Here is a 143,680-nt window from a genome sequence, read left to right as displayed (position 1 = left end):
TGAAATTAGACATAAAACCAAAATAATTCAGCAGGGTCTTTTTGAGAAAATTAGATTTGAAAATTTCAAGTTAAATTTTCACCCGCTAGGAGTTACCGCATAATCATGATAAGAAAAGCAAAGATTATTTATTTAAAATTTTGAACAACTTTGCTTTTATTTAATGTTCTTCATGGAAATTCAGCCTTAAATAAATTATATATAATTAAAGAGGTTTTATGAAAGACTTCATAAAAGCAAAGTTGTTAAAAATTTTAAATAAATAATCTTTGCTTTTCTTGTCATGATTATGCGGTATCTCCTAGCGGATGAAAATTGAACTTGAAATATTCAAATTTAATTTTCTCAAAAGACCTCGCTGAAATATTTTGGTTTTACCTGAAATAATAATGGTTTTATGTCTAATTTCACCATACATAGGTTCCAGAGCTCGGCTTTTACTTTTGTCTTGATTCAATTGTAGCCTGAGGTGAGTATACTTTAACATATCTCATAGTTATATATCGAATTAAAATAATAAGAAAAATAAAATAATATAATCTGCAAGATATAAACTCTTAATCAAGAAAAATGCATTAAAGATTTTTAAAAATTCATTTGATATAAGAAGAACCCTCTTATGAGTTTAATCCCAAATGTTCTTATCTTTTTGCGTAAGTCTCTCATTCGATTATTTTTCTTAAGTATATAAGGAAAAAATTTATTATTTGCTGGCATCGTTAGAGGATTGTTTGGGTTTCGACAATCTATAATACAAAGTAGAATGATGTCTGTCCGTCCGTCTGTCTGTCCGTATTTCTGTCTATACGTAGCACGAAACAAGAGCTTATGACGATTCTAACGGTATGCATAACATTTATACTATTAACACAAGCCGCGCAATTTGAATTTTAAAAATGTGTGCATTTTTTGCACAACCTTCAAATCAATAAATCTTCAAAAATAAGGCCTTTGGAAAAACCGGTTTTTAAGGCATAATTTGTTGAAATAGTCATTTTTAAATATTTGAAACATAAATGTCCCATTACAGGTTATCCAAATATAAAAAGCATTTTATATTATTGTTTTTTTTTCTATGCATTATTAAGTTTTTTTAAAAACTCATTTCTCTTGAATGACCCTGTATAATCTTTACCAAAAAGTCAGTACGCCTATTTAAAACATTCTGACTTTTAACTTTTTACGTTAATTTTTTATGATTTAATTGTTTCTTTAATTTGATTTTTGGATCAATGATTCCTAGGACAACAAGGAATGACATTATAAGAGAAGCATTTCTATAACCAAGTTCTAAAATGTAAGTATGTAATTAAACAGAGTTTTGTAGTTAATCAATTTTAAACAAATTTTGTTTAAACTTCTAAACTAATATACTACTAACTAAGTTCTGACACGTTTTCATGTGTGTATGTTCTTCCATCTTATTTTACAGCTTCGCTTTTATGTATGTTGTCATTCTTGTTATATAAAATAATGTTTCTACTTGGAAGAAGTTCAGAGAAACGTAATATTTTATCTCTAAATATTTTTTAAAGATAAAGACTCAGTTATACAAGCAAATTTAGTAGTAAAAGTAAATTTAAGTTTCGTTATGATTTCATTTTTACAGGAAATTCAAATATTTAAACTTATAAAAATCATTTATATAAATTTTTAAACAATATAACATTGCATTATGATTGATCTAATTTCTCTTTTTGTAGGGAAGCTACTTTATAACTCTCCATGTCCCCCCCTTTACACAATAGGGGAAAGAGTATTGGTGATCATCACTAAATTTTCAAAGAAGGTGTATCAACTTTTTTTTTATAGCTAGCCGGTTCTTTTAGTAAGTAGTAGATGTAAAATTTTTCATAGAATTCAGATATGCAATCGGTTTTTTTGTAGACCTCTTATTTTTTAAGTAATTTAAGTTTAAAAAAAAAAAATTAAGTCGATTTTAAGGTACTAAAATGCAACAAAAAAAAGAAAGAAAATGGCCATTATGAACAAAAATAGTAAGATCTTTAATTTGACACCTTACTTTTTCAATTCTGTCAGGTAATTATTGAAAAAATCGATTTTTTTAAACCCACGAGAATAAAAACTTTGAACTTAATCTTATTATTTCACAAATAAAAAAATATGAGTTCATATATACCTTTAGAATCAGAAAAATATTACGAATTCATTGTAAGCAAAATTGAAAAAAAAAGTTTACAATATAGTATATAAACTACAATAAAAGGAATTATATGAAAATATCATATTATATTGTACAGGCAACGTCTTAATTCTTGAATTGACTATAAAAATGGGAAGGGGGTAAAGAGGGGGTAAAGAGGGGGTAAAAAAGGAAAGACGATAGTGTTGCCTGAACAAAAAATACAATTGGCCATTTGTTTAATTTTTTTTTTTTTACTTTTTTTCAATTTTGCTTACAATGGATTTGTAATATTTTTCTGATTCTAAAGGTATATATGAACCCATGTTTTTTATGTCTGTTTGAGAAAATATTTAGGTCTAAAGTTTTTATTAAACCGAGGTTAAAAAAATAGATTTTTTCAATAATTACTCAACAGAATTTTAAAAGTAAGGTGTCAAATTAAAGATCTTACTATTTTTGTTCTTACTGGCCATTTTCTTCTTTTATTTTGTTGCGTTTTTAGTACCTTAAAACCGACTTAATTATTTTTTTAAAAAACTTAAATTACTTAAAAAATAAGAGGTCTACAAAAAAAACCGATTGCATATCTGAATTCTATGAAAAATTTTACATCTACTACTTACTAAAAGAACCGGCTAGCTATAAAAAAAAAGTTGATACACCTTCTTTCTAAATTAGCCGCTTAAAAGATCCAACCACTTGTCTGCTTGTAAACGTTTAAAATTATTTGTTCGCAGCAAATTCAGAAATTTGGTAATTCAAATTGTTATTCGTTGGTCTGTCAGTCATTCTCAGCAAGTTATCTGAATTCTACAGAAGAAATTAAATTCATTTGACAGTTATTATTTATTAGGGATAGAATGTCTAAACTTTTGTGAATGTTTAGTTGACCAATGATCATTAATTATACAACTTACTTGGATTGTCAGTCCATCTATAATTCTTCTTAAGGCATTAAATTTCTAATGAAAATAATTTTTCTTAATTACTATTTTAAAACTGATTTTTATTTCATCAACTTACTTACACTTATGTTCCTCGCTACTCAAGGCTGTTCTCGTCCTTATTTTGTTATCAATTATATTATGAAAATACATATTCTAGTCTTAGTTATCAACACAAAATGCAATAAAAATTCAGCTGTTATTTCAAGTGAACATGTGTTAATTTTGAAAAAAAAGAAACGTTAAATTTATTAATATTTTGCGAGCGCATATAAAGGTATTATTTAAACTCTTTATTAAAAAGTGTTTTATTTATTACTGGTACAGAAAATTTTTCTTTTATTTCACATATCAGTAATTGTTTTAATCCAAATTTTATAAAATTTCCTTTGCTAGCCTTAGATGTTTTATATGATTTGGCTCATTGTTCTTAATTGAGCAAGAATTTCTATCCTATTTTATAAAGTTGTAAGTTTCGTGTGTGTTTATTCATAGTAAAGATCTAATAAGATCTCGAAAATGGATGAAAATAGTTAGTTGACACTAGTTGACAGAAAGACTAACCTGCCATAGTCATCTAGAATAATCATTTAATCATAACTTATTTACAGAAAAAATGGAGAAATATCGCGAGTCAAGCCCAGATGTTAAAAAGACAGAACGTAAGATATCAAATTCAAGATCAAGATCTCGGTCAAGAAGTCAACAATCCAAAAGGAAGGAAAAAACTTGGACATGGGACAGAAATAAGTCATATTCCAGGTAGTTTTATTCATTTCTCTACGGCTAAAGTAAAACCGTGATTTTCTTGGCTTATGTTAAATACTAGAGTTGGCTCGATATAATTATCTCCCTATTGGCTAGTTTTCTATATGCATATCTATTTCTCAATAAATCTATTTTCCTCACCCGGCATTACTATCTAAAAGAAAGTAAATATTTAATAATTTAAATGATTTTTAAAAGATTTTTTTAAATTATATTTTTTTCTTTACATTACCATCACCAAAGGGTTAATGATGATGATTACAATTTTAGTTTAATATTTGAACACACAAAATGTCGCCACAATCGAATTCTTTTAAAACATAGTTTTCTTAAATTTATCATATTATAAATTTAAATTTTCTTTTTTATGATTAGAAATTAAATACATCAATATAAGGTAAATAGCAACATGAAATGAAAAAAATGAATTTATTTTTAATAAAGTAAAATAATGGGTCTTATCGTTCTGGGCAATGAGAGTTTATTATGGATTATTGGAGCACTATGAGTTTTAATCATATATTCCTTGGAAAACTTGAGCTCGTTTATAGACATTTATTTCCTATATAGATCTGACATGGATCTTGAAGCAATTAAGCAGGCCGTTTTGTACATGTTAAAAATTGGAAGATTTCATTAAATAAAAGTAATCGCAAATATACTTTCTAAATAAAATGCATTATTTTTGTGATCCTCTTAAGCATCTATCAATCTATATACTCTATCATTAACAACACAATGGGGGAATAGACTTCTGTGGGAAAATTTTCCAGTATGGCTTCGAAGCCGTTTAATATCTGTTTGATTAAAACAGGTTCTGAGCCATTACAGGGAATTATCGACGAATATTAAAAACATCATAAAATTTTCATTTTACTATTAGCGGTAAGCTGTCTATATTACGATACGATAAATGATCATTCTCAGCTTCTATGGATTCTGAAAGTTGCATCTTTTTCAGTATTACATATGTTTTCGCTTATATTTCTTCAATTTTTGTACTAGAATATTCTTTACAGTTTTTTTTTATTTTTCCCCTTTATGTTTTCTCTCTTGAAATCTCTCAATTGTTTGTTCATATTTTGCTCAAATTTTAGTATTATCCTCTTAAGAAATATTTTTTTTTTCAATTCTTAAATTCTTTAACCCCCCCCCCCCCCTCCCGACAAAACCACGAAATTTACAGCGCCGCTTCTATTGTAAATAACCTTCGTTATTAAGATCTCCAAAGTCCCGACGCCGCTATACAAGATCACGGAGCCGGTCAAGGTCCAACTCTCGTAGCAGGTATTCAGCCAGAGACTATAGAAGATCTTACTCAAGATCAAGATCAAGATCATTTTCTTCAGATCAAGATTCTGATGGATACCGTCTTCATATTGCAGGTAAAATAGTTTTTAAGTAAAGTAGTAGGGTCGGTTCTGACGTCCGTCCGTACTAACATTACAGATAGCCCTTATTGTTAATTTAGGCCTGTTAGAATTGTCCTATCGCATTTCAAACTATGCATGATGAACAAAAAACTCCCACAAAAACTAGCGGACGGGTAATAACTTTATGCTAAAGCTGCATTTTTATTTGTAAATTCTAGATATTTTGATTTTATATTACATTTAAATTAAGGGATAGTATTGCCTAAATTTATGTAAACCCCTTTCACCCTCTCAATTTTTCAACTGTGGACAGAATTTAACATTTAGGGGTGTATTGATTCATTGTCTTATTTATAATCAAATTACATAATAAATATGACGTTCATAGATTTTCATAATTAAACACAAATGAAAACATCCATGAAAGCGGAACTCACGAGCTGACAATTGATTATGGCCGTAATAACTTTTAAAATTTGATTCTATAGTGATAAATTGAGAAAATTACTTTATGGGTTATACTTGAAAGGGTTTTGTATATAAATGACACAATAAACAAGTAAGCCAAGTTTCTAACGACCAGACAATTCTTACAAACCTAAAATCAACAGTGCCTGACGTTGTGGAATACAGGCCTTAACTGTTTTTCTGCTTCGCTTATCCTAAATATTTTGTTATATATATTAGATTTGCATCAAAGTGCCAGTAAGAGAGATCTTGAGAAAGTATTTATGAAATTTGGACCTCTGAAGGAGATTTGGTTGGCCAGCTACGCTCCTTTCTATGCTTTTGTTGTTTACAGAAATAAGTTAGATGCAGAGGTCATTTTTTATAACATTACAACACGCAAAACGTTTTCTAGTAAAGCTTTTTTTATTTTACTTCGAAGCTATGTAACTACTTTATTTATTACTAGCGGCTACGCCCCTAGAGGCCTCTAGGGGCACTTGAGGAGGAGAGAGTCGGATTTAATAATTCAATTTCTTATTTTAGATCTTAAAAGAAAAAGTAAAAATTACGTTTGATGTTTGTTTTTCGTTGAACTCTCTTTCTAAAATTGAGAAATTTAAAAAAAAATTAATTTCTCTAGGGAGGGTGGTGGTACCCTCCCCCAAAATAGTTATAAACCTTCCCGGGACATATGAGAATCTACCCTGTTAAGGAGAACCCGATCGGTTCAGCGGTTAGCGAGATCCTTCGGTACAAACACACAAACACACAGACACACAAACATCCTGTTACTTTATTATAAGGATATTTTCATTAAATTCATTTTTAATGGGAGTTTTAATTTTTTGAAATAAGTTCATATTTGTTTTATCTCCTACATTTACCATAAAATTAATCACATTACCATTTATTATTACCTATTTCGTGCCTCTTTTAAAAGCGAAGCTTTTCTATGATTATTAAAAGCAAAGCTTTTTTTATATATTAGGATCGGTCCGTCTGTCCGGAACGGATAGCTTTTTTTCTCGTTAATTTAGGCATGTTAGAATTGTCCTATCGATTTCAAACTTTGTTAGGTGATTCCTATAGTAGTTAGGTATGATTTTGAATGCGTAGTAACTCTATGATCGTTACCAGAATATCCATACGTTCATTTTAAACATGTTGATTTTTAACTTTTTTAACAACAAATTTTAATGTGATATATTGATCCAATTAATCTGATTTTTCGAATACTGATTCCTATAACAACAAAATACAATGTTATAAGCAAAGCATCTCTGTAATCAAGTCTAAAAATGTAAGTATTTTCTTAAATATCCTGTATTTAAGCAGTTTTTCAACAAATTTACTCACAGTTTTGTTTCGAATTTTATACAATATACATTTATATTCTTATTATTCAGTTCTTACACTATAATAGTGTTAATGTTCGTTTGTACTTACGTTTAGTGGATGTTGTCATCCTCGTTTCTGCTGCTTTTTCTTGGCTTTTATTTAACCCTTCGTTTATACACAAATTAGTACAGCTCTCTTGAAAAAAAGACATTAGGATTTTTAAAATCCTCGTTTAATATGTAAAAGAAACATAATTAATGTAATGTGATTTATGTCCGTATGTGGTATTATGGATCTAATTCTAGTTAAAAATGTTGGTAAAGAAATGTTTGTTATTATTGCCTAAAATCCTGCTTGATGTAGGATGCTCGGTACGAGGCTGACGGAGTAGAGATATCTGGTAAGAGAATCAGGGTAACCATTGCTAAGCCAAGGCGTAAAGGAAGAAGGTTTCACAGATCAGGTAATTTCAGGAATATCGGAATAGATCAATTAGAGATTATTTCATTTTCTCCGCCAATTATTACTAAGTTACCCATCATGTAGCTAGCAAAAGGTTGTAAAAATATTCTTAATGTTAATATCTTTATAACAGAAATTTACAAAGTTATATATTTCATTGTATCAAGAAACGCTGGACCCGAGACCATGGCTTAACACATAGCGCATGCTCGTCGTAGAGGAGGTTAGGGTTTAAATCTCAGCTCGACCGCGTCATAATTAAAGATGTTAAAAATGATTACTACTGCAGCTGATGTGTGACATTAATAGATTGAGTACGGGAATGTTTTGGCCTAGAACTTATTACCATGCAAAGTTAACCTAATACCACTGGTATTTGGATAATAAAGAAGATATTGTCTCCCTGTAGTTAGCATTGATTGTTTGAACCTTACGTCAAAGTGTCATAGACAGTGCGAGGTAACAAGCGAAGCTTTTCTACATATATTTTTTTATCTTAGACATTCGGGCAAGATCGAGATCTAGAACAAGATAAATCAGAAATATCGTCTTTCAAAATTTTACTGAGCCCAATCTTTAAAAGGGAATATTTTGGTAGGCATTTCCAAACAAACATTTATCGTTTCAGAATTTATAGTTTCTAATCCTTTTTTAATGTTTATCACTAAAAAAGGTAATTTTTACATTATAAGCTTATAACTGTTTCTTTTCAAGCAATTATTTTTTGAATCGTTTTTTCTTGGTTTAACGGAATTGAACCTAATTCGGAACCTTTTCTATTCAACTTTTTTTTGTTAATTAAAAAATGTAATCCTAAGAAGGAAAAACAAATTTACGTTTTTGTCCAACTTGATTTTTATTACAACAGTATTATTTTGATAATTCTATATGAGTTTTTAATTTGTTAAGTAATAGAATTTTAAATATCTAAGGCAATAATTTTCTGTGTGTGTTTTTTTGTGTTAAAATATGTAATGACAGTTTTGCTGTGATAATAATAAAACATATTTCATTTCTTAAAATTAATCTTTTAAAATTTCAGATTATTCTTTTTTCATATTTTTTGCATATGATTCATCTTAAAACTATTTTTTTCTTTTCTGTATAACATCAATGTTTGCGAGTTTTAATGTGTTATTTCTGTGTTAATTGTTTTAATCTTATTTAATAAACCTTTTTCTCAATATTTCAGTTTGATTGATTGATATAATTTGGTTTGGTTACAATGGTAATGGTCATGGTTATATTGTCATGGTTAAACATTATGGATTATGTTTCTAAAGTCTTGGAAGGCTTTAGTTTATAAAAAGAGGTAACAGGGGACACTATGACCTTAACATCTTTATCTTCTTAAAATGTCAATTTTTAACTGCTTTTTACATTTCCTGTACCAATACAGTTTAAAAAGAGAATGAGAATAAATAGATTGCCAACATATTATTTCGCAGGATATGTCTAGATATAAATGGATGGTCAAGAAGAATATTTTTCAACGGTGGTTAATAGCTATATCAAATATTTATCATATTTTTACAAATAAATATTCTATTCAAAATCTTTTTTTTACAATTTTCCTACACAATGTTATTTTAAGTAAATTCTATAGGTTTACATTAATCTAATTGCAGATATAAATTAAAGGCGCAATCTATGTAATTATAGTTAATATAGCTTTACAAAAAGCCAAGATATATAACCTGAATAACTTTTAGAGGATGGGATACACCCAGGTATAACACCTAGAGGACTTTTAGAGGACAGGTACCAAGAAATATAACCAGGATAACATTTAGAGGACGGGTACACCCAGGTATAAAGCCTGGATAACTTTTAGAGAACGGATACATCCAGGCATATAATCTGAATAACTTCAAGAGGGCGGTAGAAACTCAGGTATATAACCTGAATGAATTTTAGAGGCTGGAATTCACACTGGTATCATATAATCTGGATAACTTTAAGAGGACGGGCTTTTCTGTGTTTTAGGTTTTGATAATGAAGTGAATGATTACGCAGTCAAACGTCCCACAGACAACCAATTGTAGATTCCAGGACTTTTGTCTGGAAGTCCTAACTATGAATGATAATGAGTTGTGGCTGTTTTGGGCCAAGGCATTTCCCTAACTATCAATGTAGTGCTTGTGGCATTGGATCAGTAGGAACCATTTTCATTTTCAACGTTGTAAGTTATGACGTGGTGTTGGTCCAGGATTCGTACCAAGCGCCTATAAAACAACGAGCGGATATGCCTTATGCCCAGGTTCATAAGATTTCAAATGTCAAAACAAAATATGCATCACTCTTTTGTTTTTATTGAACAAACACATATGGATTTTTGCTTATTTTGATAGCTCCAATCTCCATTACTTTTTTTTCTGTTTCCCTCCAGTTTTACTAAGGTTCTTTATGTATCAGACGATGGACAATAAATTGATGTACGCACCAAATTACCAACAAATTTTCTCATTCTGAAGATAAAGATGATTGGTAAAAAAATTTAGACACTGCTCATTTGTACAAACTAATCAAGATTTAATAAAAGTTCCAACTGTTTTAAGCCAACAATCAAAAAAACATGTTTAAAAAAATTCTGATTAGTATAATTTAAAGCCGAAGTTCCCTCAGTCCCTGAGTTTCACTAAAAGAGAAAATTGCGTGGGAGGATTAATTAAAATGAATTGAATGAGTAAATAATCTGATGGAAGTTAATCTTTTCACAATGCAATGGTGCCAACAATTTTTGTACATTGCATTGGGCCAAAGTAGCAAATACATATCTGTTTTTAAACATGATTCTACAAGACACCATATCAAATAATCAAGATATATCAGATATCAAAACCTCCGGCAAGTTTTGTATTTATTAACTAACGATTTATACTTAAATTTAAGAATTTCAAATTGCACAAGACCAAAAACGATCAAACACACAAAGATTGAGATGAATAGTGAGTACAACCTTTTGATTGTTCCTCTATAGAAGCTTTGCTGCACAAAGGGTCAGAACCAAGATAATTTTAGAAAGTTCCATAATAATCGCGTCGTACATTCTAATGTCTTAATGTGTATTCAACCTAATTCACTTACATTTTTTTATAATTAGGGTAAGGGTAAATTTCTTATCCGTTTTTAATATTTATATGAATAATTTGATATTTACATACATCTACCAAACTATAGACTGAACAAGTAAATTACATACTGTATGCCCACATACAAAGTGAATTATATAGCAGCTTCCTTAATAATACGTAATTCCTTTATAGTTTAAACATATTATTATTTGTAATGAACATAGAAACTTTTCCATACAAAATCAAATTATTTATTGTAGTACACTGCAAAGTTTATGTTTTTATCAGTTGTACATTAGCAAAATATCTAAATTAACTCTTATCTGACTTTAAATTTTGAATCACTATTACAATCAGGGCCCGTAAGGCGCAGCCTTAGCCACAGCCACAGCTCAGCACCCCATAAAGCCTCACCCTATGTCGCAGTCGCGCGGCTGTAAGAAGCTTCAGCCATGAAATTGGTATATGGTACTTGTCACGCACCCAAGTTTCATATATGTATAATAACTAAATATTAAATGCTGAATAATATATTTAATATGTTGAAGATATGATAAAGTGTAAACAATGTAAAATACGAATATAATCATATTATTGATAATTGTACAAAATCACAAAAAGTGATAAATAGAATGTTGAATTTAAAAAAAAGAAAAAGCACTAAATTCAAATATTATTTAACAATCAATCAAAGAATAAATGGAAGATGGATGTTACGTAAATAAAAATTAATTTCTATTATTAGAAAAATTTGTACATATTAATTTATTAAACGAATGATTTTTAAAGAAAATTTTGATACATCAATTTTAAATCTTAATTTTACAAGATTTAAGCTAACACTATGGTTTTATCTTTTAAAAAAAGTTAGTGAAATTGAAAAATCATTTAAGTTGCATCTTCAAATTATAAATATTAGATTCTTTATTTGTGGTGTAGTGCTGATTTTATTATTCTTTTAGATGATTCAATTGACAAAAACCTTTTTAAGTTTTATCTAGTTGCTGATAATTTCTCAATCTTGAATAATCTTTGTTTTGAACTTGTTGTTGTTCTACTTGACAAAGTTGTTGATCATGCTGATGAACTTAGCAGCCTTGTGTTTTGTATTTCCAGTGACCATAATGCTGTCCATGCACCCCTTGAAGTATCCGCTACTGAAGCAATCAGCTCTACAATTAAAGTAATTGTAATTTTAATGCATATAGGATTGTATCTAATAGACATAACAGTGCAATAAATATTACTAGTTGGACTCGAACCTTTGACCTAATTTCACTACAATATGGCCAATAAATAGTTAAGGTCTGACAAAGCAGCAGTATTTAATTTTCTTTTCTAGAGGCGATTATTCTTGGAGAATAAAGTTACTCTTCATAAAAATAGTTTTATCCTCTCTCTGCACTTCATAAGAATCTTAAAGGAGAACAGCTGTAAGCGAGATCCTTTGCTACAGACAGACAGAAAGACTTCCTGCTACCTTTAAAAAGGATACTAACCTGCACATATGATATATTTCTACATCTCTGTAAAGTCTGTAACAATCTTCACAGATCTGATCCAGAAATTTATGCATCTGAAGAGAGGGAGGAGAACTACAGCTCTCAGATAAATCATCTACGTCAACCTTAAATAAACAAGTATCATAATATTAGCAAATAGCGTTATAGCTCAGTAACTGATTTCAATAAATTTAATATAAAATAGATGGGAAAAATATTCTACACCCCCCTTATCGTAAGAAATTTTTTACACCCTCCCCTGAAAATAAATCACCTTCTATGTAAACGCCTAAATAGCAGCTCGCTGAAAGAAGATTTAAAATATCTTCATAAGAATGATAAGTAATGATATAATGGTTATTTTAAAAAGAAACTTGAATTAAAATACATATTTGTCTTAAATTTTAATTTAATAGAATTTCTAACAAATGTAATAAACTCATTATTAGACAGACAATTCTGAAATCATTTTGACAAAATATTTATTTTATCTTATTTTAAGAAACTCCTTTTAAAATCCACAGCTTAAATTTAAAATCGCAATTTTAATATAAAAAAATGAGGTTATAAAAACCAAATAAAAGATGACATGTTAAAAGATCTTATCATAAATTTTATCTTTAATCCGTTTGATCGTCAATAAGATTAAAGATTTTATAAGCGAAGCTTTACTTTATTTCGGATTAGTCTGTACGAACATCTGTAAAGGAAAAGCTATGCTTGTTAATTTCTCTATGGGCATAGAATTTCTATGGCTGTTACAATGCAATGAAGTCCATATGAAACATAACAATGTTCGTTCAGGTTAATTTGAAAACAAATTTTTATTTGATAGAATCATCAACTTTATTTTTAAAATTTATATTTACTAACAATGTTAAAAGCTTAGCATGATATTAAAAACGAAAAGGCAGACAAATCTTAGATTTTTCCAATTTTAAAAGCATTGTCATCCTATTTATGATAATATTCGTTTGGCAGATTTCTTGATATTTCTTTTTTGGCCTTTATTAATATTTTCATCCTTTTTTTAAACCCTGAATTACTTTACCAATACTCGTTCTTTCATTTTAAACGTGACTACAATTTAAATATTTCTAAATTTTAAATTTTTGCCCTTTTTAGTTATTTTACTTACATTCTAATAGGGTTGGAAGGGACATGTTAACTGATCTAAAACTTTCCTACACATGACTCTATCAGTTACCAAACTTTTCCATAAATGATTTAATCTACATAAGGGTTAATTTTGTTCATCATACTTTGGTGCTTCATTGATTTATCATTAATCATCCATTGTCTTGTCCTTTAAGATGCTTTTTACCGGCCGCCTATTAGATGTTGTGCTTCAAAATGCAGTCAACAAAAAGTAAACACATTCCCTATGGCTCTTAAGCTAACAAACAAATATTTACTTTAAAACTAAAAATATCGAAAGTAAATTTAAAGTTTGTTGTAAATGATTAATCCAATATTTGGTTAATAGATTATTTACCATATATTCTTTAATGTCAAAATATTTTATAAAACAAAACAAAACTTTTAGCCATTCTTTTATTTTTGTCTTTTTTTACAATAAAAAAAACAAGAAGGATATTTGCCTCACCGACAACCACAGATTAAAGCCCTATCATAATTGAGAGAAATACAAAACTACCAAATTAATATTGCTTTGTTCACTTCTGCAAGAGACAAAATGAATGGCGCTTTCCCTTAATGTGCCTTTCGAGCAAATAACCCACCCCTACGTATTCTTAAAATAAATTGAAAATTGAGGAAAAACTACTTCCCTCCCCTTATTTTTCAAATAAATTGAAAAAAAAACAGAAGTGGTTATTTTTTTGTCCCTGCAGGGCCTTTTCCTGCTGTGCCCTAACCTTGCGTGGCTACCAAATACCAAATATAACCTACCTTAACCTGACATAAAATAATAAAGAATAAAACGAAAAACCCAGTCTTTTATTTTTAATGGTTTTAAAATAAGGATGAAGGTTCTGTGTTCGACAATTCACTTTAAGTGAATCTGCCAAATAAATTAAAAAATATTGCTGAAATCGAAATATATCTTCATGGTTTAGGATAATGTAATTTTACCCCCCCAAAAAAAAATAATTAAAGGTGATAGATGAATACGAGTACAAGGTTTGATATTGATAATAAAAATGGTATCCAATGAATGAAGATATTGATGATTTTTAAATTTAATCAATTTTTGTTGCATCATAATTTAATAAAGACTTTATTAAATTTAATTTGGACGATTCTTTGAATCTTATATCATAGATTGTTCAATAAAGTATTTACCAACAACACAGATTAGAACGAGGTTTGTCCGTTTGTCCGTCAGGTAATAACTGAACCGATATGGCTCTGCTTTGCAGAGAATATCTTCTATTGATACCAAAGTGTAGAGCTATTTTCTGGAAGATGGGCAGTGAAACCCCATTACAAAAATTATCACCCCCACCCCAAATAAACAACATCCATAAAAGCGAAGCACTGAAACGGTAGAACAAACGGACATTAACACTTGTATGGTGTCTGAACTGAATAATCAGAATTTAAAAGTATTAGAGTCGAAGCAAAATTGTAAGTAAATTTGTTGAAAAAACTGCTTGAAGCAGGATAATATTATGGACATACTTACATTTTTGGACTTGATTATAAAGTTGCTTCGCTTGTAATATTGTTCGTTGTTGTCCCAGGAATCAATATACCAAAAATCAGATCAAACGGATAATTAGAACACCTGAAAATTTGTTGTTAAAAAAGTAGAAAAATCAACATTTTTAAAATGGACGTACGGACACTCTGGTAATGATTATAGAGTTGCTACGCTTTCTAAATCGTGCCCAACTACTACAGGAATCATCATGCAAAGTTTGAACTCGATAGGACAATTCTAACATGCCTAAATTAACGAATAAAAGCTATCTATCTCGGACGGACGGACGGACGTACGGACCGACCCTAATTATAGAAAAGCTTCGCTTTTAAAAATGTTAACAATACTCCATTTCATTACTTGATTTTTAACAAATGTTGCCACCTCAACCTCTTCTAGAGGCTAGAGGTTATGCCACTAGTAACTATAAAAAGTAGAGACGAATTTAATGGTTAGTATTTGTAAATTAAATAAAAAATAGATAAAGAGAATAGTAGTATACTTAATGGAAAGGATAAACTACTCTCTTTTTTATTAGGAAAAAAAATTTTTTATTTTTATTCTTATTTTAAACGAACAGTAGGAAATTATATCAAATTTTATTTTTTTTAGTTTTATCTATATTTATAGTTAACACTTACAGAGATAATAGCGTTTTCATTATACGTTCACAACATAAGGATACACGATATTTGGATTTATTGAGTAGTAACGCTTCTAAAAATAGTTTACAATTGTTATAATATTTTGTAAATCCCTTTGGACCCAATTATAATAAGTTTTGCTTGTCGCAATAAAAAATAATAAAAGAATGATATTGATTTTCAACTTTTTAGGTCATACCATACGATTATTCTAACAGAAAAGCATTTTTTCCACAATGTTAACAAGCACATTTTAAAGTAATATATTTTTTGAGAGAAACAGGTTAAGACCAGAGAGAAAGGGTCTATAGTTATAAGTAAGTGCTAATAACTAATAAATTAAAATTCTGAAATATGCTTTCTACATTGAGGGAAGACTAGGCAGGTTACCAAAGGTTATAATCTTAAATTATAAATGTTGACTTCAGAATAGCTATTCATTAGATTCTTAACAGTTGAAACAATCTTTACAAAAAAGTGTATAAACCTATTTTTAATAACAACCGAGAATGTTATCAAGTTATGTATTAGGTTTGCTAGCAAAAATGCTACCTGTAAAGATCTTCTATCGGGTCTGGGATAATATGTTCTGGAAAATGTTGAACTGGTGATGAAAAACAAAAATAAGCAAATGATCGCACTTTGTTGTTTACATCTTAGCAGAGATACACACACCATCCTCCTAAACAATATTTTACAATTAAAGTATTTTTGGTATATTACATTCATTTATAAAGATATTTGTCGGTTTTCCTCAAAGAGTCTAGTCGCGCGCAGATGCTCCGCTCATAAATAAAGGGGTTGAATAGATTTTCGTGTGTTTGATTTTTTTACTTTCGATGAGGTAAGGTTTTGGTTATTTAGGGTACACTTTAGCCCTATAGAGTTAGACACTTCAGAGGTATTGGTCATATACTCTTCTCAATTGTTTCTACGACTGTCCGTCCGTCTGTTAGAAGAGTGAATATTTCGGCTTATTGTGAAAATTCCCTATACCAAAGTGCATCCAGTATTCAATTTACTTGGTCCGTCAGTCTATGCCCTGTTGACATTTAAGTTCGAACTTGAAGTGTGCCAAAAATTCTAAAAAAAAACATGCTCTACTAATTTTATGGGGTTAGTCCCTTTCGTGGCAACGCCTTTAAGGGGCATTTCGTCATATTTTCAAAACGAGAAAAAAATAATTTGAAAAGGAGTCTCTATCCTTGAAATAATATAGAAGATAAGTTTGGGGTTAGATGTCATGTCAGTAACAAACATCCTCAATTAACAAAAATACACTTTTCACAAAAGATACAATTTTATAGTAGTTCGTCTGTCCTTTTTTTTAGTACTTGACTTGCAAGACCTTTACTAAACCTATAATCACTGAACTACTACCTTTGATTTTTTATATAATAAGTTTGTTAAAATTAAAGGCTTTCAATTAATGAATTTGTCGTAGAGGGTAGAGCGAAGATATTTGTTAATATATAAAATCATTGAATATCTAATTTCTCCAATAGCTTACTTATTAATAAATAAAAATCTTTAACAACTGTATATGTATCTAACTAGTTTTTGCCCTTAGTCACTAGAAGGGCCGGATAGGTCAAGAAAATAGCGTAAAACAAACTCAATTCGGACAATTAGTTTCAGAGATATTTAGATTCGGACAAAAAATCTTACTACTTTATATAAAAGAATTTGTAAGAAAAAAAGTGTTCTAAAAATATTCTTGAATATCATATAGATGACTTTTAAATGTTATATTGACCCTTATATTTCTATTATCTAAAACCAAGATGACATACGTACAATAACACCTAATTGTGATATAAAAAACAAAAATAGAAGAAAAAAAAATTAAAGATCAAAAAAAAAAAAAGTGAAAGTGAAAATGTGTATATCATCCTCATGAGTTTAGGTACTCAATTAAACAAATTGAACAACCATAGATTCAAATTGAGCAGGAGAGAAGCTCTATAGAATACGTTTGAAAAAAATTAGTCATAATTGAAATATAAATTAGGAAAGGTGGGTGTGCTAACAAAGATAAATATATGAATTCAGATATTATTTTTTTTCATATTTAATTCATATTATATTTAGCAGAAATAAGTATAATATCAGCTCTGTTGAAAATGTCAGTGATAAATTAATTTCATTCATTATATTCCGTACAATTATACATACTTGTGGCTTCATCCAAAGCCTCGGGGGAGTGGAGGGGGAATAAGATAAGATGGTGGTTAACCCAAACATTTAGAATAGATTTAATTTATGATTATATATCTACAACTGCTTTTTGTGCAGTTACACCTTATATTTTTTCACGTGTGCAAGGAGAGAATTAATGTAAAGATCCCGTAAAACCAAGTAATTGGTACATTTAGAAATATAGTAATTGGTACATTTAGAAATATAGTAATTGGAACATTTAGAAATATAGTAATTGGTACATTTAGAAATATAGTAATTGGTACATTTAGAAATATTCTGGAACGCTAAAAATTGAGTTGTAACTTCCTATGAAGGTATTAAAAGATCTGATTAAAATTAATTTTTAGACACAAAACTTGGAATTTTTATTTAATTTTATGACTTTAAAAAGCGTTTGATACATTTTAATACATAATGATTATTGCTGTATATTAACGGTCAATTTTAAAATTAGATATTTGTACCAATTGAGGTTCTTATACTTTAATACATTATCATACTTTAATCCTGTGAAGTTCAATATTCATTAATATATACAAATGTAACAAGATTTTTGTCTGCTAAGATCTCATAAACAGTTGGTCTAGGACAGGCTAAAGGTTATTTTTGTTGGGTTACACCAACTCAACGATGATATATGTCCCCGAAAAAATACCTCCTCCCCAATTCTTTTTTCTCTAAATTATAAATGGTGTGGTGAGGAGGTTGGGGGGGGGGGGGGGAGCAACATTATTCCCACGAAGCTTATTGTATTTTCATATTAAATCATTGCAAGCTTAGATAACATAAAAATATATTGATGTACATTATGGTTATATACAGTGTGTTTTTTAATGGAACAAAAGTATTGCTTAATTTAACTCACTTATCATTGAAGGAAATGATAAATCAATATCTTATGTTCTTCATAGGCTTAGGGCATTCGTATTAGAAAAAAAATAATTTGCAGTTTTCTACAAAGTATTCCTTAAAAACCAAATTTTCCTTGGCGTACGATTTTGGTAAAATTATTCTATGGTCACTATTTTGACTAAATAAATTGAAATGCAGCTAGCTCCCAAACGGCAAACAGCACATTCTCTGTACACATATCATTAGAACCGAAATAGATAGGTCTAAAAGACACAAGAATTAGTTGAGAACTACAATTCACAGGAATGGCACAGTAAACAAAAACGTGGTTAATTCAGGTTCTAATGATATGCGTACACTGAATGCTGCCAGCCGTTTGGTAGCGAGCTGTATTGAGTCATTGGTCAGAATAATGACCTTGGAATTTGATGTTAGACCAATAATTTTTCAAAAATAATATGCTACGAAAAACGGGTTTTTGAGGCATAATGTGATAAAAAACTGCTAAATATTTTATTCTTACACAAAATGTATTAAGCCAATCATTATTAATTAATGTAAATGGTATCTAGGGTATCTCCACTAGGTATATATCGCTACCATGTACATATAAGGTTAACCTATCTGTCTTTAGAAAACTAACGTTTGCATGATGTCAACCAATCTAGGCAAATTTAACGGCAACATAATAACAAAATGCTACGATGAACATCTAAGCTTACAAATATTCTAGTAATGTACTTAATTTTTAATATAAACGTTTCCATAATATGAAAATCATTATCACTTAATTTGAATATTTTTTATTAAATATTTTATGTAAAAAAAGTGTTGTCTGCCCACCTGTTGATAATGTAAATGGTTGGGTGGGCTCAGTTTCTCCCTTTATATACTCTCAGGAGTAACAAATATTTCTCCGTAAATTTGTCAAACCTCTGACGAGACCTAGGCGGAGCATTTTTGGATTACACACAACTTGTTTTAATAATTGCCGTTAAAATTAAACAAGGATGAAAACATCCATAAAAGCGAAGCACTGAAACGGTAGGACAAACGGACATTAACACTTGTATAGTGTCTGAACTGAATAATCAGAATATAAAAGTATAAGAGTCGAAGCAAAATTGTAAGTAAATTTGTTGAAAAACTGCTTGATACGGGATAATGTTTATGGACATACTTACATTTTTAGGACTTGATTATAGAGTTTCTTCGCTTATAATATTGTTCTTTGTTGTCCCAGGAATCAATATACCAAAAATCAGATCAAACGGATAATTAGATCACATAAAAATTTGTTGTGAAAAAAGTAGAAAATCAACATGTTTAAAATGGACGTACGGACATTCTGGTAATGATTTTAGAGTTGCTACGCTTTCCACATCGTACCTAACTACTACAGGAATCACCATGCAAAGTTTGAAATCGATAGGACAATTTAACATGCCTAAATTAACGAATAAAAGCTATCTATCTCGGACGGACGGACAGACCCTAATTATAGAAAAGCTTCGCTTTTAAAAATACAAAGCATCTCATTTAATCAGTGAATTATTATGTAGAAATGTGTGTGTGTGGCTATGTGTCTGTCTGTTTTTAACAAAAATATCTCGCTAATAATCTTTATAATTCTGTCTGTGTAAATATATGTTTCCACTGCATTGTCATATCTCACTTAATGTTCCGGTTGAGTTTTACTAATAATTTCTTTTTATGTGGTTGGGTTATATCACTCCTCTCCCCTTTTCTGTAATGAATGATCTCGCTAACCGCTCGAACACATTGGTCCTCCTAAATAGTGACTTATGGATACTGGATAGCCCGTTTTTTATATTTTTTTTTTGACACATTGATTTTTTTAAAATTATGTAAATAAAATAATGCAACTAATAATTTGTTCCACCTAGAATGTAAAAGTTTGCTATGTAGTTGTGTGACCATGGGCCTATAGTAAAAAAAACCTCTATAATTTACTAAAAAGACGTGGATAACCACTTGGGGATAATCATATTTCCTTTTTTAGTGCCCTCTCTGCAAGAGAAAAAAGAATTGGAGTGGTAATAATGCAGACTCCATACAAAAAAGGTATTTAGAAGTAAACAAGGATGACAACATCCATAAGTAGCGAAGCTCAAAAATTATGAATGAATATCGGTAAAAATTACCATAAAGCAGTGTCATACAATAAACATTAATCTTGATAAATCTTAAAAAATCAGGAAACCTTAAAAATCACGCAACTTTAAAAGTCACGAAAATTTAACAATCTAGGAATCGATTTATAGACAAATCTGAATGAAACTTGATAAAATATGTAGAATATGAGCATATTCAATCCCTGATAATTTTAGCTGCAAATCCTGAATAGGAATCGAGAAAACCATAGAAAACCTAAAAATCTAGGAATCGATCTAGTACCCCAATTTATAGAAAAATCGTAATAAAACCTTAAGAAAATATGTAGAATGTAAATTTAAGCAATCCTTGAAAATTTCAGCCCATTATCTTAAAAAGGAGTTGAGAAAATCATGAAAACATGAAAATTTAGGAATCGATCTAGCACCCCAAATAATAGACAGATGGACAAAACAATGTATAGATTATATGGGCACATGTCATAAGAATCTTTACTAAAAATTTAAGCTGACTATCTTTTATAGGAGCCGAGAAAATAACGTTTCCCCCACTTTGTCTCAGACGGACAATTCGAATTATTGAGTAGCTTCGCTCCTAAAAAGGAAAAGTAGAGAGTTAAATGAGCCAGCGCAATATAACTTATCCTAGAAAACAATCTCAGTGACCAACTAAGTTTAAAGGCTGCCTTTGATTTTTTTCCTTTCCCAGGGGAGTCTAAAATCTGAATGGTAGGAAGTTTCTATTGCAAGCACTATTCTATCTAATTATGTTACAGTCGTAACTTTTTTGATGGAAATATTCTTGATATATAAATAATGAATATTTATTTCATACTGCATGATCATATCATAAACTGACCAATCATTCATCATGAAGATTTGTATTGCCACACTAAAACCTATATCCAATTCAAGTTTATGTTTTGCTCTCTAAAAAAGGAAATTTTCTTGCCACCCAGAGAACAAAGTAGGTTATTCATTTCTAAAAATTTTCCAGGGAACAATCTAAATCATCCATAAAAACTATCCATAACAAAACCTAAAGCATAAATAAAAACCTATAAGGGTCCCTTAAAAAATAACATGATGAATCAATAAAAAAAACCTGAAGCATTCAAAAAAAAACTTAAAACTTCTATGAATAAAACTCTAAGCATCCTTGATAAAACCTTGAAGCATCCATAATAAGCCTTAAGTACACATAAAAAACTGTATACACCTATAAATAAAAAAATTAAAAGTACCCATAAATAAAACCTTTAAAAATTAATCAATAAAATCTCTTTAAAAATTCTGAATCGTCCATAAAAAAACGTAAAAATCCAGAAAAAGAACCTGAAGTGTCCAGAAATACTCCAGGCATCCATAATCTATAATACAAAGTAGCTTGATGTCTGTCCGTCCGTCCGTCTGAAGCTTAAGATCTCGGTAACCACTGAACCGATCGGATTCTACTCTTCAGGGTATATACCTATTGGTCCTGTGGTGGTTTTAAGCTATTTTCTTGGTTTTTTTTTTGCTGAAGATTTCCTTGGTCCTTTAGGTTTTGTAGAAGATTTCCTTGGACCTTTATGTTGTGTAGAAGATTTCCTTGGTCCTTTAACGAATTTTGCCTTAACTTTTTTTATCACCTCTTGGGGCAAAGCCCCTAGAGGCTAGGGGCGAAGCCGCTAGTCCTTTTATATAAAGTAGTAAGGTTTTTTTTGTCTGTAGCTTAAGATTTCGTTAACTACTCAACCAATTGATTTCTCCATTTTGTGGAAGCTTCTTATAGGTTTCTGGATGGTTTTAGACTATCTATTTTTATTGCTAAGTTTTGGTTTTAGGCTATTTCCCTACTTTTCTTACTCCTTCAAATACAGAGCTCCGAGATGCTAGGAGCGCAGCTGCTAGTCTTTTTATAAAGGAACAGGATCTGTGTCTTTTTGTAACAAACGATCTCACTAACCATTTAACCGATATGTTTATCCTTTACAGGTCCCGGGAAGGTTTATAGTTGTTTGTGGGAGGATATAACAATCCTTATAAGAGAAATCATCCCTTGAAATAAAATGTCCTTCTTGCTATTGGCATATAAAGCATACAAACATTAATTTTTAAAAGCGAAGCTTTTCTATAATTAGGGTCGGTCCGTCCGTACGTCCGTAACGGATAGCTTTTTTCGTTAATTTAAGCAAGTTAGAAATGTCCTATCGATTTCAAATTTTGCATGGTGATTCCTTTAGTAGTTTGGTACGATTTAGAAAGCGTAGCAACTCTATAATCATTACCAAAAATGTCCGTACGTCCATTTTAAACATGTTGATTTTTTTACTTTTTTAACAACAAATTTTTATATGATCTAATCATCCGATTGATCTGATTTTTGGTATATTGATTCCTGGGACAAAAAAGTATAATTTTGTAAGCGAAGCAACTCTATAATCAAGTCCTATAAATGTAAATATGTCCATAAACATTATCCTGTATAAAGCAGTTTTTCAACAAATTTACTTACAATTTTGCTTCGACTCTTTATATTTATATTCTGATTTTTCAGTTCTGACCCTATATAAGTGTTCATGTCCGTTTGTCTACCGTTTCAGTGCTTCGCTTTTATGGATGTTGTCATCCTTGTTTTATTGTTATTTGATCATTGGAAAACATTACCTTATAATGGCAGATATTTCATTAAAACAAAACTTCAAGGTGTAATAACCACATGTAATACTTAAAAAGTCTCTTGAGTAAATATATAAACTTGTATAAAGTTTTATAGTACATATATAATTACATGTAAACATAAACCTCAATGAATTCAAAGTAAATATATAATATATGAACATGTGAGTTGTGTATATACATATATACACAACTATATATAGTATTCTGAATGTGAATCATATTATACACATTCACTTAACTTTATTTTTACATCACAATGAATGTGTTTGTATTTTTATTGTCGAAACTACTCAATAAGTGATCGTTTCTGTCTTACTCTGCGTCTTATCAGAAATAAAACTGTCCCCCAAAGTTAATAAACTTGTTTTACTATTCGTTAGCTTAAAAACATTGGGATTAATACTGAATCTTAATTAGGTTGTAGAAATTGATATTGTACAAACTTTTTCATTTAATTTGACCTAAATGAGAGTTTTTTTATAATAATAATTTGAGGGCAACATTTTTTTTATTGCACAATATTGTATTCTCTAGGATCCCTGGCATAGAGAGGTTTTTCCTCTCGGTGCAACAAATTTTACACATTTTGACCTAAACAAAGAAACTAAGAATTAAATTAGTTAAGAATGACAGATGACATACGGACTATTTTTGAGAACCTGCAATACTAACAATTGTGGTTAAAAAAGAACACGAATTAAAAAGTGATATTGCAGGGTATACCGTATTTCAAACCAAAGTCCAGAAGAAATAGCTATACACTCAAAAACAATTAGATGCAAACCAACCCTTGCTTCTTGATACCTTACCACGCCTTTAGTAAATTAGTAAATATGAAATTGCTAATAGATCATTTCAATATGCATGTTTTTAATATAACATAAAGCTGTTGTAAATGACCCTGACGATCACCCTTAGTTCTCGAGCAGCTGCTAGCCTTCAATAACTCTTCTCATTCTCAATCATAAGTTTTTCTTCTCATTGCCCTTTTATAATTAATTAATGTTAAATTATATTAAAACATAAACAATATTACACACTAGATTATAAAATACTAAAAATAGGATGTAAAACTAATAAAGTAAATTGTTGGTTTATAGGTTAATTTTTCTTATCACGAATAGAATTTATGTTATTGAATGTAAAGGTGTTATATAGCTGGTGTCTGTAGGTGTAACTGTTTGCTGGTCTGGCATACAAATGTAACCTAAAAATAAAGTTACGCGAGTCATGGCATTTTTTATGAAATGCTTTATAGTCAAGCTGTCGAAATAGAAACAAATAATAGAACATGTCCGAGGACGTACAAGCTTTTTAAGAGGATAAAAGAGGGGAGGGAAATTTTCTTATGTATATTTTCTTTTAATTTTATTGGAGTAGTGGAGTCCCCCCCCCCCCCTTCCACGGATGTCTATGCACATGTGAACACAAAGGTGGTAGATTTAACAGAGGTTCGTGTGTTTTCATTACATTCCTCCGTGACAGACCACCCAACCAATCTTTACGCCATGTTTCATGTTTACTTATAATGAGGTTCCAATATATATTAATATTTACTTTTGTGTTACATTTTTAGGAAATTAATAATGACTAATGGTAATATAAATTATTCTGCTTAAATAAATAGTATTATTCCTATTAATTTTATTATATTAATTAATATTATTCAGGATATAAAGAACATATCATGAGTCATGACATGTGATATTTATTCAGTATAGGTCTTGCTTTATTATATGATGACAATTTCTGGAACATCTAAAGCCACTAGAAAAATAATAATCCTCAAATGCAACAGAGCCGTACATTTACTTTGACATTCTCCACTGAAAAAAAAACACTAGTCTAAAAGTATTTGTGTTTCACAATTTTCGGGAAAGTTTAGCATTGCATGGTTCAAAGACAAAAATAATCCTCTCCCCATAAACAAAAGCATATTTAATATTTTTAAACAAAATATTAAATGTGAATGAAACCGCCTACCCCGTCTGGGGATAAAGACCCTGGAGGCTATATCCAAAGCCCTTATAGTAATATCTATAGAAAAATAAAGAAATAATGTTTGTAGCCAACAAATATCGCCAGTGAAATTGAAAAATAAAATAGAATTACCCAGTCGGTGACAATTCCAATCTACAGTAAACATGAAATATAAATTGAATTCATTTCATTACCTTATTTTATTTTCTAAAGGTTCAACAGAATTACAAATAAATATGTGTTGGGTTTTAGGTAAAATATTCTTGAATAATTTTCTTGTTGATTTTCTAAAAATCTTAACCTTTAGAAACTTGGCCCTCCTCCACAAGTTTTTATTTACTAAGTATATTTGCGATTACTTTTATTTAATGAAATCTTCTAATTTTTAACATGTACAAAACGGCCTGCTGTATTGCATCAAGATCCATGACAGATCTATATAGGAAATAAACGTCTATAATCGAGCTCGAATTCTCCAAGTAAAGAATGTTAATAACTCAAAGTGCTCCAATAATCCCTTTTAAATTCTCATTGACCAGAACGATAAGACCCATTATTCTACTTTTAGCATCATTAATTCAGTTTTTTTAATTCATGTTGCTATTTGAATAACATTGAAGTATTTGATTTCTATTCATAACACAGAAAATTTAAATTTAAAATATAGTAAATCTAAGAAAACTTAGTTTTAATATAAATTGATTCGTGCGACACTCCCGTAATGTGGTCTGATATTAAACTAAACATTTTAACCCTTTCAGGACGAAAATTTGAAATGAAAAATATTAGGTGTATATTCTTTTAAAAAATGTTAAAAAAAATTAAGCAAAACGTTAAATCGTGTATTGTTACATTAAATATAGATAAAACAAAAAATTACTGAAAGAAAGAGAAAGAGAGAGAACAAGAGAGAATTAGGGGATAGAGAGAGAGAGAGAAAGAGAGAGAACGGGGGGATAGAGAGAGAGAACGAAAGAGAGAGAGAACGAGAGAGAATTAGGGGATAAAGAGTGAGAGAGAGAAAAAAAGAGAGAGAGTGAGAGAGAACGGGGGGATAGAGAGAGAGAAAGGGGGGGGGGGGGGAAGTACATATTGAATTTTTGTATAAAATAAAATTTGAGTAAATATATCATTAAAAAGCTTAAATACAAGATATTTTATTTGGACATACTAACGTGATAGAGCAGCTATGTAAAGCAATGGAAAAAATAAAGATTTTGACTTTGACTTCATTGAAGGACATAACAGTTTCAAAAATTTTATTGTTGAGTTTGAATTTAATAGGACAATTCTAGTATGCCTAAATTAACAATCAGAACTATATGTTAGGGATATTCGGATGGACAGACCAACCCCCACTGTAGAAAAGTTTTGCTTTTAACAAGAAATAGATCATTAATATTATACAATCCCTTTTCAAACTGACCAATAAATGAGGTCCATACTTGCAAGCTATGTTGGGAATATATACACAATTTTTCAGCCATTGATTAGTAAATGAGAAAATCACATTTTCCCCTAATCCTAGCCAACAGACGAACGGACAGACATTTAGAATTATAAATAAGATTCGCTACTAAATAACAGCGGAAAATGAATTTTGCAAATGTTCCATTATAATCTTGATAAAAAATGTAATCCAAAACAAATATTTTAGCTATAGGCATACAGAAGTGCATTGCTTTCCAAAAAATTAAACCTTCTATATTAAATAGCAGAAGGGAAAATAAACATTTCTCCTACAGTAATTTTATTTATTTCAGAGCACTTAAGACAGAAAGTAAAACTTTTTAAATTTAAATTTATTGACTTCGCTACTAACATTTAACAGATAAATAAGGATGACAAAATCCATAACTATAGAAGCTCTTGAATTAAAAAAGTAAAAGGCAAAGCAAATGAAAGCAAAAAGGGTGCACAAAAGACAGACATACTGAGTAATGATACTTAGTGGTATTTGAATCTTTACACAAAAAATATCTTCGATAAAAGCTGGGAAAATTATTTAAGAGCATTACTGATAGACCGACAGACAATATTATTCTTAGAGTATACATGCATTGGTCAGCAAACATAAAATAAGCCTTCTGTCTTAACCCTGAAAGATCGGGCCCTCTACAAATTCTTAATACATCGGATTTTATACCTTAATATTTGCATCAGCCTTCTACCTTTCCAGTACGGATACTTAATATTCTCAAGAACATTACAGACCAGTGAACAACGTGAGCTGTAGGCTAGTATTAAGATATTTAGGAATTTATTGTCTTACTATATAGCGGCTACGCACCTAGGGGTCTCTAGGAGAACTTAGGTGGAGGAGGGAAAATACGATTCTCCATTTTCAATTTGAGTTTTTGGGGGGAGGGGGGGAGCTCTTTTTTTGGAAGGGTGGAGATACCTTTTTCCAAAAATAGTTAAAAACATTCCCTAGACATAATTCAAGATTTACTGATAGGAGAACCATTTTGGCTCAACGGTAAACGAGATTCTTTGCTACAGGCAACAAAAAGCTTACTTTTTTATATAATAGGATTTTAGTTTCATTTTCCATATGATTATATATATTTAATCATTTGCTATTAAAAATTATAGTTTTAACACGCAAGGCGTATTCTTTAAGGCTTATTGTCCCTTAATTGTCTGTTTGTTTGTCTTGAATGCGTTTTTTTGATAACATCTTCTTTGTTTATGGAGAATATATTTAGATTTTCACAGTGTAGATAAATCTTAACCATATTCCGTATGGCTCTAGTGACTAAAAACCATAGTAGCTAGTAGGTAGCTAGTTTAAAGTAAAAAACATAACTTTTTATTAACCTATATATTAATGGCTTTTGTTAAAATGAAGTTTTTTCTCTCCCAAAATTTTTTATCTTTTACTTTGGTAATTTGAACTGTCAGAAAGCTATCATTGGGTTTCCCTCAGACAGATTTTAGTTTGTATTATTTGCATTTTTATAAATGAGTAAAAATTTTATTTGAAAATTTCATTGCTAATTAAAATTCAAAATAAATAAATAGATATGCACTTGGGTAACATTCTATCAAGTTCTTTGGATACTATAATGTAATGATATATCTGTACTGTGTTGTATTGTACAAAAATTAGGGTTAAGGTGTTGTATCAATTCCATACTAAATTTTTAAAAATCAAAATACAACATCTAATTTATAAACTACGAAATGAAAATTCGTGGCTACCTTCTTTCCAAAAAAATAATCCCGTTATTTTTGTTTTTTCTATATGGCCCTTTTTTAATGTTTAACTCTAAGCAGATTTAATAATTAAACTAATGTGATCTAACACCATTTATATTTATTTTTTCGTAGCAGACGAAATCATTAGTTTTTCTAGAATTGTCTGCTTCTAAAATTTCCGCCAACTGTGATTTGGGCTTGTTTTGTATCAACCAATCACCAATTGGCGCCGCCAATTGGTGATTGGTTGATCCAAAACAAGCCCAAATCACAGAACACTATTGGTTTAGAGCGGTAGCCAATATGAGCCGTCCGCCAGTAAGGTCATTAAATTAGGCAAATGGTAAAAGTTGCATGATCCCTTTCAAAACCAGGCCGAGACCTAATTTATGGCCAGGTTTCCTATCCCTTATCCCTGGTTACAGCTGACTTTTGGTGCTATGTATAACTGTCAACGGTCTTTCTAAGGTCAAATAAAAGGAAGCTTATTATCAATGTTACTTTGAGTTTGGAGCCAAAAAGGCATAAAATGTGATTTAGTATTTTTTTTAGGCGCCTTCAAAAATATACCTAGATTCATCTGGATTTTGAATGGGTCCTGTGGCCGCCAGGATTGACTTTTAAAGAAATTCAAATAAAAAACAGCATATTTATGCCATATGAAAATCTGAAAATGAACTTCATGTTTTAATCCTTTATTACAGACAATCTTTATCATTACTGAATCTATATAGGATCAATTGTATTTGATTTATCTGTGTATTATATATTTAATAGAAATCTCGGGTCATGTGAAGAAAACGAAGTTGCTGGGTTCGTCGTATTTTCACAGTAGCTTTTGAAAGAGGTTAGGTTAGGTAAATGTTAATAATTGCCCGGCATGTATATTGTATAGTATAGAATAAAGGCACCGCAGGGGCTAGAATTAGGAGAAAAGCTACTGTGAAAATATCACGAAACCTGCAACTTCGGTTCGTTAACATGACCCGAAATCTTTTTATGTTATCATGCAGTATATTTACTTGCTTTTAGTAAAAGATTTATAAAATGAAGTTTTGTGATTTTTTAAAAAGTCGTCATACTTAATTTTAGCGTAATAATTCTATTTCTGTATATCAGTTATTATTTTTTATTTAAGTTTACATATGCAATGCAGCCATCTAAATGTTCAGTGTTAATTGCTTGTGCAGAATTTTTTTTAGTTTATGAGCTTCGCTATTTATGGTTGTTGTCATCTTTTATTATTATTTATTTCTTTTCAGAGCTAATCTTGCAGTGTCTCCATAACATATTATTTTTGCATATTTTCGCCAATGCGGCAATGAAAATGAATGACCTTATTTCATAATTAAACAAGAATGACAAGTATTCATAAAGCTAAGCTCAAATGATAAGATGGACCAACGAACGATGACAAATATAGAGCAACAACGATTATAATATTCAGCATTTTTCAGAAGCAGAAGCGTGTAGAAGGAAAGTATATCCCCCATGGCATATATATGAGGGGAGGGTATATTACTCCTAGGTCTCCAATCCACTCTCCTGCACCCCTCTACCCCCCCCCCCCCTTGCTAAAAAAGGCTCTACGCCCATTGACATAGCACTGTGCACGCCACTGTTCAGAAGTATGAATAAAAATTAAGCAAATTATATCCAAAATTGCTTCATATTGACATATTTAAATTTACACAAAAAAAACTCTAATATCATATAGAAAGAAGTAATCATCAAAAAAAAGGTCATCATGTTTCAAATGGACAAATGGGTTGAGAAAATCATGTTTAAAATAAAAGAAAGACTGAAGATCTTAAATATGGCTGAGCTAATTGTACAAAGTTCTGATGAAAGTATCATCATGCAAAGTTTAAATCTATTTTAACAATTCTAACATGTCTAAACTAAATATTAGGGATATCCTTTTCGGATGGACGGAGCCTAATTGTAGAAAAATTTAGCTTTTAAAAAGAATAGTTTCTTATATTTTTTATTGTCATTATTAATTTGTGCGCTTTTACATGCCTCAGTTATCACACCAGGATTTAGGCGGAGTATTAATAATTTGTAAAGCAAATCTTTTTTAAAATTGAGGTTTTACATTCACATTTCTTTCAAAATACATTTAATTCTTTTGTCTGTTTTGGTTCATAATATCAGATAATTTATAATGTGTATATAATTAATCGATCTGTATTATGACAAGGTTAGGTCCCGCAGTGGCATGCTGTAGGAGGGGGGGGGGGTGTCTATAAATTGAAAGTGAAAAGACCTGCCTTCTCTTTTTTCGTCTTCCTAATTACTTTACACACCCCTATTGAAATCTCTGTGCATGCCACTGGTTAGGAAGGTTGCTGCTCTATCTAAAGACAAAATAATCCTTGTCTAAAAATAGCTCGATACAAATAAACTTAATTACAGAAAATTACACAGTTTATTTTCTACTTTACACTTGACTGAGAGCTTAATATAATCAAAATTAGGGTTAACTTTGTCATAAAAAAATCCCCCCCTTTAAAAATACAAGTAAAAAGAAATGTGAAATAAAAATATAATTATAATATTGTGTAATTCAAAAACAAACTAAATATTTTAAAAATTATGTAGTCTTAACCAGTATATAATATGAAATAAATCGTATTTATATAGGGGGAGTGCCTTGGCCCGTGAACAGACCATGCTCAGTCATGACTTCCAGACAAAGGTTGTTCAATCAAGGGTGGATTGTCTGTTATGTACTTAACATAATTTCCTATAGTTGGCCTAGAGTATTGTATCCTTTTACGTGTAGATGATGATCTTGGTTATTCCAGATGATTACTAGATACATCCAAAAAGGAACTTTGAAACAATTTGTTTTAACACGATTTGAATACAAATACTGATATGAAATTACAAATAAAGTTTTTAATGGAAGCAAATTCTTTATGAATATCTATGAATGTCATTACAAAGCAGTTGCATATTTAAAATCTTAACTATTGTTCTTATTTATTTAGTATTCAAACAGAAACATAATCTTGCAATATTTGATTTAAAAGGTTTAAGCAAATTTGCTGGCTAAAAATTTGATTCTTTTTAAAAGCGAAGCTTTTCTATAATTAGGGTCGGTCCATCCGTACGTGTACTATCGAATTGTCCTATCGATTCCAAACTTTGCATGATGATTCCTGTAGTAGTTAGGTACAATTTAGAAAGCGTAGCAACACTATAATTGTTACTAGAATGTCCTTACGTCCATTTTTAACATGTTGATTTTTAACCTTTTTAACAACTAATTTTTATGAGATAAAATTATCCGATTGTTCTGATTTTTGGAATACTGATTCCTATAATAACAAAATACAATATCATAAGCGAAGCATCTCTATAATCAGACCTAAAAATGTAAGTATGTCTTTAAACAATATCCTATATTTAAGCAGCTTCTCAACAAATTTACTTACAACATTCAACTTTTATTAATTTATATTGTGATTATTTTGTTCTGACACTCTTCTAGCGTTAATGTCCGTTTGTCTTACCGTTTCAGAGCTTTGCTTTTATGAATGATGTCATCCTTGTTTTAGTGACAATTAATCTAGGGAATGATTAGCAGGTGTATATTTTAAAACACTCAGTTTTACTTTTATATTCTCATCAAACAAACATCTATTTCAGTTATTGTTGTTCATATTCAACACAAAAATTGGTCTCTGATAGATTTTTCTTTGAAAACTATTGACTTTTAATACTCAAGAAAAAAATAGAGATTGTGATATAATTTTTATTACTTTTCTTGGATGAGGTAGACTGGTCTCAAAATAACAAGGATCAACAAAATTCTATAAAAGCGAATTTGAGCAAATCCAACAGACATAAGGACAAACCTGTCTAAATATGGAGAGAGAAAAATATCTTTTAGAAGCAAAAGCGCAAATTATAAGATTAAATATCTACCTACTTGCGATTTTATACTTAAGTTTGTAGATATAAATAACCATTCCAAAATTCAAGGCAATAAAAAAACGCTTACATATTAAAATCAACGGAAACGATTTATGGTTTTTCTGTTAATGATTATGAAGTTGCTTTTTAAATTGTTCTTATTGTAATGAATCACTCATTGGACAATTCCAACATGCCGAAATAAAAATGAGTGCTAAGTAAGAACCTATCCTAATTGTAGAAAAGCTTTGAATTTACAAATTTCTTCTAATTATCCTCGCTTAAAATACATTTCATACTTATTATCATTTCTTGTCATGCTTCTTTACAATTTTAATTTGGTTGGATAAATTACAGTTTTTTAATACGCTTAAAAACGTTGTCGTATGATTTATGTGACAAAAAGACAGATGTAAGTTTTTACTGCTAATTTTTAAAAAAATAGATCAAACACTTTGTAATTATTCTTTAATTTATTGATACGAGTGGCTCTGCCCCAGCTTGCAATGGCTTTGTCAAGAGGATTATCAAACACATGTGTACTTCTTTAAAATTTAAACAAAATAAATTAAATATAAATCCATATTATAAATTTAGATTTAATTAGTAATGGTTTTTTGGCATGCCTGTAAAGGATTTACTTACTACTGCCCTCTTTTCCAGTGAAGCTTTATAAAGTCCCCGAAATTACAGAAGCATCTTCTTAAAAAAGAAAATAGACGTCTATCTTTAATAACAACTGCTATGTAATAACAATGTTTTTTGTAAGACCAAGGTGATTAACCGACTTAATCACATTTCCCCAATGACATTACGGACTAAACGGACGGACAGATAATGCGAATTCGCTGCATAAAATATTCATGTGTGTATATACATTTTCATGTTCGTGAAAATAGCAATGCTTAAATTTTTTTAAAAATAATAATTTTTGGTAATTTACCACAAACGAAACTTTAAAAAAAAAAACATTCACTTGTTATATTATCCTAAGAATAGTTTATATGACCAAAAGCAAGTCAACATATTTAAAATAGACGTACGAAACTACTGATAATCTTCTATAATACAAAGTAATATGATGTCTGTCTATCCGCCCGTCCGTCCGCCTGTCCCTTAAGATCTCGGTAACCACTTCACTCTTCACGGAATATATCTACTTGTCCTGGGTTTTAAGCTGTTTTCTTTGGTGGTGGGAAAAAAAACTCTCACAATTTTTTTTAAGGCAGGTAATTAATTTTTTATTACCAATTGGGGGAAAGTCCCTTGAGGCTAGGGGCGAAGCTACTAGTAATAATCATAAAGTTGCAAAGCTTTAAAAAATATTCTAGATTGTTACAGGAATCCTCATGAAAGGTTGGAAATAAATAAAACTAGTTCAATAAGTTTATAGATTTATGGCAAGAGCAATTAGTTGCAGACCAATTTGTACACACATTTATTTTAGAAATGCTTTGCTTGTAAAAAAAATTGTGAACAAGGCTAATGGAAACATATTGCATAAAGACGCTCGCCACGCATTTCACAACACATTTTCTTCAAATCTGAGCGAGAAAAATAATCAGAAAGAAAGAGAGAGTTGAGGGAAAGGTTAAAATGTAAAGTGTATAAAACTGAGCCAACAGACAGACAGACTGACAGCCACAGCGTGTATCAGCTTTCACAATCTAAATATTTGTAATGAAGGAAGTCAGAAGACGTGATCTTTACAGAGATTAATTATAATTGACAGAAATTTTTGTATTTTCAAAAATTTCAATGTAAAACATACGAGAGAAAAGTGAAAAAATTGGGTCTTATAATATTTGTAAAATATCAAGATAAGTGATAGTGATAGAGAAGATGCGTTTTAAAAAATAGTTAGTCTATGGCTGAATTAAAAATTGAAGGAAGTATATCTTTCTATTCCCCCATTTTCTAAGATCTGCATTTTAAAACCCCTTCCTTGTCTTGTTTCCTCAACATATACACATGCAACTTATATTGGGATAACTGTACATAATCTTGTTAAAGGCAAAGCCTTTTTAATTTAAAAAAAATAACAATTAAAAAATATTTTTATGCGTTAATTGCACAATAAACATAAAATAAAAACGAGGATGAAACCATTTAAAAGTAGAAAACACATTTACAATTTTGGAGCATCAGCAAGACTAACTAATTGAGTTACAGAATGGATGCATCAATATGGGGTTTATTCCAGGTTTATTCACGCGCAATTTCTAGACGGACTGGAGGACAGACGGAAATATATACATTTAATAATTTTAGAGTAGCTACAAACCACAATTCTTAAAAATGTTCTAATAGTATTAGAACTTGCATTACAATGTAAGATTATTGACATAGACCAGACTTAAATAATTTCTCAAGACAATAGCATAAGTTACAATAGACCTGTTCAGCTTTCAATGTTTATCAATCTCTCCGGATTAAACTTAAGATCTCGTTTACCGCAAGAATGATTGGCAATGTTTCTAATGATAAATCTACTGAAAATGAAAACATGAAATATAAATATAATGAACAGGGCCGGGCTAATACAGTATTTAAATACATTACACATGGTGAACCAGAAAAAAAACCCGCTAAAATATCTTTATAAGAGAAACTGTCGGAATGCAAAAATAAAATGTTTGTTCTTGTTCGTTGCAAAAAAAGCCCATATTTTTTTTCTTTCTCCAAAAATGATTCTGTATGCTTATGTGTAATGTGAAATAACTTAATCCTAAAGTATAAAGTAGTAAGGTTTTTTTGTGTGAAGGTATTTTTTTCCGATTTAGTTGTACCTTTCCTATTTGTAAATATCTTATCTACACATACATCCTTAAAATATTGTGTGGTTATTATGTCAACATAAGTAAGAAGTCATAGGACTATGTGTCGCTATTTTGTCAGCCATGACCATATTATACCAACACTATTTATTCAAAGTCAATATTTAAATATAAAAAAAAACCAGAAATGACATTACGATTCTGTCAGCTACGACCACTTTTTATTAGAGCCATTTGGTTGACATAAAAATATGACATTTCATATCTCCCTTGAATGTTACATCACATAAACAAATAAAACCCCTCCCACCATCTTGCACTTAATACAAGGAGTAATTAAATTTTATTTGGTTTATGGCAAAATAACTAAGTAAGTAAGAAAGTAGATAAATCACTAAAAGGATATTTGTATTTCAATGATGCAAATGATTTTAAAAATTTTAAATTTTCTACGTTATTGACAATGATTATTTTGTAATTTTGTTCTCCTTTTTCCTTGACATTGAGTTAATCATGAGAATACAAATTTTTCACAGCATCGAGGGCAGAAATATAAATGCTTAGCGCAGCCAACATTAATATTGAAAGTATTAGTGAAAAATTGGAACGTTTACCTTTTAATTTTTATGAATTAATATATAGCTTAAGGAATAGTTAGTAAATGGTCTTACATTAACTTTTTCAGAAATTAATTAATTTCCAAAACCTAACTTTACAAATGTAATTCAAGAAACTTAGGTATGCTTTTAAATTATCTAAAAAAAGGATGCAAATACAAACTTTCAATTTAAGACTTTATTCTATTATAGAGATGTTTCTCTGGTAACAATATACCTAATCGACCTAGTAATCTGTATTTGAAAAATCAAAGGAATCGGATGATTATATCATGTAAAAAATTGCATTCAAACTGTCAAAAAATCATTTTAAAAAAGTTTCTACTTTCTAAATTGTACTTAACTGTTACAGGAATCGTCATGCAAAGTTTAAAATTTATCGAAGAATACTGATTTGCCTAAATTATCGACAAGTACTATAAGTTACGGACATACAAGCAGTTAGACCGACCCTAAAAGTATAAAAACGTATAAAAAAGATGCAGTCAAAGTAAGTAAGAATGAACGTAGAGATGCATGGGAGGTCTACATACAGACCCTATATATTTAGAGTAGCTGCACTCCAAAAGAATTATGTAAATATTAATTCAAAATTATCTAAAAGTGGAAAACTATTATCTTGACCCTAATTTTATATCAATGATGGAAGTGAATCTTGTTATTTTTAGATTATGCTAGATTACAAGCAAATTTTATTCATTTACATGAAAATGAATATTTTTGATTCAAATAAATATTCATTTGTTTTATTTGCCGGGTGGAAACATAAAAAGAAAGGAGGGGAGGTAACTAAAAGAAAGCTCGCTTCCTCCACCCTGACCCCACCCCACCCCATGTCACCCTACACTGCATTTTTCTCTTCCCTCTCACGACATTCTCCTTCCCTCCCGCGGTATGGTTAGATAGATATATTCCTCTTTCGCAATATCCCCAAATTAATCTCCCCATTTTATTGATTGAGAGAAGAGGGTTGTGTGTCGGGGAAGTGTGTATTTTGGTTCCTACCCTATTGCATTCCTAACAAGTTAATCTTTCCCCCCCCCCCTTTTATTTTTTAGACACGGCCGCTGTTTTATTGCAGACAACCCTCTCCCCATCCTCATTCGTCTTTCCTTTCCCTCACTAAATGCTACAGATCCGCACTGAATAGGATTTTACATCATTCAATTCTTCCAAATCCAACATTGTTCAACAACAAGAGGAGTCGCTGCCGTCTCGTCTGCCATACACTATTCGGTGAACAGTCCTCGTCAGTTCTTGTTGCGTGCGGTTTGTATTCAGCGTCAAGTTAGTCAACACCACTCCCGACGGTGTTATTAGTGACAGCTTCAGTTGTGTCTAGAATTATAAGTTAGTTATTGATAATTAATAACAATGGTGACACCGGTCAAAAGAGTTCCAATACACCTTCAAAGTGCTCAAAACCGTATACTTATCAAGGTAATAATTTATTTCTTATTCATTACTTATAACCCAAGTATGTACAAGAAATTAAAAATTATCCTTATAATTTTTTACTGATTTTGTGATAAAATTATTGTGTTGACCTCGTAATCAAAAATCATTACCTGCATTTGATTGTAAACAAATTTGCATTAGCTTATCAAAAGCAGGTCTATTGAATTTAAATTTATATCTTTATTTACGTTTGACTTTTTCACCCTTTTCTCTGTTTCTATGATAACTAATTTACAAAAATTCTATTTATAATTCTAAAAATATTACTAGTTACAGGGATCTGAAAATTAAGTTTTATTCTTGATTGTTTTGTATTTTATGTAGCGTTGTAAATAATTTTATATTATTTATTTAACTTTAATCTAAACACAGATAAAAAGTTTTTTTTATATTTTATTTTGTTACTTAAATTGTTATTTGACATCTCATAGTTTAAATATTTAAGAATGGGACAGTCATCAACGCTGACGGCGAACAGCAGGCGGACGTCTACATCGAAGATTCTACTGTCCGCATGGTCGGCAATCATCTCATCATACCTGGTGGTACCAGAGTTATAGACGCAACTGGCAAGTACATCTTCCCTGGAGGTGTCGATATCAATGTTCATCTCCAGCGTCCTGGGTATGGAACCCAGACCATTGATGATTTCTATCAGGGGAGTAAAGCAGCCCTTGCTGGCGGTACCACCATGATCATGGATATGGTTGTACCTGGACAGTCAGAATCTCCCATGGAGGCATTTGCCAAGTGGAGGAAGTGGGCGGATGATAAAGTGTGTTGTGATTATGCTCTGAAAATGCAAATATCAGGTAAAACTTTAAAACATGTACAGACGAATAGTTAATGATAACTTTTTTTTGTGTTTTTGTTTTGTCGAAAGACGTCACAATTGAAACACAAGTTTTTTTGGTAATATTGTCCTTCTTTTACTTTCTGTTTAGTCTTAGGATATTTTGCAAAGGGGCAGAGAAAAAAAAAAAGCTTTAAGATTAAAAAAATTGAATGATGACAATAATGAAGAGAAGATGCAAATACAAACAGACGGACAAATATAAAATAACAATTATAGAGTAGCAAACCTTAAAGAAAAAGAATAATACATAGAATCCTGAAAGAATTTGCAGGAAAATTGCTAATATAAAGCATACTTATTGTTGTCGAAATTGTATTGTTAGATTATGGAGCAGCTTTGCCTTCTAAATATCACCTAATTGTTACTGAAATCACAAAGCCAACATTGAATTTCTTACAATTCTTACATTTTTAATTATCGATTAGAGCTATCTTTTATAGACGGATGTTTGGGACGACCCTAAGTTTAGAAAAGCTTCACTTTTGAAAAATTGTCAATTGAATGTGGGTTAAATTAAAATTGTATTGTGGTCAGCTTTTTATTATGACCTCGCCATACTGTGGTCACACCACGGATACACAGATATTGAATTCAAAATTAAAAAATCTTTGATGGATACACCAATTCTACTTTTACTTTTTAAGAGGATGTGAAAACTTTTTTCATTGTCAAATAACTATTAAGTGTAGCTGTTTCCAATATTTTGAGTATATAATATATCTTTTTAGTCTATACTGCCCAAAATACCTACCTTTCTTTTAATTTTGATATAAGATTACAATTGTTTTTTTTTAAACAAGGTGTTTATGCATTTTGTACACAATAGCATAAAACCTTCCTGGTTTTTGAAAGAAGCGCCCTAAAAAATGTTGAACCATTGCATCGGTCATGCTCTATTACAAAATATTAGTAACTTACTTTAGCACGAAGAATAATGTAACTTAAAGTAAAACAGTTTAAAAATTCGTGTTTTTAAACCATCTGTAATCCAAGTTAATAACTGTACTCCTTAATAAAAGATATTTTATAGAAACTTTCAATGAGATGAATTTATCAAAATTTAAGTATTTTATCTGGTTATAATTTTTAATAATTTGATTATTAAGCTTTAATGCAAAGAAAATGTGATGTGACTTCTTTTGGAATAGCAGTTTTAAACAATGCCACAAGAAAATATCAAATTTCTAACAATTCACGCTATTAAAATACCAATTTTTATTTTAAATAAATTCGCTTATCCATCATAATACACGAAGAAAATAAAAGTTTTTATTATCTTAAGGAGAACTGTGGTGCCTTAATTTCCAAAGAAATGATTGGCCAAATGGCATTCAAATAAAACGTGACAAGACCAAATTCACACTTTTAATTAACGTATACATCACAACTAAAATAATTTGGATAATCTTTAATACTATTACTCTTTTTACTTTAAATTTAAATTTTAAATGATAAAACTAAAAAATATTAGTATGTTTACTCTCATGGGATCATGGAGAATTTAGAACTATCACGCTCCTCAACCAATTATGCGAAGAGAAAGAAACAATTTTAGTTAATATGGTTTTAAAAATGTTAGTAGTTATGACATTTTTATTTTAGCATTATCTTTTACAGTTCTTAGCTTGCATAAATTATAGCTAATAGAAAGTATATTTTTATTTTTACAGTGTTGTAATGTTTTTATACCAAATTATATCCCCTGTTCTAATGTTTATACGCCTATTGGTCATCTTTGTCCTTGTTAACTGAAATAAAATGAATGTGTTTTGAACAAACGTTTCAATATAATTTGTGTATTCAGAACAATTAAATTACAGCAAACACAATTACACGCAATTTTAACTAGTGTAGTTACTCTATAAATAGGACTTGCCATTTTTTCCATCCGGCTTCCACAATCAAATTCCTTGGTGAAACGTTTTTTTTCTCTGATGCTATTCCCCTATCAAAAGATGACGTATGTAGTTATAGTTTTAGTATGTTGTCAATATTATGGTAGCCAGGATTAAGTTTATATAGTTGATATAAATATACATATATGCCGTAAGCATACCAAAATTTTTTGGCATTATAAGAAGGGGGGGTGGGCTAATATTATACTTAATGACTAAATCGCATCTACTTTATAACCAGGGATAAGGGATAGGAAACCTGGCCATTAATTAGGTCCCGGCCTAGATTCTAAAGGGATATTGCAACTATTACAAATTCCTATCAAACTGGCGGACGCTCCCAATTAGCTATCGCTCTAAACCAGTAAGAATCAGCCTGTTTTGTATCAACCAATCACCAATTGGCGGAAATTTTAGAAGCAGACAATTCTAGAAAAAATAATGATTTGTCTGCTACTAAAAAATAAATATAAATGGTGTTAGATCACATTAGCTTAATTATTAAATCTGCTTAGAGTTAAACATTAAAAAAGGGCCATATAGAAAAAACAAAAATAATGGGATTATTTTTTGGAAAGAAGGTAGCTACGAATTTTCATTTGATAGTTTATAAATTAGATGTTGTACTTAGAATTTTAAAAATTTAATACGGAATTGATACAACACCTTAACCCTAATATTTGTACAATACAACACAGTACAAATCTATTATTACATAATAGTATCCAAAGAACTTGATAGAATGTTACCCAAGTGCATATTAATTTATTTATTTTGAATTTTAATTAGCAATCAAATTTTCAAATAAAATTTTTACTCATTAATAAAAATGCAAATAATACAAACTAAAATCTGTCTGAGGGAAACCCAACGATAGCTTTCTGACAGTTTAAATTACCAAAGTAAAAGATAAAAAAATTTTAAGAGAGAAAAAACTTCATTTTAACAAAAGCCATTTATATATAAGTTTATAAAAAGTTATGTTTTTTACTTTAAACTAGCTACCTGAATTTGATTCTATACTTTATCTACACACACACACACAGCGTTTTTCATTAGCGTTTATAACGAACCACTGCTCCATCCCAAAACTGGTTTATTAGCCCTAGGCTTGAAATAGGCCTGAAATAATATTTTCCTACGTTTCCCATCCCTTATCCCTGTTTATAACTCACAATGACCATCTGTCAACGCTGCTCAGATATGTTAGGTTCGACCTGGTGGTTGCCACCAGTTCTTCGACAGTCTTTAGCACTACGTACTAATTGTAGAGAGGATTTGCAACCCAGAGATGGGAATGAAAACTTAAAGAAAAAGACATTATATATCAAAATATCATTTTTTGTCAAAATTGAAAAGAGAATTTTTGCAGACAGATCTTTTGTTTACTTTTTGTTATGTACTAGATACGGGCGACGGAACTTTAGACGAATTTATTCGACGATATAATTTTTAGAAAGCTAACTTTATTAAAAGAATTTTACAACTAACTTAATATATGTTTTGTTATATGCTTCAAATTATTCGAGGGAATTATTTTTACACGAATGAATTTACCCAGGAAAAGCTTAATCCTAAAATATGTGACAATATATAGCCGACTAATTATACTAACAAAATGAAAAAAATATGTCTATACGTAACAAAATGTGTACACAATTTCAAATAATGAGATCTCTTGTATGTTACTTTAATATTCTCCTATTGGTGGAATCAGACAGTATGTTTCTTGAGTAACTTTATTCTTTAAGGTTTAAATAGAAGTTTTATACGTCGAAGTGACTTGAAAATTGCCATATCTTTCTTTAAAAATATGACAAAGCTTAATTCCGTCCGTCTTAAGTAAGTTATCAATCTAACGTTTGTTATTGTAGTGCTAGCAGAATGGTTCTTTCTACTTTTTTATCTTCTTACCAAGCCTAATCAATCCAGGACATTCCTGACGTCCGCCCTCCGTTTGTATGTCCATCCGTTTGTACGCCCGTCTGCGTACAAACGGATGGCTGATTTAATTTTGGCTATATAATGACTAGAAGAATGGTTCTTCCAGACGCCTCTAAACGAAAAGACAGTAAATTTTCATTTAAAAAATCCACCAGTTTTTTTTTTATGAAAACTAGATTTGTTCTTGTATTACATTTTTAGGTGGCACAAATCTGGACCAACTGGAGGACCTTGTCACTCCTGAGGTGGGCATTAACACCTTCCAGATTGACATGGCTGGCGAGCACAAGTTGACCGACAAGGAGATGATGGCTGCCATGGATAAGATTTCTGGACTGGGAGGTCTGGCAATGTTGTATGCTGAAAACGGAGCTATTATTCAAGTAAGAATTACTTTATAAAGAAATCAATAAAATATATTGGGAGATACAATATGATTCCCACTAGCGGCTTCGCCCCTAGCCTCTAGGGGCTTTGCCCTAAGAGGTGATTAGGCGAAATTCGTAAAAGGACCAAGGAAATCTTCTGCAAAAAAAATTAGGGGGGGAAATTATCATTTTTTGGGGGGTTGGGGGTGTCCCCCCCCCCCAAGAAAATAGCTTAAAACCACCACAGGACCGATAGTTATATACCCTGAAGAGTAGAATCCAATCGGTTCAGTGGTTACCGAGATCTTAAGCTTCAGACGGACGGGCGGACAGACAGACAGACATCAAGCTACTTAGTATTATAGATAAAAAAAACATAAAAAAACGAGATAACTGAAATAAATTTTTCTGAAGTTGAGTTAAAACAAACAGACCACTCGACTCATATCTTCCTTATTATAGAATATGAAATACATTTAGGTCAAATTATATTTTGTTGAATAGTTTTTTTCTGGATTGGATATAATTTTATTGTTGAAATGCAGGATTATAGACAATGCAGAAATTACAAGAAATATTGTCGTCTGGGGATAAATTCCTGATTATTATACGCACAGCTGCTCTAGAATTAATGTATGTTCGCACATCCGAACGTAATACTTTCTTACACTGTTCTATAATACAAAGTATGGCTGTCCGTTTATCTCTGTGTCCGTCTGAAGCTTAAGAACTCAGCACTACCTGAATCGATTGGGCTTATCTCGTTAGAGTATGTAGCTACTTGACCTGCGGTGGTTTTAAGCTTTTTTTTCTTGGGTGATAGGACACCCCTAACCCCTAAAATGAAAAAATAACCCCCCCCCCATTTTAAAAATTAAAGGAAAAAATCATTTATTTCTTTGTAGGATGGCGGTACCCTCCCCAGAAATAGTTATAAACCTTCCCAGGACCTATTATGAATTAACGAGATCCTTCGGTAAAGACAGACAGACAGACTCATAGACATCCTGCTACTAAATAAGGATTTCATGCATACTGTTGAATTGTAATTATTTTATTGAAATTCTGTGTAGGAAAGTGAGAACAAGATAATAAGCGCTGGTGTGGATGGTCCTGAAGGTCACGCCATGTCCCACCCTGAGGAGGCACAGACTGAGGCCGTTATGCGCGGCTGTGTTCTAGCAAACGCCGCCGAGTGTCCGCTGTATGTAACCAGCGTGATGTCTGGAGCTGCTGCTGATATTATACGGCGCCGCAAGGAGAAGGGATACATAGTTGTGGGAGAGGTGACGCCGGCTGGTTTGGTTGCTGACGGCAGCAACTATTGGAACCAGTCCTGGGTGCACAGTGCGTCCTATGTGTGTACACCACCTCTAAGGGAGGGGGAAACTGCCAATTTGTTGACAAGTGCTGCAGATGGAAGTCTGGAAGTGATTGCGAGCCAGCACAGACCCTACAACAGCAAACAGAAAGCTCTGGGCGCTACAAATTTTAAGATGATTCCTAAGGGTGTTCCAGGTCAGAATAGTTAATATATTTTTTCCTGCACACATATATATTTCATATTAATGCCAGTCAAGAGGGCTTTAAAAACTAGTTTACTTTAATTGATTACCTTTTTCTACTTTCTACATTTTTTATTTCAAGTTATTTGTAGTTTTTTTTTATAAACTAAACTAACTCTTGACCCTATTTTTAGATTAAAAATTTAAAGTAAAAATTAATATAAATTATTTTTTACAGGTATTGAGGAGAGACTTTCCTTGCTGTGGACTAAAGGAGTTCTCACCGGTAAAATCTCCAAGTCCAAGTTTGTTTCCCTCGTATCAACTCAGCCTGCCAAGCTTATCAACGCTTATCCCCAGAAGGGTGTCATTGAGGTTGGTGCCGATGCTGACCTCGTCATCTGGGATCCTGAGGCTAGCAAGACCCTGGGCAAGGCAGAGCACATGTCAAAGTGCGACCAGAGTATTTACGAGGGAATCGAAGTGCAGGGAGCGCCCGAGTATGTTCTGTGCCGTGGCAGGCTTGTTAAAGATCAGGATATATTCAGACCCATGCAGGGATTTGGTTTGTACAGAGAGCTAGAGCCGTTCAACGCTGATCTGTATGAGAAAATCCGCGTACAGAAAGAGAGCCAGCCAATACGCGCTGTGCAGAGGACACCGATGGATTTACCTATGACAAACGGTGCAACAGCCGAGGAGATGCCTCCGCCAGAACCCGTTGAGGAGAAAGTGTCGAATCAGCAGCGGTCCAGCGTGGACCTAACCTCGCACCCAGACTCTCCAGATTTCGACAATGCTTCTCGCGCCTCCTCTGCTCGCAGTTCTGTTCGTGTGAGAGCTCCACCCGGCGGTGCGTCCTCTGGTTTCTGGTAAACGTACCACAGATATTTTCTGGTTTAACCCTTCTTGATTTTTATTTTATTGAACATTGCACAAAATATGTTCACTGTGTGTGTACACAGTAAACAAATTCAGTTGAACCAAAGAAATAATTAATTTATATGAAATTAAAATTTTATTTGCCAGGACAAAAATAAATTTATCCCAAGAAATTTATGGAATGAATCGATTTTTTATATATCACAAAAAATTAGTTCTCAGTCATGCACCATAGAATTTCATAGAAATTTTGGACATTTAGTGATTTTTCTTTTTCTTTTAAATGTCCTTAGTTAATAACCTACTAGATCTCTCAAATGCTTTTATATACATTTTATGTAATTTGTTGTGCTAGATGTTTTTCTATCCTCTAGTACTTATCATACCAGCTTTTTAATAAATCATAATTAATAAATGTACCAAACGTTTCCACAAGAATTATAATGTGTAGTTTCTATACATCTTTTAATGCAGTTTAACCGCCAACAGTCGCCTTACTGGTAGTTGAATCTTGTTTTAATAATATATTTATATGTAATAATTATTATTTTTGTGTTGCTGCAGTTTTATTATGAATAATTATAAATAAATATAAAATTATGTTACAACCTAGCTTTTATTTAAGGTTTTCTTATATGACATATCAGTATTATTTTTCAACTTTCAGGGGTAACAGTGGCTTGGAGGGGCCTTCGGGGGAGTAATTGCCCGTTCGGTTCGCACGCCACTGTGTCTTGGTATTATAAAAAGTAATGAGGTTGTTTTTGTCTGTAGCTAAAGATTTCAATAACTTCTGAACCAGTTATGGAATCTTCTACTAGGTCCTGGGATGGTTTTAGACTATTTAAGTTAAGTTCTTTTTCTGCTTTCTTTGTAATTCAAATACAGAAGTTACACAAGTAATGAATAAGATATTTAACTAAATAACCTATTAGGTTTCCAAGCTTATGTCATTTTCTTAAATTAAAACAAGCTAAAGATGGAAAAAAATAAGAATTGAACAAGCAATAATTGCAACATAATTCACAGAGTTCCTTCCTTAATTCTTTGCATAAACAAGGATAATGGAAATGCTGTTGAGTTACGATCTCTCATTTATTTAGGGATCTTTAAGGATAACTAGTGAATTCATTAACATCTGCAATGATAACAAAATTACCCATTTTGTAGACTAGATTTTTGGGCACTTCCACTTATGCTCGAACACTAACCAAAACTGAGGTCCTCTAATCATTACCAGAAAGTCCGTAGGTCCATTTTAAATATAATGATTTTGAAACAATTTTTTTAAAGATACACTTATCAGATTCTTTGGAATAATGATTTCTAGGACGATCTGCTATACATTTCTATAATAAAGTCTTAAAATGTATATATGAACTTATTTATCAAGTATTTTTACACGGAATTTTTATTTAGACTTGTAGATATTGTTACTTCATATTTGTCCAGGGATCTAAAAAATAAGGGCCGAAAAAGTTATGTAAATTACCAACGATGATATACAAAATTACCACTTCTGTAGAATAAAATTACTGGCTAAAACGATTAAACACTCAACTTAATAAACCAACCAATCAAAATTCTCAAGTCTCCAAAGTTTATAAGCCAACGAACAAGAAAACGTTATTGTCCCCTCTCTCTTTCTGATATTTGTCAATGATCGTGTGTCAGTCTGATTTTAGTTAAAATTCGCTTTATTCACGGTGTTGCCATCCTTGTTTTTTAGTTTGCAAAGTTTGCTAATTTTGTACTGCAGTCATTTCATTGCAGCCTTTCTTATTACAAACATTTTACATTGGCGTATTTCATGGGGGTTTTCATTATTTAAGGGGTGAAAAAAGGGCAACACGTTGATATCAATATTGCATGATTGGGAGTGTTATTTATATATGTATGATATTAAATGCAATAATGTGAACCATTTTACCAAAATATTTTATTTTGCAAACTTGCAACAATTTTGTTGTTGTTTTGAAGGAGGTAAAACTCGTTTATTATTTTTAAAAATGTAGAGGATTGGTTAAACTAGCTATTCAGAGTGTTGATGTTATTAATTCTTTAGCTCATTTATATGTCCCAATATCAGAATTTAATTAAATGTAAAAAAATTAAGCGCTGCATTTTGAGAAAGATGATCGCTTGATAATTCTAGTTCCCATTTACCTGGGGTGCTTAAAACCTTTGTTAGTAATTACATTTGTTTCTTGCGAACTTTAAAGGTGTTATTCAGGGATCATAAGGACAAGACAATTGACGAGAAATTGATGAACATCCCAGATGATTATAGGCAAAATTACCCTCTCGTAGATAAAACTAACTATAATAAATCTTTGGTAGAAAACTTTCGATATTTCTCTTTTAAAATGAATATTTATTAACAGTACACAAAGTTTTTAACCCAAGAATTGTAAAAATTGGTTAAGAAAGTATAACTTATATTAACTTATATAACAATTCCTTTTATTTTCCTTACGTATTAATACATACTTTAAAATTAAAAATTTAGTTGATTATCTGTGACATAAATTTTATTTGTAAATATATGTTCTACTTAAAACTCTATATGATAATTTACTACTTTTTTTTTTTGGGGGGGGGGGATAAACACCATTTTACTCCCCCACCTTCCGCTTGGACGTCCTTTGCGGGGCCGGGCCCTTACTCTGCGGGCAGTTATTGTGGTCGCCAAGCACTTTTTGGGAAACCACCGTTCTTCTAATAATAGGATTATTATAAATCAATATATTGATAATAGTCTTATAAAATATGTACAATAGAATTATTAATGATAACTACACTTGTTACAACTTTTTAAATAATATATTGTTTTTATGGAGAAATAGTTTTCTTACAAATCACTATGGCTTGAATTCAAATAAATTTTGGCTTTAAATTATTTCATATGTTTATTTTTTATCGTTTTATTTAGATATTCAATGTATTAAAAATATTCATCACAATCGGTTCATTATTTCCTGGGAAGCTTTGTATATGTATATTTAAAAAAATCTCTGATATTTACCTTATACTTTTTATTCAAATTTTAACTACTGATAGTATTTGAAACTTACCTTCCCCGATAAATTTTAGTAAATTTTTTACTAGGTTATAAATGTAGAGTAGTAAAGTATATTATCCCCACGCAAGGTTTAAATTCAATAAGACGATGCTTTCATGGTTTAAACTAAGAGTAAACTTATTCGTGAAAGACGACTGGACACGACTAATTATTATTATCGATTTTTGAAGCATACATGGTTTTTATGTAAATTCATAAAAAAAAACACCAAATAAAGGACTTGTCCTTCTGTGAAAATACTTTCTATAGAAAAACATTTAATTATAGATAGATTCTCAGCCCCCCACAGATATTAACTGCAGGAGTGAAACCCCTTCCCCTTCCCTCTCCCACATGGGGGTGTTAGAAAGATTAGTTAAACCATAAATTAACCCCCATGTGAATTAAAGATAGAAAATAAGATTAAGTTTTTACTGATTTCAACAAAGCTAACAAATTCCATTTCAACGAATTTTAAAACTATTTTAATAACTAGTGGTTTCGTCCCTAGTCTCTAGGGACATTCTACCAAGAGGGGTTGGAATCAAATCCCAGTACTAGAATGCATAAACAAAAGACACAACTGATGAAGCAAATAAATAAATTTTATATCTTACAAAGATAATCTTAACTAAAACTAATGTAATTTGTAAATTAAAAGGGATAGTTGTAGAGTTGGTGCCAGTGTTGCGGATCCGCATTGATTGTATGCGGATCCGGATCCTCCAAATTTGGTCAGTGCGGATCCGGATCCTTGACAATAAAAATAAAATCACCAAATTTTTCAAAAAATATTTATTCCTTAATCTCGAAGTCAAAAATACTTTTAATTTTTAAGTCTGAACCTAAACCTTAAAGATTGGCTCTCATCACGAGAATGTCTTTGTAAGTGACTATTTTATATAAATTTAGGTAGATTTTCCCATAAATTTATACCCCAGGATCCGGATCCGGATCCTTGAACTCAAAAAATGCGGATTTTTGCGGATCCGGATCCACAACACTGGAACTTGGTGCACTAATTATTATCAGGAAATTACATATAAGTACACTAGTTGTGTTTCTGCTAGTTATACTTTTGAAATATACCAAAATACCTAAAACCGAGCATGACAACACCCATAAAAGTGATGATCTAAAACAGTAGGATATACGAACATTTACAACTGTATAGTGTCAGAACTGAATAAGTAGAAAATAAACGCATAAGTCTAAACAAAATTGTAAGTAAATTTGTTGCAAATTAGAATAAATCAGGATACTGTTTAAGGACTTGCTTACAATTTAAGGACTTGATAATGAGATGCTTCGCTTATTACAATGTACTTTGTTGTCGTTGTCCTGGGAATAAGTATTCAATAAATCAGTTTAATAAGATAATCATATCACATAAAAAATGTCTGTCAAAAAGTTTAAAATCAACATGTTTTAAATGGACATTTTGGTAACAATTATAGAGTTAAGTTTTTACGTTATATAAATTGCACCTTACTGTTACAGAAATCACCACCCAAATTTTGAAATCGAGAGAACACTTCTAACATACCTAAATTAGCGATAAGAGCTATTCGTTACGGAATGACGGACCTACCCTGATTAGTAATTATAGAAAAGCTTCTCTTTATAAAAAGCTTGGATGTCTATGTCAGATGGTATAAATATATTATATTTATTCTTTAGTTACACATAATAATAATTTATAACAAATAATAAAACCAAGTAATTGGATAATAATATATAGTTTACAAACACTTGAGGTAAAAAGACCACTTAAAAACATATCAAGTTTTTAAAGTATAAAATTTTTAACAAACCTTTTAACAAAACATGACTTTTTTTGTAAAGAAAGATGATATCTCGACTGATCACTAAACTGGTAGTTTTGACTTTACATTAATGATATAATATTAATGTCGAAATTATTATTAACATAAAGAGTTTTCTTTAAGAAACTTAAATCAATATTTAATGTACATAAAGTTGTTTGTAGCGAAGCAACTTTATAATTTGAAATGTCTGCCTGTCTATCCGAGTCCATTAGAAAACTTAATGATATGAAATCTACATACGCTGAAATAAAAGTGAACATTATTTTAAATGAAAAAAAGAAACGGATAAATAGTAAAATAACAAGATTCAAACTTAATAATTAAAAACAAAAGTAAATAATGATACTTTTGCTATGTACCAAAATAAAAACCTAGTTACGAAGATGGCATATTAGGTCATGAGAAAATATGATTATAATAAAATTCAATTTATTCCTAGTCCACAGTGCCTTCGAAGATGCTTTGACTTTAGTGTCAGAACCTAAACTGGGACATAGTGCATTTCATTACCCTAGGTTAGGTAACTTCATTTCACTTTTCAATAAAATCTAAAATGCAGCGGTTTTTGAGAAAATTAGATTTAAAAATTTCAAGTTCAATTTTCACCCACTAGGAGTTACCGCATAATCATGACAAGAAAAGCAAAGATTATCTATTTAAAATTTTGAACAACTTTGCTTTTATAAAGTCAGTCATAAAACCTCTCTATATATGATTTATTTAAGGCTGAATTTCCGTGACCTTAGCAAAGCAATTGATAAAAATGGCCATTAATTAACTCACTTCAGGAGTGGTTTTATGAAAAACTTTATAAAAGCAAAGTTGTTCAAAATTTTTAAAAAAAAATCTTAGCTTTTCTTGTCATGTTTTTGCAGTAACTCCTAGTGGATGAAAATTGAACTTTAAATTTTTAAATCTAATTTTCTCAAAAACGGCTGCATTTTAGATTTTATTGAAAAGTGAAATGAAGTTACCTAACCTATGGTAACGAAATGCACTATGTCCCAGTTTAGGTTCTGACACTAAAGTCAAAGCATCTTCGAAGGCACTGTGGACTAGGAATAAATTGAATTTTATTATAATCATATTTTCTCATGACCTAATATGCCAATTTAGGTTCTGACACTAAAGTCAAAGCACCTTCGAAGGCACTGTGAGTCACTTACTAATGTATATTAGATTTGCTACTAAGTTTAAATGTATTACTGACAAATTCTATTGTATCTCTAATATACGTCCATTACTGTTTGCTCAAGTGTAAAGAAGACACATTACCCCCCTAGTATACAATTTTTTATTAAACTTGTGTGCATTTATTATCTAAAATAAGGATATATGTGTGTGTTCTCCTTTTTTGCAGATTTTAGAGGGCGGGTATTGGTCCAAGCTTTTTTTGTTTCTTTGAGTGATTTTTGACTCTTATGTATCTATAGGATGACTAGTTGTAATATAACACAGTAATCAAATGTTGTAAATAAGCTATGCCCACTTTTAACATTTCTAGTCGACATTACTAATTACATTGAATAACTTCTTGTCGAAACTTTGTCAGCTACGGCCATTTATTTTTAAATCTAGCATAAACCATTAAACTGTATGTCAACAGGTCAGATGTAAATTTGACAGGGGTTAACACTGTTTGTCTTGTTGTCAACATAAATGAACAACATTAATTATAAAATTATTTGGCAAGAGGGTTTTTTTTCACGTTGATTAAGAAAATAAGAACCCCCCCACCTGTCTATAATCCCTGTCTATATTTAATGTTCTTATTATATCGACACAAGACTTTAAAATTTGTCTAATATCTTTTTTTCAAAACTGTAACCTGATCGTGACATATACAAAGCTTCCATGCAACGGAGAATAAATCCATCGGATTCAGAAATCTTATCAGTTAGACATAAGCCCTATTTAAAGTTATAAATTATTGCTTCGATCTTATAGCCTTTAAGGAGAGCTAGTGAGGGTAGGAAAATAGGTTAAAACCACCCCAAGATATTTAAAAAGCTTCCTTAGAAAGAATAACCAATTAGGACCAGCATATTCTGAGTTCTTCAGCTTTAGACAGAATACCTTTCTGCTTTATATTATAGACTAGCGGCTTCGCCCCTAGCCTCTAGGGGCTTTGCCCCAAGAGGTTTGATCAAACCAATTTTCGTATTTTAGATTTAAAATAAAAAAGTAAAAGAAAAAAATTTTTTTTGGGGGGAGGAATTTTTTTTTTTTTGGGGGGGGGGGGTGGTTAGTCGACCCCACTATTTTATTTGTATTTTTAAAAAGAAATTTTTTTTTTGGGGGGGGTATTTTTCATTTTTGGGGGGGTTGGGGGTGTCCCATCCCCCAAGAAAATAGTTATAAACCTTCCCGTGAACTATGAGAAGCTACCCTGTAAAGGAGAACCCTAACGGTTCAGCGGTTAGCGAGATCCTTCGCTACAAACAAACAGACAAACAAGCACACAAACAGACAGACATCGTTCTACTTTGTATTACAAGCGGCTTCGCCCCTAGCCTCTAGGGGCTTTGCCCCAAGAGGTTTGATCAAACCAATTTTTCGTATTTTAGATTTAAAAGAAAAAAGAAAAAATTTTTTTTGGGGGGGGAATTTTTTTTTTATTTTTCGGGGGGGGGGGTTAGTCGACCCCACTATTTTAATTTTAGTTTTAAAAAGAAAATTTTTTTTTTTTTTTGGGGGGGGGTATTTTTCATTTTTTGGGGGGTTAGGGGTGTCCCACCCCCCGAGAAAATAGTTATAAACCTTCCCGGGACCTATGAGAAGCTACCCTGTAAAGGAGAACCCGATCGGTTCAGCGGTTAGCGAGATCCTTCGCTACAAACAAACAGACAAACACACAAACAGAAAGACATCGTTCTACTTTGTATTATAGATAGATATAAAACTCGGGCTAAAAACAGGGACCAATCTTAAACTTTTATCATTCGAGAAAAATACTCTAAAATTTTAGTATGGCTCAGAACCGGTTTCCTTCCAATGTAATTTAGTGCCTACTGGAAATTATACTATTTTTTGCACTTATATTACTTTTAAAAACTTTGTAGATAGTAATACTATATAAGTTTGATTTTTGGAATAATGATTCCTAGGACAACAAGGTACAATGTTATAAACAAAGCATAACCAAGTCCTAAAACTGTATGTATGCCCAGAAACAATAACATGTATTTTAACAATTTTCTAACAAATTTATATAATATTAATTGTTTTCTTTTAAATTAAAATTCTGCTTATTAATTTTCTTTTTTTTTATTGTCTGATCTGAGATCTCAGCTCTTTTGGATGTTTTCACCCTTGTTTTCTGTAAAAAACATGGACATTTCCCATCTTCCCTTTTAAAAATTTCACCTTTTAAATAAATTTTCAAAAATGTAACGAATTGATTTTTATGTAATGATTTATTTATGTTAAAATAATATGTGAATTAAAAAGTAATTATGAAAAATTTATGATTAAAGAGCAAATGTGTGTGTAATTATGAATTATAAACATAACAAGAATGATCTCATTCATGGAAAGTAAAATTATAAATACAAAACAAATCAATAAAAGACGTACATTGAGTTACAGTTACAGAAAAGTAAATCCACGAAGATTGTAATTAAGGTCCTACCCCAAACGTAGGAGTCCCAAACGTCGGAGTGGACAAACGCAGGAGTCCCAAACGTCGGAGTGGACAAACATAGGAGTGGGAAAAACGTCGGAGTGGACAAACGTCGGAGTGGACATTGCTTAAGTAAAACGCAGGAGTGTCCACTATTTTAATGATATGACAATTTTGAAATTTTTTAATAACCCTGTCTACAAAACAATGGTTATGGCCGCAGCGCTCGGCCCCCTAGCCTACCTGGCCGCAGCGCTCGGCCCCCTTGCCTATAACCTAACCTAACCTAACTAAGAAAAATAAGGGGACCGAGGGAGTGGGGGTTGTATAAAAAAATTAAAATTAAAAAAAATTCAAAAAAGAAAAAAAATTCAAAATTTAAAAAAAAATTCAAAATTGAAAAAAACAAGGATGACAACATCCATAAGTAGCGAAGCATAAACAATTAAATAAGAATTTAGATATTAGTTGACAAAAGCATGTGTATTAGGAAAAAATCACGACACATTTTCAACATTTGTTTTTAATTTTTAATATTTTTTTATATTTCAGTTCTATGACTAACAGACTGACGGTCAAAGTAAATTACATACTGGATGCTCAGAACAACGGGAAATTTAATTTTGCTATTTTTAACTACAAAAATTTAAAAAAACCGGACCATAAACACCAAAGATATGAAGAAAAATGTGAAAAATATAAAAATAGCCAAAAACCTGACCGCCATTGATGTGTTCTTGAAATGAAAGGAAATTTAATTTTGATATATAAAACTGAAAAACTTTGGAAATTGGGCCATAAACACCAAAGGTATAGAGAAAAATACAAAAATAGCCTAAAACCTGCTTAAAGGCAGTCTGAACGTCATAGTTGTTTTCTTGAAACGACAGAAAATTTAATTCTTATTCTATAACTGAAAAAAATTTGGAAATCGGACCTTAAACACCAAAGATATGGAGAAAAATGTGAAAAATACAAAAATAGCCTAAAACCTGCTAAAAAGCGGTCCTATCGCTATTGATGTTTTATAGTTAATTGTGCTCCTTGATAATGGGAATGTTGTCAAAAAATTTCAGCCTTTTATCATTTATAGGAGCCGAGAAAATCACGTTTCCCCCAAACTAAGACAGACATACGGACATACAGACAGACGGACAGACGGACATTTCAAATTATAGAGTAGCTTCGCTACTAAAAATTCAAAATTAAAAAAAAAAATTAAGTCAAATACTTATGCATTGCGCTTGTAAGTATATTGAATCAGACAATCATAAATTAAATTTTGTAATATTTTCTCCAATAATTATACTTTGTGTAACTGTAAGATATTATGGTCCCCAAACTTTTTAAGCACACTCTTTCTGGGCTAAAATTTTGGTTACTATTGTAAAATCTTGATTGGTTAGTTGAAACTAGCTGTATCCAAGCATAATTAACTAATAATTCTAATGAATAAAAAGGAGAAATTTGGTTTTTATTATCAGTTTATCATTAATTGTATTATCACTAGTTAATTTTTTTTGAGGGGGGGGGGGGGGTTATACTTGGTTTTAGGATCAAATAAAGAGGGGGTGGAATTATGGGGGATAAAATGAAGAAGGCAAGTTTTATCGACAGCAGAGCATTGTTTGCTACAGTGTGTTTTTTTTTTATGAGAACTTTTTTGAAAGCAATTTTACCCCACTTATAGTTATCAGAATTTAATGATTAATGGCTTATTTTCTTTGTTTTTTAAGTCAATTAATAGAACAACATAAAAATATTTCAGTTTTTATTTAAAAAGTACAGTAAAATCTAAATTTCATAACTTAGGTGTCAACATATAAAAATGGTTTTAGTGCTTTTTTCTTAAAAAAATGGATTTTCTGTAGTCGACTTTGGGGGGCCAGTACTCCCTCCCTGGTTGAGATATGACCTTCAAACTTTGATATATTCTAGCACATGTCCCTAATAGTATCTGTATTCATTTTTAGCTTTATATAGCTCAATTTTGAAGTGTTTAGCATCCATTCTTGCAAAAGGTTGATTATTTGAGCATTAGAAAAATGCGCTAAAACCATTTTTAGATGTTGACACCTAAGTTTTGAATTTTAGATTTTACTGTACTTTTTAAATAAAAACTGAAATATTTTTTTGTTGTTCTATTAATTGCATTAAAAAACGAAAAAAATAAGCCATTAATCTTTAAATTCTGATAACTATAAGTGGGGTAAAATTGCTTTCAAAAAAGTTCTCATAAAAAACACACTGTAGAATCATTGTCCCTTGTCCAGTCATAGCGACGTACAATTTATAATGATGGAAAAGCCTTACTACTTTAATTATTCAACAGACCATATCAATCTTAATTTCACTTTTTCTGGCACACGAGTTGTTACACCTTTTTGTTGTTATTAAACTAATTGATAAATTGATAACTTGTGGTCCAACAAATCTGTGTTTGTGGTTTTTATAATTAGCTATTCTCATGGAATTTTTTATATTATCTAGTGGTTGCGTCCCCAGCCTCTCGTGTATTCAATAGGGTGGGCCCATTTCACCTTTTTTTTTGATTTTACTGTTATCATAAGTTGTGGAAGTCATATATATGTATGATAAGCCCCATTCAAGTTTCATTGATTGACTTGGCTCTTATGGCTGCCGGCGCGCGGGGGTTATAAATAGTACCCACCCCCTTATAAAACCAAAAATTGAAATTCTTTCAAACATAGGCATGTTGCATATCAAAATGACCGCATTGAAATGCTGATTGCGAATCTGAAAACCGTTTTGAAAAATATTGCTCCTAGTTCGAATAAGATCTCATTAAGTACCTAAAAACAGCCGATTTAGTCAAAATTGTTCATTTTAGAAGGTTATTTGAAAATCATTTCAGACTGAATCAATATTTTTCAAAACGATTTTCAGATCTGTAATCAGCATTTCAATGCGGTCATTTTGATATGCAACATGCCTGTGTTTAAAGGAATTTCAATTTTTGGTTTTATAAGGGGGCGGGCACATTTTACACCCCCCGCGCGCCCGTTGTTTTTGGATTAAAAATCCTCTTTCAAGTTTTACAGGGTTTTATATTGGCCCAGTAACCCTTGCCAATGTCTACTAATATGAAATTCCAAAATCGACCCACCCTAGTATTCAAAGAGGTAAAAGGTGCAGAAAAACCTCTCAAAGAACAAATCTAAAAGTGAAATAGTCTAAGACCATCCGGGAACCTATGTGCAATGTAAAGCATCCCTGAAAAGGAGAAGTTAATCAGTAATCTTTAGTTTTAGACAAAAATAACCTTACTACTTTATATACCTAGGATCGATATTTTAAATAGCAAAAGCTTTATTAGGTAAAATATTGAAACATTTAATTTTATGGCCTAAAAGTATAGTATAAATATGGTATTTTTAAGAATTTGTCGTTGCTTGTGATACCGATATACATACACGCACCAAGAAATAATAATATAGGAAATATTTAGAAATACGAAGATTTAAACTCTCCTTGTGTTTTCAAAGAGAAGAGATTTAATTTTATAATCTAAATATTTTAAGTATAGAAATAACAGACTTATTTCTTTTATTCCTTATTAACCCCCCCAAGTTTGCAGAAAATTTTTCTTTCTTGCTATCTCATTGGGTGTCATAAGATTTAAAATTGTAAGGTTTAGAACTTTTTGTTTCAAGACAACACTAAAAGCATAATTACATACAGGTTACTGAAGAAAATTTTCAAATTTTGCATTGGATATGGAAGGATATAGGAAATACCTCATTAATTTCACTTTTATTGCTTTCAAACAATAAGAGAAAAAAACAAATATTTTTAATATTTATTTCACAATAAGTTTGTGTCATAACAATTAGAATACAAAGAATTATAAATATCATAAAAAATGCTTAATGAAAGGCAGTCAAGGATGATAACACAGATTTTTTTTAATAAAAAGGTACAATGAAGTTGTATTTTTAAGCTAATGTTTATGTAATTGTACAATAAATACAAATATCGGATTTAAATGTCAAAAGTAAATAATAAAAGTTTTGGTCAAATAAGATATACAAATATATCCAAACTAATAAGCTTCCAAAAGATACAAAAATAAAATTGAATACTACTACTTCAAACTAAACACTATAGACGATTGTGTGGTAACTTTATATGTAACAAAATAGCTTCATTACTGTAAATGGATTGTGGCACAAAAATATAACATCACAACAATTATACAATTAGGGTTTGATCCTTTGGTGATAAAAATAAGTAGGTAAAAAGTAAAAAGATTGGAATCAAAATACTCTGGCGTGGTGAGTGAGGGATACTTGTCCATTCTTAGTTCTTCTTTTTAGTTGTCTACTATACACCTCTGCTCTTAATCTATTAGTTGCATATCTTCCCTCTTTCTTTGTTTCATACCTGAATAATACACAGATAGGACAATGGAAGGATATTAATATATCCCAAAATTTATGATAAACAAAATTCAAGGCAGACTTGCATTAACGAATAAAAAAGTTAAAGAATGTTTGTTACCTAGTATTCCTAGTCTTATTTTTCATAAAATCTGCACTGTAATCGTTTGAAACAAAAAATGATTTTTACTAAGCAAAAAATAATTAAATTACCTTTGATGAAGAACTTCTGGTAATGCAGCATATTTGCTACGGGTCGCTACAACCATTTCGCGGTGGCTAAAGAGTCGTGGCTGTGGCGGGGGCGATGGCGGTCGTATGGTCTTCCGGGCGTTGGGGCTTAAATCTCTTAACTGCTCCAGCCACTCATTGTATCTCTCTGTTCTCTCCTCACGACTTTCACGAATCTTAAGAAATAGTTTCACTTTAATTTCTGGTAATCTCAATTCGTGTAAGAAAAATTTGCTTATGGGAAATAAATGCCCCAAACCAATGCAAATAACTCAATTCTGTAAGAAATAGAAATTTTAAGTTTCGACAGCTTTTTAAAATTGAACTAGGGGAAATTAAAACCTAATGTTGTTTTTAAATCGCTTAACACTAACCCCTCTACACTTTAAGAGTTCGCTTACAACAAAAAATCTTTTTCTTCTCTTAAACATTGATTACCTGTTTGAGAATTTGAACTCTGTGTTGACATCTATGGACAAAATGTGGATGTTTGCGTAGGAGAGCTTCCTGGAGAGAAAGCTTGGTGTGTTGACAACCCTCCTCACTAACCTCACCAACACCGCGGCTCTGCAGCACAATTTTGTGAGGGTTCCGTTGCTTGTGGTAATAATCTTAAGCATTAAATAATCTTAATTTATATTTGGATAAAGGAGTGTAATTATGACAGAAGTAAGTATATTAATAATAAGAATAAAAAGTACATAATATTTAAATTAAAACAGGAGAGAAAGAGAGGATTAAATAGAAAATCACGAAACCTTTCGAACAAATGCAGCAAGAAACTTTTTCTTTTGACCTCATGATTTAATATTAAAATAATATGGTTAAACTAAGTGCTGACTACAAGATATATTATATATTAATTATTACACATCCATCTTTTAACAGTAGAGATATTTGCATTACAGACAGAAAGGTAGAAAGACACAACACTTACCAGACAGATCGACAGGTACACAGACACAACACTTACCAGACAGACAGGTACACAGACACAACACTTACCAGACAGACAGGTACACAGACACATTACTTACCAGACAGACAGGTACACAGACACAACACTTACCAGACAGACAGGTACACAGACACAACACTTACCAGAAAGACAGGTACACAGACACATTACTTAACAGACAGACAGGTACACAAACACAACACTTACCAGACAGACAGGTAGACAGAAACAACACTTACCAGACAGAAAGGTAGACAGACACAACACTTACCAGACAGACAGGTACACAGACACAACACTTACCAGACAGACAGGTACACAACACTTACCAGCATTGGCATCTACAGTGGCAATATACTTGGCTAACATATCTCTGTGCCCACTAGTATGAAAACCTCCAGAAGTTGGCTGAGAATCTCGAAGGATCTTTCTACCCAGTCTTATTGGACTGAGGTTATCTAAGGGTAGAAAGTAGGCCACGGGTTTTGTATTTTTCTTGGGTGATGCGCCGCTTATTTGGGTTCTTCTATGTCTGTTTGACTAAAATTAACAAAACTTATCAAAATAACTTAAGGAATATTTTACGTTATGATAAAATTCTACTTTTTGTCTATTCAATTAACTAAAAATATGCTTTAACACATGATGGTATATTATGGTTTACAGATATTTTTAACATAAAAAGAAAATCAATTTTTATAGAAGTATTATTAAAAATAATGAGAAAAATTTAAAGCAAAAATATTTTTTTCTTTGGTAAGTTTAAATATAATACCTTGTTACTCTTATGTTGTGGAATATTTTCCTTGTTCCACTGTTGATGTCTAGTTGTCCTTGTAATCCTTATTTCCTGAGTATAAGTGTCTACACTGGATGTACACAGCGTGCTTGCGCTTAAGTCACCTTCTGTTATTGTTGATGTATCATCATCAAGCCGGCCACGAGGGTTTTCCATCTTTTCATACTTGGTAGGATTAAAGTGGACCCTGTCTCGTGGATCAAAGTGTTGATGGTTGTGTGGTTGACCGTGTTCATGTGGCACAGGAGAGTGTTGGAATTCTTTATCTTGCCACTGGGGAGAGTAATATTCATGTGCACCAGAGTTTGGACCACCAGCACGAGGCGGGGAGAAGTCAACTGGAGACTGTTCGGTTGAAGAAGGGGCGCTGGGTACTACATGTGGCGGTGCAGGAGCGCCAACACTGACTTCTCTAGATTGTGACTGAATGTATCTTGTGTGAACTTTTATTGTGTCTGTACGACTAGATGATGAGTTCTGGTGTGGATATTTACTATGGCGCACTTTTTTCGTCACCTTCTTGCTGGATCTAAATAATTATGTATCCAATTTTACTTAGTAAATATTTTCCCATTTGGAAATTTCTTTAGTCAACTAATTCGAAAGAATAGAAATTTATCACTATCTTATCTTGCAGATAAAAAGATGAACTTTTAAATACACAAAACAGTAATTTTAAAGAAAACCTTTGGTGTTGCTGGATCAAATTTTTGTTTCTTTTTATTCATTAGGTAAAAATGTAAACTATTACCTGATTTCTGATTCACTGAGAGCTAGGATAGAGCTCACATCCGTCTCTGTCATTTGTGTGCCACGTTCTACTAATTTCCTTGTCTTAGTGTACATTTTTTGTTGATACTGGGCTCCTTGGTCAACTGTTTTTGCCATCTGCCGCCGCCGCTCTTTGCGGCGGTTATGCCGTCGTAAATCGTCGCTCGACATAGTTTTGCAAAGCTCGCCGTCGCCCTCAATTGTTTTATGAGTGTGTCTAGTATTTACAGCTGCAGATACGGCAACATCCGTTGTCTGTTGACGTAACCGTTTGTGCTCAGTCAGAGTCGGAGTTTCAACAGCCAGGGTATGATCTTTTTTATTTTTGTTCTCAGTTGAAGTATCTTTAGTAAAAGCAAAGTCAGTGATGGTTGTTGTATCTCTTGTTAATCCAGCTGCACCAGATACACCCTCCTCCAGTCTGGATATATCATCCATTGCATGTGTACGCTTGCTATACGATAATTTTCGCGAGGGGCTCGACAGGGAAGCCCCTGTAGCTAATGATTTCCCCGCTGTAGTCACGGCTGATGAGTGACTCGACTTCCGAGAGTTCTTTGGTGTTGTTGTCAATGTTGCTACATGTTTGTTAGAATTTGACAACGGTACGTTTTCTTTCTTGCTTTCGCGCTCCAAACGTTCAAGGATTTTTAGCTCTCGCTTTAAAATGCGTAAATGCTCTGCTCTACGTTTATTCAAAGATTCTGCTCCAATTATTGATTCATTTGTACTGTCAATGTCATCCTTGGCTTCTAGCTGTTTAGACAAGGTCTTGCGTTCATATTTCTCTTCAGATTTGGTTTTGTCAGTACGCCAATTAGAGCGGCCTAAAATATTATGATTTGTTTAATTTGTTCACCAATCAACTGGTTAAATCATAATACTAAATAGATCTGTCTGTCTATCCGTCTATATGAAATTTACATGTACATATCCTAATGAAGCTATAGATAACCCTAACCGCTGAACCGATTGGGTTCTGAGTTTTAAGGTCATACAGCGGATGATTACATCCCCTGGAAAAAAACACAAAACCCAAAAAATAGATAAATAAAAAAGATTTCATGTGTAGTTTACCAGTTTGATTTGGACTAGTTGTAGCATCGGAATCTTGGTGTGCGTTTCCAGAATTTGGACCTTTCTTGATAAATTGTTGTGGACTTGCAGACTTGTTAGGACAAGATGAGAGAGATGTAGAGGAACTTGGCTCCACTTCTGATACACTTAGTCCTAAAAATCATTTCATCATTAGAAAACTTTAAGGTAGGTACTTATTGACTTAAAAAAGCTTAATTTTAATATTTGTGATGAAAATGTCGAGTTTTATATTATACCTGGAACTTTACTTTGATCACTGGATACCTCTAGCCTCGACTCTTCTGATGACAACATCCTAGAAATCTTAACAGCCAGCTGCTGCTTGATTCTGCACTCCGCCACAGTATTTGATGGTGTGGCCAGAAAATCTAGATACCGTCGCAGTTTCTTATAAAAATTTTTAGTCATGTTGATATTAGCAGCATACAGTTCTCGCGACTTTCCTTTTAAATTTCTGGCCATCTGGTCTAGATGTATCTGTTCTTGAATTGAAGCCAGGTCCTCACCCACTCTTGATCCTTGATCAGAGTTGTTACCATGAGGTCTGGAGACAGATGGCAAGGGTTCTGTATTATTGTTTTCAGCTCCTTCCCCATGCCGGCTAAGATTTTGTTGACGCGGTGTTATATTAAGTACTGTAGGTGGACGCTGCTCTGGTACTAGATGACCTGAAAAAAGTGAAACCAAATTTACCTAGGCACCAAAACTTAAATTACAATAATCAAATAAACTAAAAAAGTTTATGAGATGCTTTTAAAAACAGGAAAATTATTTCAAAGTCTACTATAAAAAATTGTGTTGCATATTTCTTTAACAGCTTTAAAAATGATTTGCATGGATGTAATTTAATTTTAGGACTTCGCTTGTAAAATTGAGTCCATAGTTCATCAATGTAAAAATTTGGTTTTAAAGATCCAATCTTAACAAGGAATCCTTTTATATGGTCACGAAATTTAAACGTTCATTGAATCATACAAAAAAAAATGGGGATCGACCCAGCTTAAAAACATAAAAAAACGTATACGTTATTTCAGCTGTCGTTGGGGGCCAACAATTATTTTAAGTGACGACCTTTCATCTGCCCCCAAATATTATTTTAGATTTATTTCGCTTGTTGGTTATACCTTATACCTAGGATCGACCTAACTTTAGTTAAGTTTCATTTTAACTTACCTTCATAATGATGGTAAAAAATAAAAAGATACCTGGCAAATATTCATAGCTTGAAGAATTTTCTTGAATAGGAAATGATTCTCCAGGAATGTATTCGAAACTCTTGGCTCTATCAATCATCTGCAAAAAAACATATTTTGAATCATTATAATTTCACTTATTAATTAAATATCTTATTACCGTAACCTTTTTTTTCAAAAGCTGTATTTATAAGCTCCAAAACAAACATTTTAAATAAATTGAATGATTTAAACTTTATAGAGATATTTTATTCACTAACAAATAGGTATCTTAAGAGAGTTAAGCAGTAAATATTCATTCATTAAGTTAATAAAGACTTTTTAAATGATAAACTATGTACAAACTACAAAAAAAGGTGACAATACTAACCTGAACAGAATCTAAAGTGCTCGTATCTCCAGCAGTTTCAGCTCCCCTAAGCCTGTCCATCCTGCGGGCTATGCCATCCAACAGAACCCGCCTGCGGCCAACCTCTTCATCTGAGGTTGAGGGTACTGAACTGTTTCCAGAAACTTGGATGTGTTGGGGAGGAAGTTGCAGATGTTGGGAAAGTCTTTCATCCTTAAATTGGAGAAGTTTAAATCTAAAAACCTGGCATAATATCTGATCATCAAATGAAACAGTTGAATTCAATAAATCCTAAGTTAGGGAGTATTAGTGATATTTTAATCTTTGTCATATCATTCTTCTATATACATTTAATTCACCTGATTAAAGGTCTGACGAGATTGGTTCTGTAGTAACATTTGATTATTTTGATCCAGATGTTGCCTGTGAAGCTCAAGAAATCTGGAGTTGTGATGCCTTGTATTCCACTCTCTAGCTGATTGTTGGGACGCTGAACCTAGCGAGTTTACTTTCACCTGAATTATTTTTTCAGAGTAAAATTTTAATATGTTAATATTAGGGTTGGGCCGGATATCCGGTGTGGTCGGATATCCGGCCATTTTCAATATCCGGCCGGATACCGGATATTGAAACTATCCGGCCGGATATCCGGCTCTATAATTTTTTATACTTTACACCAAAAATCTCTGCTTTTTAAAATCTTAAATGGCTATAATTTTCTTATTATTGAAGCTAGAAGAACATTTTTTCTGAATAAGTTTAACTTTTTGTAAATTTATATAAGATTTCTGAAGAAATTTTTTTTTACTAATTTAATATCTGGTAATTTGGCCGGTTATCCGGCCGGATATCCGGTAATTTGGCCGGATAACCGGATATTTGCCGGATATCCGGCGTTGGCCGGATATCCGGCATTTGAAATCAGTCGGATATCCGGTATCCGGCCAAAAAAGTATCCGGCCCAACCCTAGTTAATATATTAAACTCCCAAATAAGGAAGTTAATGGGCATGGGCAGGGCAAGTATGTCGGAGTAAAAACATTCCACACACAGAGATAAAATAGAGAACTAGCGTGACAGAAGGACATACAATCATAGAAGATTGGTTGTTAAAAATTTAAAAGCCAGATAATAATGAGCAATGGTAAATAATGACCTGATTAATTAGTTGAAGATTGTCATCCTCTGCATCAAACGAATCTTTCTCACTAATTTGAAATATTTATTATTTATTTATTTTTAAGTAAGGGATTTCTCAGAATTTGTTTTAGATGGTGCCAAGGGTGTATTTAATTTTATATCCTCCTCCTTCCCTGGTTTTAAGCTAATGACCTAATAATAAAGCCCATAGTAGAAAATGACGCATCTGTTAATATACATAAAGAGACATTTTCCGTAGATTGAAGAAAATGTTAGCTGATCAAAAATACAAGTTTGCTCTATAAACATTGTTATACGTAAATTTAGCCGATTTACCGGAATTTTTTTCAAACCAAATGAAAATCGACCTTAAAAGAAACTTTCTTACTTTTTTTTTGTTGCCTATCATTCTGGGTTACAAATAAAATAAAAATTACATATTACGATAGCCCAAACTCCTTCTTTTAATTTATACAGTTCAATGACAAGATTAATGTTTCTTATAAAAAATAAGGAAATAACAAAAGTATAAATATTTTTTCCTGCTGTTTGCAAGTCCAGTTTCCGCTGCAATAACAGTTTCAAACGAAGTGCTTACTGAACGTTTCGATGATTGTCTAGAAGTTCTGCTCAGATACAGAAGTTTATTTCAAATATAGAATAAAAAATTAATTTTGTATAATAAGTAGGTATATCAAAAATAATTGTAATATGCAAAATCTTATTTGATTTTTTTTCTTCAAACTGTAGGTAGTAAATTGTTTAATTTAAACTGTTACTTTGCCCCAATGCCTTATTATTTCATTCAAAATTATCTACTACGGTACGTATGGATATTAAATATTGTTGCCCTTGTTTATATTAATCTTTCATAATTCAAATTTCATAATCTGAAACAAAACATCAAAAAAGTTTCAGATTTTCATAACATTTTTCTTTTATGTCTTTTGAAAACAACTTTCCTACAGAGTCTATAAAACTGTTCTCCAAGACTAGCCGCATCACTTGTAACCTCTCCTAGACTGTTTGCACTGGCACCAGCACTTGCCAGTCTTCCCATCTCCAGATTATTAAGTAGTCCATCATTATCAGACAGAGCATGGTGCTGATCACTATCACCTGCATAATCATCCTCATCATCATAAGCATTATTATAAGGTACTACAGTACCACACGAGCTTGTGGATGAACTTGGACCACTAATGACGGCTGTAGCTCCTCTAGACTCAGTGTTGTTACATATTGTCTGTTTCTGGCCGACCTCGTTTTTTATCTGATTACTGCTAGCAGTATTTGTCTCATTGAACGGGAGATTTTTGATGTTAGCATTTGGTCCTATGCTCTCACTCTGACTGTTGATGTGTCCAGTGGTATATGAAAGTGGCAACTCTGATAATGAGCTAGATCTGCGCATCCTGGAGCCAATTTTTATTTTGTCTGGCGATGATACAACTTCACGATCCTGGCGCTTACGGTTAGATATCTCATTTCTTTTTACAACAGGTACTGCTCTTTCAGTATCTTTTAATTGGCCCTGTGTATTTCCTTCAGAATTAATTCCTTCCAATACTCGATTTCTCTTAGGGCTGCTTGATTTTCTTCTAACCCGCTGAGTGTTGTCCTGCTGCTGCCGAGATTGGTGTTGTCTTAATTCTCGCTGGCGTATCAAACTTTCTGCAAACATTTTCATCTTGGCGTCAGCGTCCATCTCCATTGAGTCAGGAGGTAGGCCTAGATTTATTATAGGTATTATTTGTGGAGAAAAATATTAATATTACCTTTAATGATGTAATTTGAAAATCATTAGTTATTTTTTTTTTTTAAGGTATTTGTTTTATATAATACTAGTGGCTCCTTCCCTAGCCTCTAGAGGCTTTTTGGCTACAAGTGAAACGGAGAATCCTTACCTTTACTAATTTTTTCGTACTTCTTTGAATTTTAATATAATATACCTATATAAATATTTTTAATTTTCTGTGTGTGGGAGTATTTTTTTCTTCTTTGAGGGCGGAGGAATCCCACCCCCCAAAAGTCGGTTCAGCGGTCACCGAGATCTTAAGCTTTAAACAGACAGACAGACATCGTTCTACTTAGTAATATATTATAAAATTTACCAAATACCTCTACTGTTTCTTCTTCTACCCCTGGAATGAATGTCATATAATTGACCCTGACCATCAGATTCACGAAGAATATCAGAATAATTTCCTATAGCTAGTTTTTCCAGAGTAGATAATGACTGGGCAGCCTGCACCTGGGAGGGCTGACCGTCCAGGTATCCAATGTCTGAACCATAATCCCATTCTAAAAACCTAAACAGATAAAATATAATAGTTTAGTTTTAAACTATTAGTAGAAAATAAAAAGTTAAATTAGAGTTGTCAAAATTAGGATAACAAAATTAAAGCAATAACTTGAATTTACTTAAACTAGGTATACATTGAATTTTTCAATTACACGGAAAATATAAAGGGGACTATCCACGAACAAGAGAAAGCGATTCTAAGCACCTTCCAGCAATGATTCTAAATATTTTTTTGGTGAATATACTAGGGTTATGTTTAATATCGTTATATCGACTAAAATAATTAAGTTTCACCATGGTTTTCTATAAACAAAACTTTGAAATGTTAAGCATGTTTGACAAAATATCATCAAATGTTTTGTTGAGTCCAAAAGTTCAAATAAAATAATATGCCAAAACATTATCAAATGCTATAAATTACGAAAGTACACTAATAAAACTGTTTACAATATTACAAGTTACTATCCCTTTTTCTAAATTAACATTTTTCATCAAAAAAGTTTACTTTTGTGTCATAGCAGTTTGAACTCAACAAAACATTTGATGATATTTAGTCACAAAATGTCTAACTTTTCAAAGTTTTATTTCTATAAAAACATGGAGAAAATAAACTTTTTAAATCGATTTAACGACATTAAACATAACCTAGTATATTCACCAAACAAAAGACTTTTGAAATCGCTGCTGGAAGGTGCTTAGAATCACTTGCTCTTGTTCGTGGGAAGTCCCCTTCCAATACCTTCTTCCAGTAACAGAAGCCTGACTTGAAACAGACTGAAGTGAAGTGACAGATGCCGCGGATGGCGACGTTGCCCTGTCCGTGAGTCCCCCGCCACCCGCCATTGACCGTGGACTGGCCGCGCTGTCAGTGCTGTAGTACTGGCTTTCATCATCACCAGATATCATTTGACCAGGATTCATTCTAAGCATTAGATATACATATGGGCGAGTTTTTAAATCTATGACTTTTATGTGTACTCCTATAGTAAAAATACTGTAGGTATACTTGTTCAAAAGTGCTTAGAAACATATTATTACCTTATAGGGGCAAGAACGGACTTTTGAACTTCGGTAACTATTCGATTTCTTATCAAATTAATTCCAGCAAACTCAGATTGAACAAAAGGGGCAGCGTCAAAGTTTGACCTCTGATGTTGACCAGCCAAGGTTCGCTGGATTACTGATCCTCTTTCATTTGATCCAGCTCCGAATCTTTCCTATAATCAAATTACATAATTAGATGAGAATACCCAAAAATGGTTTAAAACAATTGAAATCTTATCAAAGCACATAAAAAAAGAAAAAAATATAAACATTTCTTATTTCATCCATAATTTTTACAAAGGAGGTTAACCTGTAAATGATCGTTGTGTTGATATCTTCGTAGAAAGTTTTCATCAACTTCTCTTGGTGTGTTATTTTTTTCCCGTGGATCCTCATTAGTTGCAAAGCTTGTTACGATGAAACCTTCATTACCTGTAATAGTATTTTTAAATTATGACATATTTAATTTTTAGCGTCACATTCAAAATATGCGTATCCATGAAAATAAGTATTTTGCAGATATGGTTCTTAAAGGCAGGGGCTGCTATTCAGCCAATTAATTCCATTTGAAATTGCCGAATTTAAATATTTTGTTGGAGTAAAACTTGTTTTTTGGAAACTAAAAGGAAGTGGGTAAGAAGGGGAGAAAAAAAGGGAAGGGGGTTGAGAAGAAATTTTCACTTAGAATTGTTTGTCAGAATCACATTCCCTTTTCCCTGCTTAAAGGTAATACATATTCTAAATAATATCCCAGTTGTAGATCATTTTTTAAGTTTTATTATCTTATTGAAACATGACGTATTAGAGATTGAATTCAAGGTTCTTGCTGTCATCAGACATACAGTGAACGAGGCTTAACTTAGTAAAATAATCTAATTTTTATTGATGGTTTTATATCAACTTAAGATAAGAAATATAGAATAAAATCCTTTGAGGAATACTTTCATAAATATTATATTAATAAAACTATAACTGTTAATATACCTTCTGGGGTGAACCTAATATGTCCCTGGTGGGAAGATCCTTGATGGTGGATTCTATCCTCCCTGAATCCTGGATGGTCAGTACTAATACTGGAAATTGTGGTTTGACTCGGAACCAAATTATCAGGCCGTTTTATTACCGAACCGGCAGAACTTGATTGAATAGGCTGGTTGTCTGTAGGAGTTGGTTGTGATTTCTCCTGATTTTTGTTTGTAGAAACAAGATTAACACTGTCTGTATTAGATTGAGGTGTTCTTATTTGGAGGCGGGGTGTGTTCTCGTGTGATAATGAATCAACTGGATCTATAGCCTAGAATAAAGAGAAAGCTTTATTAATTTTTAAAAATACATAACTAATGAGTCATATCATTACAAAATATACAATACATGATATATAGACAAGCATAATTTATAATAAAGCCAAGGACAATCATATCCATTAATGGCTCAGCAACAAACTTTTGAGACACAGGAAGACACTCCTAAAGGGGTAGTTTCACGAAAGGCATTTGAACTTAATTTAGTGAACCGCATATTTTTTCCTGGTTAAACGACATTTATATGGCATATATTTGAAATAATTTCAATTTTCTACCACGTAGTTTTTAAAATATCAAGACTTGAAAATCGTCTTTTTAAATTGCATATATCACAAAAAAAGATTTACAAAAATATATAAATATAGTTTAACCCATTAAATATAAAAAAAATATGCGGTTCACTAAATTAAGTTCAAATGCTACTTTGTATTATAGATTACTAAATAATAGTTATTACTTACATTTAGCGTATAATATGACTGCGTAGAGTCAAAATTTAATTGAGGTTGCGTAGAATCAAAACTTGAATCATCGAGACTTCCCTCTTCAATAACCATCTCCTCCATGAACTTATTAACCTCATTCAAGTCCTCGGATTCTTGTCCCTCCCTCCCTCGAAATATCGACCCCGTGTCCCCCACTTCCCCTGTAATTGTTTTGATGTCCTCGTTACGTAGATTTTCATGTTCACCCGCATTTTCTCTTCTATTTTTGGTACCATCATAATTTTCCATTTTTTTGATTCATCTGAAATTGTGTATATAAAATGAACATACTGTATTTAATAATACTGGCATACGTAAGTATTGTAAATCAACAACAAGAAGTAACAAGAAAATTATAGAATTTTGACATTTTTATCTTTACCAAAAGTATGAAAATGACAAAAAAAATGAATCATAGATATCAAAATAATGACTTAACAAAACTATTCTTTGATGATTCATTTCTGATTGCCTGTATAAGCTCTAGATTGACTATAAATATGAAGGTGAGACCAGAGAATTGTACAACAGCGTTATTCTGTAGAAGAATTGACTCTCCCATCAAAACTGGGGTACCATTCACAATTACCGCTCGCTTTCCCTATTAAAGAATATAAAATTTTTAAAAAAGTTGTGTAAAGACGTAGTTATAAACCAAATAGAGCGGCATCATATTACATTCTGATAGTGAATATTGAGTTAAAAACACAAAACTTAAAATTGTTTACACAGAATCACGCCTACTGATACTTCCCAAAAGTCCGATGCAAAATGGCTAAGTTATGCAAAAATTGTTGCTAGGGAGGCGGACATCTAACAAAGAGGACTATCCACGTACGAGAGCACATGATTCTAAGTACCTTCCAGCATTGATCCTAAGTATTTTCTTTCAGAATATAATAGGTCAACATATATTATTAATATATTGTAGAGAAAATTTATGTTTCACCATGTTTTTTTAGGTATTTTAATTGATTTTGAAAACTTTTATGAAGCTAATTCTTTTAATGAAATGGATATTTGAGGATACATATGCGAATATTCGTGTTATATAGATTTTAAATTAATCCATATTAGCATTAATTTAAACATACATATGAGATATATTAAATGTGCTTTTGACTTTTTTTAATTTTTATCATTTAACAACATGGACAATTAAAGACACCCCGAACTCAACAAAACGTTTGATAGAACTTTAACGAAAAATGGTGGACATTTTTTTACTTTTCTTCAACTTGAAGTGGTGAAACATAAATTTTCTCGTCAATATATTAATTATTGATAGTGACCTATTATATTCTGAAAGAAAATACTCAGGATCAATGCTGGAAGGTACTTAGAATCACCTGCTCTTGTTCGTGGATAGTCCTCTTTAAAGACAAACCTAACAGGTATATTTTTTTACTACCTACTTAAAGCTGGAGTGAGATTAGTAAGACATAAATTAAAGTACCTCGTTTGCAAGGTGAAATTCAGCTGTGTGTTTTAACTTAATAACAGCTTGTCTTCGTGATATTTTACTAGCAGGACCCTAAACAAAAAAAGTAACCTTTATTGTAAGTTGATTAATTTTAAAAACCATTGTAGGGTAAAGCGGGGCGATCTCGGTATTGGGGCGAAGTCTTTATTTTTTTACACACCTTCATTAAATGACATTTTTCTCCATGTTCTAATCGACTGACAGAAAAAAAACATAAAATCAAATTTTTGTGAGATGAATTTTTAGGGTACTTATTGGGTCTCAAAGTCGTACGACAAAAAAAATTTTCGATTTTTTTGCTTTGGTCGGAAACACGGTAAGTTGGACAAAAAAAGGTAAGAGCTAAGGCTTAGACGTCGACAGGGGACTTATTAAGAATCTAATGGGCTATCCATTTCCGTTTAAAACTTTAAAAAAGCTTGTATAGTTTATTCTAAAATCGACTTTTTATGAGGCGGGGCGAACTCGTTTTTTTTCACTTTTTATACTAACTTTTTCAATATTATATAAAAAAAGTGAGATTTTCGAGAAAAAAGTCAAATTTCTCGTACTTTGATTCTTTTTATTTTTTTTGTAGAAAAAAATGTCCGATCTTCATAAATTTTTTTTTTAATGCTCTTTTTAAGAATCAAACAAAGCAACTTTAACCTTATGGGCATGCTGTAATTAAATCAATATGTCATAGGTTTTTTGAAGCTGGAAAATCGACCACAGGTTTTGCCAAACTTCTCTTTTTTTTCAACTTGAATTATTCAGTTAATTTTGCTAATAGAACAAATTTTTTTTGGCCAAATCTATTCAAAATTGCCTGAATTTTAAGGATCAGGCCTTAAAAGTCATAAAAAGTTATTTTTTCTAGAAGTATTTTTATGTTTTTTATCAAAAAAAAAAATTTCGGAAAAAAAGTCAAATTTCGCGTACTTCGGAAAAATTATTTTTTTTGTAGAAAAAATTTACCTATCTTAATAAAAATTTTTGTGCATAGGGTAAGGGGGGGGGGGGGGAAATTTCGGTATTTTTTCGTTTTTTTTGAAAAAAAATGGGGTAAATAATATTTTCAAATGAAACCAAGACCGGTAGAAAGCTTATGGAAAGGACTATCAGGTCCTAAAAGGACGTTATCCTAGGACTTTTAGAAGTTTGCCGAAATTGACCGCAAAAAAGTTACCGAAAATTCCCCACCAGCGGGGAAATTTTCGGTAATTTTTTTCAACCTAAAAAAAATCAATGAAAAACGGCCAAACGGCCAGTCGAACATAAATAATCATAATTAGTATAGGTTATAGGGATTATCCACAAAAAATTTCATAATGATCGGACTATTCCTTCTATGTTAAAAATGAATTTTTTTGAAAGACGCGAATTTTCGATTTTTTTTTTCGAAAGGGGGGGGGGGGGGCGTAATGACATTTATTCGTAATCCGTGAGCAAAATGGTGTAAATATTTAGCTAGACCCTTCAAACTTGGTATATAAGCCTAGTCCTATAGGTATTACATCTAAATGGCAAAAAAAATCCAAAATTTTTTATTTTAAGGTTAGGTTAGGTAAGAAAAACCCTGCGGAAATGGGGTTTTTAGACTTTTTTTGGTCTATTTTCATGTGGAAACTTACCTTAAATGGTTTTTTCTTAGGGTTTTAACTTAAAAACACTGTATCTATTCATATGGACATTATTTAAGATGATTCAGCAAGTCGGGGACCGACCCCAGGGGGCTAGGTGGGTGGCCCACAGGGGTAAAGTGCATTTTTCCCAATACATATGTTGTGATACATCTAATTATAGGTTTTTTAGGTCAAGGAACTCAAATTCAGAGCAAATATAAGCATTAGACTAATCTGAAGTTAGCCCCATCGGGCTAGGTTGGTGGCCCGCAGGGGTTAAGTTCATTTTTTCCAATATATATCTTGTTATATATCAAAATATAGGTTTTTTAGGTCAAGAAACACAAATTCTGAGCGAAAATTAACATTAGACTAACCTGAAGCTAACCCCCCCGGGCTAGGTTGGTTTTCTGCAGGGCTTAAGAGCATTTACCTAACCTAACCTAGAAACTTACTTATATTTTTACATGTTTTTTCTTAAATAAACTTTGTCTATTAATGAGGACTTTATTTAAGATAATCCAGCAAGTCGGGAACTGACCCCAGCGGGCTAGGTTGGTGGCTTGCAGGGGTTAAGTGCATTTTTCCCAATATATATGCTGTGATACATCTAATTATAAGTTTTTTAGGTCAGTTAACTCAAATTCAGAGCTATAATTAGCATAAGACTAATCTGAAGCTAGCCCCAGCGGGCTAGGGCGGTGGCCCGTAGGGGTTAAATGCATTATTTTCCAATATACATCTTGTTATATATCAAAATATAGGTTTTTAAGGTCAAGAAACTCAAATTCAGAGCTAAAATTAGCATAAGACTTACCTGAAGCTAACCCCTGTGGGCCAGGTAGATCTTCTGCAGGGCTTAAGTGCATTTTACCTAACCTAACCTAGAAACTTACTTATTTTTTGGTTTTTTCCTTGAATGAACTGTGTCTATGAATGAGGACATTATTTTAGATGATCCAGCAAGTTGGGGACCTCCTTGGGTCAGCCTCCTGTCTGAAGAATCTTTTAAATGGTGGCTTTAGGACTGAACACTGTGTATCTATGTAAAACCTAGCCCGCCTGGGTCAGTCCCCGACTTGCTGGATCCTCTTAAATAATGTTCTCATAAAGAGTTTATTTAATCAAAAAACCTTCAAAAAAGTAAGATTCTAGGTTAGGTTTGGTAAAATGCATTTAAGCCTTGCAGGCAACCCACCTAGCCCGCAGGGGCTAGCTTCAGATTAGTCTGCTAAATTTGAATTTCTGGACCTAAAAAAACTATAATTGTATGTATGACAGCACATACTTTTTGAAAATGCACTTAACCCTGTCGGGCCACCCACCTAGCCTGCTGGGGTCGGTCGCTGACTTGATCATCTTAAATAATAAATAGACACAGTTGATTCCAGAAAAAAACCCTAAAAAAACAAGTAAAGTTCCAGGTTAGGTTAGGTAAAATGCACTTAAGACTTGCAGGCAACCCACCTAGCCCGCTGGGGCTAGCTTCAGATTAGTCTGATACTTTTATTAGCTGTAAATTTGAGTTTCTTGACCTAAAAAACCTATAATTTGATGTATGACAACACATACTTTTTCTAAAAAATGCATTTAACCCTTGCGGGCCACCCACCTAGCCCGCTGGGGTCGGTCTTCGACTTGCTGGATCATCTGAAATAAGATCCTCATGAATGGATAGTTTATTTGAGAAACAAAACCTAAAAAAATAATATTAAATGTAAGTTTCTAGGTTAGGTTAAGTACAATGCACTTAAGCCCCGTGGGCAACCCAACTAACCCGCTGGGGTTAGCTTCATATTATTCTAATGCTTATTTTAGCTCTGCATTTGAGTTCTTGACCTTAAAAACCTATATTTTGATATATCACAAGATGTATTTTGGAAAATAATGCACTTAACCCCTGCAGGCCACCCTTCAGTTTCAGATTAGTCGGTCCCCGACTTTCTGGATAATTTTTAAAAAAAGTCCTCATTAATAGACCCAGTTTATACACGGAAAAAACCTGTAAAAATTTAGGTAAGTTTCTAGGTTAGGTTAGGTAAATGCTCTTAAGCCCTGCAGAAAACCAACCTAGCCCGGGGGGGGTTAGCTTCAGGTTAGTCTTATGCTAATTTTCGCTCAGAATTTAAGTTTCTTGACCTAAAAAACCTATATTTTGATATATTACAAGATATATATTGGAAAAAATGCACTTGAGCCCTGCGGGCTACCAACCTAGCCCGCTGGGGTCGGTTCCCGACTTGCTGGATTATCTTAAATAAAGTCCTCATTAATAGACAAAGTTATTAAAAAAAACCAAGTAAAATTATAAGTAAGTTTCTAGGTTAGGTTAGGTAAATGCTCTTAAGCCCTGCAGAAAACCAACCTAGCCCGGGGGGAAGGGGTTAGCTTCAGGTTAGTCTAATGCTAATTTTCGCTCAGAATTTGAGTTTCTTGACCTAAAAAACCTATATTTTGATATATAACAAGATATATATTGGAAAAAATGCACTTAACCCCTGCGGGCCACCATCCTAGCCCGCTGGGGCTAGCTTCAGATTAGTCTGATGCTTATTTTAGCTCTAAATTTGAGTTCCTTGACCTAAAAAACCTATAATTAGATGTATCACAACATATGTATTGGGAAAAATGCACTTTACCCCTGTGGGCCACCCACCTAGCCCCCTGGGGTCGGTCCCCGACTTGCTGAATCATCTTAAATAATGTCCATATGAATAGATACAGTGTATTTAAGTTAAAACCCTAAGAAAAAACAATTTAAGGTAAGTTTCCACATTAAAATTGACCCAAAAAAGCCTAAAAACCCCATTTTCGCAGGGTTTTTCTTACCTAACCTAACCTTAAAATAAAAAATTTTGGATTTTTTTGCCATTAAGATGTAATACCTATAGGACTAGGCTTATATACCAAGTTTGAAGGGTCTAGCTAAATATTTAGACCATTTTGCTCACGGATTACGAATAAATGTCATTACGCCCCCCCCCCTTTTTTTTTAAAAAACTTAAAATTAATATAAGAAAAAAACGTATTTTATTACTTTTTAGGCCTGATCCTAAAAAAGCTCACATTGAACTATAGATTTAGACCAAAAAACATGAAAATTGATTAAAAATTGACCTCAATAATCGAATTTGAAGCAAAAGTGTCATCTTTGCAAAAAATCTTGACTACATTTTAACCTTAAAAAAATCGATGAAAAAAGGCCAAACGACCAAACAAGCGTAATAAATCATAATTAGTATAGGTTATTGGGATTAACCACAAAAAATTTTTGATTTTTTCCTCGCAAAAATTTGCTTCAAAAAATAAAATTAATTTTTTTTTGTTTTTTATCTGTTCTATTCATTTTTAGGCCTAATTCTTAAAAAGTCCATATGGAATAATAGATTTGACAAAAGAAAACATGAAAACATGACCTTAAAAGTTGAATTTTTATTTCTTTTGAAATTACCGAAATTTCCCCCGGCGCCAACTTTGGTCATTTTTGAAAAAAATATTACCCCGATTTTAAAGCTCTCAACAGATTTGGAAAGAGCGGGCAATTCTTAGTTCAAAAGGTTTTTCCGGATCAGCTCTAGGTCTTACCAATTTTTGTGTACGTCGATCTTTACACACCTACTAAAAAATTTTTGAAGAAAAAAAAATTTTCGTCCGACTTTGAGACCCAATAAGTACCCTTAATATTCATCTCACAAAAAATTCATTTGTAGGCAATTTAATAAGGAACAAATTTGCTTTTATGTTTTTTTCTGTCATTTGAAAGGAACATGGAGAAAAAGGTCATTTAATGAAGGTAGGTAGAAATTACCGAAAATAGCCCCTTACCGAAACTTCCCCCGCCTTACCCTACTCTTTATTACATTTAGCAACTTTTACCTTTTGGGCATGCTGTATGAAATCAATACGTCATCGATTTTTTGAAGCTTGAAAATGCCCTACCGACTTCGCCTCGAGGCGGGGCGAAGTCTGTGCCGTTTTTGAGATCAACTTTGACAAACTTCCCAAAGTCCTAGGTTTACGTCCTTTTAGGACCTGATCGACTTTTCCGAGATCTTTCTACTTGTCTTGGTCCCATTTAAAAAAAACAAACGAAAAAAGCACAGAGTTCGCCCCGCTTTACCCTAGTCAGTTTTATATTTTGCATTCTGCTCTTGACACAATAAGACCCAAAGGTTTTATTTTTAACAACTATAAATTGTGAGTTACACCCTTAAACTATTTTCTAATGCTATGTTAATTGTTAAGTCAGCACTGGTAAATAATTGTCATTGATTAAATACCAAAATTCTAGAATATCTACAAATAAAAATAAGTGTATACTAACCTCTAGACCCAAGTCCACGTCAACCACGACATCCTTGGTTGACCGACCCACAGTAATCTCCCTTGACCTCATCAGATACCTGACCAACCGACCTCGGAGAACTGCCAGAGTTTGGTTGTCAAAATCAGAGGTATTGGAGCCCAGTGCCTGATCCTCCAGCACCTGCCACCTTGACACCTCCGCCTCAAGCTTGCGCATTTCTAACTTTGCTTGTCGCTCAGCTGTTTGCACCTCTTTAATGGTACTCTGTTCGGCAGGTTCAAGAAGATCTGCGTCAACAACAAGCTCCTCGCCTTCGTGAAACTCGAGGATTTGCTGTGCCTGCTCGGGTCGTGGCATTGGTCTGACTGTTTGGTCTCGAAGAAGGTTGTGAAATTTAAGGTACTGCCAATGTGTATACAAGGATGAACCGGTTCTTTAACAACATAATCATTAAATACTTTAGGTTCTTTTTTTAACTACCGTTTAATTCCAAAAATTATAAATATGTATTTAATAAAAGTAATGCACTTAAATCTATTTTAAAAAAAGACTTTTATTTAATTTTAATAAGTTACCCTAGCAAATTTTAAAGTAAGGGGTTAAATAGAACACACTTTGGTACCTAGATAATTCTAATATTTTGAAAACTTCGTCAATTTCTTGGTGGCGGTATGTTATACCCTTGATTTTAAGAAGTTTTGTTAAAATTACAGAAATAATGTACATAACTTTGTAGTCAAATCCCTAAGGAGTGTGTGAACACTATCAATCATAAATCAACATATTTAATGTTATGCCTGTAAGGATGAAAGACTTCAGGTTTACTGTTCAATAAGTTAGTAAATTCTTTAACTCCTTTGCTAGGATTAGCTTCTAAAGATTTAGTATCAGCTGTACATAGCATCTCTTCCTCTTCCTAACATTTTTGTCAATTTGTTTTTTTATTTTAAATATTTATTAAATAAAAAGCTTGATTCCGTTTCTTTCATAAAACTTAAAATAAAGCAAGTTTGAATTTTATATGACACATGGATGACAGCATCCACAAGTAGCGAAGCACAAAAAATCATAGATGGACATTAAATACGAAAAAAAGTGAGAGAATGTGCGATTATCAAATTATATAAAATCAGAAAACCTGTCAAAAGTAAATATTTTTTATTATGACCGTTATGTTGACGGACTAAGTATGTCCTGTGCTGGATACTCTATTGCAAGGGGATTTATAAAAAGTCTAGCTTTAATAGCAGCCGATAAAAACATTTTCCCAATCGCTTTATGGACGGACAGACAAAGTAAATTCTATACTACAAACTTTCTTATACAGTACATAAAACATTCATATCTACATTCAATGTTTAACTTGATAAAATATATCTGTAACAAAGAACAATTCCTTTGAAAATGGTGCTTGTATCATCACTTTGTGAACAAGTTCTGGTTTAAGGTTTCTTATTGCCTATACAAATTTAAAGACAAATTATCATAATTATTATCGGTTAGTTAATAACAATAGAAGATTCACAAAATTTATCTGGCCTTAACATTAGTGACCTCATTAATTTTTCTGTTTAAAGAATGAAAATTATTCATAAACACGAGTTAGAAATATTTTTGATTTTATACATACATTACGCAAAGCTTTGAGTATATTAAGAACTTAAAAATCCTGAAGAATCAGAACAACGACCTGGTGCCAGTTTTAAAGGGTTAAAGCAACAAAAAATAAGATGTTAAGTCTCAGAAGTAGACATTTAAAATGACTTTTTGGAAAGGCAAATATCAACATTTTTGCTTAACTATTTATTTTTACCTGAAGGGCTAGTTGTGAAACCACAGGTTCAAACATGATATTGTACCATCTCTCTTGGATTTCTGACAAGGTGAAGTGACAAGAAAATTTAACTCCTTTTTGTTATTACAATTACAACGATTTCTTTGTTAAATCTGTTAATTAAACTTTTTTACCAAGTTATTTATGTTCTGTACATATAAACTTTGAATTTATATCAATAGCCAAATAAAACGTACATAAATAAATAAAAAATTGTGTAGGTAATCTTTTTTCAGTTTTTCTCTCGTTGTAAAGTAACCTTTGTAAACAAGAACAAGTTCTTTTAATTGTTCAACAGCAGTAATCAAGGCTAAATCATCGGTTGGTTTCCACCTTCCCAAGTCTTTTACAAGGTCCTCCTTTCGACCTCGTCGTTTCCGTTTGTCACGGAACATTTTTTTTAGCTTTTGGTCTGGTTTTAGATGTTGTTTTTGCAAATAAAACGAAAACAATAATAACTCTATAGTTCATAGCCTGAGAAATTAATTTTTTTAACGTTCCCTATCGTACACAGCCCTACCCTAATTGTAGAGTAGCTTGCGCTACTAACATTCTTTCAAAGCAGATATTTTGCACATTCAAAAATAAGTACCTAAAAATTAAAGTGACATACAATTTTTTAAGTATCCCACATAAAATGAATACAACATCCCTGACACAACATCTGGTGTTGTGAGTGTAGGTGTGCTTGGTTCAGCCAGGCAAAGTGACGAGTTCCGGCTTCGTGTTTCAGATCCGCTGGGTAGCAAGGGAGAATTAATTTGATTTCCACTCGGGCCAGGAGATACAACCAACAGACTACTTCCCAACTCATCGTCAAACTTTCGCCGTTTAATTGCTCTAGAACTCCTCCGTTTAGCCGAGTCATCTGGCGAAAGATCGTTATAACTCCGCCGTCGGATTTTAAGGATATTTCTTTCTCGAACCTCTTCACTCTTCCGTCTAAAAATAAGAGGTATTTTAATATTTAGTTTGCGATATTAAAAAAGGGCAAAATGTACGAACGAGAAAAATTAAAGATGATCAAAGTACCTTCCAGCAGCGAGGCCAAGAATTTAATTCTTAGTAAATCTTCTGAAAAAATCTAAATATTACGGTAAATACCATCGAATGCTACAAAAAGCAAATTTGTTTCAAATTATTTTTTTCTTCTTGTGAATATACCTAGTATGGCTATTTTATGTAGGGTATACATTACACACACATCCTGTTACTTTATAAGAAATCAAGGAACCTGGTTGTTGGTTGATTAGGTATTAGAGCTGCCCGTGAAGCTGACTGAGCCTTTATCTGTTGTAATTCTAGGGGTAAAGGTCCCAACATAGGAGTTCCTTCCACTTCAGACTCATTAGACATTTTCACCTCTACAAACACATACACTTACGCTAATTTACGATAATTATTTATACTTCAGTAATGAATAAAAAAAAACATGCAAGTTTAAATTCATTATTACATTAAATTACAGGACTTTTACAATGTCAAATTTTCAGGTCACTCATGAAATATTATTAAATATTCTGGTTTATTTGTTCACAATATTAACTTTTGTCAGAAAAGTGGAAATGTATCAAATATACTTTTTTATTCACTTTGATAATATTTTAGTTATGTTTAGATCATTTGTTACATGTAGCATTTAATCAAAGAGTAAAATGGGTGAATAAATAATACACAAAAATATTGAATTTTAAATGCTTTACTTATCAAAATAACAAAGATATTATAAATACAATACAAACTTGGAAGATATAGATGAAAGATAATAACATTAATAATTTTCAATATATTTAATAACTTTCTTTAAAATTAAGTAAAATATCAATATTTTAAGATAAATAAATGAATTTAAAAGAAATCGAGCCAAAGAAAGTTCAATAGTTAGATATAAATATTTTAGATGTAGGGTGGGACACCACGTTCCATTATCATCTCTGATACGTAGGCTGGTATGTGGGGGGTGGGGCGGCCTCTTGTCAGTTTTCTACTCCTATAGGTTGGTACTTGGTCAGATCTAGACCATACACACTTGATACAAGAGCTCCACTGTTAGTTTTCTCATCCATGGTGCGAGGCTGAGTCGTAATACCAATCTAGATAAAAATCAATTATTAGGATCATGGAAAGAAAACAAAGTCATTCCTAATTAGGACAGAAGTCACTGGAAATTGATCTAAAGGAAGGCTACTTATGTCCTTCATCTAACAAAATCTAACTTAAGGGAGGTGACTTATGTCCTTTGTCTGACAAATTCTTACATTAGGAAGGCTGCTTATGTCCTTCATCTAGCAAAACATAGCAAATTCTTGGAAAACTTAGCTTTTCTGTCCTTCACATAGCTAATTCTTGCAAAACATAGCAAATTCTTGCAAAACATAGCAAATTCTTACAAACATAGCAAATTCTTACAAACATAGCAAATTCTTACAAAACATAGCAAATTCTTGCAAAACATAGCAAATTCTTGCAAAACATAGCAAATTCTTGCAAAACATAGCAAATTCTTGCAAAACATAGCAAATTCTTGCAAAACATAGCAAATTCTTGCAAAACATAGCAAATTCTTGCAAAACATAGCAAATTCTTGCAAAACATAGCAAATTCTTGCAAAACATAGCAAATTCTTACAAAACATAGCAAATTCTTGCAAAACCTAGCAAATTCTTGCAAAACATAGCAAATTCTTGCAGTAAAGGTCCCAAACTCAAAAACGAAGTTTCAGCGCGATCCGACCACCGGTTCTTGAGATACGGTGACCTGGTGTCCTTGGTACCAACGGTAAGATTTGGGAAATGGTTCAAATCCTTAGTAAATTTGGCTAAGTCCAAAAATTTTTCAACCTGGTGTCCTCTCAGTAGGTACGCTTGGTGTCACCTAAATATTTTTTCTTCAAAAATTTGACCAGGTCACCGTAACTCAAGAACCGGTGGTCGGATCGCGCTGAAACTTCGTTTTTGAGTTTGAGACCCCTATTGCAAGAATTTGCTATGTTTTGTAAAAATTTGCTATGTTTTGCAAGAATTTGCTATGTTTTGCAAGAATTTGCTATGTTTTGCAAGAATTAGCTATGTTAAGGACAGAAAAGCTAAGTTTTCCAAGAAATTGCTATGTTTTGCAAGAATTTGCTATGTTTTGCAAGAATTTGCTATGTTTTGCAAGAATTTGCTATGTTTTGTAAGAATTTGCTATGTTTTGCAAGAATTTGCTATGTTTTGCAGGAATTTGCTATGTTTTCCAAGAATTTGCTATGTTTTGTAAGAATTTGCTATGTTGTGCAAGAATTTGCTATATTTTGTAAGACTTTGCTATGTTTTGCAAGAATATGCTATTTTTTGTAAGAATTTGCTATGTTTTGCAAGAATTAGCTATGTGAAGGACAGAAAAGCTATGTTTTGTAAGAATTTGCTATGTTTTGCAAGAATTTGCTATGTTTTGTAAGAATTTGCTATGTTTTGCAAGAATTTGCAATGTTTTGCAAGAATTTGCAATGTTTTGCCAGAATTTGCAATGTTTTGCAAGAATTTGCAATGTTTTGCCAGAATTTGCTATGTTTTGCAAGAATTAGCTATGTGAAGGACAGAAAAGCTAAGTTTTCCAAGAATTTGCTATGTTTTGCAAGAATTTGGTTTGTGATGGACCAAAAAGCTATTTTATGCAAGATTTTGCTATGTGAAGGATCAAAAAGCTAGGTTTTGTAAGGTGAAGGGAGGCTACTTATGTCCTCAATCTTGCAAAATCTTTGTTAAGGGAGGCAAGTTATGCCCTTCATCTAACAAATTCTCACTTAAGGAAGTCTACTTATGTCCTTCCTAGGAAGGTGACTTCTGTCCTAATTAAGGAATGACTTTGTTTTTTTTCCATGATCCAATTATTAAGTAAAAATAACGTGTCCTTTAACTATATTATGGTTACAGAAGTAGATAAATAAATAAAAAAAACTAAGTTTTATTGATTACAGAAACAGGAAAAGGTAATAAAAAAATTAAATAGTAACTTGGGGAAATATCAGAAATAAAAAAAAAGTTTATGCTAGGTAATCAATGGCATTAATTTTAATGGAACTTCCTAAGTTCCTGATATCTGTACCTAAATTTCTCATTATTTTTATCAAAACACTGATATAATAATCCTGACACTCTTTAACATAAATTATAAAGGCATGTTAATTTTTTTTAATGTTATTGTTAAACAATCTAAACTTACCAATGCATCTGCCCTGCAATAGAACTCTGGCTTCAAGCTAATCACAATTATGTTCATCTTTTCACGCTGACTTTGAATATAAGCAGCAACCTAAAAACACAAGATTAATTTTCATGAAAACTTTTGGAATTTAGAAAAAAAACTTCTTGACTTAAGCTTAAATTCTAATTTAAATTATCAAATTAAAAAACTGCAAAGATATGACAAATTAGAAGGTAATAATTCTTACCTTGCCAATATTAGTATTATCCAACGCTGCATCAATCTCGTCAAGAACAAAAAATGGAGCTGGATGGTAACTGTGAATAGCAAATAGCAGGGCTAGGGCAGCAATAGTCTTCTCACCACCAGACAAGTTGGACATCGGCTGAAAACGCTTTCCAGGAGCAACACAATTATAATTAATTCCCTCTAGGTATGGCTCTTCAGGGTTTTCTGGTCCCAAGAATGCCTGGGCAGATTGGTTCATAGCCAAGGACTTGTATATGCCGTCAATAGTATTACTGACATGCTCAAAGCACTTGGTAAACAGGTTGCAGCGCTCGGACTTAATACGCTCAAACTTCTGTTTTGATTTTGCAGCACGTTGTCGCACACCCTCAAAGTCTTTGTTAGCCTCCATTAATTTTTCTCTTGCCTCCTCCAACTTTTGAATGGCTTTCATATTAGGTGCCTAAAATAAAATCCTTTCAGTTTTAAAATACCTTTATTTATGATTCTCTAAGTGTCAGCCTTGTTCTCTTACAGCTATACCCGCTAATAAGTCTGAGGTTTTGAGGAAATTTTGCATTTGTTAAAGGAAAGTAATGTAATATATTTTTGACATAAATCTTTGCATTAAGAACATTAAGATTGCATACCTAGTAAAAATATTTTCCTGTAAAATGCCAAAATATTTAGTTTTAATACCTGAATTCTTTGGATAGTATTGTTTAGCTCATTAATCTGTTTGATAAGACCTTTCTCCACCTCTCTAACATCACCTTCATCAAGGTCTTGAAGGTTGTCAGTCAACATACTAATTTAATAAATATTATAATATCAATTATTTAGTTTCATGAATCAATGATAGGTCGATTGAAGATTTTCTTTGTTATCGCTAATTTAACAAGCATAAAATGTGGGTCTGCTAGGTATAATCAGTAAACAGGTAGGACAATATTAAAATTAAGCACCTGTAATCTATCTTAATCTTCTCCTCTTTCTCATAAATGACATGGCTAGGTTGGCTGGCAGACACCTCAATACTAGCATCATCACCCTCGTCATCAATATCATCTAGTCTTCCCTTCTTCATTGGTATCTTGATGTTGTCCAGCTTGCACTGCTTTAATACTGTGTGGCGCTGGGCGCGCTCTGAATCCAGGGAACCCTGAAAAGAAAAAAATAGTTTAAAGTTTGTTTTGTCAATGATACTTAATGTTTTATTTGATTTAAGTATGAGTACTTTAATCCAAAATGTGTTATTTTGTTTATCTATAATACAAAGTAGAACGATGTCTGTCCGTCTGTCTGTCCGTCTGTCCGTCTGTCCGTCTGAAGCTTAAGATCTCGGTAACCGCTGAACCGAATGGGCTCTACTCTTCAGGGAATATACCTACTGGTCCTGTGGTGGTTTTAAGCTATTTTCTTGGGGGGTGGGACACCCCCAACCCCCCCAAAAATGAAAATTTACCCCCCCCAAAAAAATACTCCTGGTGCTGCTGGTGCAGCTGGTGCTGCTGGTGCAGGTGGTGCAGCTGGTGCTGCTGGTGCTGGTGCAGAAAATTATTTTTTTTCTAGGGGCAAAGCCCCTAGAGGCTAGGGGCGAAGCCGCTAGTGAATATAATAAATTAGGTACCAAAGCAAAAATAATTCCTTAGCATGGATAAATCATATGTAAACAACTACTTAAGTTGCTATTAAAATGTAAAATACAACATAACAGCCTTCTTATTATTTACTTTATTACTAAAATCCTTTCGTATTCTATAAAAATTATAACAAAAACCTATTATGCTAATTATGTAGATAACGAGTAAACTTAAATTTAATATGCATGACGTATTCTGCCATTAATAAATTACCTCTAGCTGGCTGATGGACTTGCTTATACCCGCTAGCTCTTTTTGTACTGTTTGTACGTCTTTCTTGGCATTGTTCACCTCATCCTCCATCTTATCAACCTCGGCCTTCAAATACTGCTTCTGGGACTTCAACTTTTCTACCTCTTTCAATTCTAGAAAAAATATTTACTTGTTGAAGTCCTTAAGATATATTTAATTAACAAGCACAAATAATTTTTACTTTTATTGCATAAACATTTCTAGAAATATCTTGAATTGGCTAAAGTATATGAGTGATAATTGTAATATGTTAAAAGTATAGGATATTTAGAATTATTCTAAGATTCAGATTCTTATAAGTATAAAATACACTCCTAGAAACAAGAACAACCAGAGGTATTACAAGTTTATTATAAAGAATTGAGCCATAATATTATCTTACCTGTATCAATATGTTGCATCTGTGACTGTTCTGTTGACTTGGCTGCCTCCAGCTGATCCTCTATATCCTGAACCATTCGCTCGAACTTATCCACATTGGTGCGCAGCTGTTCCTCTCTCTTCCTCTCATACTCAAGCTGTGTGCTTACTCTGTTGATATTATTCTCATACTCCACACGCCGTTTCAACCTCTCTTGTTGTTTGCCCAGCTCTCTCTCCTCATATTGACGGATATTCTTGACACCGATCTTCTTGCAGAAGTCTTTAAACACACGATCCTCAACAGTGTTCATCTGCACCTTAGTTTCCTCAATTTGTTCCTCTCTTTCGCGCATCACGTTCTCAATGTCCCGTACGGCGGGTACAAGCTTTTCTCTGAAATTAGTTTTAAGCTCTAAAAAGAATTTATTAATGATAGAAAGAAGGTATCTAAAATTAGTATTGTGATGCTTGAATTTGTGCTTAGTTAATGTATTTAGTAGTTCCCTTAATTTCGCCGAAAAAAATTAGAGATAGATAAATATTATATTTTACCTATCAACCCTCATCTTGTCCATCTCCTTGGTGAGCTTGTCAATCTTCTTGTTTGTGGATTCTTTGTCTGTCAGAGAGAACTTTAACCTAGCTTCCTTACCCTCAATTTGAGATTGAATGGTCTGGATTTCTGACTCTTTCCTGAAGAAAAAAAAATTATGTTCCTATTTACCTATTCTGTAAAGATATTACCTAATAACATGTGTAATGTGTATAGTGTCTATGTGGGTAAAAAATCGTATATGCTTGTTTCATGGCAAGTGTTTAGCTATTTGGTGGGAAATAAAGAAATTTAGCACGAGGAAAAAATTACCTCCCCCCTCCCACCAATGTTTTTTTTCTTCTTTTTTCAAACAAAAAGAATCTATTATTTATTATTAAAAATATAAACGACTATCGTAATTATCACCTGGAGTTTTTCATGGCAATTCTGAGTTCCTCGCTGAGCTTCTCCTTCTTGGCCTTAAGTGTAGAGACCTGCTTGTCATCCCAACGTTTGGCCTTACGTGCCAGATCCACTGAACCACCAGAAATAATACCAGATTTCTGGTAAAAGGTACCATCCAGAGCAACAGCATCATACCTCTGTCCGTCCTCCATCTCATAGGCCACTTTCATGGCATCCTCTGGAGTCTCGCACACTAGCGCATTGTTTGTTACGAATAGAACAGCAGGTTTGATGTCAGGAATGTCGTATTTGATAACATCATAGAGAAGCTTGACGCCACGAATGCTGATATTACGAAGACGTTCCTTCAATGGTTTTGCTTGAATATAGTCCAAGGGGAGGAAAGTTTCAGGCTCTAACATTTGGTCCTAAAATTGAACAACTGTATATGTTTATATTTGCATAGATTTAATAAATGTGGGGGAATAATTGCTGTATATTTTCTTTTTACTTTTTACGTTCCTCCCTCCCTGAGCAATTAAACCTTAAAAAACATCCATACTACAGCATAAATATTAGGGATGGCAATCCGCCAAATTTTTGGACCGGATTCGGATTCTTACAAGAATCCGTCCAAAAAATGGCGGATTCTTGCGGATTCCGGAAGCTTATTTTTGGCGGATTCCGGATTCTAGCAATATTTATAAGACTTTAAAAAAAAAAATTAAGTGCTACATATGTCCTAAAATTTAATGTTCTTGATGTTCTCTTTAATTCACTTTCGAGAATCGAACCAGATTAAAAAAATATTATATAGGTATAATGATGACAATCTTTGCCTTCAAAAAGGGGGAGTTGAAAGAAAAACGCAAGACGCTAATTTTAGCTTACCAATTAAGAATCCGAATCCGCTATTATAAAACGGATTCTGGATTCGGATTCCAAAATTGGGCGGATTCCGGATTCGGATTGCCAACCCTAATAAATATATTTTCATGAATCATTTTTACCTTCAGATGTTGAATGCATTGTCTCGCAGTAGATTCAGTGTCAACAACAATGGCCTCCATGTATCTACCCAGCTGTTTAGTAATGGCAACATTGTACTTCTTGTGAATAGGCTGTGACATATTAATCATTCTGTCATATACTCCTGGATACAATCGTTTAAAGTTCTCAACAATTTCTTGTTTCTTCTTGCGTCTATTATCCTCGTGTTTGTCAACCCTTGCATCACCAAGCTCATTGGTTACTTCATCTAGTTGAGCTTGTAGCTCAGCTATACGCTCCTTTGAGGAACCAACGTCCCCATTCAACTCCTAATATTATAAAACAAATTTCAAAAGTAATATCTATATAGATAAATTTACATTGCAGTTGGCCTTAATAACGTAATTGTAATGTTCTATAAAAATAAAATTCAGTCAACAACTTAAATCAAACTAACCAACTAGGTACCTAAAAGTTATTCTAAATCTTAAAATCTAACCTGCATAGTACGTTTCTGTTCGTCTAAAGCGGCCTCACTGGCCCTAATATGATCCTCCAGCTTAGCCTTGCGCTTCTGAGCCTCCTCCAGTTCATGGCCCTTGCTTTTCAACTTGCCCTCAATGTCCAGCTTTTTACGCAACTCATTGTCGAGTCTGTCTTGATCAGATTTCTGTTCTCTGTTGATGGAATCAAGTTCAGATGTGTACCTGAAATTTTATATAACGTTTATTTTTTTTTCATTGTGTAGCGTAGGATCTCGCTAACCACTAAACTGATACGGATATCCTAGTACCTATACAGTGAAGCTTCTCATATGTCCATGAAAATTTTGGTGAGGGTACCTCCACCCTCCCAAGAAAAATCGCCTCTAGAAAAAATAACCCCCTAAGAAATTTATTTTTCTTTTCCTTTTAAAACTAAATTGAAAGTGGAACGTTGAATTCCCCTATTCCTTCCATTAATTGCCTCTAGTGGCAGGAGGCGTAGCTACTAGTCATTAATAATATAACATCTTTTAAGAAAAAATGTATTTATTGAAATATTCATGATAGTATGCCTAATAGGATTATAAAAGATATCATGAAAGATATAATCATTTTCATAAATGCAAAAAAAATTATCTATAGGTATAGATTAATATAATGTATATTGTATAAATGTTAGGGTTGCCAATCCGTATCCGGAATCCGCCCAATTTTTGTCCAATTTTGGAATCCGAATCCGGAATCCGTTTTTTAATAGCGGATTCCGGATTCTTATTTGGTAGGCTAAAATTAGCGTCTTGAGTTTTTTCTTTCAACTCCTCCTCTTTGAAGGCAAAGATTTTCATCATTATATATAATATCTTTTTAAATCTGGTTCGATTCTCGGAAGTGAATTATAGAGAACACCAAGAACATTGATTTTTAGGACATATGTAGCACTTAAAGAGGACTATCCACGAACAAGAGCAAGTGATTCTAAGCATCTTCCAGCATTGACCCATAGTATTTTTTTTAGTAAATATACTAGGTTTATGTTGAATATTTGCTAAAAAAATTAAAATTCCTTGTATTATATTGCTAGAATCCGGAATCCGCCAAAAATAAGAATCCGGAATCCGCAAGGAATCCGCCACTTTTTTTGACGGATTCTTTAAGAATCCGGAATCCGAATCCGGCCCAAAAATTCGACGGATTGCCATCACTAATAAATATGTAAAAAAATATGTTTTCAGTTCATAAGAGTCTAATGATAATGATAGATTATACTTCTTTTTTTCTTAGGTATTAATGTCTTTGCTATTGCCTTAACACGGGTGTAAGTGATGATAGATTATACTTCTTTTTTCTTAGGTATTAATGTCTTTGCTATTGCCTTAACACGGGTGTAAGTGATGATAGATTATACTTCTTTTTTCTTAGGTATTAATGTCTTTGCTATTGCCCTAACACTGGTGTAAGTGATTAGTCATTAGCTTCTGTGTATCAATAAAAAATTATTCCTAGGACAACTTACACCCTCCTTCAGAAAGGTATCACTTATTTAACTCTAAATATAAGATAGAAGCATAGAAAATAAAATTTTTAGTTCTATTGTCTGCGATTGTATGTATATAATACCCCCCCCCCCCCCCTTTACTTATATCTTGATTATGTTCTTTTGTCAGAAAACTTTTTTATTTTACCTGGAAGATTCCTTTGTTGCCAGATCTTTGAGATTCTGGTACATTTCCATCTGATCATCCTCCAACTGGACACTTCTCCCCTGAGAGGCAGATTCTTCCCTAGCCTCAGATTCGAATTCCGTTTTCTTGCGCTCCAGTTGTCTAAGTTCACTTTCCATTTCTTGTACGTCCTAAAAAAAAAGTTATCTGAATGCAAGATTTTCCTAGCCAAAATCAGATACGGATTTGTTGGGAGAAAGGAATGGCATAAATGAATTTTGATATCGTGATTTTAATCCTATTACAATGAAACTAGGAGATAGCTGAGACTTCAATCTTTGTATTTTTAAAGTAATCTAAAGTTTCAATACACAATTAATAAATCCATAGGTAAGATTTTGTTCCAGATCATTTCTTCTAAAACTGGCGCGAAAACTTAATTTGCACTTACGACTAACCAACATTGTTTTTATAAATACCTTCTTGTGAGAATCCTCAGCCTTTTTAGCTTGATCCAAACTTTTAATTGCTCCCTCCTTTTTCTTATTCAAATGGGCACTCTTCTCCTTAGCCTTGATAAAACTTGGCTTCATTTTGGATATCTCAGCTTCTTTCTCTCTGATGTCGGCAATAACCTTCTCATACTCGCGTGTGTTCTTGCCAGTGTTCTTTTTAACATCGCGCAGCTTCTCTTCAGCCTTCTCCTTCTTCTTGTCTATTTTATCATGTTCTTTATTCTTGGATTCTATTTTATCCTACACAGACCAAAGTAAAAAGTCAGATATGTTTTTACGGAAATGCAGGGGTGTATATTCTACATGGGATCCCCTGCTCAGGGGGAAAAAAAAAATAAAAAATAGGTTGTTGGAGGGAAAAAAAATGTAACAATTAAGAAAACTGAAAACATTTTTTCTATTTCCCCCCCTCCTTGGTGAAAAAAACTTTAAAAAATGTGTGGTAGGAGGGATAAAATAAATAAAATATAGAGTTCTTTAAATATTTTTCCATTTTCCCCCTACTTGGTGAGAAAAAACTAGGGGGGGAAGAAAAATAAAAAAATTTGTAGCAGGGGAAAAAAAATAAATCTTGTGCAGAATATACACCCCTGCGGAAATTATGAACCTAATTTGAATGCAGTTAAATCCTTATTTAAAATAGATTCAAGTTTAATTTGTCACTGTCAAGTAAGATAAATCCCATTCAGTAACTCTTAATTTAAGATCTAATCTAAAAATTGGAGGAGCCATTATCTTCTCCTCTTATTCCGAGTCTCTAAGAGACTAAAGGCTCAGCCACTTGTTTAAAATAAGTAATATTCACTATAATAATTTGTATTTTACTATCTGACTTGACTTTCCTTGAAAGCAGCAATATTTCTCTCATTGTAGTAAAGTTTAAAGAGCTGGAGTTCAACTTGTCTTTCTTCCATATCATCCTATCAAATAAAACATCAATAAGATTAATAATATAATAAAAAAGCAGAAGATTGCTTTATTAGTATTTTTATTACATTACAAAGCATTGCTTTTAATAAACAGATAACACCCAAAAAAAATCACGATAAATTACGATCTTTAACTATTAGTAAATAACAAGTTTTAATTCAGCTTCCTAATATTTAATTAAATTGGATTTATGGGATGGATCTCAACATTAATACTGCCCCATACCCCCAAATATTATCTGCTTACGCACAAGTAAAAAAACAGCAGCGACCCTGACTCAGTAATGAACACTGAACAGATATATACTAGCGTACATATATAACTACATTATTCTAACTTTATCATTTACGATTATTTGTAAAACTTATGATGATTCTAACAATGTGCGGACATAACATGTAAGTTCTGATGTTTTTCACCTAGTGGCCTTAAACATTTCAGTTTTTAGAAATGTTTGATTCCAGCAACATCTTATCAAGAGCTGTACTGGATAATTTCAATTTAATATATATTATGTATGTACCTTAAGTCTTTGGTACTTCTCCGCCTCTTCTTTTTCTGCCTTTGCCTCCTTCCTTTCCGCGCCCAAAGCCTTCTTCTTCTGATATGTCATCTTGGTCTCTTCTTCTGCTTGTTCCATCTCAACTTTGGCCTAAAAATATTTTCTATCATTCATAAGAAGAATATATATATAGGTAATATAAAGAAAAACAAGGATGACAACATCCATAAAAGCGAAGCTCTGAAATTGAAGGACAAACGAACATAAACACTTGTAGAGTGCCAGATCTTAATAAGCAGATTATTATTGCTAAAGTATAAACAAAATTGTAAGTAAATTTGTTGAAAAACTGCATAAATACATAGGTAATACTATTTAAGGACATATTACATTAATAGGACTGACGGATCGGCCCTAATTATAGAAAAGCTTCTCTTTAAAAACTTAAGATGAAGGTTGTTTAGCACTAGGGTAGGTCGAAATTATATAAGTAATAAAAAATAAGCACCGTCTCCTACTACTTTTTAGTTTTTCCTATAGAAATATACTTTTTTTTCTTCGCCGCTGTTTCTGAATTGGATATAACCTTATTAATATTTAACTCATAGGTCAATGAAAAAGAAATTATATAAACACTAAAGTGCTGCGTACCTTTTCATAATCCTCTTTAAGTGCTCCAGAACCTGAAATTTCCTCAAACAAAGCAGTTCTCTCCTTGGGATTTTTCATAGCAATGCTCTCTACAGCTCCCTGGAACACAAGGAAGTTTTTGGCTTTCGTGTTGATGCCAACTTCCTCCAAAGCTCGCAAATACTCTTGGCCTAGATATATTTTAAATTGTTGTCTTCAATTTGGCTACAACTATATGTGGGGACTTGGGAGCAAAGGAAGGGGGTAGAATGACGTTCACCACCTTTTTCAACCGCCGCCAATAAGATACAAATAGTTGGAGTAATTATTGACTCACCTTAAAAGGTTTTACCCAATTTATTATCTTATCCAAAATAAAATTTACGTACTATTAACAGAAATTATTAATCTATATCTTATTTTCTTCATTGGGTTGGGGAGTTTTGCGATTGCAAAAAATATTTTTATAAAATTGTAATCTTATCAAATGTAGATTCGAAAATATATATTCATTAATTTTGCGATTTTCAACAAAGTATGCCTTGAAAACTGGTTTTTCTAATGTGCCTATTTTTGAAGATTAATGGACCATGACCAATTTAAAGGATGTGCAAAAATGTGAAATTTTTTTAAAATTCAAACTGCGCGGCTTGTGTTAATAGTAGAAAAATGTTAAAATATACCCATTTTTGCACACTCCTTAAATGGTCTTGGTCCATAAATCTTCAAAAAATAGGCACTTTGGGAAAACCGGTTTTTAATGCATAATTTGTTTAAAATCGTTATATATTTTTTTCTGATACAAAACTCCCAAAGTCAATGAAGAAAATAAGATATAGATTATTAATTTCTGTCAAAAGTAAGTGGGTTAGATTAGTCAATACTTTTGTTCTATTACAAAAATTCACCCTGTAAATTAAGGAGTCAACTATAAGGTCGAACGCACAGTCATTTACAAATACGATAATGCAAATTTTCTACAAATAAATTAAAACTGTATAAACCTGTCACAGAACGTTCATCAATCTTATGATCAGCTGAAGACCCAATGATGGATCTGGTAAACTTCCTTTCTTTGCCATCAGCAGTCTCAAAAACCGCAGTGACATGGGCACGACTGGCTATAGGTTTGCCAACACTGGCTCCGTGAATAAGATCTGACATACGCTTGGCACGGAGTGGCTGAGTCTTCTCTCCCATCACAAAGGAAATTGCGTCCATAAAATTGGATTTGCCTAAAAGAAAGTTTTTATTAATACATTGATATCTAAACTTAATTATAGAAATTTTTAGGGGGGGGGGGGGGGGAGTTTTGCCACTTTCGCGTAATCTGTGATTATTAGGCTAGATTTTGATGTGAGACTATAGGTTATTTGGGATTAAAGTTTACTTTTGGGTAGTACTTCACGTATATTTAATCATTTTTTGGATAGGTCTCCAGGTTCAGGTGCTGCAGGCTGGAAGGTGGTTTCTGGACAGGTAAAAAAAATTAAAAATTTTTGTTTGAAGAGTTAGAGATCAAATTATTAAACAAAATATGCATCTTTATGGATATTATTGACATGTCAGGAGAAAAAATTAAAATCGGCCTCCAGGTTCAGGTGCTGCAGGCCTCTAGGTCCACTCTGGACAGGTAAAAAACCAAGCTTTTACTTGAAGAGTTAGAGGTTAACTCATAAAACAGAATATGTATATTTTTTAATATTATTGACATATTTGAAGAAAAAATTAAAATCGGCCTCCAGGTTCAGGTGCTGCAGGCCTCCAGGTCCACTCTGGACAGGTAAAAAACCAAGTTTTTTATTTGAAGAGTTAGAGGTCAACTTATAAAACAGAATATGCATCTTTTTTGATATTATTGACATATTTAAAGAAAAAATTAAAATCGACCTCCAGGTTCAGGTGCAGCAGGCCTCCAGGTCCACTATGGACAGGTAAAAAATCTAATTTTTTTATTTGAAGAGTTAGAGGTCAACTTATAAAACAGAATATGCATATTTATTTTTATATAATTGACATATTTGAAGAAAAAATTGAAATCGGCCTCCAGGTTCAGGTGCTGCAGGCCTCCAGGTCAACTCTGGACAGATAGAAAAATAAAAAAAAATATTTGAAGAGTTAGAGGTCAACTTATAAAACAGAATATGCATTTTTTTGATATTATTGACATATTTGAAGAAAAAATTTAAATTGGCCTCCAGGTTCACGTGCTGCAGGCCTCTAGGTGCACTCTGGACAGGTAAAAAAATCTAATTTTTTATTTGAAGAGTTAGAGGTCAACTTTTAAAACAGAATATGTTATTTGACATATCTGAAGAAAAAATTAAAATCTGCCTCCAGATTCAGGTGCTTCAGGCCTTCAGGTCCACTCTGGACAGGTAAAAAATCAAACTTTTTATTTGTAGAGTTAAAGGTCAACTTATAAAACTGAATATACACTTTTTGGATGTTATTAACATATTCAAAGAAAGGATTAAAATCGGCCTCCAGGTACAGGTCCACTCTGGACAGGTAAAAAATTGGAATTTCTTATTTAAAGAGTTAGAGGTCAGTTTTTAAAACAACATTAGCATCTTTTTAGATGTTATTTGTATATTTGAAGAAGAAAAAATAAAATCTGCGTCCAGGTTCAGGTGCTGCAGGCTTCCATGTGAACTTCAGAGGCTATTTTCAGGTATATTTCCTATTTATTTGATTTCCCCCAACTTTTTTTCTATTCTATATTTATTTAAACCTGGTAGTTATCATATTCATTGAAACTTTTTGATGGATCCCAGTGACCGCTGTTGGCCGTTGGCCAGATAAATATCCAGAGAGGAAATTTTTGAGGCCTGCAGGATCTGAACATGGAGTCCGATTTTCCAGAGTGGACCTAGAGGCCTGCAGCACCTGAACCTGGAGGCTGATTTTAATTTTTTCTTTAAATATGTCAATAACATCAAAAAAGATGCATTTTCTGTTTTGTAAGTTGTCCTCTAACTCTTCAAATAAAAAATTTGATTTTTTACATGTCCAGAGTGGACCTGGAGGCCTGCAGCACCTGAACCTGGAGACTGATTTTATGTTTACTTCAAAAATGTAAATAATATCAAAAAAGATGCATATTCTGTTTCATAAGTTGACCTCTAACTCTTCAAATAAAAAAATTTGATTTTTTACCTTTCCAGAGTTGACCTGAAGGCCTGCAGCACCTGAACCTGGCGGCCGATTTTAATTTTTTCTCCTGATATGTCAATAACATCCATAATGATGCATATTTTGTTTAATAATTTGATCTCTAACTCTTCAAACAAAAAATTTAAATTTTTTTTACCTGTCCAGAAACCACCTTCCAGCCTGCAGCACCTGAACCTGGAGACCTATCCAAAAAATGATTAAATATACGTGAAATAATACCCAAAAGTAAACTTTTATCCCAAATAACCTTTAGTCTCACATCAATACCTAGCCTAATAATCACGGATTACACGAAAGTGGCAAAACTTCCCCCCCCCCCACCTTATTACTTTTACAGTTTGTTAATGATCGATTGACATCTCAAAATTTGGGAAATAGGTAAAACAAAAAAAGAAATGTCTTAATTGTTGAGAAAGGTTATTAATGTTCAGCAATTATGATATTCAGGAAGTTTTTATTCTATTTTGTTTTAAACATAAACACAAGGGAAAAGAAGAAAATGAAGTTGCATTAGATTATTTTCCTTCGAGAGCTTTTTTATAACATTTCACCTACATTAACAGAAAACAAGCTTACCTGAACCATTAGGGCCAATAACAGCCACGAAGGGAAACATTGGGCCAATCCTCTTAAAGCCGCGATACGACTTGAAGTTCTCAACATCAATATACTTTAGCCGAACAGACATCTTTACTGATTTATTTTCTCTTTTTATGGTTTAAAACATCTGAAAATGTATTAAAAAATAAGTATTTACCATACTCATAAAAATGACTAATAATATCAATAAACATAAAATAACAATAACAGCCAATCGACTAGAATATTCTTGAATAAATCTGGTTATTTAAAGACAAACAAATAAATATGTCGAGCACCAGTTAAAGGATTGTATTTAAAAAAGAAAAATTTAACTAAATTTGCACAGCCATTATATAAGAATTATAATTATAAAGGCATCACTGTACTGTGTCCTTTTACGTATGTTTTTGTTATTAAACATTATATTTTGAGCAAGTGATATCTCCATCACAACATTCTTTCAAAATATTTTCTAATTGTCCACTGCTCTGTAAATGTTTGAGCCCAGAGCCTCCTCCAGGAATATACTGGCCACATATAAATATCTGAGGAACCTAAATAAAAAATAAATTTAAATATACTACATTATGAAGTAAATAAAAGCGAGGAAAATTAACTTAATCAAACTAAAAAAGACAAAGATTCCTTCTTTAATTTTGGAAATAAAAAATAATTTTCTTCCATTGATCTAACTACGTATCCCTGATTTCCCCAAGAATAAATAAAAGATCAAATGCCGTAATTTTCAAGAGGGGCTTGAAAGGGGCAAAAACATTTCTCCAAATCATCAAAAAATGCGTACCAAACTAGAAAAGGATGCGCATAAGATGTAATGAAACGCTTTTATCCTATTTCATGATGTAGTATGGTTTTTGTTTGTTTGAAGCTTAAGATCTCAATAACTACTAAACCAATTGAGTTAAATTTTTTTTAAAAAGCTTCACGTAGGTTCTGTTATGTATTTAGACTAAGTGAATTACAGATTGTGTCTTTGGATGGTTTTAAGCAATTTTTTTGGCCGCTAGATGCTGAAGTCTTAGTCGCTAGTAACATGTAAATTGTAGTTTTCTGTCATGTTTTCCTTTTCATTGATAATTTGAAATATGTATGGTGCATAATCTGTTGCGTGTGTGTGTTATATACCTTTGTACCAACTTTTTAAAGTTCTTCTTTAAAATGTAGCTTTATATATTGTTCCTAGACAGCTTTTGGTCTCTTTAAAAAAAATTTACATTAATCCCCCCCCCCCCCTTTTTCATTTAATGACATTTGATGCTAATCGCAATTGCTTGTAATAAAAAATGGCCAACCACCCTCTTTACTGTATCTTTAGCAAATATATTGATGCTTGCCTATACCACTTATAAAATTGTAAAAATTAAGTATACAATAATTATGAATTATTTATGATGAGAAGTGAGTGTTGTTGACCACTGAATTGTTAAGGACAGAAATACTTAAACTAATTAATTATTTACTTAGTAACTTTCTAATTCACTTTAGTCTCCTTCCTACACACTTTAAACAACTTGAAAATTACAAAAATAACTCAGTTAATAAGAAAACACCACAAAAAATATTCGCAAATTTAGGGAAACCCAAGAGAGCAAATAAAAAATGGAGAAGCATGAAAAACTGCAATGAACACTGCAATAATAAAAAAAATTTAAATAAAAAAAAAGAAAAAATATCTAATATGGTGAGATGAAATTATGATATTTGTATGTTTATATTTGTTGTTTTTAATTCAAGGGGGAGTGCCTCTGAAATGCTTCCAGTGTTCTCTTCATGATAAAGGTATAAAAATCAATCAATTATAATATGTTTAATATAAAAAAACTACTTTTTAGCGAGTTTTATTTCCATGTAAGAAATCAAATGTATAGAAAAGTGCTTTTTAGTGGCTGAATGGTTAATTAAACAAATTTTAAGAAAATTTGGTCACCATCCAAAACAGACTTCGTAAAGTTCATCTAATTTACATCCCTAGAAATATCTAAACTCGTAAAGTGGATAAAATGGTTTGATTCAATGTATATGAAAATTAAAATTAACTTTGATTCTGTCATCCAGACATTTCAAAATTTTTAATACTTAGGCTCAACAAATGAATGTCCGACATCATCAGACAGTTACACAAACTGGATATCAAGTTCTGTAAGATATACGGAATTTGGATCTTCAACTACAAATGCTTGCACTATTAGGTAAAATTTAATTTTAGAATCATTAAATTATTGGAAGGAATAATACGTATAGATAAAAGAAAAGCTTCATTAATTACAACATTTCAATCTCTTGAGAAAAGGAATCAAATAAATTATACCTAAAAGCTTAACTGTTAACTTATAGGGTTGCTGGAAATGGAAAAATTTACCACCAAGGAGGAGTTGTGTCGGCAACATGTTCAAATGCTCAAGCAATTGCTTACATGAAACAACTTGTTGATTCAGATAGTGGTAATTTTTCAATTTGTGTGTGTGTGTAACTTAGTTTTTTTGTTCTTGGACGAAAAATTTTAAAGTCATGTTCAAGATCTTATGAGAGATTGAGAGGTAATGTTCTTCTTCATATGGATTAATCAAAACAAAATATATTTTAAGGTACTTCTGGAGCCCAATTTGCCTGTTGCTACACAGATGGTTGCAATTGGAACCTGGAATATGCTAAACAAAACAGAACAGGAGGTAACAGAATCCAAATTTCTTTATCTGCCATATCAATGTCAAGTTTAGTTCAGTAAGTGATATCTGCCATGATCTGACAGTTGATGATAAAAAATCAAATTAGTAACCTAGGACTCCCCCCCCCCCCCCCTCAACAAATAGTATCACTCTTTCATTGATATCAATTACAGCTAAATGTGAAAGTCTATACAATAAAAATGATTAATCCAACAATATTGATAATTTTCTTTTGTTATAATTAGGAGAGAGTTCGAGTCTGACAGCTGCAGTACCCTATGTGCTTGCCATTCTTGCTGCTCTGCTTGTTGTAGGTCTTTGTCTCCTATTCATATGGCTGGGAGCGTGTGCTATTTGTTGTGTGTGCTGTGCAAAGGATGATAAAGATGAAAAGCAGTAAGTCATTAATTCATAACTTACCTTTTACATCAATTTTGTCGTTATCACTTTAAGCAGGCCTAATGCAACTTGAACACGAATGAGCGGAGGTCTTCAAATGAAAATGCAGCAGAGGTTGATAGCATATAATATTATTTTTTTGTAGTATTGTTCTTGTAACTAAGAAACACGTTAATAGCTCAACTCTATTAACAGACAAAATAACTTCATCAAAAAGTGCATTTGGCATAACAGTTGTTTAAAGAAGGTTCACTGTGAAATTATTAAGAAACGGTGACGGAACCGACGACTGCCTTAATCAATACCCTCCCGTTTTGCCATTTAATCGTCGAATTAGTCTATTTGGAATCATTTGACATCAACACATTTTTTTCCACAAAAATCTTGTGTGGTATACCAAATCCCAACACTAAAGCTCTATTTTTAAGACAAGTTCCTTTGAGATCCAGGTTTAGTTTCAAAAAGGCACAAACCAACCCCATCCTTCTCCTTTCTTAAACTATAAAATTCAGGTCAGGGAAGGTGAAACAAAAAAGCCTGGATCAAATAAACATTAATGAAAGATACAAGTCTATCAGAAAACAACAAAGATCCCTCACACCAATTGGGGAAGAATCACCTCAATTAACACCAAACTACAAAAGGTTGGATTTTTTATATAAAAACATTTGTTCTAACATTATTTTTTTATAAACTGCAAGAATGTCTGGGTTAACTAAATGTTATTTTCTAATGAATTGACTGATAATTTATTTTATTTCAGCGCTGGCCAATCAACAATCAGCACAACTATTGATGTTGAACCAACATCTTGGGTGGACGTGCCACAGCAGCCGCCCACAACAACAACAAACCACAACACAGAAGTTGGTGCAGCTCAACCAACTGAGCGCCCTATAGGTCCCAAACCAGCGAAAGTTGTTGATGCTCAATCAATCAATTTGTCAGCATTTTTACATTTCGCCCCTAAATCTGCCACTGAGAATAAAACCAAGCCATAAAACAAAACAAAATAATCCAATGTTAACTATTATTATAGCATGTAAAACTTGAAAGTGTAAAAGAATATTGAGAAGAAGTGACTACAACCATAGAGATGCCTAGATTGGACAAAAGAAAACTTACAAAACCAATTTCAGCATAAAACGTAATTGTGTTTGATGTATAGTAATATTAAAGTTATTGTACAATGTATAGAAAATATATTAATATATAGCATCAAATAGATATTATTATTATATTATACAATATTCTAAATCTTAGGCAAATTCAAGTTGTATAAAATTGCTAAATCAAGGCTTCTAAGTGCATTAAAAAACCTTACCGTTCTGGCGCCAGTGACAGCAGACACAATATTCATCATCATTTCTCCATCCACAGCTTTATTAACTTCCACCACACTGTATTTTGTTCCAAGCTCGTCAAGAGATTTCTAAATACAAATATTATAGATGACAAAACAATACAGTATATAAATATTAACCATCATTATAAATAACCGTGCAGAAGGGAGGTGCATGTGGGTATCACCCCCAACCCCTTCCTTCTTAACATAAAAATTGTGAAGGAATGCCTTCAACTTTCTTTTTCTTATGGTTCACACCACCGAAGTAAATCCAATGCTTTGTTTGAACTATTCTTTTTATAAACGTGACCCACACTTGTTTTACATAGAAATTTGTTTAAGTTGGCATTCATCATAAATAAAAAAAACTGACCTTAGCTACTGTACAATAGGAACAATACGTAGCAGAAAATATCATCACCTAAAAATAAATAAAATAAGACAGCTGACATGCAATAAGTATGTATATAAGGGGGGGGTTTTAAATGCAACCATCTCGGAATCAATGTATAAATGGCACTTAAAATTCGAATTTTGATCTGAAATTTTGCATGAGTAATCCTTGGTAGGTCTATTTTCCCTAAATCGAAAAAAAAGTTTAAAAAGTAACGGCTAACAGCTCATCCGTTTAGCCGTTTTTTGGCTATTTTTAAATTACGTAGAAATCAACTTTTTGAAACATATTTTTGCTTTAAATCATGTGAAATGATACAAAAAAACATTTTTAGATTTCTAATACCAGCAACTACCGGCTAGAACTGTTTGAAAACGTTTTGGATCGGAAAAGAGAATTATGTGGAGAGAGGTTTCGTGATGAATTTCGCTTGAAAATACCCAACAAATAGCTATACGGATGAGCCGTCAGCCGTTAGCCGCTACTTTTCCAACTTTTTGTTCGATTTAGGGAAAATAGACCTACCAAGGATTACTCATGCAAAATTTCAGATCAAAATTCGAATTCTAAGTGCCATTTATACATTGATTACGAGATGGTTGCATTAACCCCCCCCCCCCCCTTATCAATTATAATGTGAAAAAATTAAGCTCCTCTCTTCTTTCCCGATAGTTCACAATTGGAAATTTTCCCAGAGATTATACGTATGGGATTGGACTTTTCCGATAGTAATAATCACCGTTTTGTACCTAGCGTATGGGGAAAGAAATTCTGTTATTTATTAAACCTTCCCGTCATTTTCACCCCCCACCCCCCACACACACTCCTTGTTATTTTCTACCATATAGTTTTTGCATTACTGTGGTAGATTTTAACTAAAGTTCTTGAATACGGCTTTAAGAAAGTTGTCTTGTTTATAAGTATATGTTATGAATAGTAAATACCTACCTTGTTTCCCTGTACCATATTTTTAAATCTATCCGCTGATTCTCTGACTTGAGCCTTAAACTCTTCTTCTGACAGGCTGGCAAGATTACTGGTAGGACTGGCATCGGATGGTGGACTAGAAGTGGATACATTTCCTCCCATTTTGTTATAAAATTGTTAAATGTTATGATCTGAAATATATTAACTTACATCAACTGTATGAATAGTGGAAGTAATGAGAAGTGTGGAGCTCCTACTAAGTACTAAACTAGGTATATAGTTCATTTGGAAACACACTAGAAAGCTGAATAGGTATACATTTTTTAGCTGAACATAAATATGTATCAGGAAGCAAAGTGTACCTACACAAAAAATGGTTTTCTCCAAATTTTGTGTTTTCGTATTTATTCCAATTTAGCTTCCCAACCCCGCAGGAAGCTGAATCAATTTTTTGCTTTCTGGGATATGTGTCTAAATAAAATTCTTTTCACACTTTCATTGCGATTATGTTAGCTTAGTCTAGTTGACATCCATAACAATAACTTCTTCAGTTTCTTCAATAATGTAAGGTTCTATTTCTTCACATGGTTCAAAAATGAGAACCTAAATAAAAATATTTATCATTCAGATCAACTTTTTTTTTAAAGTAGCCAAACTTTATTTAGTCAAAATACATATTTTAGAAATCTAGTAGCTCGCAACCTAGTAAACGGCCAAAAAAATTGCACGTGCCAAAATTCATTGCTGTAACAATGCGTTTTAAGTTATTTGCGAAAGTGCCTCTTTTCCCCTTTCTTTTCAATATCAAATAAACAAATATGTTGTAAATCTAAAAAATGTACTGAAAAATTTATACCTGGTGATCTGCCTCAATTTCAGAGATATGCGTCTCAAAATTACTGTTCTCTCCTGAAACTCCACCGCCCCCCTCCATCATTACATTATTCTCTAAATCTGGCAACATAATGTTCGCTTCGTCTGCGCCAACTCCACTCGATGAAATGCCATGGTCGCCTTTAGGTTCATCAGGGTCAAGTTCTGGCGGCACCTTAATTCCAAGCTTATGACAGTTGAGAATCATACTCATGTGAGCCTTACTCCTTATGTGACACGTCAGATGATGCTTACGCTTGTAACTCATATCACAAATCTCACAGGTAAACGGTGTCTCTCCTGTATGAATACGCATGTGATCCTGCAAGTTTGTTGTAATAGCAAACCGTTTGCCGCAGACTTTGCATGCCAGTCGTCGTTCACCGTGTACATTTATCTTATGGCCGCGAATGTTTGCACTTGATCGGCCCACAAAGTTGCACATGTTACAAGGAAATCTTCGTCCTAGATGTAAAGATCTGTGGCTGTAGAGTAGACGAGGTGTTGCATAGGATTTGCTGCACAAATCACAGATGTAAGACTTTTTATGTCCATGAAGCATGGCATGTTGTTGGTAGGATTGCTTGAACTGAAACCTGCGACCACATTCATCACACAACCACGGTTTCTCTTTGTGTACCTAATAAAAATATGAATTGTTCGGATATTTAATTTCTAACAAGTATACACGTTATATGCTCATCTCATATCTTAACCTAAGTATTACAAAAAAACTAAAGAAAGATTAAAAGATTAGATATAAATATTAAAAGAAAGATTATAGCATATTTCTAATGCGTAAAATGACATGACTAACCTGTTTCATATGAGCAATATAACTTCTACTTGTCATAAACTTCTGTTGACAAGCAACATCAGATGCGGAACAAAAATATACATTTCTCTCGCCATCATTCACATTATCACTTGCAGATGTAATGTTGACATTCCCTTTTGTTATTCCGTGAAATCTTGAATTATGCTTGGTTAGATAGTCTGAACTGGAAAGACTTATATTGCACATTAGGCACTGGTTTTCATCTTTGGTCCCTGAAAAATAAGATAATAAATTTGCTTTGATGAGTAGGTAAATATAAATTTTTTTTTAAATAAGAAGAAGTGCAAACAATATTGAGCTTAATGTTATTCTATTTTTTATAAGAAACAAGAAATTTTACCTTTTCTGTCCTGAATTTGGTCAGAAATTTCAAACCCTAAAGATCCCCCACTCTTGGAGTGTTGCTGAGTAATATGGGTTAACATCTTTGCTCCATCTTCCTGAGTACGCTCACAATTTGGCCATGGACATTCATAAGGACCAAATAACTTTGGATGTGCTGTCTTCATATGACGACCGTAAGCATGTAGACCTAGCAATGATTTTGGACACAAAACACACTGTCGTATTAAAGTTTCTGTCTCTGAACCCACTATAGCAGTACTAGATGCGACGTCGTTAAAATCAGTTTTTTGGGAATTTTCAAATGCCTCGGTCACTGAGATTAGTCCAATGACTCCTTCACTTCCTAATTAAACAAAAACTATTAAATTTTACCTAACTGTTTTAATTTGTTTATTTTAAACTAAAGCATAAATATCTAATATATTTTATTAGGATAGTTTTACTAAAAAGATACTTTTCACACTTTCCTTCCTAGTCCTCAAAAGCTTTGTAACTTACCCTCAACTCTTGAAAGAACATATGGCGCATCTGATGTTGACATTTGTTGAACATTAACATCTATTCCAACCGAAGTTGCAACTTCATTGTTTTGTTCCTTGCTTGAGATTAAATGAGAAGATGCCTCATTTGTTTTGTTAAAATTTTCAATTTGCCCAGATGAAGTGAAAATTTGATTATTGTCCGTTGATGATTTCTTGCATTTTTTAGGACTGTGTAAATTTTTATGAGAAGTTGAATCTTCATTTTGAAGGACTTCTAGAGCAGTTACCTCACCATTATCGGACACATAGACCTTAACATGAAAAAACCCATTAAAAAATCTAAAATATTTTAATTTTATGAATATTAAAAAAAAGACGACTTGCCTGGATTTCTTTTATTGTGCTAATTTCTTCATTTTGACATTGCAATGTAGCCGGGTCTGAATCTATTTGTTTGCCCTGCTCAATAAACATGTTAATGTTTGAATTTTCTGTGTTATTCTTTTCAGCTTCACACCCTCCACCACCAAAATCACTAAAATTACTATTCTCCTCAAATAAAGGATTGAAGTCTTTTGTAGCAAGATCATTAATAATAGATGTAGTTCTGGAGAGATGATTATTTGTGGAAATATCATTCTGTAACAATGGTAAGTGTGATACACTCAAATCATAAAATGGAATTGATGTCTTTCTGTCAGAGGACGAATTTTCGATTGTAATACTTTGACTGATAACAGGTTCGTTCTCTTTTGTTTTTGAATTATTAACACTAGTATTTAATGTGGACTTGGAAAAGCGATTAGACATTGGGTAATTAACGTTTGTATCAGTGTTTTCTCTAGTAAGTGTTTCCTCTTTGGCTGGGTTCTCAGATTGTGAAGACGTATTTCTACTTAAACTCGAATCCCTGTGGCCAATTTTTGTTCGTGATTTCCAATTTTGTTTGACCATAGAAACTGGTATCTTGATCATTTTTAACAATCCTAGAAATGTGAATAATATATAACTTATGTCAAATTGGATTCTGCTTTGATATATCTCAATGCTCTAGTTTTGAACGAAAAGTTTGACAACTTAATACTTTTATATTTAAAGGAACGTCCAAAAGTCCACAACCTCATTATTAAAAATAAGATCCTACCGTAATTGGGCACACAATTCTAATATTTTATATATTGCTTTAGCGATTTTTTTAAAATATCGTTAAAATAGCGATGCCTCCTCGTGTTTCCCACAAATTACAATGTCTTATTTAATGGACTAGGTATTCAAAAATATTTTCCGGGATTAATTAAAACTATAAAATTCTTGTTTTCATAATCTGTATTAAATCCTTTTTTTAATATTAATTTCTAACCTGTTAAAGTCTTAATGTTTTCCAATTCATTTCTATTAATCAATGTAAATCCAGTGTAAAGAAGGTGTAATAGTATTTCTAGTTCATATTTTTCAACATCAGGAAGATTTATCACATAAATATCTTCATTATAATCACCAACTGCAAAATAAAAAAATACATTGGCAGTCAAATATGGAAAATTATTGAGAAAAAAATGTTTTTTTGCTTAGGTTGTGTAAGTATTGACATGCTGGTATCTTTAAAAAAATGAAATGTAAGAATAATTTCTCTATATAGCTTGCGTATATAGTAAAGTTTTTTTTTATGAACTATATTACTAGTCCAAAATTGTTTGAAATAATTACCTGAATTTAATAATGTTCTTACAAACGGACTAACTGCAGAAAGCATGAGAGAATGAGCCCATATGACACCATCTTTTGTCACAATAAGAGTATCAAACAAAAATTCAGCAGCATAAAATTTACCTAATTCTTTCATCAATTCCGAATAACTGTCTATTTTAGACGTACATTTTTGACTATTGCTACTTAATTCTTCCATTTATAATTGTATTGATTCTGAAACATTAATAGTTATCATTTATTGATGCTATTTAAGTTCTAATTGTTAATATGCAAATTGAATAGGTATGTGATAAATATTATAAAAAAGAAATGATTATAATGGAAATTTATGACTACTATGAATAAAATATTCTAAAATAAAATAACTAAATAACAAAGACTAGCATGCTTAAACCCGCTAGCATAAATATGATTATATATCATTAATAAGTATAACATTGTTAATATTAGTACATATCATTAAGCCTTCTATTAATGTATTTAATATTCATATTCATAGATTTCTTAAAACTGAGAGAATTTTGATGTAAATTTTATATACAAATATCATCATTTAGAAATAGTAGGTAATTGTTAGTATTCAATAAAACTTATGTAATGCATCAATTAAAAAAAATTAATTTGTTTATATTTAAAAAGGTGATATACACAAATATTTTAAACGTACAGTGAAGACTAGAGCTTAGACATCAATCTCAATTAGACGCATAATCTTTGTTAACTTCTCTTGAAGAGTGAATGAATACCAATAGTGAGCTGTATGAATATAATAAATACCTATGACTGGCTAATAACTTTATTCTCTAATATAAGACTACAATGAAAATGATTCACCACAACCACAAGTCCCACTTATGTTAGGATTATTAAAAACAAATTCTGCTGCTAGTTTCGACTCTTGAAAGTCCATTTCTGTACCAAGAATACTAAGTTGTGCCTTCTTATCAATGTAAATTTTAACTCCGTCTTGAGCAACTTCTTCGTCAAATTTTTCCTATAAATAATAATACATATTTAGTTTACAAAGATTACAATAAAGTTGTTCCTATTACTTTTAAAAATTGTACAGAATACACACCTGAGGTGGGTTCTTAAAAAACTTTTGCCTCACTAAAATTAGTGAGGCTCGCTAAAAATTTAGAGGGGTTGATTTAGCCTCACTCAAATTAGTGAGGCTCGCTAAAAATTTAGAGGGGATAATTTTGCCTCACTATTTTAGTGAGGCAGTAGGCCAAAAAAGTTTTTTAAGAATTCACCTCTGTTCTTTATTTTTATTTTTACACGATAAACTTACTTTTTGAATAGCATAATCAAGCGTGTAGCTCATTCCATTGCAGCCTCTCTGTCTAACTCCGATTCTAAGACCGACAGCTTGTGGCTGCTGAGCCAATAAATTCTTCACTTGATTAACAGCACTGTTAGTAAGTGTAAGAGCAGCTTTGGTCGGTATGAGGCTGCGGCGTTTCACGGCGCGAACTGTGGCAGTCGCCGCGGTACGGCTGGCCATTATATTATACTTTATATATCTGTAATTAAAGTTATCTATTAAAAGTTGTCTAGAATTCAATTCTTAACCAAACTTAAATTAATTGCCTATAAAAATTATGGATAAAGAGAGGAGTGGGTTGCGCTAAAAATCCGTAAAGGTTGTGAGTTTTAAGTTAAAAACAGTAGTAGAACGATAAAAAAATTAAGTTAACTTTATAAAAAAAATTGTCTAGTTCTTTTCAATAAGAAATACACATATTTAGTGAATATTACCGTTCTACTACTATTTTTAAGCCTTATAACTCACACTTTTACGGATTTTAAGCCCAACCTACTCCTCCCTTAATTTATTTAAAACAAACTGTTTTCGTAATAATAATGTTAGTTAAAATGCGTCTATGAATGGTGACAGGAATAAAGGATTTAATTAGAGATTTCTCAATTTTAAATACCTAGTGTTATTTCGTACTTACAATTCATAAATATACGTAGCTTTCTTAGCATTTATTAGGAATTTAAATTCAAAGTAACACCAAAGATTTTGCTCAGCGTACGTACATTTGGTGTTGATAAATGAATCAAAATGATAAGCAACACGACAAATAAATTACGGTATCTTGACGATCATGATTAAGTAGAATAAAATTAGATGATTCTTTCAATTCAACTTCCTAATTATTTCTTAATTATTGATAGGAATAGCTTTTAGATTAAATGTTGAAACACAAGAAATTTATGAATAGATAGAACCGTGCTTGAAAATTAAAGTATAGTCGTTAAAAGTACCTCAAGGAGAATACATTTTTAATATTAGAATTACCCATTTTGATATTAAATTTATAGTAGTACCTCAAGGAAGTGTCCTTGGTCCCCTGTTGTTCCTTATCTATATAAATGACATTGATGACGCAGCACCTTTCATTAAAGTCATGAAAAAATTTGCAGATGACACAAAACTTGGCCATCCTGTTACATCTGAAAACGACAGAAAACAATTACAAGAGCAGCTCAACTCTTTATGTGTCTGGGCCAACAAATGGGGCATGGAATTCAATGTGTCCAAATGTAAGGTAATGCATTTTGGTAAAAATAATCCTAAATTTGATTACTCAATGAAGAACTCAATTCTGGCCAAAGTAGACCATGAAAAAGACCTTGGTGTCCAAATTTCCTCCAACCTAAAACCTAGCCAACACTGCAGGGAAATAGCGAGAAAAGCCAAAGGAATTCTTAAGCAGATTACTAAGGCATTTCATTTCAGAGATAGATTTATTTTCCTTAATCTATATAAAAGGTATGTACGTGTCCACCTTGAATATTCATCTCCATCCTGGTGTCCCTGGCAAACTGGAGATATAGAAGAACTGGAGCAAGTTCAAAAAAAGGCTGTTGGAATGATATCTGGGCTCAGTGGCAATACCTATGAAGAAAAGCTGCGAGAATTGAAACTACCATCACTTATTTTGAGAAGGATGCGTGCAGATATGATTCAGACTTTCAAAATTATCAAAGGAATAGACAAAGTTGATAAGCATCACTGGTTTAAGGCTCCACAACCCGGCCGAAGAACAACCCGGAATATACCTAATATTGATGGCGAAAACAGTCTACAAGTATTATTCCATCACACAGAAATTGGTAAAAATTTCTTCAGCACAAGAGCCACTAAAGATTGGAACAATCTACCTGTGAATGTTAAATCTACAGACAAAATATCAGTGTTTAAAAAACTCTTGGACAAATATATTGAAACATTGATATAGTGAATCAACAACCTCCTCTTATGGTCCTATTTGGACTTCTTGGAGTTATTTAACCATAAACCATAAACCAAACCATAGTAAACATAATTGTACAGATTGAAACGCATTATCCGATTACTTTAATGAAATCGAAGCATTTGATACATACATGAAGGCTTAATTTAATTATTTAACATAGAATATACTCTGAAATACGTTGTATTATTGCATCAAGTAATGTTTGTATTAATTATAAGTATTCCAAAACGTAAACAATTTTATAATGACTGAAAATATTTGGTTTGGCAGAATGGCGGGAATAGAAGACGACATTAAAAAGAAAATTTGTATACGTCCAACTATGAAGTAAAAATCCCTTTTTTAAGACTTTAATAAAAAATAAAAAATTGTTTTATTGAAACCATTACTTTACGTCTTTTAAATTCTTGTGGAAATGTCCCATTGCTTTAATGTGTTCGGTTTTATTTTTTTTTAGTTCGTAAGATTCGGGGATTTTCATTTAAAATTTTCGGCATCCTTCTTCTAATACAAATTAATTCCCGCCAAATAGACAAGTTTACTTTTATTTATTCACCTTTTCGTTGTAATGTTAAACCCAAATATTTACCTTTATTTATTGTTTCCAAACATTCTCGCTATCATTATTAACACTATATAATGTCATGTTTACTGTTATTCAAAATTTGTTTAATAAATGATCTAATCTTTATTTGAATATAATTTTAGATTTTGCTTTTAAAATGGCTGGAGGAAAAGCTGGTAAAGATTCTGGAAAGTCTAAGCAAAAGGCGGTCTCAAGGTAATCTAATTTTCATCTTAAGTATTCCTTGTTGAAACATTCATATTTGAATTTAAAAACGACAATTTTCTTTGTAGGTGGGTACATTGTTATGTTGTGGAAATCGTTTTTTTACACGGGTCTTAGAATTGTTAAAGCGCGGTAAGAGGCCGAAATCTCAACATTATTCGCACGTACATCATTGCAATTGACTAAAGAGATCATCAAATAATCTTATATATTTGATAAGTTTTCTATGAAATATTTGCTTATTTGGTACCTAGAGTATTAGTTTTATATCACACTAAATGCCCAAGAAAAAAACCTTGAATTCTTACGCATATACAGAATTGTAAATATATATGTACCTACCAACTGTGATTGAAATAATATCTACTATATTTAGATCTGCCCGCGCTGGACTCCAATTCCCAGTTGGCCGTATCCACCGTCATCTGAAGAGCCGCACTACCAGCCATGGACGTGTTGGAGCTACTGCGGCTGTCTACAGCTCCGCTATTCTGGAGTACCTGACTGCCGAGGTTCTTGAGTTGGCTGGTAATGCCTCCAAGGACCTAAAGGTGAAGAGAATCACCCCGCGTCATCTACAGTTGGCTATTCGTGGTGATGAGGAGCTCGATACTTTGATCAAGGCTACCATTGCCGGTGGAGGTGTCATTCCTCACATTCACAAGTCTCTGATCGGCAAGAAAGAGGGAACCGTCCCTGTGAAGAGCCAGTAAATGCAATCTTAGTGCATTACATCACATTTTAATATCTATAAATTAATTTGACTGGTTCGGTGATGCGGGTTTTCCTCGTCATTATCCTTCAATTTTGTATATTTTTTTTGACTCATTTATAAACCACTGCCCGATATATAAATTGTACGTTTTTCTCCACTCAAAATTATGTAAATAGTCCAATTTTCTACTCGAGTTTAACATTGATCTCATTTCAGAAATTTTATTATGTTTAATATTCATAATTTCTAAAATTAGCGCAAGAATTAAGTAAAGTTAAAAATGGTGGCCCGTCGAAGAACTAAGACTGATGAAAATAGGTCTATTACTCCGGATGCAGTGGCTAAGGACAGTCCAAGATCTAGAAAATGCTTAGATCTAAACACCAGAGGTACGTAAATAATAAACTTAATATGTATATTTTTTTTAAAACATAGAAATGATAATTTTTGAACAAGTTTTTATGGTAGATAAAATATTTTTTTTCTTCAGGTGTTAAAACTCCATTAGTTGAAAGCAATGGTTGGAAATCAAGTGACCTAACACCGTCAAAGGTATTATTTTTATAATATTTAATAGTGAATTTTTTTCCTCAAATGATTTTTGACTACCTAGCGTAAATACTAGAGTGGGTGCATGGAATACAAAAAAAAGGAAAAGGAGCATGGGTTGTTTTCTAAAACCTTTACAACTTACAAGCGTCTTATGAATAGAACCAAGTGCAACCACAAAGCATTAAAGGAAAAGTGATCTTAACTTCTTTCTGCGGGGGTCCTAACACACTATCACTAAGGAAGGATGGCGGGGTAGGTCAGGAATATAAGCTAAAACCACCCAAAGACATAATAGTGTCCTGGAAAATACAATTAAATCTGATCAGCATTAGCATTTTTCGATAAAATTAGCCTCTAAACAAAAAAAAACCCTATTTTTTTATTATTTAGAGATTGAAAGGAAAAATATTAGAGCCATGTACCCCTGCAAGTTCCGAGATAATTGCTCAAACTCCCGTCAATCCAACTTCTCCTGAACTAATTCCCAGAACTCCCTTGACAACAGGATGGAGCTACACCAATGTAAGTTAAGAGTTTTATATACCATTTGAAATTATTATCAAATGCTAAAAAAATCACAATGTTAATCAGTTAAGGTTATTTCTAATTCATTTGCTTCCACTATTATATTAGTAAGTTGAAGTGAAAAATGCGCTGTAACTATTGATTCAAATTAAATAGTACAAAATACATTAGAAGAAATTCAGAAAATAAGCTGAACTCTTGTCTGGACTTTTACAGGGGTGTATATTCTGCATGGGATCCCATGCTAAGGAGGAGAAGAAAATGCTAAAATAAAGTGTACTGAAAACATCATTGTAGAATGTAGACTACCCTAGTATGAAAGCAAACCATAATATGCCAAAAAGAAACTTCAGTTTTTTTATGTCTATTCATAACATAGGCGGTATAATACTAATTTAGATAATTTTTCCTGCTATTGATTCATTGATATTTTTGTCTAGATTGTTACTCCGCGGTCTGCTCTCTCAGGGTCAACAAGAAGAAGGTCCTTGCTAGTGACAACACCAAGATCATTCTCCAATACTCCCGCATCCAAGTTTGTAGTCCCGGATGAGTTTAGAATTGCACCGTCCTCCACTGTTAAAAAGGAGAAATCGCCAGAAGTTATACTTCCCAAGATACAGAGCAGCTCTTTTTACGGCGGTTTACAAGAGCCCGGGATTAAAACTAGTGATGGGGCCAGCAATGTAATGAGCCCACCCGTATCTGTCCCAGTCCTTAAAAAGGAAATAGAAGTAACCAAAAGTAAATCTCTGAGCGAGCCCCGTAAAAAGGTTGCCAGGCCAATAAGGCGTGAAACATCTGCAACAAAATTTCGAAATTCATCTGGTGGAATGAAAAGGAAACGAGATGGATTAAACAAAGGAGGTTTTGGTCACGGCATCAAGAAACCCAAGAAGAAAATTCGAGTTAATGTTAAAGTATCTGAGATGAAGGCAAGATCCATTGAAATTCCTGGCAGTAAGGTTTGTTATATTTTTATTCTTGATTAACAATGAATGGAATTAGTAAGCGTAAAAGCATAGGATACTTCAATAATTTTAACATTTTAAGATGTTTGTTATGATATGGCGTGGCCATTTTGCCGCATCATATCTGTGATCTGTTTTGTAAAATAATTTTCTAAAGTACTGTATTTTAGGTGGCATCTACAAGTGCACCTCCAACTCCAGGCACGCCCATGAGCAAATCAGCACCTGCTTCTAAGACTGGAACACCTGCCAACGACCAGTATCACCAACCAAAGTTAACAGCCATATTAACGCCTAAAACTGGCAAGCTTGCCGTTACCAAGGACACTAACGTTGATTACGAAATGAAAGGGGGAAAGATTGTTTACAGGATTAAAAGTAAGACACCTATTCGTAGATCTCCACGAAAGCATATGTCACCAATGAAAGCTAGCTATTTCAACGGTGAGAAGCCAAAACCACCAAAGTCTAGGCGCAGTGGAGGTAAACTGTTTTCACCTGCCGCCAACTACATGCTGCCAGACACCATGTCACCAGAAAAATGTGTACCAAGTCCGGTTAAGTTTCATACAATGTCCACAGACGATGTAAGTACATAACTATTTGTAGCCTTTTTAACTTGTGATATTAAATATTTAAATTTGTAACCGACAGTTATCATTAAATCTATGACTTTTGATGACGTCATAAGTCAAAAGCGTAACAGAGTGGTTTGTTACAGAACTAAATTGTTGTTGATAACATTTTTATGCAGGGGTGTATATTCCGCAAATTTGACCTGGCATAGGGGTGGGGTAGATATACCACACTTTTCTGGGATCTTGCTGAGTCAAGTATCAACTGTTGGGAATATCAAAGGATGACTCCATGCAAAATTTGAGCCGGATCCGGCCAAAACCGGCCGTGAATTTTATGAAAAACCGGTTTTTTCCGGTTTTTAGGGGGTATCTGTAAATCGATTCAGCTGGAGCAAAACCGGTTAGAGGTACAAAAAATTTTACTTCACATGAAATTTAGCCAATGCAATTGCCTACAATAATGTACTTCATCATCAACTTGATTGGACAACTCTTTCCCCTCCTAAATGTCCATTAAAACCTCGGAAACAGCAAAAAACGCCAAAAATCACGCCTTCGGCGGCAAATAACGGCTAAACGGTCAGCCGGAGGTGAATGAAACATAAATAATGAAATGTCTGCCTCAAAAAGTTGTTCAACATCAAAGAGATGCTTGAAGTCTCTAAAACGACTCCTTCCCCTCCTTTAAGGGGAAAAACTGAAAAAACGTGATTTTCAAAAGTATGCCCACTTCGTGGGTGTGGGGGGCACTGAACCCGTCACCCCAGGGTCACCAAATATAAAGTCTAGGCGGCCCACAATGCTGAATTTTCACCAAGTGAAAGTCTTGTGTCATTATCTCTTATGAGAAAAAAGTTATTAATTAATTAAAATTTCAAATTGTGATTTTTTGATGGATTTCTTTGATGAAATGACAGGCTGGTCAATTTTTAGGCCATTTTTTGCTGTTTTCGGCCCGCCACGCCCAAACGGTTTGAGATAATCTCACGGGACCTTTTGCCCGACCTAAGCCTGGTTATTTGTAAGGTCTAAGAAATAAAAAATCCTGGATTGGATGAAGCACGACGTCGCTGCGTGCCGTCAAAAATCGCTGGTCGGCTCATTTTGCCCCCTTAAACCCTCACCTCGTGCCATTTTTCTGTGTAAAGATTATAATTATAATCTTTTGCGTAAGTCTGTTTTTTTTCCTAGACCTCACAAATAACCAGACTTAGGTTGGGCAAAAGGTCCCGTGAGATTATCTCAAACCATTTGGGCGTGACTGCCCAAAAACCGCAAAAAATGGCCTAAAAATTGACCGGCATGTCATTTCATCAAAGAAATCCATCAAAAAATCACAATTGGAAATTTTAATTAATTAATAACTTTTTTCTCATAAGAGGTAATGACACAAGACTTTCACTTGGTGAAAATTCAGCATTGTGGGCCGCCTAGACTTTATATTTGGTGACCCTGGGGTGACGGGTTCAGTGCCCCCCACACCCACGGAGTGGGCATACTTTTGAAAATCACGTTTTTTCAGTTTTTCCCCTTAAAGGAGGGGAAGGAGTCGTTTTAGAGACTTCAAGCATCTCTTTGATGTTGAACAACTTTTTGAGGCAGACATTTCTTTATTTATGTTTCATTCGCCTCCGGCTGACCGTTTAGCCGTTATTTGCCGCCGAAGGCGTGATTTTTGGCGATTTTTGCCGTTTCCGAGGTTTTAATGGACATTTAGGAGGGGAAAGAGTTGTCCAATCAAGTTGATGATGAAGTACATTTTTGTAGGCACTTGCATTGGCTAAATTTCATGTGAAGTAAAATTTTTTGTACCTCTAACCGGTTTTGCTCCAGCTGAATCGATTTACAGATACCCCCTAAAAACCGGAAAAAACCGGTTTTTCATAAAATTCACGGCCGGTTTTGGCCGGATCCGGCTCAAATTTTGCATGGAGTCATCCTTTGATATTCCCAACAGTTGATACTTGACTCAGCAAGATCCCAGAAAAGTGTGGTATATCTAGGGTGGGGGGGGGGGGGGGGTGTTAAAAAATAAAAAATATATTGTTGGGGGGGGGGGGGGGATATAAAAATTAATAGAACTGAAAGCATTTTTTCCAGTTTTCTCCCCTCTTTGGCGAAAAAAAAGAAACATAAAGAATACGTGGGAGGGGGATAATATGAATAAAATAAAGAGTTTTTGAAATATTTTTCCATTTTATCCCCTTCCTTGCTGGAAAAAACTAGGAGGGAAAAAAATGAATCTTGTGCAGAATATACACCCCTGTTTTTAGTAGCGAAGCTACTCTATAATTCGAAATGTCCGTCCGTCTGTCCGTCCGTCTGAGACAAAGTGGGGGAAACGTGATTTTCTCGGCTCCTAGAAAAGATAGACAGCTGAAATTTTTAGTGAAGATTCTTATAACATATGCCCATCTAATCTATACATTATTTTGTCCATCTGTCTGTTGTTTGGGGTGCTAGATCGATTCCTAGATTTTCATGTTTTTGTAAACTCCTTTTTAAGATAATGGGCTGAAATTTTCAGGGATTGTTTAAATTTACATTCTACATATTTTCCTTAAGTTTTATTACGATTTTTTTTATTAGTTGGTGTGCTAGATCGATTCCTAGATTTTTAGGTTTTCTATGGTTTACTCGATTCCTATTCATAATTTGTAACTGAAATTATCAGGAATTAAATATGCTCATATTCTACATATTTTTATCAAGTTTCATTAAGATTTGTCAATAAATTGCGATGCTAGATCGATTCCTAGATTTTAAAATTTTCGTGGTTTTCAAGGTTGCGTGATTTTTAAGGTTTCCTTATTTCCCTATTTTATCAACATTAATGTTTATTGTATGAAACTGCTTTATAGCATTTTTTCCTATATCCATTCATAATTTTTGAGCTTCGCTACTTATGGATGTTGTCATCCTTGTTATGTTTTTATTTGCTTATTAAGAATAAAATAAAAATGTTTTTTTCTGTAACCTGGTAATATAGGATGAACCAGAAACTAGTCACATATCAGATCTTATAAATCGTCTGGGTGTGGAAGACGAGGACCTGAACGGAGTACCTCCTCCACCTATATCCGGCGCCTCGCTCAACAATTCTGGCATGGAGCTGAACCTGCAGTCTGGAGATCTGGAAGTAATGACCATGAATTCTGGAGGCGGTTTTGTTGACCTTGATCCGGATGCTGAAGTTTCTGCATACAATGCTGTACAGGATATTCTTGGTAACAACTTTGTTCTGAAATTATCAAATAATACTTGCGAAATAAGGGGTTGGGGGGGGGGGGGAAGTTTTGACACATTTGCGTAAACCTGGTACCTAGGCTTTATCTATGGACTGAGAGGAAGGATATTAAAGATAAAATCATTCTTATATGATCAATTTCATGAAGTTTTAAGATTTTTTGGATATACCTCCAGATTCCGGAGCTGCAGGCCTCCAGGTGGTCTTTGTACAGGTAAAAATGTACAGAGACCACCTGGAGGCCTGGAGGTCTATCCAAAAAATCTTAAAACTTCGTGAACTTTATCATATAAGAATGATTTTATCTTTTATAACCTATCCTCTCAGTCCAAAGATAAAGCCTAGGTATCAGGTTTACGCAAATGTGTCAAAACTCTCCCCCACCTCCCCCCTTCTAAACAATTCTACATATTTATTACTTGTGTCCAGGGTTGGCATTAAAAAAACCACTTGGTTTAAACCAAAAAAAAACAAGCTTAAAAAACCAAGGTGGGGATGGTTTTAAAAAAAAATATTTATACAAAGGCCTATCTTTCCAGTTATATCTTTTTATAATGTAAATAATACAGTAAATAAGTGTCAAAAACCTAAATACGTCATAAAATTTTAATAGTTTAAATCTTGTACTTTGGTGATTATATCTAATAGCATACAACAGTAGACACAGTGAAACAGAGACATACAGATATGTGAAATATACAGATAATTAACTTTATACTAAATTAGAGTACTATAATTTGGATATTTAAAAAAAAAAAAAAAAAACTTTTTTTTTTTTAAAAACTGGTTTAAAAATAAAACTGGTTTGTTCTTTTTCTAAAAAAACCCTGGTTTTTTACAAACCCTGCTTGTGTCATTATTTTCTGAAATAACATGTGTTGCAGGTAGCTTACATGCGGCAGAATCGGAGGAAACAACCATGGAAACAGATTTAACATCGCCTCAAACTCTAACAAGTAGTGGTGATAAACTTTTCCCAATTTTCTATAAAGAAACTGCTCAAGCAGATTCTCTTATTCAAAGTCCTGTTGATAAAAACAAAGGTAAGTGTAAGGTTTTTTTAATTTATTAATTTTTAAAGCTATTGGGACCTTGCGTTGTATATAAGCTTTAATAGATCTAAATTTTCATGAAAAAAATTGCGACCTTGCCCCATGCCGAAACTTCATTACCAGTTAACAGTTTTTTTAACAGAAGCTCATGAACTTCTTTGTTATTCTCTCTAATTAAGCTTACCTTTTTGCAGGTAGAAAAACTTACGTGTGCAAAGATCCTAAACAGTTGGTTCTTGATGTTGGCCAGGAGCGAGGACCTACCCTTTGTCTTACTTGTGGAGCTATTTATGTTAAAGGTAAGGATAGATAGTCTGTATTTAAAATTTTAGAGTTTAAATCTTAGTAAGATGATACTTAACTATTAATTTTCATGATTCAAGTCGTTACATACATGAATGCTAAAAATTATACGTTATATCTTTTTTTTTCTGAAACCAGTTATCACCGAATATGACAGATAAACGTATTGCAGGCAACCCCGAGGACGAATCTAGTCACGAGAAAGCTCACAACAGAATTAATGAAAAACTAAAGCATCTTGGATGGAGGTACATTATAAAATTGTTAGTTTCGTCAAGTTCTCTTGTTTTCCTGCTACCTACTTAGTGTTTTATTTGATTTAAATCAGTGTTTTATTTGTTTGTCAAAAAAAAATCAACCCTTCAAGGTTTTAGTGGTAAAACTACTCTAATTGTCAGGGTTTCTATTTTTTGTCGGGCCTTCTGTAATACAAGTAGTGCAGATAATTCCTTTATTTTTCATAAAAGAGTATGCCTAGAATTTTTTTTTAACACTCCCATCATTTTGTAAAGTATAAAATATTTAGAAACGAGAGAAAATGTTTTGACGATGTTGATGGTAAAATCTTGATAGTTCAGCCAGGAGACCCAAAGTTCATGTGGAAAAAAGTTGATGATATTCTCGCCATTGTTGACAAGTAAGTTATTTATCACGTTGTATAATGAACAGCTTTACGTGGATATTAAAATGAAAAAATTAGAAGATAAAATTTTTTTTTGTGTTTGTATAGTCTCTTTCGTTACATCGCCTCTTAAGGGGCGTTTCGTCGTCGTATTTTCGTAGTAGCTTTTGATAGGTTTTTTTAGGTTATGTGATTGCCCGCAGGGGCTAGAAATAGAAAAGCTACTGTGAAAATACGACGAAACCAGGGTTGGTAAAAACCTGTTTTTTGAAATAACCCAACCCAGTGGGTTTTATTTAGTTTTTGGTTTAATTGTTTTATTGTTATTATTTTAAAATATAAGGATAAATCATAAAGAACAGGATGTTTGTCTGTACCAAAGGATCTCGCTATCCACTGAATCGGTATGGTTCTCCTTTACAGGGTAGCTTTTCATAGGTCCAGGGAAGGTTTATAACTATATTGGGGGAAGGTACCACCACCCTATTAAGAGTAATCATCCCTAGAAAATCCCCCCCCCCCCCCCCAAAAAAAAAAATCTTCTATCAAAAAAATATTTTTCTTTATAAATCTTAATTGGGTTATCGAATTCAACTCCTCTCTCCTCAAGTGCCCCTAGAGTCCTAACCGCTAGTATTAAATATTTTTAGAGGGTGGTGGTTACCTCCCCCTAAAGTAGTTAAAAACCTTCAATGGACCTGTGAGAAGCTACATTGTAATTGAGGACCATATCGGTTCAGTGGTAAGAGAGTTTTTGGTATATATAGACAGACATTCCGTTACTTAAATATAAAAATAAGCAGTTAAAATGCAGTGATACAATAGATAAAATAAAATGTTTTTTATAATTTCTGATAGTTGTTTGAAAATAGTAATCCTTATGAGTCAAAATAAAGTTAACATTATCGAAAAAAAGGTACATTTAATAAAAATGGGGGGGGGGGGGGGCGTAATGACATAAGCTCTTAAACCGTGAGCAAAATGGTCTAAATATTGAGCTAGACCCTTCAAACTTGGTATATAAGCTTAGTCCTATAGGTATTACATCTAAATGGCAAAAAAATCCAAAAAATTTTATTTTTAGGTTAGGTTAGGTAAGAAAAACCCTGCGGAAATAGGGTTTTTAGGCTTTTTTGGTCTATTTTGATGTGGAAACTTGCCTTAAATTGTTTTTTCTTAGGGTTTTAACTTAAATACACTGTATCTTTTCATATGGACATTATTTAAGATGATTCAGCAAGTCTGGGACTGACCCCAGGGGGCTAGGTAGGTGGCCCGCAGGGGTTAAGTTCATTTTTCCCAATATATTTGTTGTGATCAGGGTGGGCATACAAAAAACCCACCCAAAAAAACCCACCCAGGGTTTTTCAATAAAACCCCCCCAAAAAAACCCTTAAAACCCTGGGTTTTTAAGGGTTTTTGGGTCGAGTTTTTAAGGGTTTTTGGGTTGGGTTGGGCTGGGCTTTTTGAAAAAACCCTGGGTTTTTCCCCACCCTGGTTGTGATACATCAAATTATAGGTTTTTTAGGTCAAGGAACTCAAATTCAGAGCTAAAATAAGCATTAGATTAATCTGAAGCTAGCCCCAGCGGGCTAGGTTGGTGGCCCGCAGGGGTTAAGTGCATTTTTTCTAATATATATCTTGTTATATATCAAACTATAGGTTTTTTAGGTCAAGAAACTCAAATTCTGAGCGAAAATTAGCATTAGACTGATCTGAAGCTAACCCCCTCGGGCTAGGTTGGTTTTCTGCAGGGCTTAAGAGCATTTACCTAACCTAACTTAGAAACTTACTTATATTTTTACAGGTTTTTTTCTTGAATAAACTGTGTCTATTAATGAAGACTTTATTTAAGATGATCCAGCAAGTCGGGGACCGACCCCAGCGGGCTAGGTGGGTGGCCCGCAGGGGTCAAGTGCATTTTCCAATATATATGTTGCGATACATTAAATTATAAGTTTTTTAGGTCAGTTAACCCAAATTCAGAGCTAGAATTAGCATAAGACTAATCTGAAACTAGTCCCAGCGGGCTAGGTTGGTGGCCCGCAGGGGTTAAATGCATTATTTCCAATATAGATCTTGTTATATATCAAAATAAAGGTTTTTAAGGTCAAGAAACTCAAATTCAGAGCTAAAATTGGCATAAGACTTACCTGAAGCTAACCTCTGCGGGCTAGGTAGATTTTCTACAGGGCTTATGTGCATTTTACCTAACCTAACCTAGAAACTTACTTATTCTTTTTGGTTTTTTCCTTGAATAAACTGTGTCTATTAATGAGGACATTATTTTAGATAATCCAGCAAGTTGGGAACCGACCCCAGCGGGCTAGGTGGGTGGCCCACAGGGGTGTAGTGCATTTTTTCTAAAGTATGTGTTGTCATACATCAAATTATAGGTTTTTTATGTCAAGAAACTCAAATTCAGAGCTATTTTAAGCATTAGACTGACCTAAGACTAATCCCTGCGGATTAGGTGGGTGGCCTGCAGGGGTAAATTTTCCAAATTATGTGTTGTTATACATCAAAATATAGGTTTTTAAAGTCAATTTGGAGCTAAAAAAAACACAATAGCTACCTGATGCTAGTTTTTTTTGTGGTATGTGGTATACATCAAATTAAAAAATTGTATCCTATTAGCATATTAAATTCTTCCACTTAACCAATTAACCAGGAAAAAATATGCAGTTCACTAAATTAAGTTCAAATGCATTTCGTGAAACTACCCCTTTGAATTTCTGGACCTAAAAAAACTATAATTTTATGTATGACAACTAAAAATGCACTTAACCCCTGCGGGCCACGCACCTAGGCTGCTGGGGTCTTAAATCTTAAATAATGTTCTAATAAATAGACACAGTTTATTCCAGAAAAAAACCATAAAAAAACAAGTAAGGTTCTAGGTTAGGTTAGGTAAAATGCACTTAAGACTTGCAGGCAACCCACCTAGCCCGCTGGGGCTAGCTTTAGATTAGTCTGATGCTTTTATTAGCTGTAAATTTGAGCTTCTTGACCTTAAAAACCTATAGTTGGATGTATGACAACACATACTTTTTAAAAAAATGCATTTAACCCCTGAGGGACACCCACCTAGCCCGCTGGGGGCGGTCTTCGACTTGCTGGATCATCTGAAATAAGGTCCTCATGAATGGACAGTTTATTTGAAAAAAAAACCTAAAAAAAAATATTAAATGTAAGTTTCTAGGTTAGGTTAGGTAAAATGCACTTAAGCCCTGTGGGCTACCTATCTAGCCCGCTGGGGTTAGCTTCAGATTAGTCTAATGCTTATTTCAGCTCTGAATTTGAGTTCTTTGACCTAAAAAACATATAATTGGATTTATCACAACATATATTGGGGAATATGCACTTACCCCTGCAGGCCACCCACCTAGCCCGCTGGGGTCGGTCTTCGACTTGCTGAATCATCTGAAATAAGGTCCTCATGAATGGACAGTTTATTCTAGAAAAAAAACCTAAAAAAAATAATAAATGTAAGTTTCTAGGTTAGCTTAGGTAAAATGCACTTAAGCCCTGTGGGCAACCCAGCTAGCCCGCTGGGGTTAGCTTCAGATTATTCTAATGCTTATTTTAGCTCTGAATTTGAGTTCTTTGACCTAAAAAACATATCATTTGATGTATCACATCATATATATTGGGGAAAATGCACTTAACCCCTGCGGGCCACCCACCTAGCCCGCTGGGGTCGGTCCCCGACTTGCTGGATCATCTTAAATAAAGTCATCATTAATAGACATAGTTTATTCAAGAAAAAAACCTGTAAAAATATAAGTAAGTTTCTAGGTTAGGTTAGGTAAATGCTCTTAAGCCCTGCAGAAAACCAACCTAGCCCGGGGGGGTTAGCTTCAGGTCTGTCTAATACTAATTTTCGCTCAGAATTTGAGTTTCTTGACCTAAAAAACCTATAGTTTGATATATAACAAGATATATATTAGAAAAAATGCACTTAACCCCTGCGGGCCACCAACCTAGCCCGCTGGGGATAGCTTCAGATTAGTCTAATGCTTATTTTAGCTCTGAATTTGAGTTCCTTGACCTAAAAAACCTATAATTTGATGTATCACAACAAATATATTGGGAAAAATGAACTTAACCCCTGCGGGCCACCCTCCTAGCCGTAGCCCCCTGGGCACAATAGGATTTTTGGTCATTTTTTAAATTTCCTCAAATTTGAGTTAAATGTCCTAAAGGCTAGTATTACCATTCAAAAGTTGCCATACAACAGATTTTTTTATATACTACAAAATTAGACAAAATACAGCCGTTTTGCTGAACGTGGTCAAAGAAATATTTTTAAAATATGAATTTTTTCATTAAAATCATCATACATTGCTTTTCCTACTTTTTCCTAGAATAAATTGGTGTAAAAATCTGATTAAATGATATGTAACAATATTTCATTGATATAGACAGATGTTTCTACTTCAAAATGCCAAGAAAAATAAGAAAAGTTGTCATAAATCTGTAATTTAAAATCCAAGAACACCTCAAATTGCATCTTAAAATAACATGTATTTTTTACATTTAAAGGTTTTTCTAACTTGGGGCTACGAGGTGCCAAAAGTTATTTAGGCCCTGATTAAATTCAAGTATTCATAATTCAAGATTAGTTCATAACTTTTGGCACCTCGTAGCCCCAAAGTGGTAAATTAGCTTTAAAAATGGACAATTCTTAATCTTATTTATATATATCAAGTGCTATTATAAAGTCAAAATATCATCTTTGAAAGCGTTTAATATAATATATATACTTTACTAGAGGCTGCATCCCTATCAATTAATGGCTCTGTATTAAAGGAGTGAGAAGAGGTTTAAAAAATACCTTAAAACCTTCCTAGGACCTATGTAAATCTTTCTTAAAATGAAGAACTCAATCAGTTAGGTTGTTATTGAAATTTGAAGCTTAAGACTTAAAAACTTACTACTTTATATAATAAGATAAAAACCTATTTTTAGCACAACTAATCATAATGTCCGTATGTCTGTAAATCTGTCCATTTGTACGCAAGAAATGTTATTGGCGGAAACATGAATTTCTCAGTGGCTATCTGAGACATCTGAAAATGAATGTGAATATTCCCTACACTAATGAGCAGCCAGTTTATAATAAAATTAGTCTGTCAGTCTATTGTTAATTCTCTGACAGACAATTGATTTGTATTTTAAAAATTTCGTCTACTCGGCTGTTATTTTAAATAAACAGCTGATTTTTATATAATAATAATTTTCCTCATATCTATATCTTGATTGGTACGTCAGTATGTCTGTAATGCTCTAGCGGTCATCTTTCATAAAATGGCTTGACAATTAGATACAATTTTTGTGCTAGTCTTAATAGGTTTAGAATAATTTTTATATGATACTTTTTGGAGCCAAGCTCAATATATATACATGAAGGTCATGCTGCCTGCCTATCTGAAATTGTTATGGTATACATGGTTTCTAAGCCTGACAAACTAGCTTTTTTCTACATTTTTTGTCCGTCTGTTCTTATATAGCTCTGTGTAAAATATGTAAAATGTAATGGAATTAATCTTATAATCTACTTTCATTTACTCTATTACCTCAATGTTCGTCCAACTTTTTATATTCTTAACATTTAAAAGATTTGAAAAATTTTAAAAGTTTACAATATAACAAGAATGACAATATCCATAAGTAGCGAAGCACAAAAAAATTGGAATATACAAACGGGCAAAATGGGGTTGTGGAGCAGTTGTTCAGTTGTCAGTCATAACAAAAGAGAGAGAGAGATTATGGAAAAACTCAAAAAAATCACAAAACCTCTAAAAAATGAGACTTATGTCTTTTGAAGAATGACCGACAGATAAACGGACAAAATAATGTATAGAAATCTTCACTACAGCTGTGAAAATCACATTTCTTCTATGGCGTTACGGACTGATATGTTATATTTTTTAAGGTGTTTAAAAAGTCATATATATGAATAAAAAACAAACGTCAGGTAGAAATCATAATGATATACATAAGCTATAATACTTTTTGTTATTGATAATCTCAATAAGATCTCAATAAATACTGAAATTAGGTTCTCTAAATTAGTACCGTGTTGGTTTTATGCTATTTCATTTTTAGATTTAAGACTTTAGGGTATTTTTCTAGCCCTTCTCTGTCTCTTTTAATACAAAGCTTTTGACTCCAGGGGCGCAGCCACTAGCACTTAATTCAAAGTAGATTCATTTGATTTGAAGAATATTCTTACTATAAACACCATGAATTAAAATCAGTTTATCGATTTGAGAACGTAAGTAAAATCATAAACAACATCACCTATTTTTTTCTATTTTCATGGCATAATAGGGCTCGGCAGCCTGTATGCCTCAGGAAAACCCTTTTTAATTTTAAAAATCAACTGAAAGTTTAAACTTGACCCAACTTGGCATTCCCTCTTATAAAGAAATTTTTTAAAACATCAAAATGGATCTAAATTTGTGGCTTAGACACGGCTGACGCGCGGTTGCCGAGCCCTGTATGATATTGTTGAAAAACTATGTATATTAATCGTAATCACCTTAATAAGACCTAAAAGTTATAATTGAGGTATAAGTCAGTGCTAAAAAACTTTTCTCTCCAAAATGAATTAAATTAGAAATTTTGAATTTTTAACCATTTGAGTAGGTTAGTTCTGGGGACATTTTTCTTATCCAGAATCACAATAATATGTGCATAATATGTTATATTATACAAGCCATTAACTGTATGTGATAGGTTTTAACTTTATTTTCATTTAATATAAGATTTTGTTGGCATTTGTGACTGGTAAAGTTAAAAAATCCCCAAAACCGCCAAAAATTCCACTGTGCTGGGGTCGGTCCCCGACTTGCTGAATCATCTTAAATAATGTCCATATGAATAGATACAGTGTATTTAAGTTAAAACTCTAAGAAAAAACAATTTAAGGCAAGTTTCCACATCAAAATGGACCAAAAAAGCCTAAAAACCCCATTTCCGCAGGGTTTTTCTTACCTAACCTAACCTAAAAATAAAATTTTTTGGATTTTTTTGCCATTTAGATGTAATACCTATAGGACTAGGCTTATATACCAAGTTTGAAGGGTCTAGCTCAATATTTAGACCATTTTGCTCACGGTTTAAGAGCTTATGTCATTACGCCCCCCCCCCCCCCTTACTTGTTTTTTTATGCCTACCCTGGACTAAACGCCCTTTAAGAGGCTATGTAACGAAAGAGGCTATACCCAATTTTAGTCCTGAGGGATCGAAAAATTAATGATATTTATTTTAATATCTGTAATTGTTTTTATTTCGAGGCTATACATGATTTTTCAGTGGTTGAGATCTGGTTCTGATCCACCGGAAATGCTTTTATATTTAATATTACCTACTCAATATCTTCCTCATTTTTCGTACGATACTATAAGATATTATAAAATAGTGAATGTTCTTTAATTGTTTAACTTTTTGAAGATGAAATTAAAGAATATAGCCTGTATAAAACTGTTAGTTTTTTTTTGTCTTTTTGAAATCAATATCGAACTCGTCTTTATTATCTAAAAATTTCACTGATTTTTTTATTATTATTAGGGAACTGGGATTTTCTGAACCCGGGAAAATAAGATATCCAGACAAATCTAAGGTAATTTAATTATTAGATTTCTATTACTTTAATTAGGTTATTACATGTAAGCATTGAAATTAATTAAGTGATAAGAATATCCATTGAGGTCCCTTAATACGTAGTGTGCATAACAAGTTTTTGGTTCACTTCTTTTAAGTAAAAAGCTGGTACTGTCTTGCTTTTATTTCTTTGTTCAGTAGACCGCCTTAAAGATGACCAATTTTCTTACTGCATGCTTAACGCTGAAGCGGTAATCGGGTACATTGTGAAGCATGACCTAAAGAGGACTATCCACGAACGAGAGCACATGATTCTAAGTACCTTCCAGCATTGATCCTAAGTATTTTCTTTCAGAATATAATAGGAACCATATATTATTAATAAACCCAGAACCACTTCATTATGCAATCTACATTTTCCTGGATATTTTGTCTACGGTAGTCCATAAGTGTACAGCTTTACAGTACATTGTTTCTATTTGTTAAAGCAACACGTATGATAAAAGAAAAAGATTCTTTTTAAAGTAAAATGCTTATATTTCAATCAAAATCTATATTTTTGTATTTTTTACCGATCCACTTCATTATGCAAATCAATAGAAAATCAATGAGAAAACGTTTGTTTTGCCCTTTTCTCCACTTTTAAAAATTAATTCTGATAAAATAACAATTTTTAAAGGGATTTATGCATTAATTATAATGAAAAACAGTTTAAGGAAGATTTTAATGATTTTTCTAAATAAGAAATAATTGAAAAAAAGAAATTCTATCCCTATCACTTTAGAGGACAGCTGCCGACCCCCAGTCTCATGGATGAAGCTAAATACATGTTAGAAATAAAAATTAGCCTGAAAAGTATACAAAAATGTTTTTTGATGTGTTAAAAAAATCCATTTTAAAATCTTGATTTTGAGGATGATGGCCTTTAAGATGCTCTTACTGGTGGTGATGGTGAGCTAAATGTTATCAAAGTGCATGCCCATGAAGAAAACTTATATATTGAACTATGGTCCAATTTTTGTAGTCATAGCAGCCTCCAGCCAAGCAATATTAAAAAAGAAAAAATTGCAATTTTAATTACTAAAATTCATAAAGTAAATAATGTAGTTTTTAGATAATGGTTATATTTCATGTCGAGAGGCTCCACTGGAGGCTGCTATGACTACAAAAAATGGTACATAGGTTAATAGACAAGTTGTTGTAATGGGCATGTACTTAGATAACATTTAGCTCACCTTCACCACCAGTAAGAGCATCTTAAAGGCCATCATCCTCAAAATCAAGATTTTAAAATGGATTTTTTTAACACATCAAAAAACATTTTTGTATACTTTTCAGGGTAATTTTTATCTTTAACATGTATTTAGCTTCATCCTTAAGACTGGGGGTCAGCAGCTGTCCTCTAAAGTGATAGGAATAAAATTTCTTTTTTTCAATTATTTCTTATTTAGAAAAATCATTAAAATCTTCCTTAAACTGTTTTTCATTATAATTAATGCATAAATCCCTTAAAAAATTGTTATTTTATCAGAATCATTTTTTAGAAGTGGAGAAAAGTGCAAAACAAACGTTTTCCCGTTGATTTTCTTTTGATTTGCATAATGAAGTGGATCTGTAAAAAATACAAAAATATAGATTTTGATTGAAATATAAGCATTTTACTTTAAAAAGAATCTTTTTCTTTTATCATACGTGTTGCTTTAACAAATAGAAACAATGTACTGTAAAGCTGTACACTTATGGACTACTGTAGACAAAATATCCAGGAAAATGTAGATTGCATAATGAAGTGGTTCTGGGTTTATATTGACTAGAAAATTTATGTTTCACCATGTTTTTTTAGGTATTTTAATTGAGTTTAAAAACTTTTATGAAGCGAATTCTTTTAATAAAAAGGATATTGGATGATACATATGCGAATACTCGTGTTATATAGATTGTAAATTAATCATATTAGCATTAATTTAAACATACATATGAGATATAGTAAATGTGCTTTTGACTTTTTTTAATTTTTATCATTTGACAACATGGACAATTAAAGACACCCCGAACTCAACAAAACGTTTAATATAATTTTAATTATTTATATTATTAATATATTGACTAGAAAATTTATGTTTCACCATGTTTTTTTAGGTATTTTAATTGATTTTAAAAACTTTTATGAAGCGAATTCTTTTAATAAAATGGATATTGGATGATACATATGCGAATACTCGTGTTATATAGATTGTAAATTAATCATATTAGCATTAATTTAAACATACATATGAGATATAGTAAATGTGCTTTTGACTTTTTTAAATTTTTATCATTTGACAACATGGACAATTAAAGACACCCCGAACTCAACAAAACGTTTAATATAATTTTAAGGAAAAATGGTGGACATTTTTTTTACTTTTCTTCAACTTGAAGTGGTGAAACATCAATTTTCTCGTCAATATATTAATTATTGATAGTGATCTATTATATTCTGAAAGAAAATACTCAGGATCAATGCTGGAAGGTACTTAGAATCACGTGCTCTTGTTCGTGGATAGTCCTCTTTAGATGATTCTGATAGTTTAAAGTTGTTAAAATCGATTATATAAATAACTTTCGAGGGGATTACTTTTTTGCTTGGTTCTCTAAGCAAAATTGTCCCTAATTCGTTTTTGTGTATTTAATAAAGTCAGTGAAAATGATTAAATTATGTTGAAATAAGTTAGATTAATGAAGTTAAAATATTACAGGCTTTCCTGTATGTGAGTGAAAAGAAGATTGTTGGCTTCACCCTCGCCGAACAGATTGATCAAGCATTCAGAATCATACCACAGTCAGGTAACATATACTTGTGTCATTTTAGTATTTTAACTTCTGGTTGGTCAATTTATATACACATAGTAGCTAACATAAAGCGAAGAGTGCAATGGATTTTTTAAGGCTAGTTAATTATTATTAGTTATTTTCACATGTAAAAATATTTCGAGTTAATATTATGCTTTGAAATGTTGCTTGTATGAGTTGTATGTACTGATGTAATATACTTTTATTCTCATATCCTTGCAAATCCATCCACCAATTGAATTGCAAGTTTCTGTGAGTGTGTGTATGTGTACTTTTTATTTGTATCTCTACAAGTTATAGAGATATATTTGAAACTAGTTTGCATGAGTGTGTACTAGAAAAAATAGCCAGAAAATGTAATAGTGTCTCTACGTGCTTTAAGTTATCTGAAAGAAATGTATTTCTTTGGTATTAATTAAAGTTTCATTTTTGACGTAAAATAAGCATATAAAATTACCCTTTTTATCTAAGCTTCAGTCTCACTTTCATCCTGGGTAGGATTTTAGACTCTTTAAATTGATAAAACATTTTAAAACCCTAAAAGTTATCACTGTACTTCAAAATATGGGATATACTTCATATTTACAAACACACCAAGAGCAATTATAACATAAAATTATCTTAGACTTTAATCGTTTATAAATTAGTTGCTTCAAATATTTAAAATACTAATCTAAAACTTTACATTTATTTTTTGCCTTTGATTAATAAGCTACCTAATCATTAATGAATGAAAATAATAAAAAATACCAAGTATTTAACCATATGATGTTTGTTGAAATGACTTTTATTTGCATGCAAACATTATCCTCGCAAAAAATATTTGCATTGGCTAAAGTATTAGTTGGAGGCGTACATGGCAAAAACACATACAGCAACAAATCTTATCTTTCAAAACTTTTTTGCAATCATTCTAATTGAAAGCAAAGCCTTAAAACTTTCCTTTTGCATTTGGATGTAAATGATTCCTACATGTTCAAATCTAAAAATTTCCAATGTAGATTATCCTTATTATTTAATGTTAAAATGAAATTGAATATATCATAAATATATACATATATTTGATTCAAAGTGCAATGCTACATGTCTGTCCGTCTGACATACTGGTTATGACATGGTTAAACAGACAATTCTTAGGCTAGAAGAACCTCCCCCCCCCCCCTTAAATAATGTAAGAAAATTAATAAATCAAATGTGTTGGCTTAAAACTTAAAAGCGTCATCCTCGCACATTTATTTTATTGTATATTTATTAAAGGAGGATGAAGAATTGTATAATTTTCGGTGTAGGGAAAGGAATTTCTTTGGAACTACTTGTGTGAGCCAACTACGAACTAATGATTTTGATGTTAATAGTTTCAAAAATGGGTTAGAAATTAATATTTCACTTTTTTAGATGATGCTGCTAATACATACACATGTTCAACAACAAGTGAACCAGTCAAGGTTGGAGTTTCAAGAATTTGGGTATCAAATGATAACAGGTACACTTTTATAATGCTTTCATATGCTCACCTGGTCTCTGTAATAATAAATTGATGTCTATTTTTTTTAAGGGGGGGGGGGGATAAATGTCTGAAATGAAAGAAATCATATGAGGTGGGATAATTACCTCAGCCCATTTTTTTAGTAAATGTCTTGTTGACGATTTAAAAACAAAATATATATAGGATGTAATTCATACCTACCTAACCTGTGCCTTCTTAAGTATTTTCAGTTTCCTCATTATTTTTTTTTATTTAGAAAACGAGGCATAGCTTCTAAGCTGGTGGACAGTGTCCGCAATTTCTTTTTTCTAGGAAGATCTATTAAAGAGGTAATACTCTACTTATTTACAGAATCAATGAGTCAAAGGTTTAATTCGACGGAATTTAAGATGCAATAGTAAATTGCATATTTAAAAAAATACTTTGAGGTCTAACATTTAACCAAAATTTGATTTTGCTAGAATTATTTACGTTCACACGCTTTGTGTATAGTCGTCCTTGTAAAGGAATGATATAAATAATATATTTTTTTAGGACGAATATGCCTTTTCTGATCCAACCATCAATGGAATAGATTTTGCTACCAGCTATACAAACAAGAAAGATTTCCTTGTTTATCGTTAACCAAATATATATATTATCTTGTATGTATATATAATATTTCTAAGAACTGAAACAATAATTTGAAAATCTTTTGTGTAATAATCTTGTTATTAATTTATGAAAATGCATTTTTGGTTATAATTATGAAATAACTTTGTATTATCATATCAAAATTTATAGAAGTTTTGACTGAAGCAAAATTTGGCCTTAAAATATTTGACATTTACTTGACTAGTTTTTGTTTAACTTTTTTTTATAATTTTAATGTTTTGAGATATCTGTAATTATTATGTATTATTTAAAATAAAATGCTAATATAGTTGCAATTAGTTTTCTTTACAAATTAATGCAACCAACTCTATAATTACACGACCTTTGTCTGAAAGACTTGACTGTGCAGTGTGCATGCATGGTTAAAAGTTGTTCTACACAGTCGGTACAACTATTAACGTCTTAAATTATGCCTCGGTTAGCGCTTAATCTAATTAACCTATTAATTCCCCTGAAGACGAGCGTATTCACTGCGTCTTTCGCTAAAGTCGCAGGTCTTCATTTAGATGTAAAACAGAAACTACAGACTTGAGTGCGAAGTATTTAATTTTAATCGGTGATAACGGTACTTGTTCATTTAGTTCTTTCATAAAGACTTAGCTACGATTGAATGCTTAAGAACCCAAAACCAAGCTGAGGATTTTTACTTGCACATAGGTACAGGAAATGACCTGTGACAATAATTACTTCTCCATACAAATATAATTGACAATAAATCAGAGTTCTGCAGCGACTTAGCACCTGTGAACAAACTGCTTAATTTTCTTCGCCTAATAGTTGAACTTCAACCACGAAACCAAAACATTTTTGGTTGAGGCTACAGAACCCAGCTTTTAACTATTGGTGTGCAGAGAGATTTGCTGAGAAATTTCTCACCGCCCAAGTAAAAAACGAGTGGCCTATATTCTTATCAGAAGGGGGTTCTGCACGCCTCTGCTTCTAACACTTAAAACCTTAGATAGAGTGAAATTATCACATTTAAATATTGCTATCACTGATAGAAATATTCATTGATTTTGCCCAGCTTCACAATATATTTTGAATATTGTTCAGTATTAAAAGCAAGGCCATTGATTTATTTGTGAAAATTTGAAACTGAATGTTAATAAGACTCAGAAATAAAATATTCAATCTTAGAATTAAACTTTATGGGAATTTTTATACTCAAGTCTTAAGATATTTTTCTTTCGGAAAACAAAAGATCCCAATGACCTTCAGTTGATAATTTCCCATTATGAATAATCCCAAAAATGGGAGAGTGATGGAATATACTATTTTGTATAGACATGTAAAGATCTGCTGTTCTTAATTATTTATTTCACAACAGTATTAAAGCTTCTTAACAAAATAAATCAAACTCTAATGCGGAAGAAAAGGAAGTAAATTTTTATTTAAAATGGAGGGTTAGTATAATTTACGAAAAACTAATTTTTTTTATTAAAATACTAATATTGTAGGTTACTTAATTTTGTGGGACAAAAAAGTATAAGTGTATATTAATCCCCATAATTTAAGGGGTAGCTCCGCTTAGAAAAAGAAACAATGCTTGCTAAAATTCACATATTTATTTACATTTTAATAATTAAATTTTGGAGTTGGTACGACAAATTCCGATATTTCCTGTTCCAGAACTTGTTAATATCTGACCAGCTTCACAGGGACCCTGAAATAATTTTTTTTTTATAAAAAAAAATATGCCGTCACAACTTTGGCTTTTGATAAAAACTTATGGGTCAGATGAAGAGGTAATAGTTTGGCCTAACATCATCCTTATATAAAAGTAGCAGGATGTCCATCTGTTGCTTAAGATCTTGATAACCGATGGACTGATGTATTACTTCTTATAACTATTTTGAGGGAGGATACAAAGGGAAAAACACATCCTTATAATAAAGTAACAGGACGTCTGTTTGTCTGTCTGTCTGTTTGTCTGTGTGTACCGAAGGATATCGCTTACCGCTGAACCGATCGGGTTCTCCTAAACAGGGTAGCTTCTCATAGGTCCCGGGAATGTTTATTACTATTTTGGGGGAGGGAACCACCATCCTCCCAAGAGAAATCGCCCCTGGAAAAAAATTATCCCCCCCCCAAACAAAATTTTTTATATGACTTCCCTCTTCAAGTACTCCTAGAGGCCTCTAGGGGCGTAGCCGCTAGTCCTTATAATAAAGTAACAGGATGTTTGTCTGTGTGTTTGCATGTTTGTACCGAAGGATCTCGCTAACCGCTGAACCGATCGGGTTCTCCTTAACAGGGTAGCTTCTCATAGGTCACGGGAAGGTTTATAACTATTTTCTTGGGGGGTGGGACACCCCCTACCCCCCAAAAAAATGAAAAATCCCCCCAAAAAAAAAAAAAAAAAAAAAATTTTTATTTTTTTAACTAAAATTTAAAAATGAGGGTGGGAGCACCCCCTCCAAAAAAAAAATTTTCACCCCCCCCAAAAAAATTTTTTTTTTACTTTTTCTTTTAAAATCTAAAATAAGAAGTTTAATTTTCAAATTCGACATTCTCCTCAAGTGCCCCTAGAGGCCTCTAGGGGGCGTAGCCGCTACTATAATTATATAGAATCGAAGGAAATTTATTTGTTAATCCAAAATTCATGTGGTCTGTCTCTGATTTAGAACCTTGACTGGTTAATTTCAGTAATTGGAGTTATTTATAATCTTAACATATCATCACCTTTAGGGGAGAGACGTTTGTCGCTTTGGGCGCTAGACCTCTCCATTCACTTTGAAACATACTCCGCGTCTTATATGGCGGTGCAAAGCGTACATGCACCCAAAGAGTATGGAGTCACTAAGCAGTCAATAAACCCTTTGATAGCCTGGAAGCTCAAACTTTGCATAATATTATTGACGCTTGTTTATTGACAAGGCATTTTCAATACTCTTACTATTTTTAACGTCTTGTATGACGCGGTGTTGTCCAGACTCGAGGCCGACACGTAACCAATTTAACTAATATCGTAGGGTGCCACAAATGGAATAAATTTACCTTAGTATTGGGTGGAAAACACCATTTGGTTGCATCATGAATTAGAAAGCTAGGATCATCACATATAGCTTCATCTAGCTGGGGTGGGGTGTGCATACAGTACACCTAAACACAATAGTCCCGTATTTGCTATGAATTAGAAAGATAGGGCTTTTCACATATATGTAGTTTCACATAGCTGGGATGAGGTGTGTATACATTATACATAAAAAAAAATAATGTAGCTGAGAAACTATATCACTACTATCTAAACCTTCAGGAGGTTTTTTTTCATCATAATAGTCACTAAATGATATTCAACGAGTTAACTTAGAAGCTGATGGACTATTCCTTTACACTCAAAGATAATTCCTTTCACATAGTATGTTTCATATATTATGTTTTTGTCATGTTACTCAGCAGCTTTAAAGATAGTTATCTGGTCATAGAAGGGTTGTTGGGGAAATTTCGCCCTCCTCCTGAAAGGTAAGTGACCTGTGAGGTGAGGGGCCCTTTTTTTTAATTACACGACGATTTATTCGCTCGGTGGGGAGAAAGTAATTGACCTAAATGCAACCTTTGTTACGCAAGCCTAAGTGAAATATGCAAGCAAATTATGTATTAAAACTGCACTGAAAAAGTACACAACTTAAAACATAAATATATTATACATTACGCACCATATATGTCCAAATCAAGATGAAGATGAAGAGAACTAACATTCTTGACATCTTGTTCTCGTATACTGAAACAATTATATACTACAACAACTAGAATCCTGAAAAACCACTGTTTTGGTCATGTCGTTTCTACTTTTTAACAATACCCCACACAATTATAATTTACCACCTATTGGGACCACTTTAGATTAAGCTAATCATTAAAATTAATTCTATATTTTTTTAAAATTCTTATAATGATAAACGATACATTATTTATCAGTAATCCTCAGATCAGATTCTAATCCAGTGGAAATGAATAGGATTTAGAGCCATACATTAAAGGTTTTCTTAGAGTCGTCCTCGAAATTAAATACCGATTACCTTTTTTTATTTAAATAAGCAAGATGTTAAATTATTGTTGAAGCATAACAAACAGTTTTTTTAAAATAGTTCAAAGTCCCAAATTTTTACATTATATACATAATAATTTAGGTTTTATGCCAAAAAATATGTTTATCGTTGGGAAAATTACCCCCACTACGTGAAGTTTAACCTCTGGGCACTAAGTACTGATCTTGTAAGATAAAACGTTATTTTTGAATACACCTAGAACATACAATGACCATTTAGACCAACACACAAGTCTTTTACAGTTGCTTCAGAACTATATAAAACTCATTAAATTGAGTGTTTGTTTCATCACATGGAAAAATCAAACTAAATAATTCAGAAGTGCATTTTCGCTTTTAAAACCATGTATACATAATACATTTTAATTTTCAGAACTAAATCATGTTATTCTTGTCTCAATATAAGTGTACCAATTTATCATATGGCTAGGTCTATATTTGAGACTAGTGATGTGGAGCCAGACATGAGCGGAGCCGCTCAGCAAAAAGGCGGCTTCCCATATCTAACAGATTGTACATGATTATACCTACAATTGAAAATTTTTAGACTAAGTCTTATTCCTATTATAAAAAGCGAAGTTATTCCATATTTGTTTTTGAAGAATTGAAGTAATTAACTTTCCCATCGATGCGTTTCTTCTATGTATGCATTTTGTTTAGCTTAAAACTTATACTAATGAACAATTATTGATTATGTTAAAGAATTAAAATTGTATAAACTTATTCCATTACTAGACTTACAAACAAAATTTGTACCGCGGGATTGGCATTAACAATGTTTTTCATCAGGATGGAGAGCATTATCTTATTCTATGTTTACTACATGATGTACAAATATTATAATTGTCAACTTGTGAGGGAAGTTAAAAAATCGCAGGGACAAGGAATAGTTTACTGAAGGAAAACTATTTGTCCAAAATTTTTAAGCCAGCTGTTCGTCAGTCGATTTCATTGTATTTTGTTTTAAAATATAGAATGTTGTTCTTATAAAGAAAATTTTTATATTTTACTAGAGAATAGTTAAATAGTTTTCCTAAACTAGAACCATCCCTTGTCCCTGGAAAATCAGCGAGGACAGTTACGCAAATTTTTATATCCTACTTGGCACAACACCCAACAAATTTCTGCCCTTTATTGGAAAATTTGCAAAATATGGGATAAAGTTATGATATGTTTTATGTATGTATGTATGTACGTAAAACATACATTATCTGTGCAGAATACTAAATTATTTTACATAAAATGGATGGCAAATTATAAAATGAGCAGAATGTCTATTTGTCTGTTTGTACTAAAGGATCTCGCTATTTACTGCACCAATACGAAGTTTTACTTTTCAGGAATTTTATCTTTATCAGGGGAATTTTAGTGAATAATTAGCTGTCGAAATTATAATAGATAATCTCCATAATACTTAATGGCCATTGTACTTTTATTTTAAGATACAAGTGAACTTCTCGATAATTTGAATTAGCAAAGATACCCTATTAGTCTTTTTATTATCTAAGTGAAGCTACTCTATAAGTGTTTGTACCTGTCTATTCTTTTGTTATACTTTGTAGAGTGTGTTAAATTTCTTTTCTCGTTTTCATTCGAATCCGGTGGACAGGAACCGGTTCTCATCCATACGAAAAAACTATGTCTAGCATCGTATCATATCCAACTTTCTACGAACATAAAAATGTACTATCATAAGATTAAAACCAGTTTTTTTAGCCGTTTTAGCAGTTTTAATCTTATAATTGTACATTCTATATCCGCGGAAAGCTGTTTATAATACGATGCGAGAAATAACTATTTAATTTTTACCTTTTCTTTGATCTCCCCTTTTACCTTGTTCACTTTCTTTTCTTTCTCTTTCCCTTGTCCTTACTGGAAGATAATCATAATTATCTTTTTTTACTTTACTAAAGTTAGAACAACATTTTTATATACCTTAGTGACCTATTAATGTTGGAGGTTGATGTAAAGTCCTCCCTTCCTGAACCTTCTCCCCGACACATTAAGGTTAATGTAAATAAAGAAGGTAGTGTGAGTGAAATTACTAATTTATGTATTTGAATATATTTAGTGTACGTACATGAGTTATTGTGTATGCAAACATCTGAATGTAGTAATGTATGCATATTGTAATATCTTTCAAGGGTAAAATCCATTATTTTGTGGGCAAACAACCAGTAAGAAAAACAAAGTATTTTGGTTAGGTAAGGCTGGAAAATATGACCCTTATCTAAAAGTTGAACCTCTTTCTAATATATTTTTAAAATAGCATAACAAAGAAGAAATTTCTGAGTGATAGATGTGTAATTAAAGTAGAGTAAGTCTAAATTTTAAAATATTTAAAATCTTAAGTTTACTACAAGCTTTACAATAGATTAATTATAAATTCCAAGAATCACTCTAAAATCTCCTTTATCCTTGTATTAAGAACTAATAATAAAAATTTACAATAAAAATATAAATAAAACCATGATTGTAGGTGCTACTTTGTCAAATATTATACTTTATGAGAACATCCATATTCCGTTCCAATTGCAAAACTCAGAAATAGATCTATGAATTCTGTTTTTTTTTCTACGATTTCATTTACTAATAGCTGAGAATGTGGTGTTGAGGTTTACCCGTCCCAAACACACATCTAGATTTTTTTTAAAAGCAAGGATGAAACCAACCATAAAAGCATAGATAACCAGAAGGAAAAACGAACAATAATCCTTGTAGAGTGTCAAAACTTAATAAATAGAACATTAATATGTAAGTCTAAACAAAATAGTAGCTAAATTTGTTGCAAAATTGCGTAAACAAAGGATATTGAACATGGACATACATTTATTATTAGAATTTAATTACAAAGATACTTCGTTTATATAATTGGTCCTGGTTGTCCTAGAAATCATTCTAAAAATCTAAAAAATGAATAAGATAATAATATTATACAAAAAGTTGTTGTCAAAAAAAGTTAAAAGTCATCATGTTTTTAATGAAAGTACGTATTTTCTGTAAACGATTATAGAGTTGCTACTCTTTCTAAATCGTACCTAACTGTTATAGAATTTATCATGGAAAGTTTAAAATCGTTATGACAACCGTTACGGACGGACGGACCGGCCCGAATTATAGAAAAGCTTCGCTTTTAAAAATGGGAGTAGAAGTGTTTTATTCCAAGGACCCCATAAAATAGCCATTAAACCAATTGTGTGCCACACTTATTTGATTAAAATTGTCAAATTTTTTCCACCAATAATTTTATTCTACAGAATGGTCAATCTTAGTGGATTTTTCAGAAGGGGGTAGAAACATTATTTTATTGTCCATTGTCCGATTCCGTAATATAAATTATATTGTCTTTATTTTAATCATTTCTTAATTGTTATAATTGTTTATTATTTTATTTTTGTGTGTTATGACCGTATGATTTCTTGTTTTTTTTTAAATTATCGTTAATAATATGAAATACATCCATGTTTTCATGTAAATTTCATGAAGTGCCTTTTAAACTAAAATGAACAAAAGAAATGATCTTCAAGTCAAATGAATTCAATAAATTAAAAATATCAAAGAATTTTCTAATCCACGTACATCTCAAGATCTTTTGTACTTTTTTATAATGAAATTACATGCTATAGTTTTCTTTTCATTAGTAGGCCTTATTGGAACTTAGCACTTGCAAGTTTTCCTATGTGTGTTTTCCTATTTGCCAATTTCGCTTCAAACAAAAATTTAAAAATGTTTTTTAAATATGTATATCATTAAAACACATGCAAAAGTTTATCCAAAGAGGAAAAATTAATTTTTGCTTAAGCTGAATGCATTGCGGTAATGCGCGCAGTAGAATAATATGGTAAATTTTGAGAATGTATTTTGATATTATCTAGAACCAGACATGCGTCCATTTACACATTACATGCACTCTCACTCTCACTATCTCTCTCTCTCTCTCTCTCTCTCTCTCTCTCTCTCTCTCTCTCTCTCTCTCTCTCTCTCTCTCTCTCTCTCTCTCTCTCTCTTTCAAGCCACTTCATACATTTGTTAAAGAAACATTATGTTAATAAAAAAATAGACCATGATATGTTTTTTTCTCTCAAATTGTCAACGTTTGTTTGTCCCAATTTCATATTTTTATTCATCCATTTTTGTATTTGAACTTGTCTTTTTTGAAGATGTTTCATTTTTGTATTTGAACTTGTCTTTTTGAAGATGTTTAGCAATACTTTGAATTAAAATACTGGCTATATTTGATATTTAAGTTGTGTTTAATTGATTTTATTATAATATAGACACCAATGTGATATAAGTGTATAAAACTTTAGAAATAATGTGTGATGACATTTTGTTGTAAGATAAAGTTTGATCCGAATACTTGCTTTGCTAAAACCTAACTAGAATTCAAGTTCATTCAAGCTTAATATGCACACATTAACTCAATGGTAGCACAAATATTATGTACACTTTCATTAATGTACATTTACTTTTATTAACATAAGGTTTATATTGTACACTAATATGTAAAGTTGTGGAAAAGTGAGAATTTGCGTAGGAAACACCATTACCATTATAGACGGAAGGTAAGACTCAATGAATGAATTTGATTGTTCCATTCAAAATAAACAGCAGTAAAAAAAAATTACAAGAATAAAATAATGGTTTATACCCCAAAAAGCCTCGAAAAATCATTAAAGCGTTTTTTTTGCAAAGTACTATCTCTTTGTCACTCTTACTTGAATTGAAGAAGTAATGTGACCAAAGCACATTATGTGTCCTAAATTTCATCTCTATACCTTTCCAATAGAACTTTCAATAGGAATGTTACAATCAAGGCAAATAAAAATACAATCATAAGGTAGCCGCTCTTCAAGTGGAGTGTCAAGAATGCCTAAATTTCTTTGAATTTAATATTTTTTAGCGCATACTTTGCCGTTTGTTTGTGTTTTTTGGTGTATTCAAAAAAGAGTATTCAATAATAATGTGTTTGTGAAGTATTATTCTTTTTCTAATGTGTGGCCACAAGTAGAAGCTAAACCATTAATAATATGATAACACCCTTACTTACAACACACAAAAACTTCCTACATTTTATATCTGCTGTGACAAATAATATTTAGATAGAGATTGGTGAGGTGGGGAAGAAAAGTTTATGAAGGAGGTGATAATAAAGGTGGAAGGCTATAAAATGCCCCGGAATCAAATTCCTATCAATTCCTTATGCCGCAGAATCTGGGCTGAGTTTACACATATATGTATATTTAATATATTATATAAAATATATCTACTCTTTATATATATAGTGCAGCTATCTTACAAAACTTTTTATTACAAAATCTGGATGTAACCAATTTTGCAGATATTCAATCTATACATTCTTTTCTGAAGAATAAACAAGGACAATTATGTACAATAGTTAACACTTAGAAAAAAACAATTATGCTCCTGCTGTAAAAAAACTCCACTAAAGAACATTCATGGATTTAGTAGAAATACAGTATCACTGAAATGAGGTAGGTCACAAACAAGTCTGAGCGCCAATGTAATTATAAATCTGTTAGACATTATGTCAGTCTAAAAACAATTTGGTGAAATCATTATTTTCTCCGGTGATTGACACAGATTTTTTTTGTATAGATATTTCTCTGACCAATGTCATTTCTCCTTGATAACCTATCAAATCGACCTCTGCTTTTCTATGTTTACTTTGTCCGCCCGTTTGTTTGATATTTGACGTAGATGGGACAGACAGTTTAACAAAAACCAAAATTTTAGAAAATAGAGAATTGGTTCTACGCGATAAATATTTGTATGTTCTAAATAAAACTTAGGTTTTAATCCAAAATCTGAGAAATGTAAAAGTTTTTTAAATTTTAAATGAGAAGAAAAATGATTATTCCCAGAATAAATATTCTAAAAATGTTAGGAAAGAGGGTTAAGGACTATAAATCATATAATACAGTGCTGCAAAATAAAGGAAAGAGGATCAAATGTAGAGAGCTTCATAAATCACTTTTGAAAAAAAATGTTCAAATATTGTAGGCCACAGGTGAAGAGCAAATATAGTTTTATTTAATTAAAGAGTTATAATCTATAATACAAAGTAGAACGATGTCTGTATGTCTGTCCGTTTTTTTTTTGTCTGAGGCTTAATATTTTAAGATCTACTGATCTGATTGAGTTGTTTATAGGCTTTGGTTTTTAGATATTTTTCAATTGGACAAATGCCTACTCCACCATCCCCTAAAATAAAAATATAATTAGCCTTTAAAGTGTACTAAAAGCCTAAAGTAGAAAACAAGAACGATTAATTCAATACTAGCGAAATTACCCTGCCAACTAATGAGAGTGTTACAGAAAAAGAAAACAGAAAGTTTGCTAAAATCGAACCAGCAGAGTAATCTTGGACGAGGGCTAATAACCAAAAAATTACACTAGCCCTGTATAGTAAAGACTCAATAAAATTTTACTAGTCAAATATAACATTTCCTTTTAAGAATATTCCATTATTCTCATTATTGGTATTACTTACAACATGTTATTGTTCCTGAGACAGCTGTGCAGCCTTCTACCTTTTTTAGCCTGACTCAGTTTTTTTTAATTTTTGTTGTTGACAGTTTAGTATAAGGTTAGGAAAATTAAAGGGGATTTGATGTCCAGGGGAAAGTTAAGAGAAGAGTAGGAACTTGGGAAGTGAAGAAAAGTGAATCATTTGCTCTCATTATAAAGAAACGGTCCAGGCTATCATTACAGACTGCCAGACAGACGTGCACTTATAGAATAGTTTCGCTACAAAAAAATTAATGTCCAGCTAGGCTTGGGGTAAAATCACACACGTAATAGATTTATTTTTACCTTTGTATTTAGTTGCAATTTATCATTCTAAGGTTTTTTTCTGCTCAATGTCTATGATTTGAAAGAAATAGAATTTTCAAAAAAAATCTATAAAAGTTTGAATAAAAGTAATGAAAAATTTGGTTATATTAAAATTTAAATTTAAATATCACTAGTACTGGGCTAATGGTAACATAAATAAACATATGCTAAAGAAAAACATTTGATTGCATTACCTTTGCATGAAAGTCCCAAGTTTTTTGAAGAATCTTATGAAAAGTTGATATAAATAAACTCACTTGAACATTTCAGTGATAGTACTTGGCCTTCACAAGTAACTTTAATTCAATTTTACTTCTCCATTTCTCTAGTAATATCTCTTTATCTATTATCCTTTTCCTTAAACGATAACGACCAATGAAAGCAAAGCTTTTAAAAAATAAATATAAGTGAAACGACCAATGAAGCAAAGCTTCTAAAAAATAAATATAAGTGAAATATACGGCCAAACATATAGTTAAATGGAGAACGAAGAAAAGAAAATAAGAACTAATATAAGAAAATAAAAAAAGAAGATAAAATTTCTATAAAAAAATGAAATTTGCGCAAACATATCTAAATTTTCCCCACGAAAAAAAAAATTTTACTCCGGAACCAGTTAAAATTTCCAACTTACAGGAGAGAAAGGAAGATACAAGCACTTAAAGAGTAGCTTCTCTACAATATAACTACAAAAGTAGCTGTCTGTGTGTATGTGTGTGACATGTGTGTGTTTGTCCAGTGAGATCAGAATAATGACATTTGTATTGAATGTATTGAAATAGTTATAAATCCTCCCTGGACCTATAAGAAGCTTCACTGTAAAGAAGTCCCATATATAGGTCCAGCGATTGGCTAGATCTTACAGACAGACACACAAGAAACAGACAGACATCCTGTTACTTTATATGAGGATTTAACAATAAAATGCCTCTTGTTCATTGATGTATAATGTATATGAACAAAAGATACCTATCTTTTAAAAGCTTCTTACAGACATACCCTAGTGAAATGTATCTCATATAAGAACAAGGATAACAATATTCATAAGTAACAAAGCACAAAAATTATGAATGGATATCGGAAAAAAATACTATAGAGCAGTGTCATACAATAAACATCAACATTGATGAAATAGGGAAATCTCAAAAACTTTAAAATCATGCAACCTTTAAAATCACTTAAAATTCAAAATCTAGGAATCGATCTAGCATCGCAATTAATAGACAAATCTTAATGAAACTTTATGGAAATATGTAGAATATGAGCATATTCAATCCCTGATGATTTTAATCCTGAATAGGAATAGAGAAATCCACGAAAACCTAAAATTCTAGGAATCGATCTAGCACCCAAATTAATCGACAACTCTTAATGAAACTTAGTGAAAATATGTAGAATGTAAGGCGTTATCCTCTAAGAATTTTTTTTTCATTTTTTTTAGGTTATAGGCTAGGGAGCCGAGCGCTGTGGCTAGGCAGGCAAGAGGACCAAACGCTGCGGCTAGGCAGGCAAGGGGGCCGAGCCGCAGAGGATATTACCTAATGTAAAATTGATTAGTCCCTGAAAATTTTAGCCCTCTCTCTTGAAGAGGAGTTAAGAAAATCACAAAAACTTCAAAATCTGGGAATCAATCTAACACCCCAAATAACAGACAGATGGGCATATGTCATAGGAATCTTCACTAAAAATTTCCGGTATCTATCCTGAATAGGAGCCGAGAAAATTAGGTTTCCCCCAAAACTTTTCTTACGAACATACGGAGAGACTGACATTTCAAATTATAGAGTAGCTTCAGCTAAAAAATATAAATACATATTCTGTTTATATGAGAGAGAAGAAAAGTGCAAACTTTACATAGATAATTTATCTTCATTAGCTATTTAAATTTTCCTCAGCAAAACATTCAAATGTAAATTTTACTTTTTGTTTACAAATAATTCTTTTAAATTCTTGAATACTTTTAAATATTTACTCTTAAATCAATTAAGTTTTACTAAAGAATTGTTATAAATTAGATACAATTCTAAGAGAATATGCAACTTATT

The 143,680-nt window shown here is 32.2% G+C and overlaps 13 protein-coding genes and 1 long non-coding RNA gene across 16 annotated transcripts; 6 read left to right on the top strand and 8 right to left on the bottom strand.

The window, feature by feature from the left end:
- The first annotated feature begins 3,680 nt into the window (after positions 1-3,680).
- On the top strand, positions 3,681-9,033 carry LOC145316673 (uncharacterized). 3 transcript variants are annotated; one of them, XR_013878645.1, is made up of 7 exons: positions 3,681-3,852; positions 5,080-5,243; positions 5,919-6,052; positions 7,383-7,482; positions 7,982-8,075; positions 8,674-8,793; positions 8,930-9,033. XR_013878645.1 is itself a non-coding variant. In XM_080157340.1 (5 exons), exons 1-5 carry the CDS (start codon positions 3,707-3,709, stop codon positions 8,014-8,016), a joined length of 579 nt encoding a protein of 192 aa, XP_080013466.1. In that variant the 5' UTR covers positions 3,681-3,706; the 3' UTR covers positions 8,017-8,665. The 3 variants fall into 3 exon arrangements, 1 of the variants encoding a protein (XP_080013466.1); XR_013878644.1 differs by lacking the exon at positions 8,930-9,033 and having other exon boundaries at positions 8,674-8,908; XM_080157340.1 differs by lacking the exons at positions 8,674-8,793; positions 8,930-9,033 and having other exon boundaries at positions 7,982-8,665.
- Positions 9,034-11,069: 2,036 nt separating this feature from the next.
- LOC145316672 (molt-inhibiting hormone-like) lies at positions 11,070-16,069 on the bottom strand. The gene is made up of 3 exons (XM_080157339.1): positions 15,919-16,069; positions 12,055-12,182; positions 11,070-11,727 (listed from the first exon to the last, which is right to left on the bottom strand). Exons 1-3 carry the CDS (start codon positions 16,042-16,044, stop codon positions 11,610-11,612), a joined length of 372 nt encoding a protein of 123 aa, XP_080013465.1. The 5' UTR covers positions 16,045-16,069; the 3' UTR covers positions 11,070-11,609.
- Positions 16,070-34,009: 17,940 nt separating this feature from the next.
- LOC145316671 (dihydropyrimidinase-related protein 3-like) lies at positions 34,010-45,234 on the top strand. The gene is made up of 5 exons (XM_080157338.1): positions 34,010-37,158; positions 37,622-37,988; positions 42,073-42,254; positions 43,313-43,757; positions 43,983-45,234. The coding sequence occupies exons 1-5, from the start codon at positions 37,093-37,095 to the stop codon at positions 44,618-44,620; spliced, it is 1,698 nt and encodes a 565-aa protein (XP_080013464.1). The 5' UTR covers positions 34,010-37,092; the 3' UTR covers positions 44,621-45,234.
- Positions 45,235-56,944: 11,710 nt separating this feature from the next.
- LOC145316663 (uncharacterized) lies at positions 56,945-69,497 on the bottom strand. Its single transcript, XM_080157331.1, has 20 exons — positions 69,192-69,497; positions 68,411-68,720; positions 67,737-67,858; positions 67,421-67,599; positions 67,122-67,304; positions 66,199-66,389; positions 65,042-65,808; positions 64,622-64,705; positions 64,094-64,147; positions 63,297-63,452; positions 62,959-63,150; positions 62,601-62,688; positions 61,632-62,063; positions 61,375-61,527; positions 60,278-61,124; positions 59,503-60,055; positions 59,057-59,267; positions 58,208-58,380; positions 57,752-57,945; positions 56,945-57,542 (listed from the first exon to the last, which is right to left on the bottom strand). Exons 1-20 carry the CDS (start codon positions 69,462-69,464, stop codon positions 57,416-57,418), a joined length of 5,289 nt encoding a protein of 1,762 aa, XP_080013457.1. The 5' UTR covers positions 69,465-69,497; the 3' UTR covers positions 56,945-57,415.
- A 74-nt stretch (positions 69,498-69,571) lies between these two features.
- Positions 69,572-79,847, bottom strand: Rcd5 (microspherule protein Rcd5). The gene is made up of 9 exons (XM_080157334.1): positions 79,677-79,847; positions 79,098-79,384; positions 78,702-78,857; positions 78,422-78,516; positions 78,007-78,067; positions 77,406-77,526; positions 76,627-77,041; positions 70,672-70,749; positions 69,572-69,816 (listed from the first exon to the last, which is right to left on the bottom strand). Exons 1-9 carry the CDS (start codon positions 79,796-79,798, stop codon positions 69,637-69,639), a joined length of 1,515 nt encoding a protein of 504 aa, XP_080013460.1. The 5' UTR covers positions 79,799-79,847; the 3' UTR covers positions 69,572-69,636.
- SMC1 (structural maintenance of chromosomes 1) lies at positions 79,806-95,702 on the bottom strand. Its single transcript, XM_080157332.1, has 18 exons — positions 95,520-95,702; positions 92,771-93,001; positions 91,788-91,957; positions 91,158-91,286; positions 90,549-90,624; positions 89,669-89,946; positions 89,211-89,380; positions 87,543-87,750; positions 87,064-87,372; positions 86,075-86,481; positions 85,666-85,806; positions 85,133-85,506; positions 84,712-84,863; positions 83,821-84,017; positions 83,555-83,663; positions 82,875-83,318; positions 82,646-82,735; positions 79,806-80,535 (listed from the first exon to the last, which is right to left on the bottom strand). Exons 1-18 carry the CDS (start codon positions 95,629-95,631, stop codon positions 80,419-80,421), a joined length of 3,714 nt encoding a protein of 1,237 aa, XP_080013458.1. The 5' UTR covers positions 95,632-95,702; the 3' UTR covers positions 79,806-80,418.
- LOC145316669 (uncharacterized) lies at positions 95,670-101,498 on the bottom strand. The gene is made up of 4 exons (XM_080157336.1): positions 101,296-101,498; positions 100,327-100,374; positions 99,933-100,040; positions 95,670-96,079 (listed from the first exon to the last, which is right to left on the bottom strand). The coding sequence occupies exons 1-4, from the start codon at positions 101,434-101,436 to the stop codon at positions 95,939-95,941; spliced, it is 438 nt and encodes a 145-aa protein (XP_080013462.1). The 5' UTR covers positions 101,437-101,498; the 3' UTR covers positions 95,670-95,938.
- Positions 97,012-99,936, top strand: LOC145316668 (uncharacterized). The gene is made up of 7 exons (XM_080157335.1): positions 97,012-97,322; positions 97,624-97,732; positions 97,878-97,984; positions 98,129-98,212; positions 98,455-98,605; positions 99,121-99,252; positions 99,372-99,936. Exons 1-7 carry the CDS (start codon positions 97,238-97,240, stop codon positions 99,607-99,609), a joined length of 906 nt encoding a protein of 301 aa, XP_080013461.1. The 5' UTR covers positions 97,012-97,237; the 3' UTR covers positions 99,610-99,936.
- Positions 101,465-105,760, bottom strand: LOC145316665 (uncharacterized). Its single transcript, XM_080157333.1, has 8 exons — positions 105,520-105,760; positions 105,173-105,313; positions 104,197-104,798; positions 103,829-104,123; positions 103,326-103,673; positions 102,965-103,197; positions 102,131-102,787; positions 101,465-101,877 (listed from the first exon to the last, which is right to left on the bottom strand). The coding sequence occupies exons 1-8, from the start codon at positions 105,716-105,718 to the stop codon at positions 101,794-101,796; spliced, it is 2,559 nt and encodes an 852-aa protein (XP_080013459.1). The 5' UTR covers positions 105,719-105,760; the 3' UTR covers positions 101,465-101,793.
- On the bottom strand, positions 105,734-107,063 carry MagR (Iron-sulfur cluster assembly 1 homolog MagR). Its single transcript, XM_080157337.1, has 2 exons — positions 106,817-107,063; positions 105,734-106,516 (listed from the first exon to the last, which is right to left on the bottom strand). The coding sequence occupies exons 1-2, from the start codon at positions 107,027-107,029 to the stop codon at positions 106,337-106,339; spliced, it is 393 nt and encodes a 130-aa protein (XP_080013463.1). The 5' UTR covers positions 107,030-107,063; the 3' UTR covers positions 105,734-106,336.
- Positions 107,064-107,939: 876 nt separating this feature from the next.
- On the top strand, positions 107,940-108,773 carry LOC145315416 (uncharacterized). Its single transcript, XM_080155397.1, has one exon. It carries the CDS (start codon positions 107,940-107,942, stop codon positions 108,771-108,773), a length of 834 nt encoding a protein of 277 aa, XP_080011523.1.
- A 608-nt stretch (positions 108,774-109,381) lies between these two features.
- LOC145316662 (histone H2A.v) lies at positions 109,382-110,515 on the top strand. The gene is made up of 2 exons (XM_080157330.1): positions 109,382-109,572; positions 109,958-110,515. Exons 1-2 carry the CDS (start codon positions 109,514-109,516, stop codon positions 110,292-110,294), a joined length of 396 nt encoding a protein of 131 aa, XP_080013456.1. The 5' UTR covers positions 109,382-109,513; the 3' UTR covers positions 110,295-110,515.
- On the top strand, positions 110,509-131,000 carry eco (Establishment of cohesion). Its single transcript, XM_080157329.1, has 15 exons — positions 110,509-110,685; positions 110,787-110,848; positions 111,239-111,370; positions 111,814-112,338; positions 112,515-112,931; positions 115,912-116,149; positions 117,054-117,212; positions 117,416-117,520; positions 117,697-117,772; positions 118,051-118,161; positions 125,725-125,776; positions 128,496-128,583; positions 129,985-130,072; positions 130,332-130,404; positions 130,610-131,000. The coding sequence occupies exons 1-15, from the start codon at positions 110,577-110,579 to the stop codon at positions 130,697-130,699; spliced, it is 2,325 nt and encodes a 774-aa protein (XP_080013455.1). The 5' UTR covers positions 110,509-110,576; the 3' UTR covers positions 130,700-131,000.
- Positions 131,001-132,279: 1,279 nt separating this feature from the next.
- Positions 132,280-134,512, bottom strand: LOC145318087 (uncharacterized). The gene is made up of 3 exons (XR_013879226.1): positions 134,386-134,512; positions 133,727-133,831; positions 132,280-132,392 (listed from the first exon to the last, which is right to left on the bottom strand). It is a non-coding gene; the product is annotated as an uncharacterized LOC145318087 (long non-coding RNA).
- Positions 134,513-143,680: the final 9,168 nt, after the last annotated feature.

This window comes from Acartia tonsa, chromosome 4 (genome assembly GCF_053477335.1).
Source record: "Acartia tonsa isolate MP-2025a chromosome 4, ASM5347733v1, whole genome shotgun sequence".
In the NCBI taxonomy this organism is placed as follows: domain Eukaryota; kingdom Metazoa; phylum Arthropoda; class Copepoda; order Calanoida; family Acartiidae; genus Acartia; species Acartia tonsa.
This window is presented reverse-complemented; position numbering and strand designations above follow the sequence as displayed.

Bases quoted from the DNA above. Each gene is read 5' to 3' on its own strand.
- LOC145316673 (XM_080157340.1), top strand. From the start codon at position 3,707: ATGGAGAAATATCGCGAGTCAAGCCCAGATGTTAAAAAGACAGAACGT. The intron at 3,853-5,079 runs GTAGTTTTATTC...TTCGTTATTAAG, and splicing joins AGAAATAAGTCATATTCCAG to ATCTCCAAAGTCCCGACGCC. The intron at 6,053-7,382 runs GTCATTTTTTAT...TGCTTGATGTAG, and splicing joins GAAATAAGTTAGATGCAGAG to GATGCTCGGTACGAGGCTGA.
- LOC145316672 (XM_080157339.1), bottom strand. From the start codon at position 16,044: ATGGTGTGTGTATCTCTGCTAAGATGTAAACAACAAAGTGCGATCATT. The intron at 12,183-15,918 runs GTAGCATTTTTG...TGTTTATTTAAG, and splicing joins CCGATAGAAGATCTTTACAG to GTTGACGTAGATGATTTATC. The intron at 11,728-12,054 runs GTTAGTATCCTT...CTTTAATTGTAG, and splicing joins GAAATATATCATATGTGCAG to AGCTGATTGCTTCAGTAGCG.
- LOC145316671 (XM_080157338.1), top strand. From the start codon at position 37,093: ATGGTGACACCGGTCAAAAGAGTTCCAATACACCTTCAAAGTGCTCAA. The intron at 42,255-43,312 runs GTAAGAATTACT...AATTCTGTGTAG, and splicing joins AAAACGGAGCTATTATTCAA to GAAAGTGAGAACAAGATAAT. The intron at 43,758-43,982 runs GTCAGAATAGTT...TATTTTTTACAG, and splicing joins GATTCCTAAGGGTGTTCCAG to GTATTGAGGAGAGACTTTCC.
- LOC145316663 (XM_080157331.1), bottom strand. From the start codon at position 69,464: ATGGAAAATTATGATGGTACCAAAAATAGAAGAGAAAATGCGGGTGAA. The intron at 67,600-67,736 runs GTTAACCTCCTT...ATTTGATTATAG, and splicing joins AACACAACGATCATTTACAG to GAAAGATTCGGAGCTGGATC. The intron at 59,268-59,502 runs GTATTATATTTA...TGTTAATTTTAG, and splicing joins CACAACATAAGAGTAACAAG to TCAAACAGACATAGAAGAAC.
- Rcd5 (XM_080157334.1), bottom strand. From the start codon at position 79,798: ATGTCTAATGAGTCTGAAGTGGAAGGAACTCCTATGTTGGGACCTTTA. The intron at 79,385-79,676 runs GTTCCTTGATTT...TCTTATTTTTAG, and splicing joins CCTAATCAACCAACAACCAG to ACGGAAGAGTGAAGAGGTTC. The intron at 78,068-78,421 runs GTAAAAATAAAT...AAATTTGTATAG, and splicing joins TTTCACAACTAGCCCTTCAG to GCAATAAGAAACCTTAAACC.
- SMC1 (XM_080157332.1), bottom strand. From the start codon at position 95,631: ATGTCTGTTCGGCTAAAGTATATTGATGTTGAGAACTTCAAGTCGTAT. The intron at 91,287-91,787 runs GTACGCAGCACT...AAATATTTTTAG, and splicing joins TTAAAGAGGATTATGAAAAG to GCCAAAGTTGAGATGGAACA. The intron at 83,319-83,554 runs GTATTAAAACTA...ATTTTATTTTAG, and splicing joins ATACTATCCAAAGAATTCAG to GCACCTAATATGAAAGCCAT.
- LOC145316668 (XM_080157335.1), top strand. From the start codon at position 97,238: ATGATATTTGTATGTTTATATTTGTTGTTTTTAATTCAAGGGGGAGTG. The intron at 97,323-97,623 runs GTATAAAAATCA...TTTAATACTTAG, and splicing joins GTGTTCTCTTCATGATAAAG to GCTCAACAAATGAATGTCCG. The intron at 97,733-97,877 runs GTAAAATTTAAT...GTTAACTTATAG, and splicing joins ACAAATGCTTGCACTATTAG to GGTTGCTGGAAATGGAAAAA.
- LOC145316669 (XM_080157336.1), bottom strand. From the start codon at position 101,436: ATGGGAGGAAATGTATCCACTTCTAGTCCACCATCCGATGCCAGTCCT. The intron at 100,375-101,295 runs GTAGGTATTTAC...ATTTATTTTTAG, and splicing joins ATATGGTACAGGGAAACAAG to GTGATGATATTTTCTGCTAC. The intron at 100,041-100,326 runs GTCAGTTTTTTT...ATTTGTATTTAG, and splicing joins CCTATTGTACAGTAGCTAAG to AAATCTCTTGACGAGCTTGG.
- LOC145316665 (XM_080157333.1), bottom strand. From the start codon at position 105,718: ATGGAAGAATTAAGTAGCAATAGTCAAAAATGTACGTCTAAAATAGAC. The intron at 103,674-103,828 runs GTAAGTTACAAA...TTGTTTAATTAG, and splicing joins TGTTCTTTCAAGAGTTGAGG to GAAGTGAAGGAGTCATTGGA. The intron at 103,198-103,325 runs GTAAAATTTCTT...CTTATTTTTCAG, and splicing joins CCAAATTCAGGACAGAAAAG to GGACCAAAGATGAAAACCAG.
- MagR (XM_080157337.1), bottom strand. From the start codon at position 107,029: ATGGCCAGCCGTACCGCGGCGACTGCCACAGTTCGCGCCGTGAAACGC. The intron at 106,517-106,816 runs GTAAGTTTATCG...TATTATTTATAG, and splicing joins TTGATTATGCTATTCAAAAA to GAAAAATTTGACGAAGAAGT.
- LOC145315416 (XM_080155397.1), top strand. From the start codon at position 107,940: ATGAAAAAATTTGCAGATGACACAAAACTTGGCCATCCTGTTACATCT.
- LOC145316662 (XM_080157330.1), top strand. From the start codon at position 109,514: ATGGCTGGAGGAAAAGCTGGTAAAGATTCTGGAAAGTCTAAGCAAAAG. The intron at 109,573-109,957 runs GTAATCTAATTT...TACTATATTTAG, and splicing joins AAGCAAAAGGCGGTCTCAAG to ATCTGCCCGCGCTGGACTCC.
- eco (XM_080157329.1), top strand. From the start codon at position 110,577: ATGGTGGCCCGTCGAAGAACTAAGACTGATGAAAATAGGTCTATTACT. The intron at 112,339-112,514 runs GTTTGTTATATT...ACTGTATTTTAG, and splicing joins TTGAAATTCCTGGCAGTAAG to GTGGCATCTACAAGTGCACC. The intron at 128,584-129,984 runs GTAACATATACT...TCACTTTTTTAG, and splicing joins CAGAATCATACCACAGTCAG to ATGATGCTGCTAATACATAC.